The 144,179-nt window shown below is 43.2% G+C and overlaps 3 protein-coding genes and 2 long non-coding RNA genes across 7 annotated transcripts; 2 read left to right on the forward strand and 3 right to left on the reverse strand.

Annotated features, from left to right (window-relative positions):
• Positions 1-13,438: 13,438 nt before the first annotated feature.
• Positions 13,439-16,190, reverse strand: LOC118943861. Its single transcript, XR_005039168.1, has 3 exons — positions 16,070-16,190; positions 15,676-15,772; positions 13,439-15,387 (listed from the first exon to the last, which is right to left on the reverse strand). It is a non-coding gene; the product is annotated as an uncharacterized LOC118943861 (long non-coding RNA).
• A 20,792-nt stretch (positions 16,191-36,982) lies between these two features.
• On the reverse strand, positions 36,983-75,411 carry LOC110503025 (beta-1,3-N-acetylglucosaminyltransferase radical fringe). Of its 3 annotated transcripts, XM_036960734.1 has the most exons (10): positions 74,597-75,411; positions 73,873-73,944; positions 72,544-73,160; positions 45,101-45,149; positions 44,819-44,921; positions 40,859-41,012; positions 40,644-40,729; positions 37,643-37,808; positions 37,452-37,537; positions 36,983-37,150 (listed from the first exon to the last, which is right to left on the reverse strand). In XM_036960734.1, the coding sequence occupies exons 3-10, from the start codon at positions 73,057-73,059 to the stop codon at positions 37,084-37,086; spliced, it is 1,227 nt and encodes a 408-aa protein (XP_036816629.1). In that variant the 5' UTR covers positions 73,060-73,160; positions 73,873-73,944; positions 74,597-75,411; the 3' UTR covers positions 36,983-37,083. The 3 variants fall into 3 exon arrangements, with proteins under 3 accessions (XP_036816629.1, XP_036816627.1, XP_036816626.1); XM_036960732.1 differs by having other exon boundaries at positions 73,873-75,411; XM_036960731.1 differs by lacking the exons at positions 73,873-73,944; positions 74,597-75,411 and having other exon boundaries at positions 72,544-73,296.
• Positions 75,412-75,550: 139 nt separating this feature from the next.
• On the forward strand, positions 75,551-98,758 carry LOC110502945 (COP9 signalosome complex subunit 1). Its single transcript, XM_036960730.1, has 14 exons — positions 75,551-75,705; positions 79,183-79,275; positions 79,467-79,648; positions 79,754-79,921; positions 80,400-80,535; positions 80,878-80,955; positions 81,070-81,130; positions 86,743-86,828; positions 87,179-87,273; positions 87,377-87,482; positions 87,722-87,802; positions 89,564-89,701; positions 91,097-91,231; positions 97,628-98,758. The coding sequence occupies exons 1-14, from the start codon at positions 75,673-75,675 to the stop codon at positions 97,700-97,702; spliced, it is 1,467 nt and encodes a 488-aa protein (XP_036816625.1). The 5' UTR covers positions 75,551-75,672; the 3' UTR covers positions 97,703-98,758.
• On the forward strand, positions 87,809-89,478 carry LOC118943895. The gene is made up of 2 exons (XR_005039236.1): positions 87,809-89,210; positions 89,248-89,478. It is a non-coding gene; the product is annotated as an uncharacterized LOC118943895 (long non-coding RNA).
• Positions 98,759-118,564: 19,806 nt separating the features above from the next.
• On the reverse strand, positions 118,565-119,707 carry LOC110503026 (gastrin/cholecystokinin type B receptor-like). Its single transcript, XM_021581405.1, has one exon. The coding sequence runs from the start codon at positions 119,705-119,707 to the stop codon at positions 118,565-118,567; it is 1,143 nt and encodes a 380-aa protein (XP_021437080.1).
• Positions 119,708-144,179: the final 24,472 nt, after the last annotated feature.

Genomic DNA, 144,179 nt, shown 5'->3' on the forward strand with positions numbered 1-144,179 from the left:
TTAGTGATGAGCTTTTGTGGGCACTGTGGTGTTGAACACTGAGCTGTAGTCAATGAGAAGCATTCTCACATAGGTGTTCCTTTTGTCCAGGTGGAATTCAATCTTAGTCCTGTATTGACACTTTTTAAAATTGTATTTATTTTATTTCACCTTTATTTAACCAGGTAGGCAAGTTGAGAACAACTTCTCATTTACTATTGCGACCTGGCCAAGATAAAGCAAAGCAGTTCGACACATACAACGAGAGTTACACATGGAGTAAAACAAACATACAGTCAATAATACAGTATAAACAAGTCTATATACGATGTGAGCAAATGAGGTGAGATAAGGGAGGTAAAGGCAAAAAAAACGGCCATGGTGGCAAAGTAAATACAATATAGCAAATAAAACACTGGAATGGTAGATTTGAAGTGGAAGAATGTGCAAAGTAGAAATAAAAATAATGGGGTGCAAAGGAGCAAAATAAATAAATAAATACAGTAGGGAAAGAGGTAGTTGTTTGGGCTAATTTATAGGTGGGCTATGTACAGGTGCAGTAATCTGTGAGCTGCTCTGACAGTTGGTGCTTAAAGCTAGTGAGGGAGATAAGTGTTTCCAGTTTCAGAGATTTTTGTAGTTCGTTCCAGTCATTGGCAGCAGAGAACTGGAAGGAGAGGCGACCAAAGAAAGAATTGGTTTTGGGGGTGACCAGAGAGATATACCTGCTGGAGCGCGTGCTACAGGTGGGTGATGCTATGGTGACCAGCGAGCTGAGATAAGGGGGGACTTTACCTAGCAGGGTCTTGTAGATGAACTTTGCCTGTTTGATGGTTTGTCTGAGGGCATAGTAGGATTTTTTTATACACAGATTCATGTCCCCCTCTTTGAAATCGGCAGCTCTAGCCTTTAGTTCGGTGCGGATGTTGCCTGTAATCCATGGCTTCTGGTTGGGATATGTACGTACGGTCACTGTGGGGATGACGTCGTCAATGCATTTCTTGATAAAGCCGGTGATTGAGGTGGTATATTCCTCAATGCCATTGGATGAATCCTGGAACTTATTCGTCTGTGCTAGCAAAACCAGTCCTGTAGCATTATTATTTTATTTCACCTTTATTTAACCAGGTAGGCCAGTTGAAAACAAGTTCTCATTTACAACTGCGACCTGGCCAAGATCAAGCAAAGTGGTGCGTCTAACCAGACACCTAGGTAGTTGTCCACATCAGAGAATCACCAGCACTTCCTTTATTATTAGACATTGAGAACAAGCTGTTTTTGACAAATAGGCACAAACCACCACCCCTTGTCTTACCGGACTGTTCTACTGTTCTATCCTACTGATGCGGAAAAGTCAGCCAACTACATTATCTGTGTTGTTGTTCATCCACGACTCTGTGAAACATAAGATATTACAGTGTTTAATGTCCCGCTGGTAGGATAGTCAATAACGGAGCTCATCCAGTTTATTCTCCAGTGATTGCACGTTGGCCAATTTAATGGATGGTGGAGGCGGGATACCCACTCGCCGACGAATTCTCACAAGGCACCTGCGTCCTCTGTATCTCCGTCTTTTCTTCATGCGAATGACAGGAATTTGGGCCTGGTCCGGGAGCAACAGTATATCTTTCGCGTCAGACTTATTCAAGAAAAAATCTTCATCCAGTTTGAGGTGAATAATCGCTGTTCTGATATCCATAAGCTGGTTTCGGTCATAGGAGATGGTAGCAGTAACGTTATGTACAAAATAAGTTAAAAACAATGTGAAAAAACACAAACAGCACAATTGATTAGGAGCCCGTAAAACGGCAGCTATCCCCCCCGGCATTATTATTATTTGTCATAAATATGTTGTTTGGCATAACAACAGTCTGGTTGAATAATGAGTGTCTGGTCCTGTCCAAGTTGTCAATACTGCTTCTCGGTAGACATTTTTCCTCAGACACAAATCTAGGAGCAGCTAACCATTCCTCAGACATAACTTCATCCTATTCCTCAATGCTGTAGTTCAGAACTCTGAAAATATACTAAATACTACTGCACAGATATGAACTGGTGATTCAAACCCATTGTTATTAAGAAAGCTTTTTTTAATGCACTGGCAATGAGACGACTTGTGTAATGGTTTAATTATTTTTCTTTTTTGTGACTTCACATGTCAGTGTTGTGAAATATTTACATTTTGTATAATAAATACAAATGTATATGAAACAAGTTTGTGTCAAGTGTTTTGAAGTGTACTAGTGTGTTTAATTAATTTAATCATTCTTTGTGATATATATGTGTGTGGGTTTAATTTTTTTAGCAAGAAACCACGGCTCCTGTTCCCAGACCAATGTGATTGTTTTGAATGCATTCTGTCATGATACAAATGTGTAAAGATCAAGTCTGGTTAATTTGCATACTTACAGTTTTCTGATTCTGAAGAACGGAGGCAGAACTCCAGTCCAAATACTCCTGTCTTCCCCATTCACAGCCACCTCTGGTTGACCAATCACAATCACAGCGGTCTCTTCCTTGCCTCTGTCCAACACCACACCGTGTAAAGGTACGAGTACACTTACTTAACCAGGAAATATTCCCACTTATAAGCACAGACACTCCTAGAGAAACAGAAAGTATATCTTTATGCTCAGTCTGGTAGTGTCAGATCCAACATGGCAAAATCCAAGGATTCCATCAGTGGTCCCATCTGTCTGGATCTACTGAAGGATCCTTTGGGTATTCCCTGTGGACACAGATACTGTATGGGCTGTATTAAGGACGGCTTTGATCAGGATGATCAGCTGCCCCCAGTGCAGACAGACATTCATCCCAAGGCTGTTCTGAACAGAAACCCTCTGCTGGCTGAATTGGTAGAGAATCTGAAGAAGACAGGACTCCAAGCTGCTCCTCCTGTTCACTATTATGCTGGACCTGGAGATGTGGCCTGCGACTCCTGTACTGGGAGAAACTCAAAGCTGTCAAGTCCTGTCTGGTATGTCTGGCCTCTTCCTGTGTGGCTGGTCACCATATGTCAGTCCCGCCTAAAGACCTACCTCTTCACCCCCCCCCCCCCCCCCCCCCATTCTCACTTCTCAAACACCCACACTCTTTCTCCCACTCTCACACACAATACCTGCTCACTCACTCATACATTCCCTTCCATGTGTCCTACCCCTTACTCTTTGTTTCATGCTGTGTTGTTGACATTTTTGTTTGTTTCTTCTCTAGAATTGTAAAGTGACATTGAGACCTTGAAAAGCGCTATATAAGTAGCTTGTATTATTATTATTCATATTATTATTATCAATATCGTTGTTGTCATCTTCATAATATTATTATTATTGTCATGATTGTTATTATGATTATTATTCAGGGATGCAAACTGGTGAGGGCCCGAAAAGGTGACCCTTTTTTTTTGTTGCACTGAAACATGCAAAAGAAATCCCTGCTAGGGGGAAATGCAGGTTTTAACTAATTAAACAACAAAGAATATGATCTACATGATCAGTCTCTGTGTGTAAAAATAAGTGGTTAATGAGTGGTTGAATAAGTGGTGAACCTAACTCAGGTAAAGAAAGCAATTCAATGTTATTTGTTGCCTAGACTTTACTGCAAATGACACAAGTCTTGAGAAAAAACAATACACTTATATTGCAGTAAGCCATGAGAGCCTTTATAATAGAATGCTTGTGACCACACACACACACACCTCTAAATATTGCACTTATTTTTGCTCTATTATAGTGGCCACTATAGTAGACATCTATCAAGTGCTCAAGGCTATATGTGTGCAAAAAATAACATTTACTGAGTAAAATGTTTTATAATCCTCACTCACAAATGTTACTGTCAAGTGCAACACAACAAAAGCAATATCTTTGGGCTACACTGCACATTATTACATTTTCTGCCTGTGGACATCTGTCCTACAATGTGCCAGCAGAGCATGATACCCTTTGTTGGCATAATTGATCTCTTTCAGGCAGAGTACACCTGGCATACCTCTTTCTATCCACTGTACTGAAAAAGTGAGAAATAGGGAAAGTGTGTGGTGTTCCTTTCACCTCTATAGTGGCATCCAGCTTAAGCCAGGCCCAGCTGCAGCCACACTTTATCCCTGAATCCACTTGTTTAACAAGCAACGCCTCATTTTCACCTAATTCTCTTTCTGAAAATGAACCACATACTGTAGAGGTTAAACATTACTTCACAGATCGTAGTTAGTTCGTTAGCAAATTAACTAGTCAACATTTCACACAGATTGCCAGGGTCCAGTAAGCAACTAACATGTTATAACTTGAGGAACGGCAAGGTGTCATATACCAGTTAAAACTACAGCGAATTGGTTAGGTTTACTAACGTTAGCTCATCTGATGTTGTAACGTTAGCTAAATAACGTTATCTGTCTGACTTTATTAGCCAGATAATTTTCACACCATAAACTCAATTATTTGATCAGTTAAGCTGGCTAATGTTGCTCAACATTTCTCTGGCTAGCTAACAGATAATTTGATCCAGCTAGTAACGTTAGATACTTAACAATGCTAAAAACAATACACTTATATTGCAGTTAGCCATGAGAGCCTTTATAATAGAATGCTTGTGACCACACACACACACACACACACACACACATCTAAATATTGCACTTGTTCCACCACACTTTCTCCCTCACCTCACACTTTCCAAATGCCAGTTGTATTTTTCGGTTACAGTTCATGATGTACGCTTCATCACCTTCTCCCGTCTCCATAGTCAGGCTTCTCCCCTACCTCTTCGTTATCGTTCAGGGGACGCGCTGCTGTAAGTTAACTGGCAAACTGCCTTTCTACTATCTGCTGTCTTTCCAGAGCATGCGTTGATGTGGTAACTAGCAAACTGGTTGTCTCTTCTCTCTTCCGTCGCATGCTGCATTCTGTTGCTATGTGAATGATTGGCTGAGCCTTGGAAACAGCAAGTATTGCTGGATTCAAAATGGCAAATTTCGCCAAAAGGTGGCTAGATTGCATCCCTGACTATTGTGTGGACAGGTGTCTTTTATACTGATAACAAGTTCAAACAGGTGCCATTAATACTACAAACAAGCAAGATTTCTGGCTCTCACAGACCTGCAACTTCTTCTTTAAGAGGCTCCTCTGTCCTCCACTCGTTACCTGTATTAATGGCACCTGTTTGAACTTGTTATCAGTATAAAAGACACCTGTCCACAACCTCAAACAGTCACACTACAAACTCCACTATGGCCAAGACCAAAGAGCTGTCAAAGTTGTAGACCTGCACCAGGCTGGGAAGACTGAATCTGCAATAGGTAAGCAGCTTGGTTTGAAGAAATCAACTGTGGAAGCAATTATTAGGAAATGGAAGACATACAAGACCACTGATAATCTCCCTCGATCTGGGGCTCCACGTAAGATCTCACCCCGTGGGGTCAAAATGATCACAAGAACGGTGAGCAAAAATCCCAGAACCACACGGGGGGACCTAGTGAATGACCTGCAGAGAGCTGGGACCAAAGTAACAAAGCCTACCATCAGTAACACACTACGCCGCCAGGGACTCAAATCCTGCAGTGCCAGACGTGTCTCCCTGCTTAAGCCAGTACATGTCCAGGCCCGTCTAAAGTTTGCTAGAGAGCATTTGGATGATCCAAAAGAAGATTGGGAGAATGTCATATGGTCAGATGAAACCAAAATATAACTTTTTGGTAAAAACTCAACTTGTCGTGTTTGGAGGACAAAGAATGCTTTGGGGCTTTCCCCCATACCTACTATGAAGCATGGGGGTGGAAACATCATGCTTTGGGGCTGTTTTTCTGCAAAGGGACTAGGACGACTGATCCGTGTAAAGGAAAGAATGAATGGGGCCATGTATCGTGAGATTTTGAGTGAAAACCTCCTTCCATCAGCAAGGGCATTGAAGATTAAACGTGGCTGGGTCTTTCAGCATGACAATGATCCCAAACACACCGCCCGGGCAACGAAGGAGTGGCTTCGTAAGAAGCATTTCAAGGTCCTCGAGTGGCCTAGCCAGTCTCCAGATCTCAACCCCATAGAAAATCTTTGGAGGGAGTTGAAAGTACATGTTGCCCAGCAACAGCCCCAAAACATCGCTGCTCTAGAGGAGATCTGTATGGAGGAATGTGCCTAAATACCAGCAACAGTGGGTGAAAACCTTGTGAAGACTTACAGAAAACGTTTGACCTTTGTCATTGCCAACAATTTTAGAATGAGGCTGTAACTTAACAAAATGTGGAAAAAGTCAAGGGGTCTGAATACTTTCCGAAGTATACTCTCCTAGTAAAGTGCATTAAAGCTGGAGTCAGTGAGGAGCCCGTTTCTGGGCTACAGTTTTATACTCAGCGGGCCCCTCCCTGGATTTTGTGATAAATTCTCTACAACAAAGTTTTCTTAGTGTCCAACAAGCTTTCTCTGTCCTTAACCTTGTCCTGAACACCTCCAAAACAAAGGTAATGTGGTTTGGTAAGAATAATGCCCCTCTCCCCAGAAGTGTGATTACTACCTCTGAGGGTTTAGAGTTTGAGGTAGTCACCTCACTCAAGTACTTGGGATTATGGCTAGACGTTACACTGTCCTTCTCTCAGCACATATCAAAGTTGCAGGCTAAAGTTAAATCAAGACTTGGTTTCCTCTATCGTAATTGCTCCTCTTTCACCCCAGTTGACAAACTAACCCTGATTCGGATGACCATCCTACCCATGCTAGATTACGGAGACATCATTTATAGATTGGCAGGTAAGGGTGCTCTCGAGCGGCTAGATGTTCTTTACCATTCGGCCATCAGATTTGCCACCAGTGCTCCTTAAAGGACACATCACTGCACTCTATACTCCTCTGTAAACTGGTAATCTCTGTATTCCCCGTCGCAAGACCCACTGGTTAATGCTTATTTATAAAACCCTCTTAAGCCCCCCCCCCCATCTGAGATATCTACTACAGCCCTCATCCTCCACATACAACACCTGTTCTGCCAGTCACATTTTGTTAAAGGTCCCGAAAGCACACACATCCCTGGGTCGCTCGTCTTATCAGTTCACTGCAGCTAGTGACTGGAACGAGCTACAACAAACACTCAAACTGGACAGTTTTATATCCATCTCTTCATTCTAAGACTCAACCATGGACACTCTTACTGACAGTTGTGGCTGCTTTGCGTGATGTATTGTTGTCTCTACCTTCTTGCCCTTTGTGCTGTTGTCTGTGCCCAATAATGTTTGTACCATGTTTTGTGCTGCTACCATGTTGTGTTGCTACCACCTTGTTGTCATGTTGTGTTGTCATGTGTTCCTGCCTTGCTATGTTGTTGTCTTAGGTCTCTCTTGATGTAGTGTTGTCCCTCTTGTCGTCATGTGTGTTTTGTCATATATATATATATATATATTTTAACCCACAGGAGGCCTTTTGGTAGGCCGTCATTGTAAATAAGAATTTGTTCTTAACTGATTTGCCTAGTGTTAAAGGAATTTTTACCTATAATGACTAATTATGTATACATTTCAATCAGGACTGACTAATCAGAATACCAGTGTGTTACTGTATATGTACTAATCAGAATACTATATATGTATGAGTTTTCTTTCTTGATCCCAGTACTGAAGATAATGTGTGTGTGAATGTGGTCAAGAGTTTAGAACAATGACGGTCTGTTCCTTGGTACAAATGAATGAACTATATCTCCAGACTGACTAGAATGCTTATCTACACTGACTGACCTTGGCTCTAGGCGAGGAGGGAAGGCTTGAGAGCTATAGAGCCTTTCTACCAGTGTCAAGAAAAGACGGAACATTTAGAAAACGCTGACGTCATTTTCAGTTTATAACCTGTGGTAAAATGTGTGTGTACTCAGTACTCTCTTGAATAAAGGCTGTTACTTTACTTTTAAGACCGGGCTCTGTCCATTCCTATAAAATAAGGGTCTTACAAATTCTTATGAATTGACAGTGTTTAATTTTAATTGGGAATTAAAACAGAGGAATTAAATTCCTTCAACACCTAGTTAAATAAAGGTTTAAATAAATCAGCTCAATATTCGGTACTAAAAATTTTTGGATGCAGTTCCACGTAATGGAAACAGATGATTGTTTTAGACGACATTACCTTCTTACTTAAATCACTGTTGCTACCCATAGTATAGAATTGAGAAATAAATAGTCAAAAACGTGTCTTATTCAATTATTCCGACCTCTGTCCCAAATGTATTTATTGTTCCACAGGAAGCCTATTTAACAACAGATGACTTAAACACGAGAGCAGTTTACCAGGCTTTGATGCTCAATCCCTCTGTTTGTCATGTGACCTTAAATTGAAACATTTACTTCTTCAAATTACTAAGACAGTGCATTATTAGAATGCTATCTAAAAGCCAATTACCATTCACTTTGTTAATTTCACTGGTCTCCATATCTGTTTCCTTCAACTAGGACTCCCTTCTTCCCAGTAGGAAGACCTCAATCACTACTGCTCATACACCCGGATCACTCTCAAACAATGTTCTGCTTTTCCTGCAATTGCAAGGTTTAAAACAACACAAACATAATTTTCTCCACACTGGAAGGCACTGTTTTAATTTTAGTCTACCCTAACAATGTTACTCTATATATGTATGTCACATTTCTGTTGAATATTCACTTTCTATTTCCACTTATTAAATGTCCTATATTTTAAGATTAGCATGTAATACTTTGGAGGGATCAATATGTATTAACTGGGTTGGCACCGTCTGACAGTCCCCTGTAGATGGTGATCACGGTCCATGATAAGTCTGGCACCTGAGACAGCACAGACAGGGAAACAGATGCAGTTTCCATTTTGCAAGTTGTATATTATTATTTTTTCTATTGTTACTTCATCAGATCTCTAGTAACCCATTACACTCAATATCATGTTACTTTACCTCTAGTAACCATTATCCATTTGTGTTACATCACAAATTCCTCTACACGAGTGTCCTGTTCATACAGGGGTTTGAATATTCACTCTAGTGTTCTATTTAACAGCATATTCGGGAATAGTACTTTCTCCTTTCATATATCCACATACATAATAACGTTATACCATCAAACTCCACTTATGAGTCATGTTATCCTCATGTAATCTAAAGTCATGTTACCCTCAGAGACATGTTATCCTCATTACTAATGAGACGCATAATCATGTTATCCTCTAATGAGACATGTTATCATGTTATCCTCATTACTAATTAAACATGTTATTCTCAGAAACATGTTACCCTTGAATGAGATCTCTGAGACATGTTATCCTCTACCTGTAGATCCGACGGGTGGTGGTGGACAGAACCATAAATAACGATATAGATTTAAAAACTCAGCTCACACAGAACTGGTTGGGGTATTCATTCACCTCTTTCGCATTAGAGCTAGTCCCCTGACTGCTCAAATCAAATGTATTTATGTAGCCCTTCTTACATCAGCTGATATCTCAAAGTGCTATACAGAAACCCAGCCTAAAACCCCAAACAGCAAGCAATGCAGGTGTAGAAGCACGGTGGCTAGGAAAAACTCCCTAGAATAGCCAAAACCTAGGAAGAAACCTAGAGAGGAACCAGGCTATGAAGGTTGGCCAGTCCTGTTCTGGCTGTGCTGGGTGGAGATTATAACAGAACATGGCCAAGATGTTCAAATGTTCATAAACCCAGGGGGGGGGGGGGGGGGGGGGGGCGTCAACCCAGACAGGAAGATCACGTCAGTGACTCAACCCACTCAAGTGACGCACCCCTCCTAGGGACAGCATGGAAGAGCACCAGTAAGCCAGTGACTCAGCCCCTGTAATAGGGTTAGAGCCAGAGAATCCCAGTGGAGAGAGGGGAACCGGCCAGGCAGAGACAGCAAGGGCCGGCAAGGGTTGCTCCAGAGCCTTTCTGTTCACCTTCACTCTCCTGGGCCAGACTACGCTCAATCATATGACCCACTGAAGAGGTGAGTCTTCAGTAAAGACATAAAGGTTGAGACCGAGTCTGCGTCTCTCACATGGGTAGGCAGACCATTCCATAAAAATGGAGCTCTATATGAGAAAGCCCTGCCTCCAGCTGTTGGCTTAGAAGTTATAGGGAAAATTCTAGCTCTCATTCACTCAGTGATTTATAGCTACATTTCAATCTCTTATTATCCAATTTTCCATCAGTAGTTTAAATCCAAATTTCTATCTTAATAGTTATAATTTCAATCAATTTATTATCCAAATTTCAATCAGCTTAATATGTCATTTCTCACAATCACACAACTTTCAAATCCACATTCACTTAGTACTATTCCCAAACACACTCTGTAATCTCCTCATTATCCCATCCCCATGTGATCTTCAACGATTCTCTTGTCGTTACTTGCTATGCACCATATGTACCTTCAATGGTTCTCTTGCCACTACTTCCTATTCATTTAAATAACACCTTGTGTTCAAAAACACCTTGCGTTATTTTGCAGTGGCTGCAGGCCATGTAGACATCTCTTATAAATGCTTACAGACAGCTGTCAGCAGGGCTTTCCATGTGGTGTCAGGAAAATAACCTCACACTCAATGTCAACAAAACAAAGGAGATGATCGTGGACTTCAGGAAACAACAGAGTGAGCACTTCCCTATCCACATCGACAGGACAGTAGTGGAGAAGATGGAAAGTTAAGTTCCTCGAAATATACAGTGGGGCAAAAAAGTATTTAGTCAGCCACCAATTGTGCAAGTTCTCCCACTTAAAAAGATAAGAGAGGCCTGTAATTTTCATAATAGGTACACTTCAACTATGACAGACAAAATGAGAAAAAAAAATCCAGAAAATCACATTGTAGGATTTTTAATGAATTTATTTGCAAATTGTGGTGGAAAATAAGTATTTGGTCAATAACAAAAGTTTATCTCAATCATTTGTTATATACCCTTTGTTGGCAATGACAGAGGTCAAACGTTTTCTGTAAGTCTTCACAAGGTTTTCACACACTGTTGCTGGTATTTTGGCCCATTCCTCCATGCAGATCTCCTCTAGAGCAGTGATGTTTTGGGGCTGTTGCTGGGCAACACGGACTTTCAACTCCCTCCAAAGATTTTCTATGGGGTTGAGATCTGGAGATTGGCTAGGCCACTCGAGGACCTTGAAATGCTTCTTATGAAGCCACTCCTTCGTTGCCCGGGTGGTGTGTTTGGGATCATTGTCATGCTGAAAGACCCAGCCACGTTTCATCTTCAATGCCCTTGGTGATGGAAAGAGGTTTTCACTCAAAATCTCACGATACATGGCCCCATTCATTCTTTCCTTTACACGGATCAGTCGTCCTAGTCCCTTTGCAGAAAAACAGCCCCAAAGCATGATGTTTCCACCCCCATGCTTCACAGTAGGTATGGTGTTCTTTGGATGCAACTCAGCATTCTTTGTCCTCCAAACACGACGAGTTGAGTTTTTACCAAAAAGTTATATTTTGGTTTCATCTGACCATATGACATTCTCCCAGTCTTCTTCTGGATCATCCAAATGCTCTCTAGTAAACTTCAGACGGGCCTGGACATGTACTGGCTTAAGCAGGGGGACACGTCTGGCACTGAAGGATTTGAGTCCCTGGCGGCGTAGTGTGTTACTGATGGTAGGCTTTGTTACTTTGGTCCCAGCTCTCTGCAGGTCATTCACTAGGTCCCCCCGTGTGGTTCTGGGATTTTTGCTCACCGTTCTTGTGATCATTTTGACCCCACGGGGTGAGATCTTACGTGGAGCCCCAGATCGAGGGAGATTATCAGTGGTCTTGTATGTCTTCCATTTCCTAATAATTGCTCCCACAGTTGATTTCTTCAAACCAAGCTGCTTAACTATTGCAGATTCAGTCTTCCCAGCCTGGTGCAGGTCTACAATTTTGTTTCTGGTGTCCTTTGACAGCTCTTTGGTCTTGGCCATAGTGGAGTTTGTAGTGTGACTGTTTGAGGTTGTGGACAGGTGTCTTTTATACTGATAACAAGTTCAAACAGGTGCCATTAATACAGGTAACGAGTGGAGGACAGAGGAGCCTCTTAAAGAAGAGGTTACAGGTCTGTGAGAGCCAGAAATCTTGCTTGTTTGTAGGTGACCAAATACTTATTTTCCACCATCATTTGCAAATAAATTCATAAAAAATCCTACAATGTGATTTTCTGGATTTTTTTTCTTCTCATTTTGTCTGTCATAGTTGAAGTGTAACTATGATTAAAATTACAGGCCTCTCTCATCTTTGTAAGTTGGAGAACTTGCACAATTGGTGGCTGACTAAATACTTTTTTGCCCACTGTACATCACGGACAAACTGAAATGGTCCACCTACACAGACAGCATGGTGAAGAAGGTGCAACAGTGCCTCTTCAACCTCAGGAGGCTGAAGAAATTTGGCTTGTCACCTAAAACCCTCACAAGTTTTTACAGATGCACAATCAAGAGCATCCTGTTGGGCTGTATCACCGCCTGGTACGGAAACTGCCACAACTGTAAGGCTCTCCAGAGGATAGTGAGGTCTGCACAATGCATCACCGGGGGCAAACTACCTGCCCTCCAGGACCTCTACACCACCCGATGTCACAGGAAGGCCAAAAAGTTCATGAAGGACAAAAACCACCCGAGCCACTGCCTGTTCATCAAAGCAGGGACCGAGAGACTGAAAAACAGCTTCTATATCAAGGCCATCAGACTGTTAAACAGCAATCACTAACATTGAGTGGCTGCTACCAATATACTGACTCAAATCTCTAGCCACTTAATAATTAAAAATTGGATGTAATAAATGTATCACTAGTCACTTTAAACAATGCCACTTTATGTAATGTTTACATACCCTACATTACTCATCTAATATGTATACACTGTACTCTATACCATCTACTGCATCTTACCTATGCCATTCGGCCATCGCTCATCCATATATTTATATGTGCATATTCTTATTCATTCGTTTACACTTGTGTGTATAAGGTAGTTGTTGTGAAATTGTTAGATTGCTTGTTAGACATTACTGCATGGTCGGAACTAGAAGCACAAGCATTTCGCTACACTCGCATTAAATCTGCTAAACATGTGTATGTGACCCATAACATTTGATTTGATTTGAATACCGTTACGCCCTCACTCTAGTCTTCTCTTAGACTAGTGAATAGACTTCTCATACAGTACTCGTCTTAATTAGATTTTTTTACCATTTATTTATATTTTTATACAGATTAATTTAAATTAATTTAAATATCATCCCTTAATTCTTTGCGGATGGCGTGTCTCCTCCTGGGCAAGTCACAGTCAGGGTCTGGGCGGGTCTCGTTGTCTTTTGGTCAAATTGGAATTTCCCTCACACTTCATAAAATGCGCCACCAGTTTTCCTCGCAGACCCCCAATGGAAAGCTCGGAACTAGAAGCACAAGCATTTCGCAATAATCACATTATTGCTAACTGCTAACTGCTAACCATGTGTATTTGACAAGTAAAATTTTATTTGATTTAGGCAGAATCAATCATCCTGTTCGTTGACACCAAATTGTTTTGGAAATTCTTACACATGGGACACTCAAAGTCAATCTTGTATAAATCATTGTTTATTATCAGCGTGCTGGAGAGGTTCCAACCAACTCAATGCACCATGTACACATGTCGATCAAGAGCTCTATCGGGGCAGTCCCGTTAGTTCTCTTATATGCAGACAAGTTGTATTTGCATGATTTAGCTTATTCAATCATAATTAATTCATCACTAACGTTTGCTTCCTTCATGTGACTGACCAGTACTGGGTCATGCATGTGACAGACCAATACCTCACGCGGCTTCATCTCTCTAAGCTGAGACCTTGAAACAGAGATATCTTTTGTTCTCAAAACAAGGGTCTGGACGTACTGTCAAATTACAGATACTGATTGTGAGGGTTCGTTCAGTCAGTCACTTGCATGAACACAGAAAACGGTTATTAGAAAAGCACAAACACAGAAATTGGTAAATAGAAAAGCACCAGTATCAAATGTTAAATCACACAGTTATTTAAGTTTTTATACATATGCAAAAATGTCTTTCTGTTTTGTCATTTTGTGTAGATTGCTTTGGAGAACATTTCATCCATTTTAGAATAAGGCTGTAATGTAACGAAATGTGGAAAAAGTCTGAATACTTTCCAAATACACTGTACTTTATGTAGGTCTAAAGCACAGGTCTAATACATGTACTCTAGGTCTAAAACACAGGTCTAATACATGTACTCTAGGTCTAAAACACAGGTCTAATACATGTACTCTAGGTCTAAAGCACAGGTCTAATACATGTACTCTAGGTCTAAAACACAGGTCTAATACATGTACTCTAGGTCTAAAACACAGGTCTAATACATGTACTCTAGGTCTAAAACACAGGTCTAATACATGTACTCTAGGTCTAAAACACAGGTCTAGTACATGTACTCTAGGTCTAAAACACAGGTCTAATACATGTACTCTAGGTCTAATACATGTACTCTGGGTCTAAAACACAGGTCTAATACATGTACTCTGGGTCTAAAGCACAGGTCTAAAACATGTACTCTAGGTCTAAAACACAGGTCTAATACATGTACTCTATGTCTAAAACACAGGTCTAATACATGTACTCTAGGTCTAATACATGTACTCTGGGTCTAAAACACAGGTCTAATACGTGTACTCTAGGTCTAAAACACAGGTCTAATACATGTACTGTAGATCTAATACATGTACTCTAGGTCTAAAACACAGGTCTAATACATGTACTCTAGGTCTAAAACACAGGTCTAATACATGTACTCTAGGTCTAATACATGTACTCTGGGTCTAAAACACAGGTCTAAAACATGTACTCTATGTCTAAAACACAGGTCTAATACATGTACTCTAGGTCTAAAACACAGGTCTAATACATGTACTCTGGGGCTAAAGCACAGGTCTAATACATGTACTCTAGGTCTAAAGCACAGGTCTAAAACATGTACTCTAGGTCTAATACATGTACTCTGGGTCTAAAACACAGGTCTAATACGTGTACTCTAGGTCTAAAACACAGGTCTAATACATGTACTGTAGATCTAATACATGTACTCTAGGTCTAAAACACAGGTCTAATACATGTACTCTAGGTCTAAAACACAGGTCTAATACATGTACTCTAGGTCTAAAACACAGGTCTAATACATGTACTCTAGGTCTAAAACACAGGTCTAATACCTTGCCTTGAGTGACTTGTGTTTCACTTTAATGAATATGAATCAATACATGAATCAAAGGACAACAAAGAGAGCTTCTTTACGTGTCAAACTGGTTGGGGGCGACCTCTAGGAAGGGCTCCAGCATGACGCAGGCTGCTTTATTCACCAGGAGATCAGCTTTACCAACAGCCTCCCATAGCGCCTCCTCTGTGGCCCCCCAGTTCCCTAGGTCCACACACACTGGCTTGATTGATGGACACTGCAGGGAACAACCAGAACCAGACACCAGACATCAGAACCAATCACACAGAGAGAACGGACCACCAGAACCAATCACAGAGAGAGAGCGGACAGCAGGAGAATCACCACAACGAATCTCTCATCATCTCTCGTCACGGAGCGGAGCAGAAACAATGGGCCAGGGAGATGAAGAGAGCAGCGGGGAAACTAGTCAGCCACTGATGGTATGTGTATAGGGCTGGTAGAGAGGAGAGGTCCTATAGAGGGACAATAGAGCAAGCAACGTGTGGTGCAGGGGGAGGGGTACCTGCAGCAGAATGCTGTCCAGGTCAGCCTGCGTGCTTGTGACAGCCATGACCTCTGCCCCGCAGTGCGCCAGAGCGAGTGCCGTGGCCTGCCGATGCCTGTGTGAAAATATCCATAAACACAATGTCCATTATTCACCGGAGCTCTCTGTGTGACGGCCAACCTGACACACACATTCCGTTTGTCTATAGGCTCTTCGGCCACACAGACACACACACACTGTAATTAAGGCAGTGAGTCTTTCAGGACACACTGGATGTCTCTTAGTTTGTGCTTAAAACTAGATGGATAAGTTTGGTTTACTTATTGTAAGTGCATTTGGAGGTGTTGTTGCTGCAAACCAGACGGTGTTACGGTCTTACTTTTTCATGCTCCCGTGACTAGGGCCCGCTTACCTGCAAAATATATTTCCATGTTTCTTCAGACCTTCACGGTGAATTTACGGGTCCGAGTCCTCTGAGTTCAGCTAAATGTTGCACAAAAGGGAGCACAAAGGGTGAGAGACAATGTATCGTGCATTTTTGTCCCCCTATATCTAATAATCTAGTTAGCCAAAGAAGACACCGATGATAATTATGCATGCGGCTCCACATATCATTTTCATTTTCCCCAGTCTCTCAAGGCAGGCAGGGATCATGCACCAGCAGCCAGTTGAGTCATTGTTGTGCTGGGGTCTATGTCATAAAGATTGTTAGAGGACTCATCTTTATATTTGTGATATTATAGCATAAGTGACAGCATGGGCAGCTCCATTGAGACTACAACCCCTAGGAATCCCCACTCTGTAGACTATTTTTAAGGTCCTGAACAGTAATTCTGGCTAACTACCAGGAAGTTGGAAAAGACAGGCTGAGTTGGCAGGTAGCCTATATTCACGAGCTCGCCTTGACAACTCTTTGAAACTCCTATGTAAATAAATGTGGTTGCAGTGTTGGAGTATAATCATCTCAGGTAAAATGTGGTGATACACAGAGCATCTCAAACAACATTGAAATGGCATCAATTACATATTTTATTATCTGCCGTTCACAACATCACTGACATTCCCCACCATTTTGTTCCATGAAGGCTGAAGACCTAGCTAGCCAGAAACTAGCTAACACCAAACACAGATGAAAGGGGAAACATATTAGTATCTTTAACATAGAGCAAACTTTTAATAATACAGAACAAAAATATAAACACAACATTTTTTTTAACCAGGCAAGTCAGTTAAGAACAAATTCTTATTTTCAATGATGGCCTAGGAACAGTGCCTGTTCAGGGGCAGAATGACAGATTTGTACCTTGTCAGCTCAGGGGTTTGAACTTGCAACCTTTCTCTAACCACTAGGCTACCCTGCCACCCCAACATTTTCAACAATTGTACTGAGTTACAGTTCCTATAAGGAAATCAGTCAATTGAAATTAATTAGGCCCTAATCTATGGATTTCAGATGACTGGGCAGGGGCGCAGCCATTGGTGGGCCTGGGAGTGCATAGGCCACCCACTGGGGAACAGGGCCTAGCCGATCAGAATGAGTTTTTCCCCACAAAAGGGCTTTATTACAGACAGAAATACTCATCAGTTTTATTAGCTGTCTTGGTGGCTGGTCTCAGACGATCCCGCAAGTGAATGAGCCAGAGGTGGAGGTCCTGGGCTGGCGTGGTTACAATTGGTCTGCGGTTGTGAGGCCAGTTGGACGTACTGCCAAATTCTCTAAAACTACATTGGAGGTGGCTTATGGTAGAGAAATGGACATTCACTTCTCTGGCAACAGCTCTGGTGGACATTCCTGCAGTCAGCATGCCAATTGCACAATCCTTCAAAACTTAAGACATCTGTGGCATTGTGTTGTGTGGCAAAACTGCACATTTTAGAGTGGCCTTTGTCCCCAGCACAAGGTGCACCTGTGTAATGATCATGCTGTTTAATCAACTTCTTGATATGCCACGTCTGTCAGGCTGATGGATTATCTTGACAAATTTGTGCAAAACAAATTGAGAGAAATACACTTTTTGTGCGTATGGAACATTTCTGGGATCTGTAATTTAGCTCATAAAACATGAGACCAATGCCTTACATGTTGCGTTGATATTTTTGTTCAGTATATATTTGCTGATACCCCACAGTCAAATTTTGGAAGTTGTAGATCAGCTAGCTACATAAACCACGCCACTCTGAAAACACGCATTCTCCATTTTTGGTTACAACATTTAAATTAGGCAAGAGAATATAGTTTTACCATTTGGTGTGTTAATTAAAATGAGAGTTGATATCACCATATTAATAATGAATCCAAGTTTTTTCCATTGGGGATGGGACCAGTAACTTTATGATAAACCTTTATCAATGTAGAAGCAACAGTCATTTTCATACTTTGGTCATCATACTTTGATCTAGTTTTACTCAAATATCATCCAATTTCATGAAAAACATGATTTTGTCTGTACATGACCTTGAAAATGGCAAAAGAATGGTGAAAGTCCTCAACGGCAATGTCCATGCTAAAACGGGCTGTATCTCTTAGAATATAAATGCTGATCTATGATCAGGTCCCCACCTGTTTTATTCATTATTCAGGCTAAACTGATCTTAGATCAGCAATCCTACTCTGACATGTTTTATGAATACGGGCCATGAGCAATCGTCTCACTAATCACGTCTTTATCCAGTTATAAAATAAATCACTACAGCTTTTATGGAAACAGGAAGTTTCGGTACAATTTTATAAATGTGTTTTGTATGGTGTTTATTCTATATCAGAGCAAGGTCATTTTGATTATAAAGTCATCAGAGTGTGCAGCTGAACATTGTATTCTGGAAAACACTCAGTTTGTAATTTTTTATTAAAACTAAACCGATATTCATTAAATACGAATACTGAACTTGTTTTTGTGTGGACTCCGCAACGTGGTTAACTTTTCACAGCTAGGACCACTACAGTGGCTTGCAAAAGTATTCACCCCCTTGGCATTTTTCCTATTTTGTTGCCTTACAACCTGGAATTAAAATATATATTTTTTTGGGGGGGGGGTGTATCATTTGATTTACACAACATGCCTACCACTTTGAAGATGCAAATGTTGTTTTATTGCAGACACAAATAAGATAAAAAAATATATAATAATTTGTGCGTGCATAACTATTCACCCCCTCAAAGTCAATACTTTGTAGATCCACTTTTTGCAGCAATTACAGATGCAAGTCTCTTGGGGTATGTCTCTATAAGCTTGGCACATTTAGCCACTGGGATTTTTTCCCATTCTTCAAGGCAAAACTGCTCCAGCTCCTTCAAGTTGGATGTGTTCCGCTAGTGTAATGCAATCTTTAAGTCATACAACAGATTCTCAATTGGATTGAGGTCTGGGCTTTGACTAGGCCATTCCAAGACATTTAAATGTTTCCCCTTAAACCATTCGAGTGTTGTTTTAGCAGTATGCCTAGGGTCATTGTCCTGCTGGACGGTGAACCTCTGTCCCAGTCTAGAATCTCTGGGAGACTGAAACAGGTTTCCCTCAAGAATTTCCCTGTATTTAGCGCCATCCATCATTCCTTCCATTCTGACCAGCTTATCAGTCCCTGCCGATGAAAAACAACCCCACAGCATGATGCTGCCACTACCATGATTCACTGTGGGGATGGTATTCTCGGGGTGATGAGAGGTGTTGGGTTTGCGCCAAACATAGCGTTTTCCTTGAAGGCCAAAAAGCTCAATTTTAGTCTCATCTATCCAGAGTACCTTCTTCCATATGTTTCGGGAGTCTCCCACATGCCTTTTGGCGAACACCAAACATGTTTGCTTATTTTTTTCTTTAAGCAATGGCTTTTTTCTGGCCCTCTTCCATAAAGCCCAGCTCTGTGGAGTGTACGGCTTAAAATGGTCCTATGGATAGATACTCCAATCTCCGCTGTGGAGCTCCTTCAAGGTTATCTTTGGTCTCTTTGTTGCCTCTCTGATTAATGTCCTCCTTGCCTGATCTGTGAGTTTTGGTGGACGGCCCTCTCTTGGCAGGTTTGTTGTTTAATAATGGATTTAATGATGCTCCGTGGGATGTTCAAAGTTTCTGATATTTTTTTATAACCCAACCCTGATTTGTACTTCTCCACAACTTTGCCCCTGACCTGTTTAGAGAGCTCCTTGGTCTTCATGGTGCTGCTTGCTTGGTGGTGCCCCTTGCTTAATGGTGTTGCATACTCTGTGACCTTTCAGAACAGGTGTGTGTATATATACTGAGATCATGTGACAGATCATGTGATACTTAGACTGCACACAGGTGGACTTTATTTAACTAATTATGTGACTTCTGAAGGTAATTGGCTGCACCAGATCTTTTTAGGGGCTTAATAGCAAAGGGGATGAATACATACGCACGCACCACTTTTCAGTTTGACATTCTTTTTTCTTTTTTTTAAACAAGTAATGTTTTTTCATTTCACTTCACCAATTTTGAATATTTTGTGTATGTCCATTACATGAAATCCAAATAAAAATCTATTTAAATTACAGGTTGTAATGCAACAAAATATGAAAAACTCCAAGGGGGATGAATGCTTTTCCAAGGCACTATATTTGTTGTCCCGGAATCCCGCATAACAGACAGGTTGAAGCCTTCTTGACCGTGAGGCTAAGCTGCTAGCCATCAATCTAACGAAGTTGGTAGCAGATGAGTTTTGCAATGGAGTCATCTTTGTCTGGAGAAATAAATGAACGGTTCCTGCGCTGTAGGAGCAGTATACTGTATACTACGCTTTGTTTAGGGACAAACCGGATCACTCAGAGTTCCAATGCGGCAATTGTTTACCTGCCGAGGATCTTAGGCTTGAGGTGGCTTCCTTGATTACGCAGGTCACCAGCCTATGAAAGAAACTGGGGAAAAAGCAGAGTGGAATATTTACATTTTCTATGCCGGTGGCTGGATGGAGTTTGTTGGATGAGCTTGTTGGATGCATCTCTGCCTTGTTGTTTGTCATTATCCGACTGGCCTGTGTTGCCTGGAGCTCCCCCATCTGATAGTTGAGTCGAAGGAGCACAGCAAGAGGAGCAAGGCAATCAACGATGGTCGCATGTCACGAGCCGTGGAAGCCGAAGACAGTGGCCTCCCGCAAAACAGTCTACACTCCCACCGAGAGGTCAGGGGGCGGATACAAACAAATAGTTTTGCTGTCCTGGAGCCTGATCTTCCTGCACCTTCGTCTCTGGGGGTGCCTGTGTCTGCAGCCGCAGTGCCTTCTACTACGATTTTGAAGTCGATGTACACAACCTTCCATCCCTTCTCTGAATTGAGCGGGACCTCTCCATCTGTCGGAGGCCTGCACCAGGCACCGGGAGCAAAGGGCTTAAGTTATCCTGCCTCTCGCCCGTCCATAAAGGGTTCTCCGACATTATCGATCATAGTCTGCTTCTGGACATTTTTTATGTGTTATGGCTTTACACCCACTGCTATATTGTGGATAAAGAGTTACAGTGCCCTCCACTAATTTTGGCACCCTTGGTAAATATGAGCGAAACGGGCTGTGAAATTATTATTTTTTATCCTCTTGGTCTTTCATTCAAAATATACACAAAAATCAAATGTACTGTATTTGTGCCACAATTATTGGCACTCGTTAATTCAGTACTCTGTGAAACCTCCTGCCAAGGTAACAGCTCTGAGTCTTCTCCTATAATGCGTAATGAGGTTGGAGAACAAATGACAAGGGATTTGAGACCATTCCTCCATACAGAATCTCTCCTGATCCTTCAGATTCCGAGGTCCACTGTTGTGGACTCTTTTCTTCAGCTCATGCCACAGATTTTCTATGGGGTTTAGGTCAGGAGACTGGGATGGCCAGGGCAAAACCTTTATTCTGTGGTCAGTGAACCATTTTTGTGTTGATTTTGAGGTGTGCTTTGGATCATTGTCCTGCTGGAAGATCCAACCATGGCCCAGTTTAAGCTTCCTAGCAGAGGCAGTCAGGTTTTGATTTAATATCTGCTGGTACTTGATGGAGTCCATGATACCTTGTATCCTAACAAGTTGTCCAGGGCCTTTGGAAAAAAAGCAGCCCCACAACATCAAAGATCCACCACCATACTTTAAAGTGGGGATGAAGTACTTTTCTGCATGGCTATCTTTCTGTCTACGACAAAAAAACACCTCTGCCGTTTATTTCCAAAAAGCTGCATTTTGGTCTCATCTGACCATAGAACCCGGTCCCCCATAAAGTTCCAGAAACATTTGGCAAAATGTAGGCGCTTGAGTTTTATGACAACAAAGGCTTTTTATGGCAATCCTCCCAAACAACTTGTGGTTATGTAGGTGGCGTCTGATCATAGTTTTTGAGACTTTTCTGACCCCAAGACCCTACTAACATCTGCATTCTCCAGCTGTGATCCTTGGAGATTTTTTGGCCACTCAAACCATCCTTCTCACTGTGCGTGGGGTCAATATAAACACACGTCCTCTTCCAGGCCGATTGTTAGCATCTACAGTTCCATTACACTTCTTAATTATTGCCCTGATAATGGAAATGGTCATTTTCAACCATTGAGCTATTTTCTTATAGCCATTTCCTGATTTGTGCAGCTAAACAATCTTTTGTCACACATCATTACTGTATTCTCAGGTCTTTCCCATAGTGATGGGTGACTTTGGGAACTTGGCCTGTATGTCACCACTTATTTATACCTAAGTGAAACAGGAAGTCATGGCTTTCCTCTTAAATGTTTATAATCACTTAGGTGAACTTAAAAATATATATTCATGTTAGATTTTACTCATAAGAATTTCTAGGGGTGTCAACAATTGTGGCACACATGTTTTTGGGGAAAATGATTTATTTCACATTTATTTTTAAAAATCATTTTACTTCAATGAAGGTTCTGTTTTTGTGAATATTTTGGATGAAAGACCAAGAGAATAAACCGCGAAGACAATTTTTTGCAGCCCGTTTTGGTCATATTTACCAACGGTGCCAATATTAGTGGAGGGCATTGTACCTTTCTGACAGAACACAGAGGGTGTACTTTAATGAAAGCCTCTCCAACATAATCCAGATATAATCAGGAATTCCCCAGGGCAGCTGTCTAGGCCCGTTACTATTTTCAATCTTTACTATTGACAGCTTTGAGTAAAGCTGTGTGTCTATGTATGCAGATGACTCAACACTATAGAAGTCAGCTACTATAGCAACTGAAATTACTCTAACCCCTAACAAAGAGTTGCAGTTAGTTTCAGAGTGGGTGGCAAGGAATAAGTTAGTCCTAAATATTTCTAAAACTAAAAGCATTGTATTTGGGACAAATCATTCACTAAACCCTTGACCTCAACTACATCTCGTAATGAATAATGTGGAAATTGATCAAGTTGAGGAAACTAAACTGCTTGGAGTAACCCTGGATTGTAAACTGTCATGGTCAAAACATATTGACACAACAGTAGCTAAGATGGGGAGAAGTATGTCCATAATAAAGTGCTGCTCTACCTAAATAACAACACCATCAACAAGGCAGGTCCTACAGCCCCCAGATTTGTCGCACCTGAACTGCTGTTCAGTCGTGTGGTCAGGTGCCACAAAATGGGACTTTGCAATTGGCTCAGAACAGGGCAGCACGGCTGGCCCTTGGATGTACACAGAGAGCTAATATTAATAATATGCATATCGATCTCTCCTGGCTCAAAGTGGGGAGTGATTGGCTTCATCATTACTTGTATTTATGAAAGGTGACATGTTGAATGCATCGAGCTGTCTGTTTGAACTACTGGCGCACAGCTCGGACACCCATGCATACCCCACAAGACATACCAGAAGAGGTCTCTTCACAGTCCCCAAGTCCAGAATAGACTATGGTCGGCACACAGTGCGACATAGAGCCATGACTACATGGAACTCTATTCCACATCAAGTTTATTTTTGTTAAAAAAATATTTAACCTTTACTTAACTAGGCAAGTCAGTTAATGATAAAATAATGTATATGTTTAGAGATAATGATTAAATAATTCTACCCTGAAACTTAACCATTAGAGATTATAGTTATGTAGCATATATAAGGAATAATTAAAGTATTAAACATACGTCCAACTAGGTTGGACTGGGAGGGAGATAAATGTGTGTGTATGTGTGTGTGAACCGCTCTCTTGAGATCATGCCACAGCATCTCAATCGGGTTGAGGTCAGGACTCTGACTGGCATATTTCCTTCTGTTGAATCCGTTCTGTTGTTGATTTACTTCTGTGTTTCGGGTTGTTGTCCTGTTGCATCACCCAACTTCTGTTGAGCTTCAATTGGCAGACAGATAGCCTAACATTCTCCTGCAAAATGTCTTGATAAACTTGGGAATTCATTTTTCCGTCGATGATAGCAAGCTGTCCAGGACCTGAACAGCAAAGTGTCTGGAGTATCTCACACGCGGCCTGATATTTGTCCTGGTTCTGGTGTGTCTCAGAGTTATATTTTCAGGCACTGGGGCTGCTTCCATATCAGCAGCGTGTTGTTCACCACCTGCTTGGATGGCAGGTTCGGTCGATGGTCCCCAGTCATCCTCATCCATGTTTGTTTGGTAGTCGTTCGGGGGGGATGCTGAGTTGTTAAATCACTGGATTAATGTCTTTTCTGTTTCTGCTGTATTTTTTACTGTTCAATAGTACTTCATACTGAGTTGATCAGTGCATATGTCCAGCGTCCAAGTGCTGGCTGAGTTGTTGGGTGGAGAGGAACCCTTACTGTTTTTCCTTGGGTGATGTTGGGCATGTCACAGGCATGTGTGTCATAGTGGTGTTTTGCTGTCAGCCCTTTGGCTTGTTTTCTTGGAATTACATGGGGTTTGAGCAGTTTCTTCATGGTGGGTAGGATTGTGTGCATCTGGACATGAGTCGCTGTACAGGAGAACTGTTAAGTCCCTCTGTTGGAGTATTCCGCCATGCCAACACTGTTTTCCATGGGTCTTCACCATCCATCGCAGCCTTTTTAAGGAGCGTTTTGGCAATTTTCACCGCTGATTCCGCTTTTCAATTGCTTTGGCTGTGATACGGTGATGACATCACTTGTTTAAAGTTCCACTCATCAGCAAATGTTTCAGTCCATTCTGGAGGATTGGCCATTATCAGAAACAACCGTGTGGACAACGCCATGTCTGCTGAACTGCTTTTTGCAGCATTCAATGATGGTGTCTGATGTGGTGTCAGTCAGCTCGTCGAGCTCCCAGTAATAATCGACCATGATGAGGTGGTTGCTTTTGTTGACTGTAAGTAAGTCCATCCCGATCTTGGACCATGGGAGGGGAAGGATTTGGTGGGGGACGAGTGTCTCCTTTTGTTGTCTCTTCTGGATGGAGTTGCGTGTTGCGCATATGCTGATAAAGATCTTTATGTCCTCCGTAATCAATGGCCAGAAAATAGCATTCTGAGACTGGACTCTATGCCTGAGTGGCCAGAGTGTATTTTGTGTAGAAAGTCAGCACGTAACATGTTAGGGATGAAGACCCTGTTTCCTTTCTACGATGAGCTCCTCTTTGTACGTCTGTTTCAGTGTGTGACTCACAGCCTGTTTGGTTCCAGGCCAGCCGTTGTTGATTTGTGAGTACAGAGCCTGAAACAGTGGGTCCTGGGAACAGTGTGCTTTGATTGACTTCCTTGTCTTAGTTGAGATGTTGACATCACTGGTGTGACCCACTTGTTCCAGGTCTGTTGTGGCTAGACTGGGGTGGCAGGGTAGCCTAGTGGTTAGAGCGTTGGACTAGTAACCGAAAGGTTGCAAGATCAAATCCCCGAGCTGACAAGGTTTCAACCTTCAACCTCCCCACTGTCTTTCTGCCTTTAAACAAGGCTGTTCCTAGGCTGTCATTGTAAAAAAAAAATGTTCTTAACTGACTTGCCTAGTTAAATAAAATAAAAAAGACTCATAGTGTAGACTGTGGTTGGTGTTTGCATTTGTCTGTGCTCTGTGGTTGATTGAGCTGTACTGGACAGGAAGTCAGCTACAGGTTCTTCTTTGCCAAGTTTGTATTGCACGTGGTGTTGGTATCTTTGTAACCTTAGCAGCATTCTCTGCAGTTGCTTAGGTGCTGTGAGTTGGGATTTCTTAAAAATTGTTGCATGCGGTTTGTGGTTGCCATTCTTGACCAGTACCTGCATGGCAGAGAGTTCATCACAATACACATGCAGGTACTGGTCAAGAATGGCAACCGCATGCAACAATTTTTAAGAAATCCCAACTCACAGCACCTAAGCGACTGCAGAGAATGCTGCTAAGGTTACAAAGATACCAACACCACGTGCAATACAAACTTGGCAAAGAAGAACCTGTAGCTGACTTCCTGTCCAGTACAGCTTTGTGTATAGTGATGAACTCTCTGCCATGCAGGTACTGGTCAAACTTATCACATGCAAAAAAATGGAGAGATATTCTTTCTCAATCTGTGCATATCTTTGTTCTGTCTGAGTCAATGCTCTGAAGGCAAATGCAACAGGTTTTCTGTAGAAGGGCTGCCCCCAAACCTGTCTCACTGGCATCACACTGCAGTATAACTGCATCATTCAGATCACAGTATTTGAGCACTGGGTGTTGTGTGACTAACTGTTTGGTAGTCTCAACTGCTGCGTCATGCTGTGGTAGCCATGTTGATTCAATGTCCTTGTTAGTCTTCTAAGCGGCTCACACACATCAGATAGGCAGGGCATGAACTTTGCAGAACGGTGTACCCATGCTCCGACTGGCTGTTATTTTCTCTGGGTCAGGGCAAAGGCCCTCTGTTGTGAGAAGATGACCCATGTATGTCACACTAGGTAGCTTTAACCAGAGTTTATTTTTGTTCAGCTTCAGGTAGACATCTCTTGCTCTCTGAAGGAGCGCTGTGAGGTTTCTGTCATGATCTGCCATCGCTTCTTCGTGTGTGTCACCACATCTATAGGGTAGAATGGCATCTGTGATCACATTCACTCCTTTAAGTCCCTGTAGTTCTTCACACTGTTTGCGCTGGTATTCTCCAGCTGCTGGCTTGATTCCAAATGGCATTCTCAGCCTATAGGTGTCCAGAAATGTTTTAGATAGCTGCTCACTTAATCAAGTTTGACTTGTCAATATCCATCTTTGGCATCGAGTACTGAGAATACCCTTGCGTTGGACCCTGTCTGAGTCTGTAATACCAACATGTTCAAAGCAACATGCTGCTACTTAAGTATTTGTTACTTTTATTTGTTATTCTTTTTTGGGGTATTTTTGTCTTAAAACTGCATTGTTGGTTAAGGGCTTGTAAGTAAGCATTTCACTGTTGTATTTGGCGCATGTGACAAATACAATTTGATATCTCTGGTAGAATCTCTTCTATTGTGGGCATCCCCATAGCGACCGTACGTACATATCCCAACCAGAAGCCATGGATTTCATCCGCACTGAGCTAAAGTCTAGAACTGCCCCTTTCAAGGGGCGGGACACTAATCCGGACACTTGTAGGAAATCCCGATATGCCCTCAGACAAACAATCAAACAGACGAAGTGTCAATACAGGACTAAGATGAATCCTACTACTCCAGCTCTGATGCTCGTCGGATGTGGCAGGGCTTGCAAACTATTACGGACTACCAAGGGAAGCCCAGCCGCAAGCTGCCCAGTGATGCGAGCCTACCAGACGAGCTAAACATATTTTATGCTCACTTTGAGGCAAGCAACACTGAAGCATGCATAACAGCACCAACTATTCAGGACGACTGCGTGATAACGCTCTCCGTAGCCGTTGTAAGACCTTTAAACTGCTCAACATTCACAAGGCCGCGGAGCCAGACGAATTACCAGTGCGTGTACTCAGAGCATGCGCGGACCAACTGGCAAGTGTCTTCACTGAAATTTTCAACCTCTCCCTGACCGAGTCTGTAATACCTAAATGTTTCAAACAGACCACCATAGTCTCCGTGCCCAAGAATACGAAGGTAACCTGCCTAAATGACTACCGCCCTGTAGTACTCACGTTGGTAGCCATGAAATGCTTTGAAAGGCTGGTCATGGCTCACATCAACACCATCATCCCGGAAACCCTAGACCCCACTCCAATTCTTATACCGCCCCAACAGATTCACAGATGATGCAACCTCAATCGCACTCCATACTGCCCTTTCTCACCTGGACACAAGGAACACCTATGTGAGAACGTTGTTCATTAACTACAGCTCAGCGTTCAACACCATAGTGCCCACAAAGCTCATCACTAAGCTAAGGACCCTGGGACTAAACACCTCCCTCTGCAACTGGATCATGGACCTCCTGACGGGCCACCACTAGGTGGTAAGGGTAGGCAACAACACATCTGGCACACTGATCCTCAACAACGGGGCCCTTCAGGGCTGCATGCTTAGTTCCCTCCTGTACTCCCTGTTCACCCATGACTGAGTGGCCTAGCACGACTCCAATACCATCATTAAGTTTGTTGACGATACAACAGTGGTAGGCCTGATCACCGACAATGATGAGACAGCCTATAGGGAGGAAGTCAGAGATCTGGCAGTGTGGTGCCAGGACAACAACTTCTCCCTCAATATGAGCAAGACAAAGGAGATGATTGTGGACTACAGGAAAAGAAGGGCCGAACAGGCCCCCATTAACATCGATGGGGCTATAGTGGAGCGGGTCGAGAGTTTCAAGTTCCTTGGTATCCACATCACCAACAAACTATCATGGTCCAAATACATCAAGACAGTCGTGAAGAGGGCATGACTTCCTGCCATCCAGGACCTACAGTTGAAGTCGGAAGTTTACATGCACCTTAGCCAAATACATTTCAACTCAGTTTTTCACAATTCCTGACATTTAATCCAAGTAAAAATCCCTGTTTTAGGTCGGTTAGGATCACCACTTTATTTTAAGAATGTGAAATGTCAGAATAATTGTAGAGAGAATGATTTATTTCAGCTATTCTTTATTTCAGCACATTCCCAGTGGGTCAGAAGTTTACATACACTCAATTCGTATTTGGTAGCATTGCCTTTAAAATTGTTTAACTTGGGTCAAACGTTTCGGGTTGCCTTCCACAAGCTTCCCACAATAAGTTGGGTGAATTTTGGCCCATTCCTCCTGACAGAGCTGGTGTAACTGAGTCAGGTTTGTAGGCCTCTCCACGCTTTTTCAGTTCTGCCCATAAATTTTCTATAGGATTGAGGTCAGGGCTTTCAGATGGCCACTCCAATACCTTGACTTTGTTGTCCTTAAGCCATTTTGCCACAACTTTAGAAGTATGCTTGGGGTCATTGTCCATTTGGAAGACCCATTTGCGACCAAGCTTTAACTTCCTGACTGATGTCTTGAGATGTTGCTTCAATAAATCTGCATAATGTTCCTCCTCATGATGCCATCTATTTTGTGACGTGCACCAGTCCCTCCTGCAGCAAAGCACCCCCACAACATGATGCTGCCACCCCCGTGCTTCACGGTTGGGATGGTGTTCATCGGCTTGCAAGCCTCCCCCTTTTTCCTCCAAACGTAACAATGGTCATTAAAGCCAAACAGTTCTATTTTTGTTTCATCAGACCAGAGGACATTTCTCCAAAAAGTATGATCTTTGTCCTCATGTGCAGTTACAAACCATAGTCTGACTTTTGTATGGCGGTTTTGGAGCAGTGGCTTCTTCCTTGCTGAGCGGACTTTCAGATTATGTCGATATAGGACTCGTTTTACTGTGGATATAGATACTTTTGTACCCGTTTCTTCCAGCATCTTCACAAGGTCCTTTGCTGTTGTTCTGTGATTGATTTGCACTTTTCGCACTAAAGTACATTCATCTCTAGGAGACAGAACACATCTCCTTCCTGAGCGGTATGACAGTTGCGTGGTCCCACGGTGTTTATACTTGCCTATGATTGTTTGAACAGATGTACGTGGTACCTTCAGGTGTTTGGAAAGGTCTTGGCTCATTTCTTTAGATTTTCCCATAATGTCAAGCAAAGAGGCACTGAGTTTGAAGATAGGCCTTGAAATAAATCCACAGGTACACTTCCAATTGACTCAAATTATGTTAATTAGCCTATCAGAAGCTTGTAGAGCCATGCTATAACTTTCTAGAATTTTCCAAGCTGTTTAAAGGCACAGTCAACTTAGTGTATGTAGACTTCTGACCCACTGGAATTGTGATACAGTGTGAAATAATCTGTCTGTAAACAATTGTTGGAAACATTTCTTGTGTCATGCACAAAGTTTGAGTTTGAGTTTATTTTATTTTTACAGGGACAGTGCACATTAATCAACGTTTCAGTAAAAGTGCCGGTTTTAGCCAGCAGGCTAATTTTCAACCTCAGTCCCTGGTTAGGTTATTAAAAACAATTACAATATAGACAATAGCAACATAGGACAAGCAATACATAGCATATAGACAGAGCAACATAGGACAAGCATGACGTAGCATACAGACATAGCAACATAGAACAAAAAGCAGCAAGACAAAATTTATAAAAGCAACAGTGTTTCCACACCTCACAAGCTACAGACAACAGACAACATGGAAAGCGGCAACACACAGCTAGGGACCATTTTCACAAATCTGATTGATTTGAAGTAGATGAAGTAGATGTCCTAACCGACTTGCCAAAACTATAGATTGTTAACAAGAAATTTGTGATTTTTAATGACTCCAACCTAAGTGTATGTAAACTTCCGACTACAAATGTACAGTATATACTAGACAGTATCAGAGGAAGGCCCAAAAATGTGTCAAAGACTCCAGTCACCCAAGTCATAGACTGTTCTCTCTGATACCGCACAGCAAGCAGTACCAGAGCGCCAAGTCTTGGTCCAAAAGGCTCCTTAACAGCTTCTACCCCCAAGCTATAAGACTGCTGAACAATTAATCAAATGGACACCGAGACTATTTACATTGACCCCCCTTTGTTTTTACACTGCTGCTACTCGCTGTTTATTATCTAAGCATAGTCACTTTACTCCTACCTACATGTACAAATGACCTTGACTAACCAGCACATTGACTCACCAGCACATTGACTCGGTACCTGTACCCCCTGTATTGTTGTTATTGTTATGTTATTTTATTGTGGTACTTTCTATTACATTTTTTACTTTATCTTATTTAGTAAATATTTTCGTAACTCTATTTCTTGAACTGCATTGTTGGTTACGGGCTTGTAAGTAAGCATTTCACAGTAACGTACCTGTTGTATTCGTTGCATGTGACAAATAAAATTAGATTTGAACTGGATGTGCAATCTCATTAAGGCTTTGTTGAGTGCACTGTGGGTCATGCATATTCATGGTTTATCAGGTTTTTCAGTGACAACCATGTTGGTGATCCACGGTGTTGTCTCTGACTTTCGTGATGATGTCTGCATTGTCCATTGAATGTATGGCCTTTGTGATCCTTTCCTTCAGTAAAATAGGTATCTGTCTTGGTATCTGCTGCATAAGACGGACTGCACTGTCTACTTCTAGGTGTAGCTCTCCAGGAAGGCAGCCGAGTCCATCGAACACTTCCTTGTCCTTGGAGATGATCTCCTCAGTTGTCATGATGACCTCAGTGGATGTGGTGCTTGGGGTGTCGACGTGATGTAACACATGGCTGTGGTTCACATGTAGTAGGCTGAGTCTTTCACACGTGTCAGCTACATCTCCATGACCTGAAATTTGATGTTACATTTTTTACATCATGATCTGCTTTGAGATTGCGTTCTCCTGTTGGCTTTATCAGTGTGCCTTCATATAGTTTGAGTGGAGCTTTCCTGGGTAGGAGAACTGGATTGTTATCTTGCATGACTCGCTGGAGGTCCCCATAGTTGATGACATTCATTGTTGATCCTGTGTCTAGTTGCCATGTAATTGTATGGCTGGGGTCAAATGTCAATGGCTCATCACTGAGTGGAGCTAGCTTAAAGTTAATGAACCATTTTTCTGCCTTGTCTTCCACAGAATTATCCTGTGAGACTTTTCATCTGTTGTTTAGTCATCTGACTCATTCTTCCTCTAATAGATTGAGTTTAGGTTTGTGTTGTGCTTGTTTACACATTCTGGCTAAGTGGTTTTGGTTGCCACATGATTTACAGGTGACACCATATGCTGGGCACAGCAATAACATGCCAAGTCATTTGGCATTCTATTTTGTTTATCTCCTGTAAACTCTGTCTGTTATATGTTTGGCGTTTTGATTCTGAATGTTGCTCACAGGAGGTATAATGTACAAGTCTCTGGTTCACCTCCACCAATTTTCCTGATTTGCCTTTGTGCTAGTTCACTTGAACTACACGTCAATGGCTTTGTTCAGTGTGAGTGTCGATTCTCTGAACATTCGCAATCGTGCAACTTTATCTTTAGTGCCTATGACAAGCCTGTCACGAACTAGTTCCTCTTGTAATGCGCAAAACTTACGTCTGCTAGCTTCCTCAGATTTTGCAATGTACTGCTCTGATGTTTCACACTGACTTTGTTGACAAGCATTAAATCACGTTCCACGTTCCTGGATGGCGCAAACTGTTTCTGTAGCGCCTCTTTCATTTTTACCGGGTCAGTTTTCTCTGCTTCGGGCATATGAAGATGCCGCTGTAAGAGATGTCATTCCTTTCCCATCACAGTTAGCAGAGTTACTATGCAGACTTTGTATTCCTTTTTGTCCAGACTGGCAGATATCTCATAGTTTTCCCGTTGCGCTGGAAAGAATGTCCAGTTATTGTAAGTATCGCCTTTCATGCCCATAGGCTCTGGTACTGGAATTACTGGGTAAGCCACTGTTGTCGTTTGTAGCTGGTTAGCTAGTTGGCACGTCCCTTCCTACGGTGCATTTATCCCTGTGTTGTTTTGATATTTTGATTCGTCAAGGATATACCTATGTGGTTCTGACACCATGTTTTGTATGGTGTTTAGTCTATACATGAGCAAGGTAATGTTGATTATAAAGTCTTTATGCTTAACTTGGCTCAATAGTACTATATAGTATCACATTCAGATATACATAACAGCAGCGTCATCTATTGGCTTGGCGACATCTCGTAAGAAAATGCAGACAGATCATTTGTTTGTTCGACATGATGGGATCTTTTTTTCTGTCAAATTAATTATGTGAAAATGGTGGTGGAAACGCATTAATGTGCAATTACTGATATACTAACCATCATAAAAGTACATTTGGAAGTCACAAAATGATATGGTGTTTAGTCCTCCACGTCCTTTAGTCCTCTAGACTCAGCTGTTGGCAAGAGTGCATGTGTCAATACCAGAGTGGGCGCACTCGCTATAGAACGCAACATTTTTTTGAGAGAAAACCATAGAAAATACAACAGAAGCCCATTTTACTTGTATTTTTTATTCGGTACACGTGTAACTGCAAAATGTATTTTTATGTGCACTACCTCATCACGCACAAACTTTTTCCCGCAGCAAGTCAATTTGATGTAAACATCTCTGGTGGGAAAATGTGCATATTTATTTATGCCGATTTTAGAATATTCACATGAAAATCTGTCGTCAATTGGATGGAAACATAGCTCGTGAGAGAGAAATTACTACCCCAGTGCATAAAGCAATTATCTCAGAGTAATCGTCCACTCTGCTGAAAATGAGGTTGTATTGATGGCAGTTTGTGATAGGGTAAAGTGGAGTGTGACGTAATCAGGCATAAATCTAATGCCATCTGGACAATCATGTTCCAGTCAAACATTACATAGGCCTCAATGCATTAACTCAGTTTTTCCCAACTCCAGTTCTCAAGAACCCCCAACAGCACACATTTTTGTTGTCGCCCTGGACAAACACACTTGAATCCCTCAATGAGTTGAATCAAGTTTCAATGTCACATGCACAAGTACAGTGAAATGCCTTTCTTTCAAGCGCTAAACCCAACAATGCAGTAATTAATAAATGTAATACAAAAAAATTACACAAGGTAAAACAAAAACACACAAACAAATAAGAACATGAGAAAGTAAGTAAGCATACTATAAACAGGGTCAGTTCCAGTACCATATTTACAATGTGCAGGGATATTGGTGTGATAGAGGTAGATATGTATAGATGTAAGGCTTGATGGTTAATTGACAAGTGGAATCATGTGTTTGTCAGAGCTAAAATGTGAATGTGTACTGTTGGGAAACACTGGATTAGCTCACTGACAAACTTTATGGGCCAAGAACATGTTGTTCCAAAGGGTGAGAACCAAGCTGATTATGCTACCTCAAACAGATCTGCCTCTTTCATTAGTTCTTTCTGTAATAAGAACAGTAAGTACACCAGCATTGTTCCACTGTCCTGTTGTGCATCACTGTGTATGTACTTGAGATTGTCTTAATAATTGTGATAAAAACAACTATGAATCTGAAGCAAAGGGACGAGAGAGAGTAGTGGTGTTGTTTTGTAATGCTGCAAAACATGCTTTATTCAACACAAAACAATACATCAACGGTAAAAAGGAGGACAAAAGATGAGGTCTGAGTCAGACTCCTATCTCCCTCTCTGACACTGACCTGCAGCGGGGAAAGAGATTCTGGTTTTGGATTCTAGTGTTTTTGTGCAAAAAGGGAGAGCGTGAGCCATCAGGAAAAGACATGTACTTCCAGCTCAAGCTCACACATTACAACACTACCGTAACTTTTAATACACAGAAATATTATACACAGGAATTGAGATGAGTGCAAAACCTGTCTTTTTGACAGAGAAATAACTTGTAACATGCATTGTGGGAAACACTTAGAGGCAACAACAAATATCTCATGAATGATCTTTAAGATAGTGTGCTCATGTTCAGAGTCTGTTTTGGTTACGGCAGGGCTGTGTGTGTGTGTGTGTGGTGCACACATTTTTATTCATACAGTACGATCACAGTTTCATTCCTTTAAAACATTTGTCATGTGCATTTCCAAAGTCTAGTTGACTGAAACATAAGGCACTGGCATCATCTTTGGCTATAAGATGTTAAAATCATTCTGACTGAGTAGTTAGGTTGCACACACACATGTACAGACACCAGTTTGAAACCTCTTCTGGTAAGAAATTAACTTCAGGACATGAGGGGCACATCAAGGGTTGTCTACAGTGAACCTCAATATGCTGCTAACAGTATGGCTTCCTCCACTGTCCCTGTCCCCATACCAGGGGACTAGTGATCCTCTGCTCACAAACACACGTTTGACCTATACAAAAGGATGATTTCAAGCAAGCTGTGGAGTGAGCTTCTTGACTCCGTTAAACAATCACAAACGGCTCTCAGGCATTACTTAATGTAACACTGATATCAGATATTCACCTCTGATGATTTCTGGTCATCAGCCCTCATAATAAAACACCAGTCCAGTACATTTTTGGGACCTAAAAGCAAATACATTTACATTTCACCGTGTTCAGCTTCTTAAGGTACCTTTTCAACAATCTAAATACATTAATACTTCTTCAAAGATACAGTGGGGCAAAAAAGTATTTAGTCAGCCACCAATTGTGCAAGTTCTCCCACTTAAAAAGATGAGAGGCCTGTAATTATCATCAGAGGTACACTTCAACTGACAGACAAAATGAGAAAAAAAATCCAGAAAATCACATTGTAGGATTTTTAATGAATTTATTTGCAAATTATGGTGGAAAATATGTATTTGGTCAATAACAAAAGTTTATCTCAATACTTTGTTATATACCCTTTGTTGGCAATGACAGAGGTCAAACGTTTTCTGTAAGTCTTCACAAGGTTTTCACACACTGTTGCTGGTATTTTGGCCCATTCCTCCTTGCAGATCTCCTCTAGAGCAGTGATGTTTTGGGGCTGTTGCTGGGCAACACAGACTTTCAACTCCCTCCAAAGATTTTCTATGGGGTTGAGATCTGGAGACTGGCTAGGCCACTCCAGGACCTTGAAATGCTTCTTACGAAGCCACTCCTTCGTTGCCCGGGCGGTGTGTTTGGGATCATTGTCATGCTGAAAGACCCAGCCACGTTTCATCTTCAATGCCCTTGCTGATTTTTACTCAAAATCTTACGATACATGGCCCCATTCATTCTTTCCTTTACACGGATCAGTCGTCCTGGTCCCTTTGCAGAAAAACAGCCCCAAAGCATGATGTTTCCACCCCCATGCTTCACAGTAGGTATGGTGTTCTTTGGATGCAACTCAGCATTCTTTGTCCTCCAAACACGACGAGTTGAGTTTTTACCAAAAAGTTATATTTTGGTTTAATCTGACCATATGACATTCTCCCAATCTTCTTCTGGATCATCCAAATGTTCTCTAGCAAACTTCAGACGGACCTGGACATGTACTGGCTTAAGCAGGGGGACACGTCTGGCACTGCAGGATTTGAGTCCCTGGCGGCGTAGTGTGTTACTGATGGTAGGCTTTGTTACTTTGGTCCCAGCTCTCTGCAGGTCATTCACTAGGTCCCCCCGTGTGGTTCTGGGATTTTTTCTCATCGTTCTTGTGATCATTTTGACCCCACGGGGTGAGATCTTGCGTGGAGCCCCAGATCGAGGGAGATTATCAGTGGTCTTGTATGTCTTCCATTTCCTAATAATTGCTCCCACAGTTGATTTCTTCAAACCAAGCTGCTTACCTATTGCAGATTCAGTCTTCCCAGCCTGGTGCAGGTCTACAATTTTGTTTCTGGTGTCCTTTGACAGGTCTTTGGTCTTGGACATAGTGGAGTTTGGAGTGTGACTGTTTGAGGTTGTGGACAGGTGTATTTTATACTGATAACAAGTTCAAACAGGTGCCATTAATACAGATAACGAGTGGAGGACAGAGGAGCCTCTTCAAGAAGAAGTTTCATGTCTGTGAGAGCCAGAAATCTTGCTTGTTTGTAGGTGACCAAATACTTATTTTCCACCATAATTTGCAAATAAATTCATTAAAAATCCTACAATGTGATTTTCTGGATTTTGTTTCTAATTTTGTCTGTCATAGTTGAAGTGTACCTATGATGAAAATTACAGGCCTCTCTCATCTTTGTAAGTGGGAGAACTTGCACAATTGGTGGCTGACTAAATACTTTTTTGCCCCACTGTATATCTGGACCACAATAGTATGTTTGGGATTCAAAGCTACAACAAAAGCAATGAGTGGTGAATCATCGCTATGGCAACAGCCAACAGTGGCAACTTCCTGCGTTGACTGGAGGGTACACTAGTGATAATAAAGAGTAGTGGGGTGTTTCTTCATCATCCCACCATGACTAAAGCGATCCTCACACCAGTTACCTCATCTTCTCTCGCCTCATGTCCTCTCAAAGACCCACAGACGTCTAGCCATTTGATCTGAGTGAAGTGGTTCTGTAGGGTTAGCCTGGGTGCCAGTGAACCTGTTTGGCCTTGTCATAATTTTGCCATGGCAATGATATTGCTAGCATACACAGGGACACCAGTCAACCAGGCCTTTAGGAAGTATTGTAGATATGCTGTACTGTAGTGGTCATCAATGGTGACCCATACTAGGACACCAGTCAACCAGGCCGGTAGGAAGTATTGTAGATATGCTGTACTGTAGTGGTCATCAATGGTGACCCAAACTAGGACACCAGTCAGTCTCTGGGTAGAGGAGGCAGTGGACAGTCTTAAACCTAGAGAGAGAGACAGAGAGGGCAGACGGAGGGAGAGAGGAGAGATGGAGGCAGAAAGAGATTGAGGGGAGGGAGAAAGAGCGAGAGAGGCCAGATGGAAGTAGAGAGAGGGGATACGGAGGGGGGGAGAGAGGGAAATGGTAAGACAAAGAAAAGTGTTGGTGGAGAGAGAGGGGATAACCATTTACGTGTCACTCACAATTCAGCAGAGGTTAAGCAAACCAGTGTCATGTAATTTTCTAGTGCCTGACAATGTTGGGTAAATGTTGGATGGATGTTGGGAGAATGTTTGTCTGTTTACCGTGACGGGTCCTCCACCAGAGAGAAGGCTCCTCCAATGCTGATCACATTCCTCCTGTTCTCAAAACCTCCGTAGCTCAAAGTGACCTAGACACAGACACACAATTTTTCTTTGATAGCTGAAATCAATTGGGATCTGTTGTATTTCTTTCTCTCTCAGTCTCCCTCTATTTCTCTCCTCCCCACCCCTACCTGCTCCAGCACGGTGTCTGTGGGAAGCCTCTGCAGGTTCTCCAGGTGGGAGTGGAAGAGGTGTGTGTGTGTCAGTGTCACCTCCAGCAGCGCCTCAATGATGTAACCCATGGTGCAGTCGTCAGGGAGACGGATCTTCTCCGCCGTGCTGATGAAGTTGCCCAGACTGGGGGGAGGAGGAGGGGAGAGGATGAGAGGAAAATAAAGGAGAGAGAAGAAGAGGTAGTGAGTGAACTGCTCAAAACAGTTTGGCATAATAGCTTAAAGGAAAGATTCCCCCATTTTGAATGTTCTCGTATTTGTGTATCTCTGAGTGATGTTCTATCGATTCCCGAGGTCTTTTCATGTGTACTGTATCTCTACAGTATATGTAGCAACGGTTTTAACAACAATTCTAAGGAATGCAACAGTTGGAAACTACCCAATAGGGGGGTAAAAATATGACAAAACCAGGTATACCGAGAAAGTTGCTTTGGAGGAAATGTTTTGAGAGTCAGACACAGATGCTGAGGGCGACCTGGACCAAGATGACTGACTCGGCAGAAAAAAAATTTTCTAGAAGGATTGGAGTCCGTTTTATATCTGTAGGTAAATTATTTTGTAAACTTTCTATACTATATGTATTTAGTATGTTTTATATAGTTGTGGTCTTGTTCTTTGTATTTACAGTATAGCTGTGTCCAGTCCTGTGTATCCTATATTCTGTCTATCATTCCAAAGTACTTACATATTTTATATACACTACCGCTCAAAAGTTTGGGGTCACTTAGAAATGTCCTTGTTTTTGAAAGAAAAGCCATTTTTTTGTCCATTAAAATAACTTCAAATTGGTCAGAAATACACATTGCTGATTTTGTAAATTTGTATAATTTTTTATTTTACCTTTATTTAACTGGGCAAGTCAGATAAGAACAAATTCTTATTTTCAATGACGGTCTAGGAACAGTGGGTTAACTGCCTTGTTCAGGGGCAGAACGACAGATTTTTACCTTGTCAGCTCGGGGATTCCATCTTGCGACCTTTCGGTTACAAGTCCAACGCTCTAACCACTAGGCTACCTGCCGCCGCAAAATGACTATTGTAACTGGAAATGGCAGATTTTTTTAATGGAATATCTACATAGGCGTACAGAGGCCCATTATCAGCAACCATCACTCCTGTGTTCCAATGGCATGTTGTGTTAGCTAATCCAAGTTTATAATTTTAAAAGGCTAATTGATCATTAGAAAACCCTTTTGCAATTATGTTAGCACAGCTGAAAACTGTTGTTATGATTAAAGAAGCAATAAAACTTGCCTTCTTTAGACTAGTTGAGTATCTGGAGCATCAGCATTTGTGGGTTCGAGTACAGGCTCAAAATGGTCAGAAACAAAGACCTTTCTTCTGAAACTCATCAGTCTATTCTTGTTCTGAGAAAGGAAGGCTATTCCATGCAAGAAATTGCCAAGAAACTGAAAATCTCGTACAACACTGTGTACTACTCCCTTCACAGAAGAGCGCAAACTGGCCCAAACCAGAATAGAAAGAGGAATGGGAGGCCCCAGTGCACAACTGAGCAAGAGGACAAGTACATTAGACTGTCTAATTTGAGAAACATATGCCTCACAAGTCCTCAACTGGCAGCTTCATAAATAGTACCCACAAAACACCATTCTCAATGCCAACAGTGTAGAGGCGACTCCGGGATGCTGGCCTTCTAGGCTGCTAAAAGTTGTATATATTCTGTGTAACCAAATTCTCATGGCCTTTGTTACTTTGTTTCTAAAGGTAGGCTACTTGTGTCCCACTGTTTGCTTTGTATATGCTAGTATATGGCTTTTACATAACAGTATTGTTGTTTTGTTATGGTCTGCTTTTTAAACTGTATGTATAGCCTACACACAGTATAGGCCTTTGTAACTGTGTCCTGTTTGTGCAATATAATTCAAATTAGTTTTCCACTAGGAGGCAGGGGAGTACTGTGCCCACCCACTGGGGAGCCAGTCCCTGCCAGGCCCACCCAAACAGAGTGAACAAAAACAACACATTATTGATGGCTGATGCCTCCCTCCCCACTATTTGCATTGTGTCTGCATGTGTTTCACACCTCTGTCTGAGGCACTTTCCAGACAGTGTCCAAATAATCTTATTCATTATGATCTAAAAAGCAAAACTGCTCCTAGATCAGCACTCCTACTCAGAAATGCTTTGTGGACAGAGGTGAGCTTGCTGCACTCACCTGGCCAGTTGTGAAGGGCTAGTCTACAATCCCCCTGGCCAGCTATGTCCAGTGGGGAGGGGAGCCTACTGGAGAAGTTAGACATTTAGAGTTAGTCTCTGAGATGCCACAAGTCACCAGCAGGGAATGTGTAACACAGTTTAGGCTGGGTGTTATCTTTTAGTATATTGCTTTTATATTAGAATAATGCAGTTTTGTAAAATTTGTCAAGTGCAATATTGATCCTATTATATTCCTGCATTTTATTCCCCATAGAGAAGATGATGATGTTTGGGAGGTTGAAAGGACACTTGGATGTTCCCTGACACCACCACAATGTTTGGAAGAAGTTGATATTGTAGAAATTGTGTTTTTATACCTCTTACTAAAACATCTGTAAAGTTAGAGCTGTTGTTTCTATAAATCACATTTGTTTCCCAGAAGTGTTTGACTTGTTGTGGAAGGCATCTGATGAGTTTCCAACTCTATTCATCAATCATCTACTTACAGCTTGTCCATGAAAGATCACATTAAAAAACACAAAAAAAAACAGTTACTTTGTGTGTGCTTGATCTTGTGTGATCTGAACTGTGCCATTCCTATGTTCTGACCATGTCCTTATCAGGTGTGATACCAAGTTCAATGCATGTCCTTATTTAACTGCTCATTAAAATCAGTTACTTTTGGGTGTGTCTATTTAGGCAGAAATCTACATTTTTGCCTTTACATTTAATTAACCTTGAACAGCCACAATAATATGTGCATCTGAAGAACATTGAAAAACGTTGAACTGTTAAAACTCACCTAGCCCATGGACTCATCTTGAGGGCCAGACCACGACTGATACAGAACCCTGCTCCTCCTGTAGCAAACCAGAACTTCACTGACACCTGGGAGAAGAAAACAAGGGTCAAAGAGAACAAGAGAAGGTTAGAGAGAGACAGGAAGGGAGGTATAGACAGAACGACAGATGGAGGGATGGAGAAAGAGACAAACAGACTGACACTGGATGTACTCACAGATCCGTCACTCTTGACCCTCTCTGCGGCCTCTATGGGGTGGTCGAGGCTGGGCCGGCCCAGATAAACATCCTGCGTATGGTGGTAGGAGGACAGCAGCTTCAGCAGACTGGGTACAATCACATAGTTATCATCATCCATATGGCAGAACCACCTGGGGGGGGGGGGGGGTAGATGCAAGCTATTACATAAACAGTTATACAAGTGTTACTGAGAAGTTGTTGATGGTGTTCATCAAGTAACAAATACAGGACATGGGACTGGAAGAAACGTGTCCATGTTTTCAAATAATGCCTGTGATTAGCAGAGGTATGTGGAGACATATAGTCCTATTAATCTGTTGACCTCCTTAACCAACCACACAGAGAATCTAAGATCTACACTACATGACCAAAAGTATGTGGACACCTGTTTGTCGAACATCTCATTGCAAAATCATGGGCATTAATATGGTTAGTCCCCCCTTTGCTTCTATAACAGCCTCCACTCTTCTGGGAAGGCTTTCCATTAGATTGTAAAACATGGCTGCGGGGACTTCCATTCAGCCAAAAGATCATTAGAGCACGGATGTTGGGCGATTGGGCCTGGCTCACAGTCGGTGTTACAATTCATCCTAAAGGTGTTTGACAGGGTTGAGGTCAGGGCTCTGTGCGGGTAAAGTTCTTCCACACCTATTTGTATGGACCTCGCATTGCATTGTCATGCTGAAACAGGAAAGGGCCTTCCCCAAACTGTTGTCACAAAGTTGGAAGTCTAGAACAGCACAGAATGTCATTGTATGCTATAGCGTTAACATTTCCCTTCACTGGAACTAAGGGGCCTAGTCCAAACCATGAAAAACAGCCCCCAGACCATTATTCCTCCTCCACCAAACTCTACAGTTGGCAATATGCATTGGGGCAGGTAGTGTTCTCCTGTCATCCGCTAAACCCAGTTTCCACTGCTCCAGAATCCAATGGCGTCAAGCTTTACATCACTCCAGCCGACGCTTGGCATTGCGCATGGTGAACTTAGGCTTGTGTGCAGCTGCTCGGCCATTGAAACCCATTTCATGAAGCTGCTAACAAACAATTCTTGTGCTGACGCTGCTTCCAGAAGCAGTTTGGAACACAGTAGAGTGTTGCAACCGAGGACAGACAAATGTTATGCGCTAAGCACTACAGCACTTGGCAGTCCTGTTCTGTGAGCTTGTGTGGCCTACCACTTTGCGGCTGATCCGTTGTTGCTCCTAGACGTTTCCACTTCACAATAACAGCACGTACAGTTGACCGGGGAAGCTCTAGCAGGGCAGAAATTTGACAAACTGACTTGTTAGAAAGGTGGCATCCTATGATGGTGCCATGTTGAAAATCACTGAGCTCATCAGTATGGCCATTCTACTGCCAATGTTTGTCAATGGAGATTGCATGGCTGTGTGCTCTATTTTATACACCTGTCAGCAACGGATCTGGCTGAAATATCCAAATCAACTAATTTGCAGGGGTGTCCACATACTTTTCTATATACAGTCCCAGTCAAAGGTTTGGAAACACCAACTCATTCAAGGGTTTTTCTTTATTTTTTGCTATTTTGTACAGTTTAGAAATAGTGAAGACAAACCCTATTAAATAACATAATTGAAATCATGTAGTAACCAAAAAAGTGTTAAATAAAAATATATTTTATATTTGAGATTCTTCAAAGTAGCCAGCCATCCTTTGCCTTTGACAGCTTTGGACACTTTCGGCATTCTCTCAACCAGCTTTACCTTTAATGCTTTTCCAACAGTCTTGGAGTTCCCACATTTGATTTGATATGCTGAGCACTTGGCTGCTTTTCCTTCACTCTGCGGTCCAACTCATCCCAAACCATCTCAATTGGGTTGAGGTCAGGTTATTGTGGAGGCCAGGTCATCTGATACATCACTCCAGCACTCTCCTTCTTGGTCAAATAGCTCTTCACAGCCTGGAGGTGTGTTGGGTCATTGTCCTGTTGAAAAACAAATGATAGTCCCACTAAGCGCAAACCAGATGGAATGGCGTGTCGCTGCAGAATGCTGTGGTAGCCATGCTGGTTAAGTGTGTTTTGAATTCTTAATATAATCACAGACAGTGTCACCAGCAAAGCAACCCCACACCATCACACCACCTCCTCCATGCTTCATGATTTCATGATGGGAACCACACATGTGGAGATCATCCATACTCTGCGTCTCACAAAGACACAGTGGTTAGAACCAAAATTCTCATATTTGGACTCATCAGACCAAAGGACAGATTTCCACCGCTCTAATGTCCATTGCTCATGTTTCTTGGCCCAAGCAAGTCTCTTCTTATTATTGGTGTCCTTTAGTAGTGGTTTCTTTGCAGCAATTCAACCACGAAGGCCTGATTCACACTCTCCTCTGAACAGTTGATGTTGAGATGTGTCTGTTACTTGAACTCTGTGAAGCATTTATTTGGGCTGCAATTTCTGAGGCTGGTAACTCTAATGAACTTATCCTCTGCAGCAGAGGTAACACTGGGTCTTCCTTTCCTGTGGCAGTCCTCATGAGAGCCAGTTTCATCATAGTGCTTGTTTGCACTTGAAGAAACTTTCAAATTTGTTCAAATTTTGCAGATTGACTGACCTTCATGTCTTAAAGTAATGATGGACTGTAATTTCTCTTTGCTTGTTTGAGCTGTTCTTGCCATAATATGGACTTGGTATTTTACCAAATAGGGCTATCGTCTTTATTCCAACCCTACCTCGTCACAACACAACTGATTGGCTCAAATGCATTGAGAAGTAAAGAAAATCCACATATTAACTTTTATCAAGGCACACCTGTTAATTGAAATGCATTCCAGGTGACTACCTCATAAAGCTGGTTGAGAGAATGCCAAGAGTGGGCAAAGCTGTCATCAAGGCAAAGGGTGGCTACTTCAAAGAAATATATTTTGATTTGCTTAACATTTTTTTAGTTACTACATGATTCCATGTGTTATTTCATAGTTCTGATGTCTTCACTATTATTCTACAATGTAGAAAATAGTACAAATAAAGAAAAACCCTGGAATGAGTAGGTGTGTCCAAACTGAAAATAGGGCTTTTCTCAGCATTAAAGAAAGAGCCGTATTTCTTTACAGTCTCCTGAAACTGGGGGGGGCTCAGTAGTCTTGACGAAGGCAGCAGGGTTAAAGGTCCAATGCAGCCGTTTCCCAATATTAAATCTTACTGTGATTGTTCTCAATTCAAATCGTCAAAAGGAAACAAGAATAGCTTCTTACCAAGGAGCCATTTCTCAAGCAAGAATGTTTCTAGGACTGTCTGGAAGTGGTCAGAGTGGGGAGAGGAAAACTGAAGTTGTTATTGGCGGCAGGTAGCTTAGTGGTTAGAGCATTGGGCCAGTAATCGAAAGGTTGCTTGATCGAATCCCCGAGCTGACAAGGTAAAAATCTGTCGTTCTGCCCCTGAACAAGGCACTGTTCCTAGGCCGTCATTGAAAACGAGAATTTGTTCTTTAACTAATCTACTGCCTGGAATGTCACCAATCAGGCCAAAACTCCATCTCTCCAAAACAAGCTGAAACTTCAGGTGGTCTTTTCAAACAGCTCATCATTTTACAATTCAACAGTATTATTCCAACCTCATAGTATGGAAATACATGTCATGTTTTGACTGCAATGGGCTTTAAACACAGAGCAAGTGGGACTTCGTAAACATGAACTTCTTCTGAATTGGCTTCTTATTGGCCAATTATAATAAATGACTTAATATATAGTTAAGTTCTTAGCGTGTAATGTGATGGGAAATAACAGGTGTAGCAGACATGGCTACTCATGATCACGTGATGAGGTAGCCTCGCCTGCGAGATCAAAATCAGTGTCACCAATTTCCTCTTGGTGTTATGGTCAAGACCTGGGTTTCTCCCGTGGGAGACCTGTGTTCAAATCCCACCGGTTACACAGGCAGTAAGGTAAAGTGTGACTGAACACTCACTTCCTCTGTGACTCGATGAACTTGTCGTATTCCACAGACATCTTACAGCACAGGGCCTGCCGTGTGTGTGCTGCTGAACAGTTGGTGTTGATGATGTTATCCCCTGACAGAGAGAATAAGAAAGGGTGTTGAGACAGTTATAATGGAGTATCAAATACACATATCCCTGATAACATATTATGAGCCTCTCTAAGAACATCAATTACAAAGGTACAGTGACACAATAATTGCTCTCCTATTTGTACTTCCATTGTCCACCTTTGGAAGAGTGTATTGTCTTACCTGCTCTCCTCCTCAGCTCCTGATCCTCCCCATCTGTGAATATAAAGGTCTTAAGGACACAAACACAGAGAAAGAGAGATGGTGTTAAAGGAACTCAATATAAAGGTCTTGAGGACACAGACATAGACAGACAGACACAGACGTAACGGAACTCAAACGTGCAACCTGAATTTGGACAGAAACAACTGGAAAGGATTTTTACTGCTAAAGACTGCCGAGGACTACCCAGCAACACAACAACCAGCAGGTAAAGACTGCCGAGGACTACCCAGCAACACAACAACTAGCAGGTAAAGACTGCCAAGGACTACCCAGCAACACAACAACCAGCAGGTAAAGACTGCTAGGGACTACCCAGCAACACAACAACCAGCAGGTAAAGACTGCCAAGGACTACCCAGCAACACAACAACCAGCAGGTAAAGACTGCTAAGGACTACCCAGCAACACAACAACCAGCAGGTAAAGACTGCCAAGGACTACCCAGCAACACAACAACCAGCAGGTAAAGACTGCCAAGGACTACCCAGCAACACAACAACCAGCAGGTAAAGACGGCTAAGGACTAACCAGCAACACAACAACCAGGAGGTAAAGACTGCTAAGGACTACCCAGCAACACAACAACCAGGAGGTAAAGACTGCCAAGGACTACCCAGCAACACAACAACCAGCAGGTAAAGACGGCTAAGGACTAACCAGCAACACAACAACCAGGAGGTAAAGACGGTTAAGGACTACCCAGCAACACAACAACCAGCAGGTAAAGACTGCCAAGGACTACCCAGCAACACAACAACCAGCAGGTAAAGACGGCTAAGGACTACCCAGCAACACAACAACCAGGAGGTAAAGACGGTTAAGGACTACCCAGCAACACAACAACCAGCAGGTAAAGACTGCCAAGGACTACCCAGCAACACAACAACCAGCAGGTAAAGACTGCCAAGGACTACCCAGCAACACAACAACCAGGAGGTAAAGACTGCCAAGGACTACCCAGCAACACAACAACCAGGAGGTAAAGACTGCTAAGGACTACCCAGCAACACAACAACCAGCAGGTAAAGACTGCTAAGGACTACCCAGCAACACAACAACCAGCAGGTAAAGACTGCCAAGGACTACCCAGCAACCAGGAAGTAAAGACTGCCAAGGACTACCCAGCAACACAACAACCAGCAGGTAAAGACTGCCAAGGACTACCCAGCAACACAACAACCAGCAGGTAAAGACGACTAAGGACTACCCAGCAACACAACAACCAGCAGGTAAAGACTGCCAAGGACTACCCAGCAACACAACAACCAGCAGGTAAAGACGGTTAAGGACTACCCAGCAACACAACAACCAGCAGGTAAAGACTGCCAAGGACTACCCAGCAACACAACAACCAGCAGGTAAAGACTGATAAGGACTACCCAGCAACACAACAACCAGCAGGTAAAGACTGCTAAGGACTACCCAGTAACACAACAACCAGCAGGTAAAGACTGCCAAGGACTACCCAGCAACACAACAACCAGCAGGTAAAGACTGCCAAGGACTACCCAGCAACACAACAACCAGCAGGTAAAGACTGCCAAGGACTACCCAGCAACCAGGAGGTAAAGACTGCCAAGGACTACCCAGCAACACAACAACCAGCAGGTAAACACTGCTAAGGACTAACCAGCAACACAAGAACCAGCAGGTAAAGACGGTTAAGGACTACCCAGCAACACAACAACCAGCAGGTAAAGACTGCCAAGGACTACCCAGCAACACAACAACCAGCAGGTAAAGACTGCCAAGGACTACCCAGCAACCAGGAGGTAAAGACTGCCAAGGACTACCCAGCAACACAACAACCAGCAGGTAAAGACTGCTAAGGACTAACCAGCAACACAAGAACCAGCAGGTAAAGACTGCCAGGGCTACCCAGCAACACAACAACCAGCAGGTAAAGACTGCCAAGGACTACCCAGCAACACAACAACCAGCAGGTAAAGACGGTTAAGGACTACCCAGCAACACAACAACCAGGAGGTAAAGACTGCCAAGGACTACCCAGCAACACAACAACCAGGAGGTAAAGACTGCCAAGGACTACCCAGCAACACAACAACCAGCAGGTAAAGACTGCCAAGGACTACCCAGCAACACAACAACCAGCAGGTAAAGACTGCCAAGGACTACCCAGCAACCAGGAGGTAAAGACTGCCAAGGACTACCCAGCAACACAACAACCAGCAGGTAAAGACTGCTAAGGACTAACCAGCAACACAAGAACCAGCAGGTAAAGACGGCTAAGGACTACCCAGCAACACAACAACCAGCAGGTAAAGAATGCCAAGGACTACCCAGCAACACAACAACCAGCAGGTAAAGACTGCCAAGGACTACCCAGCAACCAGGAGGTAAAGACTGCCAAGGACTACCCAGCAACACAACAACCAGCAGGTAAAGACTGCTAAGGACTAACCAGCAACACAAGAACCAGCAGGTAAAGACTGCCAAGGACTACCCAGCAACACAACAACCAGCAGGTAAAGACTGCCAAGGACTACCCAGCAACACAACAACCAGCAGGTAAAGACGGCTAAGGACTAACCAGCAACACAACAACCAGGAGGTAAAGACTGCTAAGGACTACCCAGCAACACAACAACCAGGAGGTAAAGACTGCCAAGGACTACCCAGCAACACAACAACCAGCAGGTAAAGACGGCTAAGGACTAACCAGCAACACAACAACCAGGAGGTAAAGACGGTTAAGGACTACCCAGCAACACAACAACCAGCAGGTAAAGACGGCTAAGGACTACCCAGCAACACAACAACCAGGAGGTAAAGACGGTTAAGGACTACCCAGCAACACAACAACCAGCAGGTAAAGACTGCCAAGGACTACCCAGCAACACAACAACCAGCAGGTAAAGACTGCCAAGGACTACCCAGCAACACAACAACCAGGAGGTAAAGACTGCCAAGGACTACCCAGCAACACAACAACCAGGAGGTAAAGACTGTTAAGGACTACCCAGCAACACAACAACCAGCAGGTAAAGACTGCTAAGGACTACCCAGCAACCAGGAGGTAAAGACTGCCAAGGACTACCCAGCAACACAACAACCAGCAGGTAAAGACTGCCAAGGACTACCCAGCAACCAGGAAGTAAAGACTGCCAAGGACTACCCAGCAACACAACAACCAGCAGGTAAAGACTGCCAAGGACTACCCAGCAACACAACAACCAGCAGGTAAAGACGGCTAAGGACTACCCAGCAACACAACAACCAGCAGGTAAAGACTGCCAAGGACTACCCAGCAACACAACAACCAGCAGGTAAAGACGGTTAAGGACTACCCAGCAACACAACAACCAGCAGGTAAAGACTGCCAAGGACTACCCAGCAACACAACAACCAGCAGGTAAAGACTGCTAAGGACTACCCAGCAACACAACAACCAGCAGGTAAAGACTGCTAAGGACTACCCAGTAACACAACAACCAGCAGGTAAAGACTGCCAAGGACTACCCAGCAACACAACAACCAGCAGGTAAAGACTGCCAAGGACTACCCAGCAACACAACAACCTGCAGGTAAAGACTGCCAAGGACTACCCAGCAACCAGGAGGTAAAGACTGCCAAGGACTACCCAGCAACACAACAACCAGCAGGTAAACACTGCTAAGGACTAACCAGCAACACAAGAACCAGCAGGTAAAGACGGTTAAGGACTACCCAGCAACACAACAACCAGCAGGTAAAGACTGCCAAGGACTACCCAGCAACACAACAACTAGCAGGTAAAGACTGCCAAGGACTACCCAGCAACCAGGAGGTAAAGACTGCCAAGGACTACCCAGCAACACAACAACCAGCAGGTAAAGACTGCTAAGGACTAACCAGCAACACGAGAACCAGCAGGTAAAGACTGCCAGGGCTACCCAGCAACACAACAACCAGCAGGTAAAGACTGCCAAGGACTACCCAGCAACACAACAACCAGCAGGTAAAGACGGTTAAGGACTACCCAGCAACACAACAACCAGGAGGTAAAGACTGCCAAGGACTACCCAGCAACACAACAACCAGGAGGTAAAGACTGCCAAGGACTACCCAGCAACACAACAACCAGCAGGTAAAGACTGCCAAGGACTACCCAGCAACACAACAACCAGCAGGTAAAGACTGCCAAGGACTACCCAGCAACCAGGAGGTAAAGACTGCCAAGGACTACCCAGCAACACAACAACCAGCAGGTAAAGACTGCTAAGGACTAACCAGCAACACAAGAACCAGCAGGTAAAGACGGCTAAGGACTACCCAGCAACACAACAACCAGCAGGTAAAGAATGCCAAGGACTACCCAGCAACACAACAACCAGCAGGTAAAGACTGCCAAGGACTACCCAGCAACCAGGAGGTAAAGACTGCCAAGGACTACCCAGCAACACAACAACCAGCAGGTAAAGACTGCCAAGGACTACCCAGCAACACAACCACCAGCAGGTAAAGACTGCCAAGGACTACCCAGCAACACAACAACCAGCAGGTAAAGACTGCTAAGGACTACCCAGCAACACAACAACCAGCAGGTAAAGACTGCCAAGGACTACCCAGCAACACAACAACCAGCAGGTAAAGACTGCCAAGGACTACCCAGCAACACAACAACCAGGAGGTAAAGACTGCCAAGGACTACCCAGCAACACAACAACCAGCAGGTAAAGACTGCCAAGGACTACCCAGCAACACAACAACCAGGAGGTAAAGACTGCCAAGGACTACCCAGCAACACAACAACCAGCAGGTAAAGACTGCCAAGGACTACCCAGCAACACAACAACCAGCAGGTAAAGACTGCCAAGGACTACCCAGCAACCAGGAGGTAAAGACTGCCAAGGACTACCCAGCAACACAACAACCAGCAGGTAAAGACTGCTAAGGACTAACCAGCAACACAAGAACCAGCAGGTAAAGACGGCTAAGGACTACCCAGCAACACAACAACCAGCAGGTAAAGAATGCCAAGGACTACCCAGCAACACAACAACCAGCAGGTAAAGACTGCCAAGGACTACCCAGCAACCAGGAGGTAAAGACTGCCAAGGACTACCCAGCAACACAACAACCAGCAGGTAAAGACTGCTAAGGACTAACCAGCAACACAAGAACCAGCAGGTAAAGACTGCCAAGGACTACCCAGCAACACAACAACCAGCAGGTAAAGACTGCCAAGGACTACCCAGCAACACAACAACCAGCAGGTAAAGACGGCTAAGGACTAACCAGCAACACAACAACCAGGAGGTAAAGACTGCTAAGGACTACCCAGCAACACAACAACCAGGAGGTAAAGACTGCCAAGGACTACCCAGCAACACAACAACCAGCAGGTAAAGACGACTAAGGACTAACCAGCAACACAACAACCAGGAGGTAAAGACGGTTAAGGACTACCCAGCAACACAACAACCAGCAGGTAAAGACTGCCAAGGACTACCCAGCAACACAACAACCAGCAGGTAAAGACGGCTAAGGACTACCCAGCAACACAACAACCAGGAGGTAAAGACGGTTAAGGACTACCCAGCAACACAACAACCAGCAGGTAAAGACTGACAAGGACTACCCAGCAACACAACAACCAGCAGGTAAAGACTGCCAAGGACTACCCAGCAACACAACAACCAGGAGGTAAAGACTGCCAAGGACTACCCAGCAACACAACAACCAGGAGGTAAAGACTGCTAAGGACTACCCAGCAACACAACAACCAGCAGGTAAAGACTGCCAAGGACTACCCAGCAACCAGGAAGTAAAGACTGCCAAGGACTACCCAGCAACACAACAACCAGCAGGTAAAGACTGCCAAGGACTACCCAGCAACACAACAACCAGCAGGTAAAGACGGCCAAGGACTACCCAGCAACACAACAACCAGCAGGTAAAGACTGCCAAGGACTACCCAGCAACACAACAACCAGCAGGTAAAGACGGTTAAGGACTACCCAGCAACACAACAACCAGCAGGTAAAGACTGCCAAGGACTACCCAGCAACACAACAACCAGCAGGTAAAGACTGCTAAGGACTACCCAGCAACACAACAACCAGCAGGTAAAGACTGCTAAGGACTACCCAGTAACACAACAACCAGCAGGTAAAGACTGCCAAGGACTACCCAGCAACACAACAACCAGCAGGTAAAGACTGCCAAGGACTACCCAGCAACACAACAACCAGCAGGTAAAGACTGCCAAGGACTACCCAGCAACCAGGAGGTAAAGACTGCCAAGGACTACCCAGCAACACAACAACCAGCAGGTAAACACTGCTAAGGACTAACCAGCAACACAAGAACCAGCAGGTAAAGACGGTTAAGGACTACCCAGCAACACAACAACCAGCAGGTAAAGACTGCCAAGGACTACCCAGCAACACAACAACCAGCAGGTAAAGACTGCCAAGGACTACCCAGCAACCAGGAGGTAAAGACTGCCAAGGACTACCCAGCAACACAACAACCAGCAGGTAAAGACTGCTAAGGACTAACCAGCAACACAAGAACCAGCAGGTAAAGACTGCCAGGGCTACCCAGCAACACAACAACCAGCAGGTAAAGACTGCCAAGGACTACCCAGCAACACAACAACCAGCAGGTAAAGACGGTTAAGGACTACCCAGCAACACAACAACCAGGAGGTAAAGACTGCCAAGGACTACCCAGCAACACAACAACCAGGAGGTAAAGACTGCCAAGGACTACCCAGCAACACAACAACCAGCAGGTAAAGACTGCCAAGGACTACCCAGCAACACAACAACCAGCAGGTAAAGACTGCCAAGGACTACCCAGCAACCAGGAGGTAAAGACTGCCAAGGACTACCCAGCAACACAACAACCAGCAGGTAAAGACTGCTAAGGACTAACCAGCAACACAAGAACCAGCAGGTAAAGACGGCTAAGGACTACCCAGCAACACAACAACCAGCAGGTAAAGAATGCCAAGGACTACCCAGCAACACAACAACCAGCAGGTAAAGACTGCCAAGGACTACCCAGCAACCAGGAGGTAAAGACTGCCAAGGACTACCCAGCAACACAACAACCAGCAGGTAAAGACTGCTAAGGACTAACCAGCAACACAAGAACCAGCAGGTAAAGACTGCCAAGGACTACCCAGCAACACAACAACCAGCAGGTAAAGACTGCCAAGGACTACCCAGCAACACAACAACCAGCAGGTAAAGACTGCTAAGGACTACCCAGCAACACAACAACCAGGAGGTAAAGACTGCTAAGGACTACCCAGTAACACAACAACCAGCAGGTAAAGACTGCCAAGGACTACCCAGCAACACAACCACCAGCAGGTAAAGACTGCCAAGGACTACCCAGCAACACAACAACCAGCAGGTAAAGACTGCTAAGGACTACCCAGCAACACAACAACCAGCAGGTAAAGACTGCCAAGGACTACCCAGCAACCAGGAGGTAAAGACTGCCAAGGACTACCCAGCAACACAACAACCAGCAGGTAAAGACTGCTAAGGACTAACCAGCAACACAAGAACCAGCAGGTAAAGACTGCCAAGGACTACCCAGCAACACAACAACCAGCAGGTAAAGACTGCCAAGGACTACCCAGCAACACAACAACCAGCAGGTAAAGACTGCTAAGGACTACCCAGCAACACAACAACCAGGAGGTAAAGACTGCTAAGGACTACCCAGTAACACAACAACCAGCAGGTAAAGACTGCCAAGGACTACCCAGCAACACAACCACCAGCAGGTAAAGACTGCCAAGGACTACCCAGCAACACAACAACCAGCAAGTAAAGACTGCTAAGGACTACCCAGCAACACAACAACCAGCAGGTAAAGACTGCCAAGGACTACCCAGCAACACAACAACCAGCAGGTAAAGACTGCCAAGGACCACCCAGCAACACAACAACCAGGAGGTAAAGACTGCCAAGGACTACCCAGCAACACAACAACCAGCAGGTAAAGACTGCCAAGGACTACCCAGCAACACAACAACCAGGAGGTAAAGACTGCCAAGGACTACCCAGCAACACAACAACCAGCAGGTAAAGACTGCCAAGGACTACCCAGCAACACAACAACCAGCAGGTAAAGACTGCCAAGGACTACCCAGCAACACAACAACCAGCAGGTAAAGACTGCCAAGGACTACCCAGCAACACAACAACTAGCAGGTAAAGACTGCTAAGGACTACCCAGCAACCAGGAGGTAAAGACTGCCAAGGACTACCCAGCAACACAACAACCAGCAGGTAAAGACTGCCAAGGACTACCCAGCAACACAACAACTAGCAGGTAAAGACTGCTAAGGACTACCCAGCAACCAGGAGGTAAAGACTGCCAAGGACTACCCAGCAACACAACAACCAGGAGGTAAAGACTGCCAAGGACTACCCAGCAACACAACAACCAGGAGGTAAAGACTGCCAAGGACTACCCAGCAACACAACAACCAGCAGGTAAAGACTGCCAAGGACTACCCAGCAACACAACAACCAGCAGGTAAAGACTGCCAAGGACTACCCAGCAACACAACAACCAGCAGGTAAAGACTGCCAAGGACTACCCAGCAACACAACAACTAGCAGGTAAAGACTGCTAAGGACTAACCAGCAACCAGCAGAAAAAGCACAGCAAAAACCTAAATACCGCCCAACCTACAACTATTTGAGTAGATTTCCAATCTGTAGCTACTTCCCAGAGATTTTACTAGAAGATGCGGTATTTTACTATATGAAGGCTCAAATGCTTAGTTAGGACAGACGTCCCGGCAGCAAATTCAATTTACACGGAGGTGTGAAGTGAGAGGTGTGAATTTCCTTGAATACAACAATGGCAGCAGAGCACCACAGCCTCCTCAACCCAAATTAACAGGCCTCACACTCCTATGCAGAGGCCACACTCCTATGCAGAGGCCACATCCCTACGCAGAGGCAATCAAAGTACAGTTCACCCCAGAATTTTAAAATTATCCTGTATGTAAAAAGTACAAATAGAAGCTCCACAAGGAATATCCAGAGACACTATTTGCTAAACAACCTCATCTTCCACACCGACCAGTCCCCTGGCACGGCACAGGGCCATAAGAGCACACTACCCCTCTGTCAGGAGAGAGGGTATTAATTCAGGGTGGAAACTCAGAATACTGGACATTGAGGACACCGAGGCAGCCTGTTTCAACATGTACACGTCTGGAACAGTTATGGTGCAGGGAAACCTCATACCGTTTCAGCAGGACTTTCACAGGATTAAAGAGAGAGAACAGCAGGAGAAGCTCAATTGTGGTGACGAACCCACCATCCTGAGCGAGTCGAATCACACCCACTCCTCAAACAGCCCCACAGACGAGCAGCCCCAAGAGGAGAGCCAAAACATGCAAGCTGAGGTCAACCACTCAGATTTTTTTTATTTTTTACATAACTTAAAAAAAACATAAGCCTATGCAACATTAACCAATTAAAACAAGTTATGTAGCAATATCACTGCATATTGGCTATGCTTGAACTGCCCTGCCTATGTTTCTTTTAGGAGATAGTGGTCAGCTTAAGATATTTTGATTGACCGTTCTGGTTGCCTAGTGATGGACTTAAATCCTGCTTCAGAAGTTCTTTACAGACAAGTAAAATGTCAGTTAATATCACAAGAGAAGGTTTTGTGTCGGCATTTAAAAAAACAAAACAGAACAGACAGACAAACAAACATGCCGTAGCTGAGGCGCTTTCAAGGGGCCACATTCCATTATGTCTGAAAACCGTAATTGATACAGGCTACCGGTAGCCTACTGTAATTTCATACGATGCTAAAATGAGGGTCACAATTCCAGCAGCTGTCACACGCTGGGTCTGTACATAGTCAATGGTAGGCTTCAATAGGACTCATACAGTAGGTACACCAGACTATAGCTCATCTTTTGGCAGTAGTGCTGGAGACTACTTTATCACTGACCATAACCCAGAGACTCAGAGCGTTCACGGCCAACCAACTGACACACCTATCAGACCACAGCAAAATCACAACCTACCAAAAAACTATTGGCCAACAACAAATCCAATCCCTCCTAGACAACTTCCTGGACAAAATGTTTCCCTGCTATAGTGAAGGAGTAAACTTAGCAGTAGGAAGCCTGAACAGTATATTTAACATATCACATTTAAATATTCAGCAGAAAACCTAAGAAAACGAACAACAATTAAAAATGGTTTGATGAAGAATGCATCAAACAAAAAATTGAGAAAACTATCCAACAAACTACCCAGAAAAACATAGCTTAGTCCTTCACTATGGTGACGCACTAGAACAGTCCAGAAATACACTATGAAAAAAGAAGGAACAGCATGACAGATAACAGCTCAACGTGACTGAAGAATCCATAGAATCAAATCACTCATGTGAAGAAAAAAAACTACGAAGAGCTACCTATCCAAAATGGAGATGAACGCATAAACCCCTTCTCCAACCCTTTCAGCCACATAACAAAGAACCAAGAACAAAAGCATATAAATGATAATTTACTAAACTTAGAATCAGTTATTAAAGACTACGAAAACAAACTGGTTTCTCTAGTTACATTGAATGAGTTACAGGACAAAATACAAACCCTCCAACCCCAAAAGTCCTGTGGTGTTGATGGTAACCTAAACAAAATGAGAAAATAGAGACCACAAATTCAAATGGGCTATTCTTAAACTCTTCAACATTATCCTCAGCTCTGGCATCTTCTCCAATATTTGAACCAAGGTCTGGTCACCCCAATGAGGAAATGTTGGAGGATGCTGTTGATGATACTGCAAAGGATTATTCCGAGATTGGAATCTGTATCAACTGCACTGTCATTATTGGGATCAAATTTGTCTCAACTTTTGTTTGGAATTTGTGGTCTGTATATTTTCCTATTTAATTTAGGTTACCATCAACACCACAGGCCTTTTTGGGTTGGAGAGTTTGTATTTTGTCTTGTTGCTCATCCAATGTAATTACTGAGTTGGGTTATCTTTTGAGTTGATTATTTTCTGTTCATCATCCTGTTTATTTGTTTTTGTAAAAACTTTCTTGGTACACACAGGAAACTGTTGAGTGTCAAAAACCCAGCAGCGTTGCAGTTCTTGACACATTAAAACCAGTGCGCCTGGCACCTACTACCATACCCCATTCAAAGGCACTTAAATATTTTGTCTTGCCCATTCACCCTCTGAATGACACACATACACAATCCATGTCTCAATTGTCTCAAGGCTTAAAATCCTTCAATAACCTGTCTCTTCCCCTTCATCTACACTGACCTCAATAAGGGATAATAGCTTTCACCTGCTCAGTCTATGTCATGTTTTGTACACTCAGTGTATATCAATGAATTGGCAAGGGCACAAGAGCAGTCCTCAGCATCTGGCCTCACCCTACTGGACTCGGAAATCACATGTCTACTGTTTGCAGATGATCTGGTGCTTCTGTCCCCAACCAAGGAGGGCCTACAGCAGCACCTAGATCTTCTGCACAGATTCTGTCAGACAAATCTCAGTAAGACAAAAAATAATGGTGTTCCAAAAAAGGTCCAGTGGCCAGGATAACAAATACAAATTATATCGAGACACCGTTGCCCTAGAGCACACAAATAATTATACCTACCTCAACACCACAGGTAACTGTGAACGATCTAAGAGACAAGGCAAGAAGGGCCTTCTTCTATGCCATCACAAGGAACATAAAACTCGACATCCCAATTAGGAACTGGCAAAAAAATGACTTCAATCAGTTATAGAACCCATTGCCCTTTATGGTTGTGAGGTCTGGGGTCCGCTCACCAACCAATAATTCACAAAATAGGAAAAACACCCAATTGAGACTACATGGAGAATATACAAAAAATATACTTTGTGTACAGAATTAGGACTCTATGCCCCCTTGTTATCAAAATCCAGAAAAGTCGTTAAATTCTACAACCAGGAAGAAAGTCCCAAACCTTCCATAACAAAGCCATCACCTACAGAGAGATGAACCTAGAGAACAGTCCACTCAGCCATCTGGTTTTGGGGCTCAGTTCTAGGGCTCACAAAAACAAACAGACCCCACAGAGCCCCAGGACAGCAACATAATTACACCCAACCAAATCATGAGAAAACAAAAAGACAACTATTTGACAAACTGGAAAGGGTCAACTAAAATAAAGAAAACGTGAATGCTATTTGGCCCTAAACAGACAGTACACAGTGGCAGAATACCTGACCACTGTGACTGACACACACTTAAAAAATCCTTGATGTACAGACTCAGTGAGCATAGCCTTGCTCTTGAGAGAGGTCGCCGTAGGCAGACCTGGCTCTCAAGAGAAGACAGGATATGTGCCCACTGTCCACAAAATGAGGTGGAAACTGAGCTGCACTTCCTGACCTCCTACCAAATGTATGACCACATTACAGACACACTTCCCACAGATCCACAAAGAATTTGAAAACAAATCAAACACTAATAAATTCCCATATCTGTTTGGTTAAATACCACAATGTGCAATCACAACAGCACGATCTATGGCCTGTTGCAATGAGGAAAGGGCAACTACTGGAGCACAAACAACACTATAAATACCGCCAATATCTATCTGTTTATCTTCCCCCACAAATCGTACTACAGCTATTTGCACATTGCTAAAACACTGTACATAGCTGATAATAGAACACTTGAAATGGCTATATTTTTCAACCTTTTAGAGAGAGAGGGAGGAGAGGGGGTGAGAGAGGAGAAATGTGGCTTGCACAACCATGTCCTAGACATGCTGATTCATGGATCAAACAATAACCAGACTATTCTAAGTCAGACAACACTGGCCCCTTTCTCTCTATCTAGCCTTTACCCTGCTCACCTCAACAATGGCTTTCTCTCTCTCTCTCTCTCCTTTACCCTGCTAGCCTCAACCATGGCTTTCTCTCTCTCTCTCTCTCTCTCTCTCTCTCTCTCTCCGTTACCCTGCTAGCCTCAACCATGGCTTTCTCTCTCTCTCTCTCCTTTACCCTGCTCACCTCAACCATGGCTTTCTCTCTCTCTCTCTCCTTTACCCTGCTAGCCTCAACCATGGCTTTCTCTCTCTCTCTCTCTCTCTCCTTTACCCTGCTAGCCTCAACCATGGCTTTCTCTCTCTCTCTCTCTCTCCTTTACCCTGCTAGCCTCAACCATGGCTTTCTCTCTCTCCTTTACCCTGCTAGCCTCAACCATGGCTTTCTCTCTCTCTCTCTCCCCTTTACCCTGCTCACCTCAACCATGGCTTTCTCTCTTTCTCTCTCTCCTTTACCCTGCTAGCCTCAACCATGGCTTTCTCTCTCTCTCTCCTTTACCCTGCTAGCCTCAACCATGGCTTTCTCTCCCTCTCCTTTACCATGCTAGCCTCAACCATGGCTTTCTCTCTCTCTCTCTCTCTCCCCTTTACCATGCTCGCCTCAACCATGGCTTTCTCTCTCCCTCTCTCCTTTACCCTGCTAGCCTCAACCATGGCTCTCTCTCTCTCTCCTTTACCCTGCTAGCCTCAACCATGGCTTTCTCTCTCTCTCTCTCCTTTACCCTGCTAGCCTCAACCATGGCTTTCTCTCTCTCTCTCTCCTTTACCCTGCTAGCCTCAACCATGGCTTTCTCTCTCTCTCTCTCCTTTACCCTGCTAGCCTCAGCCATGGCTTTCTCTCTCTCGCTCTCCTTTACCCTGCTAGCCTCAACCATGGCTTTCTCTCTCTCTCTCTCCTTTACCCTGCTAGCCTCAACCATGGCTTTCTCGCTCTCCTTTACCCTGCTAGCCTCAACCATGGCTTTCTCGCTCTCCTTTACCCTGCTAGCCTCAACCATGGCTTTCTCTCTCCCTCTCTGCTTTACCCTGCTAGCCTCAACCATGGCTTTCTCTCTCTCTCTCCTTTACCCTGCTCACCTCAACCATGGCTTTCTCTCTCTCTCTCTCCTTTACCCTGCTAGCCTCAACCATGGCTTTCTCTCTCTCTCTCTCTCCTTTACCCTGCTCTCCTCAACCATGGCTTTCTCTCTCTCTCTCTCCTTTACCCTGCTAGCCTCAACCATGGCTTTCTCTCTCTCTCTTTCTCTCCTTTACCCTGCTCACCTCAACCATGGCTTTCTCTCTCCCTCTCTCCTTTACCCTGCTAGCCTCAACCATGGCTTTCTCTCTCTCCTTTACCCTGCTAGCCTCAACCATGGCTTTCGCTCTCTCTCTCTCTCCTTTACCCTGCTAGCCTCAACCATGGCTTTCTCTCTCTCTCTCTCTTTTACCCTGCTAGCCTCAACCATGGCTTTCTCTCTCTCTCTCCTTTACCCTGCTAGCCTCAACCATGGCTTTCTCTCTCCCTCTCCTTTACCATGCTAGCCTCAACCATGGCTTTCTCTCTCTCGCTCTCCTTTACCCTGCTAGCCTCAACCATGGCTTTCTCTCTCTCGCTCTCCTTTACCCTGCTAGCCTCAACCATGGCTTTCTCTCTCTCTCTCTCTCTCTCCTTTACCCTGCTAGCCTCAACCATGGCTTTCTCTCTCTCTCTATCTCTCCTTTACCCTGCTAGCCTCAACCATGGCTTTCTCTCTCTCTCTCTCATTTACCCTGCTAGCCTCAACCATGGCTTTCTCTCTCTCTCTCTCCTTTACCATGCTAGCCTCAACCATGGCTTTCTCTCTCTCTCGCTCTCTCCTTTACCCTGCTAGCCTCAACCATGGCTTTCTCTCTCTCTCTCTCTCTCTCCCCTTTACCCTGCTAGCCTCAACCATGGCTTTCTCTCTCTCTCTCTCTCTCCCCTTTACCCTGCTCCCCTCAACCATGGCTTTCTCTCTCTCTCTCTCCTTTACCCTGCTAGCCTCAACCATGGCTTTCTCGCTCTCCTTTACCCTGCTAGCCTCAACCATGGCTTTCTCGCTCTCCTTTACCCTGCTCGCCTCAACCATGGCTTTCTCTATTTCTCTACTTTACCCTGCTTGATTCAACCATGGTTCCTCTTTCATTTCCTCCTCCCTCTCTCTCCTTATTGTCCCTTACCCCTTCCTACTGTCATTTATTCTTCCCTCCCTCCCCTCAGTCATCCTCCCTCCATCCTGTCCCTCATCCCCCCTTCTTTTATGATTCAGTTGTCTCATCCCTGCCTCGACCCAGAGGCATGCCCTCTTTTTCTTCTGTGCCCTGGGAGACGCCGGGGCATTCCTGCCAGAAACCTACACAGGACACCACAGGCATGTGACACACACACACACACAAACAAATAGCCTACCAGGCAGAGCCAGGCCATGCCAGGCAAACAAAGGGATTTCACCATGAGGACAATGGGGGCTTTAAAACAGTTACAAGTTTAATGGCTGTCATAGGAAAAAAATGAAGATGGATCAACATTGGAGTTACTCCACAATACTAACCTAATTGACAGAGTGACTGGAAGAAAGCCTGTACAGAATACAATGACTCCAAAAGATGCATCCTGTTTGCAACAAGGCACTAAAGTAATACTGAAAAAAAAAGCAATTCACTTTTTGTCCTAATACAAAGTGTTATGTTTGGGGCAAATCCAATACAACACATTACTGAGTACCACTCTCCATATTTTCAAGCATAGTGGTGGCTGCAACATTATGTGTGTTATGGCTATGCTTGTAATCGTTAAGGACTGGGGAGTTAGCAAGAATACAGTGACTATTCCCACATAAAATTGAAATAATTTTTTTAAGCTATCATTATGGGGTATTGTGTGGAGATGGGTGATATACATTTATTTTTTAAAAATCCTTTCTGAATTCAGGCTGTAATAAAATGTGGAATAAGGGGTATGAATACTTTCTGAAGGCACTGTACATTCTCTGACAGGCTGTTGAAACAACGCACATGCACGCACCCACACACACACGACAAAAGTGATAACATCTTGTATAAACATTTCAAAATACCATGGTTCTACTCTAGTTGTTTAAAAGTTGCTTTACCGTGCAGGTGAAGGCTTCCAATCCCTTCATTCTACAGTAACTTTCATCCTTCCCTCAAGTCCTTTTCCACCAACTTTATTATGAACACTGTAGAAGGATTCCTAGAAGAAGTTTCCACATTTGAAAGACTCAGAGAGTAAAGCTGTGACTCAGTGTGGTTCCATTTCTCTCATTTCTTCAGAGAAACCCTCCCACTTATACAGAGACAAGGTTAGCCTTGAGATTGTGTTCACTCAGCAAGATAGGGCCTGAAGAGAAATGGCTGCTCTCTCATAGGGTTTTAACAGGCCCAAATAAACACAGCAGGCATCCTTTAAATGCTCTAGGTAGATATTGCCCATAGTCACAGATCTAGGATCAGCTTACCCACCATAAATTCTAACTTTAACCATTAGTGAGGAGAAACACAAAACAGACCTTAGATCAGTGTCTTGTAGCAACTTCATACTACTCCATAAACCCTGCATGAGCCAGACTGACTGTTTGAAAGCTCCATTCCATCGAACCTCAGACACCAATCAGAGCCCTGTCCCTCTATAGATCCCACTACTCTTCAAACCATCTGGGTTTCCTAACAGTAAAACAACTGAAGAGTCTGTCACATCCACATGATCTACAAATTAGTAGAACAACCCAGCTGCTGCTCTTAACGGATGCTCCTAAAATTGTCTGTTGAGTGGCTCAACCTTGTTGACCTAAAGCCTATGAGAGCTACAACAGTCTGAGCCAACAGTTAAAATGATAGGTAGGTTGTCACACTTGGACAACAAGACTTTTAGTCAAATGTTGTGCAGGTGGTTAGTAGACTGTAGACACACATTGGGCCTTTGGCACAACGCAGTCTTTGAACAGTCATCTTCTGGGCTGTCCCAAATGGCATCCCTATGGTCCTGGTCAAAAGTAGTGCACTATAAAGGGAATAGGGTGCCATTTGGGACACACTGCTGGAGCAGCCTGGGAGGTAGAATCTTTTTATGTCAACACAAAAAGAGCTGGTTAGAAACGGTGGTCCAACATCTGTGACGTTAGTTACTGAGCAAATTGGGCCAGTGTGTTTGGTCCTGTTAATGTGCAGCTGAACACTGGAACTCTTTGTGTTGTAGGGCCTCACTGCTGATCTGTTTTATAGGCTCAGAACAGACCGGTGATATTAACCACAGTCACATTCTCTCTCTGACTCAAATGGTACCCTATTCCCTATATAGCGCACATGTAGTACATCAGGGTCCATACGGTGCTATTTGGGACGCACATCAGTTTCTGGTTGGTCCCTAAACTTCAGTGGCTGAGCTAACACCCCTGCTGTTTACTCAAGCAGTGCAAAGGTGTGCTGGCATAAAAAAGTTGCATAGGTGTGAGGCAGAGTACTTTATGTGCATTTCAAGATGCGTTTCAAGATGCAGTGTGTTTAAAGTATTCTGAGTGTGAAATAACCATAAGTGTGAAGGTGTGTTTTAATGTGACTATGTTGGCTATGGAAAGAGTATGAAGTAGCCCTTCACTCCTTTCTCTTCAAGTTAATCAGAACTGACAAATGGGAACCCATTCCAACTTTAAACACACTATTTGACACATGGGAATCTTTCATTAAGGGAAAACTTCAGGATCTACCCCATGACACAGTTCTGGATCTACCCCATGACACAGTTCAGGATCTACCCCATGACACAATTCAGGATCTACTCCATGACACAATTCTGGATCTACCCCATGACACAATTCTGGATCTACCCCATGACACAGTTCTGGATCTACCCCATGACACAGTTCTGGATCTACCCCATGACACAGTTCTGGATCTACCCCATGACACAGTTCTGGATCTACCCCATGACACAGTTCAGGATCGACCCCATGACACAGTTCTGGATCTACCCCATGACACAGTTCAGGATCTACCCCATGACACAGTTCTGGATCTACCCCATGACACAGTTCTGGATCTACCCCATGACACAGTTCAGGATCTACCCCATGACACAGTTCAGGTCCTCACCATGACACAGTTCAGGTCCTACCCCATGACACAGTTCAGGATCTACCCCATGACACAGTTCTGGATCTACCCCATGACACAGTTCAGGATCTACCCCATGACACAGTTCTGGTCCTACCCCATGACACAGTTCTGGTCCTACCCCATGACACAGTTCTGGTCCTACCCCATGACACAGTTCTGGTCCTACCCCATGACACAGTTCTGGTCCTACCCCATGACACAGTTCTGGTTCTACCCCATGACACAGTTCTGGTCCTACTCCATGACACAGTTCTGGTCCTACCCCATGACACAGTTCTGGTCCTACCCCATGACACAGTTCTGGTCCTACCCCATGACACAGTTCTGGTCCTACTCCATGACACAGTTCTGGTCCTACCCCATGACACAGTTCTGGTCCTACCCCATGACACAGTTCTGGTCCTACTCCATGACACAGTTCTGGTCCTACCCCATGACACAGTTCTGGTCCTACCCCATGACACAGTTCTGGTCCTACCCCATGACACAGTTCTGGTCCTACCCCATGACACAGTTCTGGTCCTACTCCATGACACAGTTCTGGTCCTACCCCATGACACAGTTCTAGATCTAGCCCATGACACAGTTCTGGATCTACCCCATGACACAGTTCAAGATCTACCCCATGACACAGTTCTGGATCTACCCCATGACAGTTCAGGATCTACCCCATGACACAGTTCAGGATCTACCCCATGACACAGTTCTGGATCTACCCCATGACACAGTTCTGGTCCTACGCCATGACACAGTTCAGGATCTACCCCATGACACAGTTCAGGATCTACCCCATGACACAGTTCTGGTCCTACCCCATGACACAGTTCTGGTCCTACCCCATGACACAGTTCTGGTCCTACCCCATGACACAGTTCTGGTCCTACCCCATGACACAGTTCTGGTCCTACCCCATGACACAGTTCTGGTCCTACCCCATGACACAGTTCTGGTCCTACCCCATGACACAGTTCTGGTCCTACCCCATGACACAGTTCTGGTCCTACCCCATGACACAGTTCTGGTCCTACCCAATGACACAGTTCTGGTCCTACCCCATGACACAGTTCTGGTCCTACCCCATGACACAGTTCTGGTCCTACCCCATGACACAGTTCTGGTCCTACTCCATGACACAGTTCTGGTCCTACTCCATGACACAGTTCTGGTCCTACTCCATGACACAGTTCTGGTCCTACCCCATGACACAGTTCTGGTCCTACTCCATGACACAGTTCTGGTCCTACTCCATGACACAGTTCTGGTCCTACTCCATGACACAGTTCTGGTCCTACTCCATGACACAGTTCTGGTCCTACTCCATAACACAGTTCTCCCCAGCTGTGCTCTTTAGCCTGTTGACATACACACCTATGCAACCTACATGTACAAATTACCTTGACTAACCTGCACCCCTGCACATTTACTCAGTAGCGGGACCCCTGTATATAGCCTCGTTATTGTTATGTAATTCTACTGTGTCACTTTTACTTTATTTAGTAAATATTTTCTTAACTATTTATTGAACTGCACTGTTGGATAAGGGCTTGTATAAGTAAGCACTTCACAGTTGTATTCCTGTTGTATTCGGCACATGTGACAAATACAATTTGATACAGTACCAGTCAAAAGTTTGGACACACCTACTCATTCAAGGGTTTTTCTTAATTTGTACTATTTTCTACATTGTAGAATAATAGTGAAGACATCAAAACCATGAAATAACACATATGGAATCATGTAGTAACCAAAAAAGTGTTAACCAATTCAAAATATATTTTATATTTGAGATTCTTCAAAGTAGCCACCCTTTGCCTTGATGACAGCTTTGCACACTCTTGGCATTCTCTCAACCAGCTTCACCTGGAATGCTTTTCCAACAAGGAGTATGCCGAGCACTTATTGGCTGCTTTTCCTCCACTCTGCGGTCCAACTCATCCCAAACCATCTCAATTGGGTTTAGGTCAGGTGATTGTGGAGGCCAGATCATTTGATGCAGCCTCCTATAGATCCCTGGCTGGGGACCACTGATATATAATATATTCTACAGCCTCCTATAGATCCCTGTGTTGGGACTGGGGAGCCCCTGTGTTTGGAGAGGGATTACACCAGAGAATTCTCCCCCTTTCTCCCTCCCTTGTTATTCACCCTGACTTATCCACTAAACACATTTCTCCTGACCCCCAGCCCCCTGCTCATTCTTCCTGCTCCTATCCCAACCCCTTTACCTAAAGACATGTCCCCTCTCCCCAACCGGCCCAGCACCCTCTCCCCCTTCCTTCCCAGTTCACCCACCCAACCCTTCTCCCACAGATTCCCAATGCACCCCTGCCATCTAAAGGGGAGGTGGGGGTGGTGGAGGAGGAGGGGGGCAGATTCCTGTAGAGTGAGAGAACAAACACAGCAGTGTGTTCCTCCTACTCATGTCTCCTGCTCTCCTCTAGTTGCTCAGGAACTTCCTCCCTCTGGGAACCCAGGGTCTACCACCACACACACATGCTTCCCAACCCTACTGAGACACCCAGGGCATACAACCAGCAGCTGCCATGCCTTTACACCACATACACAAGCTGTCATGTGCTTAACCATTCCATATCCCCTGCCAGCCATGGTTCCACACACACACACACACACACACACACACACACACACACACACACACACACACACACACACCAGATCCTATGGCCACTGAGCCACCGTTCAGTAGAACATCCGTCCTTCTATACCATCTCTACTCAGACATCTGTTCTGTCCTTCCATACCATCTCTACTACTGTCTACTCCAACATCTGTTCCGTCCTTCTATACCATCTCTACTACGGTCTACTCCAACATCTGTTCCGTCCTTCTATACCATCTCTACTACTGTCTACTCCAACATCTGTTCCGTCCTTCTATACCATCTCTACTACTGTCTACTCCAACATCTGTTCCGTCCTTCTATACCATCTCTACTACTGTCTACTCCAACATCTGTTCCGTCCTTCTATACCATCTCTACTACTGTCTACTCCAACATCTGTTCTGTCCTTCTATACCATCTCTACTACTGTCTACTCCAACATCTGTTCCGTCCTTCTATACCATCTCTACTACTGTCTACTCCAACATCTGTTCCGTCCTTCTATACCATCTCTACTACGGTCTACTCCAACATCTGTTCCGTCCTTCTATACCATCTCTACTACTGTCTACTCCAACATCTGTTCCGTCCTTCTATACCATCTCTACTACTGTCTACTCCAACATCTGTTCCGTCCTTCTATACCATCTCTACTACTGTCTACTCCAACATCTGTTCCGTCCTTCTATACCATCTCTACTACTGTCTACTCCAACATCGATTCCGTCCTTCTATACCATCTCTACTACTGTCTACTCCAACATCTGTTCCGTCCTTCTATACCATCTCTACTACTGTCTACTCCAACGTCTGTTCCGTCCTTCTATACCATCTCTACTACTGTCTACTCCAACGTCTGTTCCGTCCTTCTATACCATCTCTACTACTGTCTACTCCAACATCTGTTCCGTCCTTCTATACCATCTCTACTACTGTCTACTCCAACGTCTGTTCCGTCCTTCTATACCATCTCTACTACTGTCTACTCCAACATCTGTTCCGTCCTTCTATACCATCTCTGCTACTGTCTACTCCAACATCTGTTCCGTCCTTCTATACCATCTCTACTACTGTCTACTCCAACATCTGTTCCGTCCTTCTATACCCTCTCTACTCCAACATCTGTTCTGTCCTTCTGTACCACCTCTACTCCAACATATGTTCCGTCCTTCTATACCACCTCTACTACTGTCTACTCCAACATCTGTTCTGTCCTTCTGTACCATCATGTGGTTTGCTAGAAGAGTTATAGAACCAGATCCAAAGAGTCAATTGATTCCAAATGACCTCTATGCTCTTGACACGCTTATTTTCATTCTGAACCACATGAGCTGATACTCTTGGCAATGGGCAAGTCCATGTCAACAGAATTACGCTGGCTATTTTTCACTTAAAAATGTATGCCAAACAAAAATAACCTCTATATGACATGTTCTACATGATATGTTCAATATGATACGGTATGTTCTATATGATGTGTTCTATATAATACAGTATGTTCTAAATGATATAGAACATACTGTATAATATATTCTATATGATACAGTGTGTTCTATGTGATACAGTATGTTCTATATAATACAGTATGTTCTATATGATGTCTTCTATATAATACATTGTTCTAAATGATACAGTAAGTTCTTTATAATACAGTATGTTCTTTATAATACAGTATGTTCTATATTCTATATGATATGTTCTATATGATACAGTATGTTCTTTATAATACAGTATGTTCTATATTCTATATGATATGTTCTATATGATACAGTATGTTCTTTATAATACAGTATGTTCTATATGATATGTTCTATATGATACAGTATGTTCTTTATAATACAGTATGTTCTATGTTCTATATAATACAGTATGTTCTAAATGATACAGTATGCTCTTTATAATACAGTATGTTCTATATGATACGTTATAAATGATGTGTTCTATATGATACAGTATGTTCTATATGTTCTATATGCTACAATATGATATGTTCTATATGATACAGTGTGTTCTATATGATACAGTATGTTCTTTATAATACAGTATGTTCTAAATTCTATATTATATGTTCTACATGATACAGTATGTTCTATATGATACAGTATGCTCTTTATAATACAGTATGTTCTATATGATACAGTATGTTCTATATGGTATGTTCTATATGATACGTTCTATATGATAGTATGTTTTATATGACATGTTCTATATGATACAGCATGTTCTATATGATATGTTCTATATGCTACAATATGATACAGCATGTTCTATATGATACAGCATGTTCTATATGATATGTTCTATATGCTACAATATGATACAGCATGTTCTATATGATACAGTGTGTTCTATATAATATGTTCTATATGACACAGTATGTTCTATATGATTTGTTCATATGATATGCTCTATATAATAAAGTGTGTTCTATATGATGTGTTTTATACAATACAGTGTGTTCTATATGATGTGTTCTATATGATACAGTGTGTTCTATATGATACAGTATGTTCTATATGATATGCTCTATATAATACAGTGTGTTCTATATGATACAGTATGTTCTATATGATGTGTTCTATATGATACAGTGTGTTCTATATGATATGCTCTATATGATACAGTGTGTTCTATATGATATGCTCTATATGATACAGTGTGTTCTATATGATTTGCTCTATATGATACAGTGTGTTCTATATGATGTGTTCTATATGATACAGTGTGTTCTATATGATACAGTGTGTTCTATATGATGTGTTCTATATGATACAGTGTGTTCTATATGATAGTGTGTTCTATATGATACAGTATGTTCTATATGATGTGTTCTATATGATGTGTTCTATATGATACAGTATGTGTTCTATATGATACAGTATGTGTTCTATATGATGTGTTCTATATGATACAGTGTGTTCTATATGATATAGTGTGTTCTATATGATGTGTTCTATATGATGTGTTCTATATGATACAGTGTGTTCTATATGATATGCTCTATATAATACAGTGTGTTCTATATGATACAGTGTGTTCTATATGATACAGTGTGTTCTATATGATTTGTTCATATGATACAGTATGTATGTTCTATATGATTTGTTCATATGATATGCTCTATATAATACAGTGTGTTCTATATGATATATGATAAAGTATATGTTCTATATGATATGATTTGTTTATACGATATGCTCTATATATATATATATAATACAGTATGTTCTATATATGTGTGTGTTCTATATGATACAGTATGTATGTTCTATATGATATGCTCTATATAATACAGTATGTTCTATATGTGTTCTATATGATTTGTTCATATGATAGTGTGTTCTATATGATGTGCTCTATTTAATACAGTGTGTTCTATAGGATGTGTTCTATATTATATGTTCTACATGATGTGTTTTATGATGTGTTCTCTATGATACAGTGTGTTCTATATGATGTGTTCTATATTATATGTTCTACATGATGTGTTTTATGATGTGTTCTCTATGATACAATAGGTTCTATAACGTGGTATTTTTTTAATGTAACCTTTATTTAACTAGGTAAGTCAGTTAAGAACAAATTCTTATTTTCAATGACGGCCTAGGAAGAGTGGGTTAACTGTTTTGGTTCTGGGGCAGAACGACAGATGTTTTATCTCGTCAGCTCGGGGATTCGATCTTGCAACCTTTCGGTTACTAGTCCAAAGCTCAAACCATTAGGCTACCTGCCGACCCATGATACAGTATATTCCATATGATGTGTTCTATATGATACAGTATGTTCTATATAATATCATCTATATGGTAGAGTATGTTCTATATGATATGTTCTATATGATGTGCTCTATATGATGATTTCTATATGATACAGTATGTTCTATATGATACAGTATGTTCTATATGATACGCCATATTTTACAGTTGAAGTCAGAAGTCTGCATACACTTAGGTTGGAGTCATTAAAACTAGTTTTTCAACCACTCCACAAATGTCTTGTTAACAAACTATATTTTTGGCAAGTCGGTTAGGAGATCTACGTTGTGCATGACACAAGTAATTTTTCCAACGATTATTTAACTTATAATTCACTGTATCACAATTCCAGTGGGTCAGAAGTTTACACTAAGTTGACGGTGCCTTTAAACAGCTTGGAAAATTACAGAAAATGATGTCATGGCTTTAGAAGCTTCTGATAGGCTAATTGACAATTTGAGTCAATTGGAGGTGTACCTGTGGATGTATTTCAAGGCCTACCTTCAAACTCAGTGCCTCTTTGCATGACATCATGGGAAAATCAAAAGAAATCAGCCAAGACCTCAGAAAAAAAATGTGTAGACCTCCACAAGTCTGGTTCATCCTTGGGAGCAATTTCCAAACACCTGAAGGTACCACACTCATCTGTACAAACAATAGTACGTTAGTATAAACACCATGGGACCACGCAGCTGCCATACCGCCCAGGAAGGAGATGCATTCTGTCTCTTAGAGATCAACGTACTTTGGTGCGAAAAGTGCAAATCAATCCCAGAACAACAGCAAAGGACCTTGTGAAGATGCTGGAGGAAACGGGTACAAAAGTATCTATATCCACAGTAAAACGAGTCCTATATCGACATAACCTGAAAGGCCGCTCAGCAAGGAAGAAGACACTGCTCCAAAACCGCCATAAAATAGCCAGACTACGGTTTGCAACTGCACATGGGGACAAAGATCGTACTTTTGGAGAAATATCCTCTGGTCTGATGAAACAGAAATAGAACTGTTTGGCCATAATGACCATCATTATGTTTGGAGGAAAAAGGGGGAGGCTTGCAAGCCAAAGAACACCATCCCAATTGTGAAGCATGGGGTTGGCAGCATCATGTTGTGGGGGTGCTTTGCTGCTGGAGGGACTGATGCACGTCACAAAATAGATGGCATCATGAGGTAGGAAAATGATGTAGATATATTGAAGCAACATCTCAATACATCAATCAGGAAGTTAAAGCTTGGTCACAAATGGGTCTTCTAATTGGACAATGACTCCAAGCATACTTCCAAAGTTGTGGCAAAATGGCTTAAGGACAACAAAGTCAAGGTATTGGAGTGGCCATCAGAAAGGCCTGACCTCAATCCTATAGAAAATGTGTAGGCAGAACTGAAAAAGTGTGTGTGAGCAAGGAGGCCTACAAACCTGACTCAGTTACACCAGCTCTGTCAGGAGGAATGGGCCAAAATTCACCCAACTTATTGTGGGAAGCTTGTGGAAGGCTACCCGAAACGTTTGACCCAAGTTAAACTATTTAAAGGCAATGCTGCCAAATACTAATTGAGTGTATGTAAACTTCTGACCCACTGGGAATGTGAAGAAGGAAATAAAAGCTGAAATAAATCACTCCCTCTACTATTATTCTGACATTTCACATTCTTAAAATAAAGTGGTGATCCTAACTGACCTAAGACAGGGCATTTTTACTAGGATTAAATGTCAGGAAGTATGAAAAACTGAGTTTAAATGTATTTGACTAAGGTGCATGTAAACTTCCGACTTCAACCTGTATATGATACAGCCACAACTGTCAGTAAGAGTGATCATGATTGAGTCTTTGAATGAAGAGAATGAGATAAAACTGTCCAGTTTGAGTGGTTTTTGCAGCTCGTTCCAGTCGAGAGCTGCAGTGAACTGAAAAGACAAGCAATCCAGGGATGTGTGTGCTTTGGGAACCTTTAACAGAATGTGACTGATAGAACCGGTATTGGATGTGGAGGATAAGGGCTGCAGTAGATATTTCAGCTAGGGGGGAGTGAGGCCTAAGAGGGTTTTATAAATAAGCATCAACCAATGGGTCTTGCGAGATGACCAGTTTACAGAGGAGTATAGTGTGCAGTGATGTGTCCTATAAGGAGCATTGGTAGTAAATCTGATGGCCAAACGGTAAAGAACATCTAGCCGCTCGAGAACACCCTTACCTGCCGATCTATAAATGATGTCTCCGTAATCTAGCATGAGTAGGATGGTCATCTGAAGCAGAGTTAGTTTGGCAGCTGGGGTGAAAGAGGAGTGATTACGATTGAGGAAACCAAGTCTAGATTTAACTATATCCTGCAGCTTTGATATGTGCTGAGAGAAGGACAGTGTCTAGCCATACTCCCAAGTACTTGTATGAGGTGACAACCTCAAGCTCTAAACCCTCAGAGGTAGTAATAACACCTGTGGGAAAATGGGCATTCTTCTTACCAAACCACATGACCTTTGTTTTTTTTGGAGGTGTTCAGGAGAAGACAGAGAAAGCTGGTTGGGCACTAAGAAAACTTTGTTGTAGAGCGTTTAACACAAAATCCAGGGAGGGGCCAGCTGAGTATAAGACTACCATCTGCAGATAAATGTTTGAAAGAATATATATGATATATTCTATATTTTAAACTGGGTGGTTCGAGCCCTGAAGGCTGATTGGCTGACAGCTGTGGTATATCAGACCGCATACCACGGGTATGACAATACATTTATTTTTACTGCTCTAATTACGTTGGTAACCAGTTTATAATAGCAATAAGGCAACTCGGGGGTTTGGGGTATATAGCCAATATCCAGGCACTCTGCGATGCGTTGTGCATAAGAACATCCCTTAGCCATGGTATATTGGCCATATACCACACCCCCTCGTGCCTCATTGCTTAATTAATTATATGTTCTATATGAGACAGTATGTTCTATATGATATTTTAAGAGAGAGAAAGAGAAAGAGAGAAAGGTGTCCTGGAGGACTTGGTAACAGTACAAGACAAATCTACCCTGTGGACAAAATGTGTGTGTATGCCTACGTGTGTTCCTCCCTACCTGTTCTTTGGCTTTGGACACCCAGGTCTGGAACAGCAGATCCAATCTGGACTTGTGGTACTTCCTGGTGGTCTTCACCGCTATGAAAATGTCTTTCAGCTCCAGAGGGTTCCTGGGCCGAGACCCTCCAGCCCCCATCACACCCCCAGTTCTGTGGAGAAAGTCCCCGTCTGACCCTGTCTGAGAGTCTATATGCTTCCCAGCACCCTGGGTGTCAGCTCGACGAGCTGTATACACCCAGTCCCCATCCACAGTCCTATTGGTCTCTCTTGGTGTACTTTGCCCCATAGAGTCACCATCAATCCCATTACGCCCCACTGTCACTTTCCCCATATCTGCCTGGAGAGGAACCACCAGACGTCCAGGGTGCCAGGCAGGCTTGTTGTGGGCCCGGGGCCGGGGAAGGTCCCCCTGATGCTGTGAGGGCTGGAGGGTGGGGATGAGGAGCAACAGGGCACAGAGAGCCAGGGAGAACAGGAAGCAGAGCTTGCTGACACCCATTGAGGAGACATGCATCCTGATTGGCCACTGGAGGGGCCTGTCAGCCGCCAGCGCCAGCTTTGCTCCCCACACCGCCGTGTCCCATCTGTATGACCTCACACGGGAACCTGAAGAGACTTCGACACACAACATCATCATTATCATCACCCTCACCCCCAAGCCATTAGACTGATTCATAAAAATTGCCACCGGACAATTTACATTGACGACCCCTCCCCCTGTACACTGCTGCTACTCTATGTTTGTTTGCTACCTATGCATAGTCACTTCGCCCCCACCTACATGTACAGATTACCTCAACTAGTCTGTACCCCTGCACACTGACTCGGTACTGGTGCCCCCTGTATATAGCCTCGTTATTCTTATTCTGTTACTTTTTGTTATAGCCTACTTGGTAAATATTTTCTTATTTTTGAACTGCACTGTTGGTTAAGGGCTTGTAAGTAAGCATTTCACTGTAAAGTCTACACTTGTTGTATTCGGTGCATATGGCAAATGAAGGTTGATTTGATTTGATCATAAAATGACAGTGACACACTTGAGAACATAATCTAGCTGGAAACTGGCTCCTGCATTGGGTTTACTATAGCCTGGGTGACAGACAGACCAGACTGTTTCTACGTAAAAGGACCAAGTTTTCGCTGTACAACTGTATAAATATTCTGTCCATCTCAAATGGCAGAAACTCCCTCTTCTGTCTGACGACTAACTTTTGCTGAATTGGCAAAGACAGGCATGTAGAGTCTGGAAGTTCTCCTCTTGGCACATCATCACTCACGCCCTGCAATTTGTCAGTTTATAAGTGTCACATTAAATAGCAAGACTTACCTTCAGTGTGTGAGCAATTTCCTGTTTGCTGCTATTTTCAGAGTGAATGATACTTCAACTGGTAACAGATGTCTGTTGTAGGAAGCAGAGGGATGAAATCCAACCCTTTTTTCTTTACTAAAATTAGCCTCCTTAGAGAAATATGAGCTCTTAGCACATATAGATATGTGGATATAGCATGAAGGAGAAAGAATGGTTTATGAATTAGATATGAATCATTTACAGGATGGATGTAAATAAATAATCCTAATGCATAAAATAAATGTTAACTTGCCTAGTTTGGGATTATCTAAAACAGTCAAAAATAGAAATTGTTTTTTTCCTCTGAAGATTATGCATCGCAAATCTGGCAGATTGGGGCACTGCCAATAGAAACAGGTCTGACTGCTGTGGGCTTGGTGATTTAAAAAATGTATGAATGCAAAAACAATGCGATTTAGCAACATTATCGGCTCTTAAAAAGTCAATTTAAAGTTTAAAAAGATGTTTAGGAGTTGTTTTGTGTCCATTTCGTGCATGTAGGCTGTCCTACGGTAAACAAGAGAGGCAAGAGTCTGTGGTCTAATAAATTATTTTGAATTAGGCTACATTATATGAAAATGTAGCACTTCCTAATCGATATTGAGGCAATAATGTACAATAACCCTAAGTATACCGATTTACTTAAAACACCTATTCTGTGATGAAGAAAATAGCTACATTGTAGGCCTAATAACTTACTTACATGGAAAGAAAATAAACCACATGGCTGTGGATTTACATCTTGTACATTTTGTAAAACAAAACACCAGGGAACTGGTCACCAATAATGAATTAAGTGAGCAGAATCTGACCAAAGAAGAGATAAATAAAGGTTTCCGGGCGCTTTTAATCCTCTTCAACGATCGTCTCTTTTTTGTCTCATCGTCTTGATTTTGATTCGATCGGTCTCAAACTTTAACCATCGCTTTCAGCAGCTCGCTTATACGACCGCGATTCAAAGTAGCCAAGCTGTGCACTCCGCAAGTCAAATGCAAGTGAATTAAACAACATCATGTGTTTCCATTGCGATTATAAACGGTTTATGTTTCTCCGATTCCTCTCAAACCACCTATTAACTTCCTCTCCAAAATAAAATCATCTGAAACTGAGCGCCCTCTGGCTGGTGATGCTGACCTGGCCCTTGCTACAATATGTAACTTTTTGGGAGAATCGAACACATTCACATAGAAATATGAGTTATAGATATTTCATTCATATTGAAAGCAAGTATACGAAGCGGTACTTCTGTTCTATGTGTGCTACTTCTATGCTTCCCGTGCTGAAGTTTCGTTTTGTGTCTTTTACATTCGGTTTTACACGCCAGCTTCAAACAGATGAATATACAATATTATTGGTTATGGAAATATACATTCCACAGCGGTTTAGATCGTACACTGATTCTCTATCCAATGACTGCTTGTTTTGTCACAAACTGAAATTAGGCGAAGCGAACTATCAGGATTTTTGCAACCAGGAAATGGCGGATCGATTTCCGCATAATGAATCTGTCCCTGTAGCATAGTAGCCTAAGGGTGTATTCATTACGCCAATTCTGTTGCAAAACTTTTCTTAAACGGAAGCAAACTGTTTGGAGAAATGATTACACCCCAGGCTACAGCTAGGCTACCTATCAGTTTTCGACCATGTTTCATATTTTTTTCGTCTGCATCCCGACACATCTGGAGCGGAGCAGACGTCGTTACGTAACGATCCCTGCTGTGAACCCATGCGCCGGATGTGATAACCGCTGTTGATGCAGAACGACAGCAACGGGAAAAGATGCCGTTGCCTGTGCAAGTATTCAACTTTCAGGTAATTAATAATCGATTTTAATGCATTTTTACCCAGCAACGGTGTGGCGGGGATGCACGTGGAGAAGGCTGTGCCCGCGTTTACTTTGGAGCGAGGAAAATTCGATAAGCACGAGAGCCTCCTTGCAATGATCAATTGAGTAGCTAGTTAGGGCCGCTAGCCGTACTGGCAAGCTAGGCTAACTTTCGCAAGTTCATATAGCTAAATATACAGCGTTATATTTCCATTCATTGTTGATCCATACCAACTAAGTGTTAGAATTATCTACTCGTTTTTGAGAAAGGTGCCTATGCATTTCAGGAAGCTGTTCGCTGGTAATTTATGGCTTCAGTCCAGACACTTGACAGTCATGGGGTATTTAACTAGCTAGCTAAGTCAGCTAGTAGTTTAGCAAGCCCTTTTTTAAATTTTGCATTGTGTCTCCAATGTAAATATCCAGTAGGACATCTGGCCACTGTGGGAGTGTAACGTTAGTGTATGACTATTGATTACCTTGTTAACCTGGTTGCAGACTAGGGCTGACCCCTCGATTGTTTGGTCAATAGGCTGTTGGTCGACCGTGATGTCTTTTAGTCAACTCGACTTTTGGTCGAGCAGCAGCAAAAAAAAATATATATACATACATACAGTACCAGTCAAAAGTTTGGACACACCTACTCATTCCAGGGTTTTTCTTTATTTGTACTATTTTCTACATTGTAGAATAATAGTGAAGACATCACAACTATAAAATAACACATATGGAATCATGTAGTACCCAAAAAAGTTAAACAAATCCAAATATATTTTATATTTGAGATTCTTCAAAGTAGCCACCCTTTGCCTTTGACAGCTTTGCACACTCTTGGGATTCTCTCAACCAGCTTCACCTGGAATGCTTTTCCAGCAGTCTTGAAGGAGTTCCCACCTATGCAGAACACTTGTTGGCTGCTCTTCCTTCACTCTGCAGTGCAACTCATCCCAATTGGGTGATTGTGGAGGCCAGGTCATATGATACAGCAATCCATCACGCTCCTTGATCAGCCTGGAGGTGTGTTTTGAGTCAGTCTTGTTGAAAAACAAATTATAGTCCCACTAAGCGCAAACCAGATGGGATGGCGTATTGCTGCAAAATACTGTGGTAGCCATACTGGTTAAATATACCTTGAATTTTAAATCACAGACCGTGTCACCAGCAAAGCACCATCACACTTCCTCCTCCGTGCTTCACGGTGGGAATTACACATGCGGTGATCATCCGTTCACCTACTCTGTGTTAAAGACATGGCGGTTGGAACCAAAATTCTCAAATTTGGACTAATCAGACAAAAGGACAGATTTCCACCGGTCTAATGTCCATTGCTCGTGTTTCTTGCCCCAAACAAGTCTCTTCTTCTTATTGGTGTCCTTTAGTAGTGGTCTTTGCAGCAATTTGACCATGAAGGCCTGATTCATGCAGTCCTCTGAACAAACAGTTGATGTTGAGATGTCTGTTAAACTCTGTGAAGCATTTATTTGGGCTGCAATCTGAGGTGTAGTTAACTCTAATGAACTTATCTTCTGCAGCAGAGGTAACTCTGGGTCTTCCTTTCCTGTGGCGGTCCTCTTGCGAGCCAGTTTCTTCATAGTGCTTGATGGTTTTTGCAAAATTTTCCCCATGGACTGACCTTCATGTCTTAAAGTAATGATACAATGTCATTTTTATTTGCTTGTTTGAGCTGTTCTTGTCATAATATGGACTTGGTCTTTTACCAGATAGGGCTTTCTTCTGTATACCACCCCTACCCTGTCACAACACAACTGATTGGCTCAAACGCATTAAGAAGGAAAGAAATTCCACAAATTCACTTTTAACAAGGCACACCTGTTAACTGAAATGCATTCCAGGTGACTACCTCACAAAGCTGTTTGAGAGAATGCCAAGAGTGGGCAAAACTGTCATCAAGGCAAAGGGTGGCTACTTTGAAGAATCTCAAATATAATATATTTTGATTTAACACTATTTTTGGTTACTACATGATTCCATGTGGTATATCATAGTTCTGGTGACTTCATTATTCTACAGTGTAGAAAAATGTAAAAAATAAAGAAAAACCCTTGTCCAAACTTTTCACTGGTACTGTATATGTACAGAAATAAGACCGATCCTGCTTCTGTTGCCTGTTTGAGTGTTTGTTTAATAGCCTACTTCTTCTGTGAGCACCAAGCCTGACTCAAACAAGTTCCCAAATTTTGTGAATTCTTTGCTTTGCTGTAATAAAGGCTTTTCACTTTTCTCTGGTATTATTTATAATTGAGTTAGTGTTTACACTGTTCCAAATGGTCTGAAAAATAATGCAAGTAGTAACACGCCTTTTACTTGTCCTCTTATTGTCATTTATATTATTATCATCATTTCTAATAAGTAATATCATTAGTAGGCTTAATATAGCAGCCTTGTATAACCACCATCAAGCTGTAGGCCAAAGAGTACATCCTGTTTAGTCTTAATACCGTAACTTACTTAGGCCTGTATTTCAATACTTTATATAGGCTACTGTATCATGTATTCATTCATGTCATCACACAGCATATGAGTCATTCATGATTTGAAATGCAATCAAGCATTCTAGTTTTAAAACAAAGCAAGCCTTGAATAATTAGCTTAAACAATAAACTGTTCCATTTTGGAAATTGCATTCATGAATGAATGCGACTGTTTTTAGTCTTTGCTGTAATAAAGGCTTTACAAAAAAAATGTTACAACACACTCTCTGGTATGCTTATAATTTGTTTTGTTTACATTGTTCCAAACGGTCAGAAAAATTATATTGTAATCTAACCGCACCTGTTTGGAGCACCACATTGGAACACATATGTACGCAGTGCCTGCTCCTTACCTTGAATTTTTTGATCTCCAGTATTTTCCACAACTAGTGAAATTTATTCCACACATCTGACTTCCCCATTTACCTCATTAGCAACCAGTAAACATACCCCTGTTTCAAGTTTGTCTTGTCCTCTGCTTCCATTTTGCTGTTCCCAGTTTGTTATAACCAATTTATTGATGTGATTCTGATGGGCTTTAGGTCAGGCCCTATTGGTCACATCCATGCGATGCTTACATGTGTCACGTAATGAGAGCAAAAGTTGAAGGAATAGGGAATGTTTTTCCTAAACAAATGGGATTTCAGTAACAGAACTTTTCAGTCAAATGGCTGTAATTATGTTGCGGCTTCAGGAACACGGACAGCACGATAAACACTGGTGGTGACTGCAGCAGGGAGGAAAGAGTGACAACAGGTGCTAGTCACACAGTCACTCGCTGTCTTTTTTAAAAAAAACAGAGCAACAAGTCTGAGCCCAGATGGGCACAATCAAATCAATTGCTTATCGGACTCCCTCTAGGTCAACCAATATTTTGTTTAGCCGGGGACAGCCCTATTGCAGTCAGTATTCCCCTCGTTGATTGTTCCACACTGTTATATGACACTTCAGTGTATGTCCTCTCTTCTTCAGGGGGTTGTGGAGCCCATGCAGATAGATGCTGACCCACAAGAGGACCAGCACAATGCACCAGATGTCAACTATGTGGTGGAAAACCCCACACTGGTATGAATCTATCCAGGGTGTCCCCCTATTAATATTGTAAAAGCCCACTTGTTTCCTGTAGACTGGACTCCAATACCACACAAATTACACATTCTACTGAGATCAAATTAATCTATAGAATCGGTATGTGTAATATTGAGTGAAAAATCTCACTCACTGAGGTGTGTGTGTCTCTGTCTTTCTCTCTCTAGGACCTGGAGCAGTATGCGTCCAGCTACAGTGGTCTGATGCGCATTGAGAGGCTGCAGTTCATAGCAGAGCACTGTCCCCAGCTCCGGGCAGAAGCCTTGAAGATGGCCCTGTCCTTCATCCACAGGACCTTCAACGTTGACGTGTACGAGGAGATCCACCGCAAACTCACAGAGGCCACCAGGTACGTGTAGCTGTAGCTCGGGCCTAGCTTAGCCTGTTGTTGGAAAGTGTCTTCAGTTGTTTTCGTTGAGTGTTTGATTCATTTGAGGTGTGTGTGTGTGTTCAGAGAGGTCCAGGTGGCTACAGATGCCGTTGTGGAGGGCGGGGCAGTCGATCCCCCTCCTCTAGACACAGCGTGGGCCGAGTCGACCAGGAAAAAAGCCCTGCTCAAACTGGAGAAACTGGACACTGACCTGAAGAACTACAAAGGCAACTCCATCAAAGAGAGCATCAGGTGGATTGGAGAAGCTACGATTGTTAGCACCAAGTAGATAATAAACCCGATTTGAATAATCCTCACCTCCAAGAGGATCGGCCTGAGTAAGGTGCTGGATTGATTTCTAAATATTGATCACTTAGAAGTAATCACTGAGTAGTTGACAAGTAGTACTCGTTTTTAATGTAAGGTAATTTGCAATGAAAAGTTGTAAAGTTCATTTGTAGATCAGTCATTCTGCATAGTGTTTTGTTCAGGCCAAAGGGGGAGAAAGACATTTTCCGTTCCTGCCTATATTTGACATTTCAGTCATTTTGCATATGCTCTAATCCAGAGTGATTTACAGGAGCAATTAGAGTTAAGTGCTACGTTCGAGTGCACATCGACAGATTTTCCACCTAGTTGGTTACCGGCCCGACGCCCTTAATGGCTAGGCTACCTTCCACCCCTCTGGTATTGACCCGAACCCTCTCCATGCTATTTATTTTCACTTCAGGCGGGGTCATGATGATCTTGGGGACCACTACTTGGACTGCGGTGACCTCAGCAACGCCCTCAAGTGCTACTCCAGAGCCCGAGACTACTGCACTAGCGCCAAGCATGTAATAAACATGTGTCTTAATGTCATCAAGGTATGTCACCATTATAGTTAGTGGTCAATGTTCTGATGTATTATTTTTTGTCCAGAGAGCAGAAGGGATATTTTTTTTAAGGGCGCCAATAGAGACGGCAGCCGAGCTTCTAGCCCCAAGGCAAAGCATTTCGCTACACATTTCGCTGCAATAACATCTGCTAACCACTGTATGTGACCAATAAGATTTTATATTCCTCTCTCTTTCATTCTCTCTCCCTCACTCGCTTGAACTCTTGCTTTCTCTGTTATCTGATTAACTCCACTGACAAACACTAGAGGGCAGTCTTGAAATTTGTGTCCTGTAGGCTTTCTTACTGAAATGTGTGTTTTCATCTATCAGGTTAGCGTCTACCTCCAGAACTGGTCCCACGTCCTTAGTTATGTGAGCAAAGCTGAATCCACTCCAGAGATAGCAGAGGTAAGTTATTGGTTCCTCTGAGAGAGAAAGCTTAAGTCTTCTACTGTCTTCTAAAAGACAAACCCAGAAGTGTTCTTCTTTACTGAGGGAATATCTTTGTTCTTTTTGTTTCAGCAACGAGGGGAGAGAGATTGCCAGAGTCAGTCAGTCCTCACCAAATTAAAATGTGCTGCAGGTAATTCACTCTTTGTTGTGCTACAAAGAGATGTACAGAGCAAGGAGGGTTAGTGTATACTATTGATAAGCTATATTCAGTGGATAGGACAAACATCCATGCCTCCTGCCAAAGCTCTTAGGCCTACGTGTGCACACAGTGCCTTATGCTCATGGCACAGGATATGTGATTTATGACATCATGCTTCTGACACGATCCTATGTAGAAATATTGTTGTTAATTTAAAAGACGGATTGTTTTTGTTTAATTTGATTAATTAACTTATTAGAAAGATTTATGGTGAGGACATACATGGCTCAAATGCAATGCTATTTCTGAAGAATTGCAAATGTGATCGCCAAGATGGTTCCATGATGTTTATAAAACATGACATTTATAGCAGTATAATGGTGAGTGGATATTCCCCCGCTCTCTGTATATTGGCTCTTTATCCAGCTCCTGTGAAAAGTTTGGTTGTGCATAAAACCCGTCATAGTCTGCCTTTATGGTGTCTAAATACAGTTTCAGGCATTACCTTTTTAAAACAAGTTAAATATTTATTAGAATTTGATTATAATTGTACACTGTATTTGTTTAGGCCTTATCAATAGCCTAGTGAATTTAATCTTACTTATTGACTATGTTTACCATGTCCAGACTACAATTTACAACAGGCCTAGCCCTTATATCAGTGTGAATGCAATTAGAACAATTTGGACTGCAAACATGTTCAAAATATTTTGCAAATATGGGGCAGGCTATTTAATGGACTAACATTTGAATTGGAGTTGATAACAACGCAATACATAAGACTGTAAATGCACAACTTGAAGCAACCACATATTTAGCCATGGAGCACTTTCTGATTGGCCACTGAGGGGCCAAACCTCGACACACCTACAACAACTTGTTTATTCATCAAAAACCCAGCCCTTTCGCACCACCGCCAGCTTACCTGCCCAGAATTCCGGTTGCAAAAATAGCAAAAATATTTGGGTATCTGTACTTCACTATTTACATTTCTGACAACTTTTACTCTTACTTTACTACATTATTAAGTAAAATAATGTACTTTTTTACTCCATACATTTTCCCTGACACCCAAAAATACTCATTACATTTTTAATGCTTAGCAGGATAGAAAAGTGTCCAATTCACATACTTATCAAGAGAACATCCCTGCCCATCCCTACTGCCTCTGATCTGGTGGACTCACTAAATACAAATGTTTCATTTGTAAATTATGTCTGACTGTTGGAATGTGCCCCTGGCTATCTGTAAATGTAAAACAAAAACTAAAAATTGTGCCTACGGTTTTCTCAATATAAGGATTTTGAAATTATTCATACTTTACTTTAATAGTTAAGTATATTTTAGCAATTACATTTACTTTTGATACTTAAGTATATTTAAAACCAAATACTTTTATACTTTTACTCAATTAGTATTTTACTTGGTGACATTTACTTGAGTAATTTTCTATTCAGGTGTCTTTGCTTTTACTCAAGTATGACATTTGGGTACTTTTTCCACCACTGACCAAGTCCGATCCTAAGCTATTATGTCAACCTTAAAATACTATTCTTTAAAAGCCCAATGCAACCATTTGTATATCAAATCATTTCTAGATAACAATTAAATACCTTACTGTAATAGTTTTCCATTTAAAATTGACAAAAATCGCTTGTTTGCAAAAAAAAAAAGATTTCTCAGGCAATAATTTTGCCAGGACTGTCTGAGGTAGGGAAGGGAACTTAAACTGGGTGTTATTGGGAGAGAGCTCTTTATATATTTATTTTTTTGAACTCTATGTTTATTTGTATTTATTTTTTATTACATTTCAAATTACAATAATAGCAAATAGAAATAGGACATCACTACAAGTATATATTTTTCTTAAACATACAATAACATTCAAATAAAGCAAATAAATAAAAATCACTACGTGTTTCAAAAGTTAAAGTACCTCAAATAAAATAAATATAATCAAGTCAGGGATTACAGTGGTATACACCTAGGACAGAGTTGTAAGAATACGTAGATGTTTTGTTGTTATTGACTAATTATGGAGATTTTACTAAATATTTGATTTCAAGTAAAAATATATTGCATTTCGAGACAGATTTCAAATGTTTGTTTTTGTGTATGTAAAATTTACCAGAGAGAATGAAGAACATAATGACGAATTGAGTAGCTTTATTGTCATTTGAATAATAACACATTACAAATTCTATTTATTCATCAATTTACCGCCTGGTGGTGTCACCAGGCAAGCCGAAACTCCCGCCCATGCAAACAGGCTGATTAGAAGGTTCTCAGGAACCTTTCTCAGGAAATAACACTGATCTAATCTTTTCACACTTTTTAAAGTGTTAGTTTCATCAGCTGTTGCACAATTTTATACAAAACACAGGAAAAACTGGGCCTTTAACACAATATAATACTTATTTAATATGCCTTAATTTTAGGTCCTAGTTTTACCCTAATAAAGTGGCCTGAAACTAATGTCTTACAGGCCACAGCATGCCTGCAAGTCACATTATGCTGGTTTGCAAATTGATGTGTAATTCCTATTGAAATCCAGCCAGTGTGGGGATATCCAAACTTTGGCAAAAATCACCTACAACCTGCATTCACAATGACTGCCAGGGTTGGCTAAGACTAAGATTTGAGACTACCTAAACAGCATACTGGGAAATATGACAATGATGCGTGTGGTTTTGATTCAACTCTAGTATTAACAACAAAACTGGGGTTATTTTACACCAATGAGTGTTCATTTAACACACTGAAAAATCAACATGTAGGTAACAATGGCCAATTTGCTGTGTACAACAGTTGAAGTCGGAAATGTACATACACTTAGGTTGGAGTCATTAAAACTCGTTTTTCAACCACACCACAAATTTCTTGTGAACAAACTACAGTTTTTGCAAATCGGTTAGGACATCTACTTTGTGCATGACACAAGTAATTTTTCCAACAATTGTTTACAGACAGATTATTTCACTTATAATTCACTGTATTACAATTCCAGTGGGTCAGAAGTTTACATACACTAAGTTGACTGTGCCTTTAAACAGCTTGGAAAATTCCAGAAAAAGATGTCATGGCTTTAGAAGCTTCTGACAAGATAATTGACATAATTTGAGTCAATTGGAGGTGTACCTGTGGATGTATTTCAAGGCCTACCTTCAAACTCAGTGCCTCTTTGCTTGACATCATGGGAAAATCAAAAGAAATCAGCCAAGACCTCAGAAAAAATATTGTAGACCTCCACAAGTCTGGTTCATCCTTGGGAGCAATTTCCAAAAGCCTGAAGGTACCACGCTCATCTGTACAAACAATAGTACGCAAGTATAAACACCATGGGACCACTCAGCCGTCATACCGCTCAGGAAGGAGATGCATTCTGTCTCTTAGCAATGAACATACTTTGGTGCAAAAAGTGCAAATCAATCCCAGAACAACAGCAAAGGACCTTGTGAAGATGCTGGAGGAAACGGGTACAAAAGTATCTATATCCACAGTAAAACGGGTCCTATATCGACATAACTGAACGGCCGCTACACAAGCAAGAAGACTGCTCCAAAACCGCCATAAAATAGCCAGACTACTGCTTGCTACTGCACATGGGGACAAAGATCCTCTGGTCTGATGAAACAAAAATAGAACTGTTTGGCCATAATGATCATTGTTATGTTTGGAGGAAAAAGGGGGAGGCATGCAAGCCAAAGAACACCATCCCAACTGTGAAGCACGGAGGTGGCAGCATCATGTTGTGGGGGTGCTTTGCTGCAGGAGGGACTGATGCACTTCACAAAATAGATGGCATCATGAGGTAGGAAAATGATGTTGTTTCAATATATCTACATCTTAAGACATCAATCAGGAAGTTAAAGCTTGGTCACAAATGGGTCTTCCAAATGGACAATGACTCCAAGCATACTTCCAAAGTTGTGGCAAAACGGCTTAATCTTGGCGCACGTTAGTGGGATCATTTTCGTCAACATCCGCTGAATTGCAGAGAGCCAAATTCAAATTAAATTACTAAAAAAATTTAATTTTCATGAAATCACAAGTGCAATATAGCAAAACACAGTTTAGCTTGTTGTTAATCCACCTGGCGTGTCAGATTTCAAAAAGCCTTTCGGCGAAAGCTATCCAAGCTTAGGACATCTCTCTCAGCAGACAAAGCATTACAAACATCTAGCAGCAAAGTAGATTGGTCACGAAAGTCAGAAAAGCAATAAAATGAATCTCTTGCCTTTGATGATCTTCGGATGTTTGTACTCACAAGACTCCCAGTTACACAATAAATGTTATTTTTGTTCCATAAAGATTATTTTTAAATCCAAAAACCTTCTTTTGGTTGGCGCGTTATGTTCAGAAATCAACAGGCTCGAGCGGTCACGATGGGGCAGATGAAAATTCCAAATAGTATCCCTAACGTTCGTAGAAACATGTCAAACGTTTTTTATAATCAATCCTCAGGTTGTTTTTACAATAAATAATCGTTCATATTTCAACCGGACCATAGCTTTTTCAATAGGAGTGAGAGAGAAAATGTTTGCTCCAAGCTGGTCACGCATGCAAAACTCTGCTGGCACCCAGCCATCCAATGACGTGTGATCTTTCTCGCTCATTTTTCTGAATAAAAGCCTGAAACTATGTCTAAAGACTGTTCACACCATGTGGAAGCCATAGGAAAAGGAATCTGGTTGATATCCCTTTAATTGGAGGGAAGGCATGCAATGGAACAGAGAGGTTTCATCATGGTTGGATTTTCCTCAGGTTTTCGCCTGCAATATCAGTTCTGTTATACTCACAGACAATATTTTGACAGTGTTTTCTATCCTAATCTGACAATTATATGCATATTCTAGATTCTGGGCCTGAAAAATAGGCAGTTTCATTTGGTTTAAGGACAACAAAGTCAAGGTATTGGAGTGGCCATCACAAAGGCCTGACCTCAATCCTATAGAAAATATGTGGGCAGAACTGAAAAAGCATGTGTGAGCAAGGAGGCCTACAAACTGACTCAGTTACACCAGCTCTGTCAGGAGGAATGGGCCATAATTCACCCAACTTATTTTGGGAAGCTTGTGGAAGGCTACCCGAAACGTTTGACCCAAGTTAAACTATTTAAAGGCAATGCTACCAAATACTAATTGAGTGTATGTAAACTTCTGACCCACTGGGAATGTGATGAGACATAAAAGCTGAAATAATTATTATTCCTACATTTCACATTCTTAAAATAAAGTGGTGATCCTAACTGACCTAAGACAGGGAATTTTTAATAGGATTAAATGTCAGGAATTGTGAAAAACAGAGTTTTTAAATGTATTTGGCTAAGGTGTATGTTAACTTCCAACTTCAACTGTAAGTGTTTTCACCCGTTCTCTAGAAGGTATAAAAACACTAACAGATGCCAACCTTCAACAAACACGCTAACAACAGATGCCAACCTTTAAAGGGTGCAGACGCTCATGCTAATACTTTGTTTAAATGAAAATTGATTAGTTTTAAACCGACTAATCCATTGTGCTTTTACCGGGTTTTCTCCCCAGTTTAATTTGACCTCTCGTTGTTGTTCCTCCTCCCCGTCTGTCTGTGGTTCTGTCCCCCAGGCCTAGCAGAGCTGGCCTCCAGAAAGTACAAACAAGCAGCCAAGTGCTTCCTGCTGGCCTCCTTCGACCACTGTGACTTCGCTGAGGTTAGTCTGCCTGTCTGTGACTTCACTGAGGCCTGTCGGCTTGCCTGTCTGTCGGCTTGCCTGTCTGCCTGTCTTTCTGTCTGTGTAGTATCTTAAAGGTGAAGTCTGTGACTTCCCTGAGTTGCCTTTTTAAAAGTGAACTCTGTACTTTCGCAGTCCCCTGTTACCAGAGAAAGTAAGAACATATTTTAAAAAACAAAATGTTGCTGTTGATGAATGGAGAGTTCTCCATAATGTGTTATTGTTTATCAACAATTGCTACTAGACAAATGCTAATTATTGTTTCTGTTGATGTTCCAATGTCCTGTACTTTATGGCGCTATTGATTGCGTGTGTGCGTGCGTCTCCAGCTCCTGTCCCCCAGTAATGTAGCTGTGTATGGAGGGATGTGTGCCCTCGCCACCTTTGACAGACAGGAGCTGCAGAAAAACGTCATCTCAAGCAGGTGTGTACGCCTGTGTTCTGCTGTATAAACTGTGTGTGTTCATGTATCGTAATTGATATGTCCAACAGTCCACCGTCATTGATTCATGTCTTTGTCGTCCCAGCTCCTTTAAATTATTCCTAGAGTTGGAACCTCAGGTCCGTGACATCATCTTTAAGTTCTACGAGTCAAAGTACGCTTCCTGTCTCAAAATGCTGGACGAGATCAAGGTGAGATTGATGTTTTAAAGATGTAAGATCAGTAATCAATACTAATGATGCATTGGTGTGAATACCACAAAACTGGTAGAGTAGAAGTTGGAAACGGGAATGAAACAAAGTAACTAAAGCAAGTAACATGATTTGATACGTTGAAAACAATGATGCGTTTTCATTATGTTGATGATGATGTTGATAACACGTGTTTGAAAGCTGTCCTAAATTCAGACTGCCACCCTCTTTTCTCTCAGGATAACCTGCTGTTAGACATGTACCTGGCCCCCCACGTACAGACGCTCTACACACTGATCAGGAACAGAGCTCTCATACAGGTGAGACAGATGGGACAGAAAAAAAAAATCTCCAGTACTCCATATAATACTGAACATCACCATTGGGTATTCTGTTGTCTTCCTTGAACACTCACAACTACGTTTGAGTTCTAATAATCAATTTGTCAATCAAGGGTTCCCCCATCGACTTAAATAATAGGCAATCATGCGTCTGGAGGGAAAGAATCAGATACAAAACTTCTCTCTCTGTCATACTTATAGCTCAGGCAGCGATCAAAACTACATTTAGCTGAGGATTCTGAATACCTCTGACCCCTAGCGGCAAACATCTACAGGGGATAAGTCCCAAACGGCACCCTATTCCCTATATGGTGCACTACTTTTGACCATAGCTCTAGGGTGTCAATTGGCTGCCACTTTGGACAACCAGGGTTAACTGGACCAGCAGGTAGTGGATGGACTTCCAGGGTTAACTGGACCAGCAGGTAGTGGATAGACAACCAGGGTTAACTGGACCAGCAGGTAGTGGATGGACAACCAGGGTTAACTGGACCAGCTGGTAGTGGATGGACTTCCAGGGTTAACTGGACCAGCAGGTAGTGGATGGATAACCAGGGTTAACTGGACCAGCAGGTAGTGGATGGACAACCAGGGTTAACTGGACCAGCAGGTAGTGGATGGACAACCAGGGTTAACTGGACCAGCTGGTAGTGGATGGACTTCCAGGGTTAACTGGACCAGCAGGTAGTGGATGGATAACCAGGGTTAACTGGACCAGCAGGTAGTGGATGGACAACCAGGGTTAACTGGACCAGCAGGTAGTGGATGGACAACCAGGGTTAACTGGACCAGCTGGTAGTGGATGGACAACCAGGGTTAACTGGACCAGCAGGTAGTGGATGGATAACCAGGGTTAACTGGACCAGCAGGTAGTGGATGGACAACCAGGGTTAACTGGACCAGCAGGTAGTGGATGGATAACCAGGGTTAACTGGACCAGCTGGTAGTGGATGGATAACCAGGGTTAACTGGACCAGCAGGTAGTGGATGGATAACCAGGGTTAACTGGACCAGCAGGTAGTGGATGGACAACCAGGGTTAACTGGACCAGCAGGTAGTGGATGGATAACCAGGGTTAACTGGACCAGCAGGTAGTGGATGGACAACCAGGGTTAACTGGACCAGCAGGTAGTGGATGGACAACCAGGGTTAACTGGACCAGCAGGTAGTGGATGGACTTCCAGGGTTAACTGGACCAGCAGGTAGTGGATGGACAACCAGGGTTAACTGGACCAGCAGGTAGTGGATGGACTTCCAGGGTTAACTGGACCAGCAGGTAGTGGATGGACAACCAGGGTTAACTGGACCAGCAGGTAGTGGATGGACTTCCAGGGTTAACTGGATCAGCAGGTAGTGGATGGACAACCAGGGTTAACTGGACCAGCAGGTAGTGGATGGACAACCAGGGTTAACTGGACCAGCAGGTAGTGGACTAAATTAGTTCTACTTAACATCTTGGTGTGCCTTTTCTGTTTTACCACAGTGGGATGATTGTGTGAGTTACGCTGGTGTAATGTTATAAATATGTAGTCAAAAAAATGAACATGAAACATTCAGCAGTTCCTGTCCCCTTGCTCCCATGGCCAGTATTATTGGGTGTGTTTGCAGGAAGGTCTGCTCTAATCTATACTGTTGTTTTGTTTAGGTGTAGTGGGTATAGTGGTGTGGGTGAGGGGCATGTGTGTGCGTGCCGACAGTATCTCTGTACTTTTCATGCGTGTGTGTGTGTGTGTGTGACAGTACTTCAGCCCGTACGTGTCTGCAGACATGACTAAGATGTCCCAGTCCTTCAACACCACAGTGTTATCTCTGGAGGATGAACTGACCCAGCTCATACTGGAGGGACTGATCAACGCACGTATAGACTCTCACAGCAAGGTAACACACACAGCAAGGTAACACACACACACGTATAGACTCTCACAGCAAGGTAACACACACACACATGTATATAGACTCTCACAGCAAGGTAACACACACATGTATAGACTCTCACAGCAAGGTAACACACACACACACGTATAGACTCTCACAGCAAGAACACACACAAGTATATACTCTCATAGCAAGGTAACACATACGTATAGACTCTCACAGCAAGGTAATACACACACACGTATAGACTCTCACAGCAAGGTAACACACACACACACGTATAGACTCTCACAGCAAGGTAACACACACACGTATAGACTCTCACAGCAAGGACACACACACACACACACACATATAGACTCTCACAGCAAGGTAACACACACACACGTATAGACTCTCACAGCAGGGTAACACACACACATATAGACTCACACATCAAGGTAACACACACATGTATAGACTCTCACAGCAAGGTAACACACACACGAATAGACTCTCACAGCAAGGTAACACACACACACACACACACAAGTATATACTCTCACAGCAGGGTAACACACACACACGTATAGACTCTCACAGCAAGGTAACACACATGTATAGACTCTCACAGCAAGGTAACACACACACACACACGTATAGACTCTCACAGCAAGGTAACACACACACACACACAAGTATATACTCTCACAGCAAGGTAACACACACACACATGTATAGACTCTCACAGCAAGGTAACACACACACGTATAGACTCTCACAGCAAGGTAACACACACACACACACACACAAGTATATACTCTCATAGCAAGGTAACACTCACAGCAAGGTAACGCACACACACACACACACACACACACATATATAGACTCACAGCAGGTAACACACACACACGTATAGACTCTCACAGCAGGGTAACACACACACACGTATAGACTCTCACATCAAGGTAACACACACATGTATAGACTCTCACAGCAAGGTAATACACACACACGTATAGACTCTCACAGCAAGGACACACACACACACACACACACACACACACAAGTATATACTCTCATAGCAAGGTAACACATACGTATAGACTCTCACAGCAAGGTAACACACACACACGTATAGACTCACAGCAAGGTAACCCACACTCAAGAGTCAAGACACATATCCACCCCCATCTCTCTCACACACACATGCACACAAAATGAGCTCAGATCACTCTTTCATTGTCTTGTAATGCAAGACTTGTAATGCAACATGGTATATTGATTTGACAGTGATCCAAATGGTTTGTCACATCACTCTTATCCCCAGCATGTCTCTCTCCTCCCTTCTCTCTTTGAGATGCCAAGCACGTTTCTCTACAGACAGACAATAAAGTACTCTCTTTCCTCATCTTAGATCCTGTATGCGCGGGATGTCGATCAGCGGAGCCACACGTTTGAGAAGTCGATCCACATGGGCAAAGAGTTCCAGAGGCGAGCCAAAGCCATGATCCTACGAGCTGCTGTGCTGCGCAACCAGATACACGTCAAGGTACCGCTGTGCATGGGATCTCCCAGGGGTTTTATGGCAGCCTTCTCTTTGCTCTTCTCCCTCTGGGATATGGACATCCCTCACAACAGCCTCAAACAGCCTCCCTTTCAGTGTACTATCTATCTTCTTTCTGTCTCTTTCCCATCTCTGCTTGTCTTCCTTTCATTTTCTCTCTCGTTGCCCTCTGGTCCACCCCGTCTTCTCTCCAGGCTGTCCTCCCCCTCTCCTCTCAGCCACCCACCACAGCTCATTTCCACACATCAGGGGTTTTGAAATAAAATACCTTAGATTCAGTGGAGTCTCTATCCCTCTCCCCCCAGTCGCTCCAAAAATTTGCACAAGTTATAGTCAGTCACCTTCCATCGAGGCTGCTAGCTAAATATGCTAACGAGCGTTTTGTAAACGGATCTGAAATCCTTATTGTAATTTCTGCTCGGCATCAGACTAATTTTGTGCTTCTGTTGCACTTCTCCACTCTGAGAATTCACAAACGGACATTCTATCAGCTGCCACCTGATGTACAGGATGAACAAGGGTTTAGTGCCATTTTCACTGCATAGGAACCATTTACCGGTGCTGCCTGTATAAAGCTTTGTTATTATTATTCTTATGGTACTTTTAATGATCACTTTTTATTTTAGTCTACTTGGTAAATGTTATCTTAACTCCTCTTGAACTGCGCTGTTGGTTAAGGGCTTGGAGGTAAGCATTTCACTGTAAAATCTACACTTGTTGTATTCGGCGCATGTGACAAATACATTTTGATTTGGATTGCCTCAGATATATACTGTATTAAATCAATGGCAAAAATGTAGGCTATTTTGGGGCATAATCAATATTTATCTACTTAAATTGTAAATTATTAGGTGTATCACTTTGTGTCATCCTCAATTATGTAAATGCATTAAATCCACTTGGCTGTATTGTTTTTAAATTGGCAAATACGTTTAATCAAATTAAAATCACAACAAATGTAAGGTGTTTATAGAAACAACAAAAACAGCTCTGAATGGAGGCTATACGCCAGAGATGCAAAAGCAGCCTGCCGAGGGCTTAGCAGTCCACTGAATGGGGGCTATACGCCAGAGATGCAAAAGCAGCCTGCCGAGGGCTTAGCAGTCCACTGAATGGGGGCTACCCAGAGATGCAAAAGCAGCCTGCCGAGGGCATAGCAGTCCACTGAATGGGGGCTGCCCAGAGATGCAAAAGCAGCCTGCCGAGGGCATAGCAGTCCACTGAATGGGGGCTACCCAGAGATGCAAAAGCAGCCTGCCGAGGGCTTAGCAGTCCACTGAATGGAGGCTACCCAGAGATGCAAAAGCAGCCTGCCGAGGGCATAGCAGTCCACTGAATGGGGGCTACCCAGAGATGCAAAAGCAGCCTGCCGAGGGCATAGCAGTCCACTGAATGGGGGCTACCCAGAGATGCAAAAGCAGCCTGCCAAGGGCTAAGCAGTCCACTGAATGGAGGCTATACGCCAGCGATGCAAAAGCAGCCTGCCGGGGGCATAGCAGTCCACTGAATGGGGGCTACCAAGAGATGCAAAAGCAGCCTGCCGAGGGCTTAGCAGTCCACTGAATGGAGGCTATACGCCAGAGATGCAAAAGCAGCCTGCCGAGGGCATAGCAGTCCACTGAATGGGGGCTGCCCAGAGATGCAAAAGCAGCCTGCCGAGGGCATAGCAGTCCACTGAATGGGGGCTACCCAGAGATGCAAAAGCAGCCTGCCGGGGGCATAGCAGTCCACTGAATGGAGGCTATACACCAGAGATGCAAAAGCAGCCTGCCGAGGGCTTAGCAGTCCACTGAATGGGGGCTACCTAGAGATGCAAAAGCAGCCTGCCGAGGGCATAGCAGTCCACTGAATGGGGGCTGCCCAGAGATGCAAAAGCAGCCTGCCGAGGGCATAGCAGTCCACTGAATGGGGGCTACCCAGAGATGCAAAAGCAGCCTGCCAAGGGCATAGCAGTCCACTGAATGGAGGCTATACGCCAGCGATGCAAAAGCAGCCTGCCGGGGGCATAGCAGTCCACTGAATGGGGGCTACCAAGAGATGCAAAAGCAGCCTGCCGAGGGCTTAGCAGTCCACTGAATGGAGGCTATACGCCAGAGATGCAAAAGCAGCCTGCCGAGGGCATAGCAGTCCACTGAATGGGGGCTACCCAGAGATGCAAAAGCAGCCTGCCGAGGGCATAGCAGTCCACTGAATGGGGGCTACCCAGAGATGCAAAAGCAGCCTGCCGGGGGCATAGCAGTCCACTGAATGGAGGCTATACACCAGAGATGCAAAAGCAGCCTGCCGAGGGCTTAGCAGTCCACTGAATGGGGGCTACCCAGAGATGCAAAAGCAGCCTGCCGAGGGCATAGCAGTCCACTGAATGGGGGCTACCCAGAGATGCAAAAGCAGCCTGCCGGGGGCATAGCAGTCCACTGAATGGAGGCTATACACCAGAGATGCAAAAGCAGCCTGCCGAGGGCTTAGCAGTCCACTGAATGGGGGCTACCTAGAGATGCAAAAGCAGCCTGCCGAGGGCATAGCAGTCCACTGAATGGGGGCTGCCCAGAGATGCAAAAGCAGCCTGCCGAGGGCATAGCAGTCCACTGAATGGGGGCTACCCAGAGATGCAAAAGCAGCCTGCCAAGGGCATAGCAGTCCACTGAATGGAGGCTATACGCCAGCGATGCAAAAGCAGCCTGCCGGGGGCATAGCAGTCCACTGAATGGGGGCTACCAAGAGATGCAAAAGCAGCCTGCCGAGGGCTTAGCAGTCCACTGAATGGAGGCTATACGCCAGAGATGCAAAAGCAGCCTGCCGAGGGCATAGCAGTCCACTGAATGGGGGCTACCCAGAGATGCAAAAGCAGCCTGCCGAGGGCATAGCAGTCCACTGAATGGAGGCTATACACCAGAGATGCAAAAGCAGCCTGCCGAGGGCTTAGCAGTCCACTGAATGGGGGCTACCTAGAGATGCAAAAGCAGCCTGCCGAGGGCATAGCAGTCCACTGAATGGGGGCTGCCCAGAGATGCAAAAGCAGCCTGCCGAGGGCATAGCAGTCCACTGAATGGGGGCTACCCAGAGATGCAAAAGCAGCCTGCCAAGGGCATAGCAGTCCACTGAATGGAGGCTATACGCCAGCGATGCAAAAGCAGCCTGCCGGGGGCATAGCAGTCCACTGAATGGGGGCTACCAAGAGATGCAAAAGCAGCCTGCCGAGGGCTTAGCAGTCCACTGAATGGAGGCTATACGCCAGAGATGCAAAAGCAGCCTGCCGAGGGCATAGCAGTCCACTGAATGGGGGCTACCCAGAGATGCAAAAGCAGCCTGCCGAGGGCATAGCAGTCCACTGAATGGGGGCTACCCAGAGATGCAAAAGCAGCCTGCCGGGGGCATAGCAGTCCACTGAATGGAGGCTATACACCAGAGATGCAAAAGCAGCCTGCCGAGGGCTTAGCAGTCCACTGAATGGGGGCTACCCAGAGATGCAAAAGCAGCCTGCCGAGGGCATAGCAGTCCACTGAATGGGGGCTGCCCAGAGATGCAAAAGCAGCCTGCCGAGGGCATAGCAGTCCACTGAATGGGGGCTACCCAGAGATGCAAAAGCAGCCTGCCGGGGGCATAGCAGTCCACTGAATGGAGGCTATACACCAGAGATGCAAAAGCAGCCTGCCGAGGGCTTAGCAGTCCACTGAATGGGGGCTACCTAGAGATGCAAAAGCAGCCTGCCGAGGGCATAGCAGTCCACTGAATGGGGGCTGCCCAGAGATGCAAAAGCAGCCTGCCGAGGGCATAGCAGTCCACTGAATGGGGGCTACCCAGAGATGCAAAAGCAGCCTGCCAAGGGCATAGCAGTCCACTGAATGGAGGCTATACGCCAGCGATGCAAAAGCAGCCTGCCGAGGGCTTAGCAGTCCACTGAATGGGGGCTACCCAGAGATGCAAAAGCAGCCAGCCGAGGGCATAGCAGTCCACTGAATGGAGGCTAAACGCCAGATGCAAAAGCAACCTGCCGAGGGCATAGCAGTCCACTGAATGGGGGCTACCCAGAGATGCAAAAGCAGCCTGCCGAGGGCTTAGCAGTCCACTGAATGGGGGCTAAACGCCAGAGATGCAAAAGCAGCCTGCCGAGGGCTTAGCAGTCCACTGAATGGGGGCTACCCAGAGATGCAAAAGCAGCCTGCCGAGGGCTTAGCAGTCCACTGAATGGAGGCTACCCAGAGATGCAAAAGCAGCCTGCCGAGGGCTTAGCAGTCCACTGAATGGGGGCTACCCAGAGATGCAAAAGCAGCCTGCCGAGGGCTTAGCAGTCCACTGAATGGGGGCTACCCAGAGATGCAAAAGCAGCCTGCCGAGGGCATAGCAGTCCACTGAATGGGGGCTACCCAGAGATGCAAAAGCAGCCTGCCGAGGGCATAGCAGTCCACTGAATGGGGGCTACCCAGAGATGCAAAAGCAGCCTGCCGAGGGCATAGCAGTCCACTGAATGGGGGCTACCCAGAGATGCAAAAGCAGCCTGGTGAGGGCATAGCAGTCCACTGAATGGGGGCTACCCAGAGATGCAAAAGCAGCCTGGCGAGGGCATAGCAGTCCACTGAATGGGGGCTACCCAGAGATGCAAAAGCAGCCTGCCGAGGGCATAGCAGTCCACTGAATGGAGGCTACCCAGAGATGCAAAAGCAGCCTGCCGAGGGCATAGCAGTCCACTGAATGGAGGCTACCCAGAGATGCAAAAGCAGCCTGGCGAGGGCATAGCAGTCCACTGAATGGGGGCTACCCAGAGATGCAAAAGCAGCCTGCCGAGGGCATAGCAGTCCACTGAATGGAGGCTACCCAGAGATGCAAAAGCAGCCTGCCGAGGGCTTAGCAGTCCACTGAATGGGGGCTACCCAGAGATGCAAAAGCAGCCTGCCGAGGGCATAGCAGTCCACTGAATGGAGGCTACCCAGAGATGCAAATCACGTCTTGAACGGCAAACTGCACTCACCTGCTGGCGGTAGGGATTAATAGCCTTGGGCATAGCTACAGCGGAAAATAGCAAGCGCGGGTTAACTTTTTTTTTTTTACATATATATCTGGGTAGCTACATTGAACAAAAATAAAAGTGCCACATGTAAAGTGTTGGTCCCATGTTTTATGACCTGAAATAAAAGATCCCAGACATTTTCCAGATGTACATAAACATTATTTTTCTATACTTTTGTGCAGAAATGTGTTTGCATCCCTGTTTGTGAGCATTTCTCCTTGCCAAGATAATCCAACCACCTGACATTTGTGGCATATCAAGTAGCCGATTAAACAGCATGATCATTACAGAGGTGCACCTTGTGCTGGGAACAATAAAAGGCCAGTCTATAATGTGCATTTTTGTCACACAATGTCACACAAACAGATGTCTCAAGTTTTGCTGAGGAGTATATCTGTCTGTAATAAAGCCCTTTTGTGGGGAAAGACTAATTCTGATTAACTGGGCCTGGCTCCCCAGTGGGTGGGCCTGGCTGCCAAGTGGGTGGGTCTATGCCGACCCATGGCTGCACCCCTGCCGAGTCATGTGAAATCAATAGATTAGGGCCTATTTACTTTTATTTCAATTGACTGATTTCCTTATGAACTGTAACTCAGTAAAATCTTAGAAATTGTTGCATGTTGCGTTTTATTTTTGTTCAGTATATTTTCTGCCAAATGTGTTGCACTAATGTATTTTCTGTGAAGGAAAACGCCCCTCATAACTGTATTATGAAAAAAAACCCACTGACTTTCAATATAAAACGCGACCCCTGTCAATACACAGCTGGACTCATCTGCTCCTGCGTTCTCCCGTTGTGCTATTTACAAACACGTGACTGGCTCAACTGTTCTGGGGAACTATGGAAAGCTTCATAATGTGACAGGTGAAATGAAGAACACAATCTGCTTTATCTCCTAATGTTTTGCCCAAGTTGACTGCAGGTATTTTCTTAAAAAGTAGCTATTAATATGATTATTTTTTGGGAAAACATCAAAGAAATAGTTTCAGCGGTTTTGACGGTATTGAAAAACCATCCCGTGGCTATTTCCAAATACCCAAGCCTAATAACCATGGTAGCCAAAATAATGGCCTGCCCAGCATTTTTATACATGACCCTTAGCATGATGAGATGTTTATTACTTAACTCAGGAACAACACCTGTGTGGAAGCACCTGCTTTCAATATGCTTTGTATCCCTCATTTCCTCAAGTGTTTCTATTATTTTGGCAGTTAACTGTATGTGTTCTTACGTCTGAAAACTGGTAAACACATCAGCATGCAGGATGAGAATTAAGATATCTTTTTCCCTACTTAGCTTATAGAGAACGTCCACCAGAACGTCCACCACTCAACCTTGTTTTTCCCTCCTTCTCTCCCTCTCGATCTCCCTCCAGTCTCCTCCCAGAGAGGGAAGCCAAGGCGAACTTAACTCTGCCAACAGCCAATCACGAATGAGCACCAACATGTGAACATTCCCCTGAGACCTCTGTCTTACAGGAAGTTACCATGTCAGTGGGTTCCGCCAGGGGGAACTAGCACCCCTCCACCCCATCCCTCCATCTCTGAGGCTCCTCCTCCGACTCAGTGCTGCATCTGCCTGCTGAAAGAAACATACAAACTGAAACGTCAACTTTCATAGCTTGCAACTCAAATGGCACCTTTATTCAATATATAGTGCACCATGTTTGGCCCATAGAGCTCTGGTCAACCGTAGTGCACTATATAGCGAATAAGGGTGCCATTTTGGATGCAGCCTAGGACTTTGTTCATGTGAGAAGTGATCGTCTGTGTAGACTGAAGACTTGATGAGCAATCTGTGTGTTAATGTTATAGCGGGAAGGCTGCGTGTGTCTGTGTGTGTGGCGCTCTCTTCTTAGTAGTGTCCTCTTTTTGTCCTTTGTATGAGATGCACCTTTCTTCCCTCGCTTTCATTTTTCTTTCTGATGATGACAGACTTTGAATTCACCCACTGAAGATTAAACAGAACACACACATACCTAAGAACCAATGTCCACAAGATCTGATTTTAAAATAAATATGTATGATAATCAGAAGCTTGGTCAGGACATTTTGTCTTCTCTCAATATGTGTTTTTTACAAGTTGCACAATAAGCCGATTTCTCACACACACACACACAGACCCCTCCTTAACATTGTTTATTTATGACTACTAAATCACAGAATGCTGATACTAATAAAACATTATTTTTGAGGAAGATTGCAATGACTTTCAATGTTATGATTTGATTAGTTTTATTCGGATCCCCATAGTGACGCCTAGTATTACTAGGGTCCGACATATAAAGAAAAAGACATTACAGTCAAAAGGCTTTACAATTTGCATACATTTAAAAAGCATGAACATGTAGTGAGTGTGCATCTATCAGTTGCCGGTGCTTAATTTGAGCCGGATCCCGCACTGTTTTGTTCTGGGACATATTTGGCTGGATCTGGTACCTCTTGGTTTGAAAAATAATTTAGACTTTCTGCAATGTAAAAATTCTAATAAAAGTGATCAAAGTTAATTTCGAGTAGCCTCTTTGTTAATTCGTTTTAAAAAATGCATATAAAAAAGTAGATTTTTCAGCCCGGGACTGCTATTTTAAGGCAGCGTTTCAAACTCAAAGTAGACAGCCATCGGCACTAAACCCTCAGCCCTTGAATGATGTTTTACATGGTCATATCTGAATGTATCTCAAATGTCCCTTACCCAAGCAAAGGAGAACGACGATCACAGAGGAAACGTCCTTGGTGGAAATCTTTGAAGTTGAGCTTAAAAAACAACCAACCTAAAGCTATTAATGTACCTTGTAAGTTAATGTAGCTAGCTAGCAATCCTGTCAGGTAGCTAGCTACAGTTACCCATAGCTGGCTAGCTAGTTTTATAGTTTAGTCATTTATTCCAATACATTTCAGAATTCCAAAAAACATGTTTATGACCTAACCATGTTTTATAAGCTCCTCACTATGAGACTAAGCCAATTTGCCAAAGCTAAAATGAATGTCCATATATATATTTTTACTCAAGATAGTTTCATACTTTTTTATAACATGCCAAAAATGGAGCTAAATCGAGGGCCGAGGTATGGCGCCAAATACCTGCCAAAAGGTTGAACTTACAGTGGGGAGAACAAGTATTTGATACACTGCTGATTTTGCAGGTTTTCCTACTTACAAAGCATGTAGAGGTCTGTAATTGTTTTTATCATAGGTACACTTCAACTGTGAGAGACGGAATCTAAAACAAAAATCCAGAAAATAACATTATGATTTTTAAGTAATTAATTTGCATTTTATTGCATGACATCAGTATTTGATCACCTACCAACAATTAAGAATTCTGGCTCTCACAGACCTGTTAGTTTTTCTTTTTCTCCACTCATTACCTGTATTAACTGCACCTGTTTGAACTCGTTACCTGTATAAAAGACACCTGTCCACACACTCAATCAAACAGACTCTAACCTCTCCACAATGGCCAAGACCAGAGAGCTGTGTAAGGACATCAGGGATAAAATTGTAGACCTGCACAAGGCTGGGATGGGCTACAGGACAATAGGCAAGCAGCTTGGTGAGAAGGCAACAACTGTTGGCGCAATTATTAGAAAATGGAAGAAGTTCAAGATGACGGTCAATCACCCTCGGTCTGGGGCTCCATGCAAGATCTCACCTCGTGGGGCATCAATGATCATGAGGAAGGTGAGGGATCAGCCCAGAACTATACGGCATGACCTGGTCAATGACCTGAATAGAGCTGGGACCACAGTCTCAAAGAAAACCATTAGTAACACACTACGCCGTCATGGATTAAAATCCTGCAGCGCACGCATGGTCTCCCTGCTCAAGCCAGCGCATGTCCAGGCCCGTCTGAAGTTTACCAATGACATTCTGGATGATCCAGAGGAGGAATGGGAGAAGGTCATGTGGTCTGATGAGTCAAAAATAGAGCTTTTTGGTCTAAACTCCACTCGCCGTGTTTGGAGAAAGAAGAAGGATGAGTACAACCCCAAGAACACCATCCCAACCGTGAAGCATGGAGGTGGAAACATCATTCTTTGGGGATGCTTTTCTGCAAAGGGGACAGGACGACTGCACCGTATTGAGGGGAGGATGGATGGGGCCATGTATCGCCTAGCCAGTCTCCAGACCTGAACCCAAAAGAAAATCTTTGGAGGGAGCTGAAAGTCCGTATTGCCCAGCGACAGCCCCGAAACCTGAAGGATCTGGAGAAGGTCTGTATGGAGGAGTGGGCCAAAATACCTGCTGCAGTGTGTGCAAACCTGGTCAAGAACTACAGGAAACGTATGATCTCTGTAATTGCAAACAAAGGTTTCTGTACCAAATATTAAGTTCTGCTTTTCTGATGTATCAAATACTTATGTCATGCATTAAAATGCAAATTAATTACCTAAAAATCATACAATGTGATTTTCTGGGTTTTTGTTTTAGATTCTGTCTCTCACAGTTGAAGTGTACCTATGATAAATTACAGACCTCTACATGCTTTGTAAGTAGGAAACTTGCTCTCCCCACTGTAAATATCGTTAGGATTGTAAGAAAATCCATACGTAAATCGTTAGGATAGTAAGAAAAGCCATGCGTGAAACGTGAAAGTAAATGTGAAATTTCATCATAGCAGATGCCACATTACTAACAAAAGTTTGTAAGCATAGAAAAGTACAGAATAAAAAAGATCTGTAGCCGAGTAAAGGGAGACCTAAAATAAGAATTGAACATATGTTCAATTAACAAATGTTCATTCATAGTCAACATAGGGTTTGTACATTTACAGATCTATTTTAACATTACGTTCCATGTTTCACACATGGCTTTTCTTACGATCCTAACAATTTACTTATGGATTTTCTTACAATCCTAACCATATGTACGTTCAACCTTTTGGCAGGTATCTGTCTCCATACCGAGGGGGAAAAGTTAGTGAATTGGACCTTGACTTAAGATGGCAATCAAACTGCATCCGGTTTTGTGGATTCCCCCGAGGGAAAGTGGCACAAGGGCAGAGGGGATAAAAATAACGTGTTTGGACTGCAGCCTGACATGCTGACCAGACCACTCGCATGTTTATTTTCTCCACCCACACTAGACGCAATCAGGACACGCAGGTTGAAATATCAAAATGAACTCTGAACCAACTTTATTAATTTGGGGACAGGTCAAAAAGCACTCAACATTTATGGCAATTTAGCTTGCTGTTGCTAGCTAATTTGTCCTTGGATATAAACATTGGGTTGCTATTTTACCTGAAATGCACAAGGTTCTCTACTCTGACAATTAATCCACAGATAAAAGTGTAAACCGAGTTCGTTTCTAGTCAATTCTCCTCCTTCAGGCTTCTTCTTTGGACTGTATATGGCGATTGGCAACCAACTTTAAGGTGCCTTACCAATACCAACTGGACTGGAGTATGGACCTCAGTTCATCTTTCAATCACCCACGTGGGTATATGCTCCTAAAAACCAATGAGGAGATGGGAGAGGCGGGACTTGCAGCTCGTCAAGCATCACAAATAGAACCAAGACCTAGTTTAGCGCCTGGCTACGCTGACGCTCGTGAGCAGTGTGGGTGCAATGATTGAAGAACATGTATGTGTACATTTATTTTGCAACACTCATTCACGTGTCACTATCCATGTGGTCAGCATGTGACATGGTCAGCCATGTTGACTTTATTGATGTCAGTTTGTCAGTGTCAAAGTAGCCTGTCATTTCGATCACTTGTGTGGTATTAAAAAACATTCTGCTAAAGTCAGTCATTATTCAAAATGATGTAGAATTGCATGAAATACCAAAATGTAGATGGCTCCACTCTACTGCATGCCACTATGCAAATGCGATGATTGTTAGATTCTGGGTTAAACTTGGAACATTGTTATACTCAGCAGTATAATATCTGAGGGGTGAAAGAGACTGGTTTTTACATCAGAAGTTAATGGTTATCTGTAGGAGCCAGATGTCTTTGGAATGTGTTGGGTGGACGGGAAGAAGTCACAGGATTGCTATAGGGGATATGAATGGACATCTGTGGATTAGGCACATGAGGGGTTGAGGTCAGGTCAGATCCCCTTAAGGGAGAAATGATGGTTTATTACCCTATTACTTCGTCTTCCTGTCAAACCTTAAAAGAAGTAAAGATTTGCGAGAAGGAAGAGTGCCTAAATTGGAGTATATATTCTTGTGGTGGTGGAAACCTGTTTTGTCTGAATGCAGCTGTATTCACCCTCTGGTAAGCAATACACTTGGTTCAGCTTTCATAATGTCTGCTGAGTGGTTTACTCTGAGAATTACAACCTAACAGCATTCAATGCTTTATTATGAGAAAAAAAATGATCATGCGTTCTGGTACCTCAGAACTCCCCTGGTTGCCCCCCCCCCCCCCCCCCCCTTGCGTTCCCATACACACAAAAAGTAGGTCACACGGAGAGAGATGTTGTGTTTTATTTGTTATTTGAAACCAGATTTGCTGTTTTTTTGCGCTATAGAAGATGGGAGTTCCATGTACTCATGACTCTTTATAATACTAAACGTTTCCTTGAATTTGATTTGGACCTGTGGACTGTGAAAGCGTTTATTTTCCTTGTACAAGGTAATTAGATATAGATCAGGTCAATACTTTAAGCAGAGGGCATGATGAAGAAACTAATTAGATCTGATTTCGTTTTCTTTTTGATTGTGATGTCATCTGATTCCTTTGTTATATCTCCCACATCAAAACCTCTGACAACTGATGGTGTACCCTTGTTTTAATTATTTAAATGTATGAGAGAGATATTGGGGGTACAACTTTACTCACAGGGGAAATTAGTATGTGTATGTTTGATCCAGTTATTTTGTCAGCATAGTTTACCGCAATTGGTATGAATCAGCAGGTGTATTGGTATAGCCTGGCTGACGCGACCCACATGGTTCACAGCGAGGGAGAGCTTTTCCCCCCAGGTATACTGAATACCAAAACAGATGGTAAAGGATTAGTTAGACTTGTTGGAAAATGACCAAGTTTACTTTTATAAATACTACATTTCAGTGTCTGTGAAAGCTTTGTATGTATGTGGGGGAGGTTTGTCTTTCTGTCTATCTGGTTGGTAGCCAGGCTATACCAATACACCTGCTCTTTCTGGTCTCTTTTCATCCCTCCCTTTTGTCTGTCTATTTGTCAGTCTTCTATCTCTCCCTCTACCTGTCCTTCTTAACTGATCTGTTTCTGACACAAATATCTGCAGAGTCGTAATAAAACATCTAGGGGACTGAGTTATTGACCTGTCCAAAATGACTACTGACCCACAATGTCTAGAAACTTAACTTTATGCTCTTGTCCTCCCAGGACATTCTTGATTTGTTTCGGATATGTCCTTTTCTTTCCAAACCACAGAGCCTTTTACAGGGTCAGGTCCATATTAATGACTCTCCTCAGAAATAGATCATAATCATGGTTTAATTTAAGGACAACTCTCCTTCCAAACAGGGGAGAGGTCTAAAGATTAGTGTGGTTGTCAGAATCATTTATTTGTATTTCTTATTTAACCTTTATTTATCCAGGAAGTCCCATTTGAGGTCAGAATACCTCTTTTACAGGGGAGACGTCTAAGAGGATTACACGTCACCGATAGACTGTAAAACACAAATACTGGATTATATAAAAGCATAACCATTGTGTAATCTTTTCACGACAGCACAATTTATTGCATTTATAGTTTTTTGTTATTTTTGTGTGAGATGTGTATTTAGTATGTACTATTCACAGAGATGACAAAATATTAGGAACTTCCTAATATTGAGTAGCACCCCCTTTTGCCCTCAAAACATCCTCAATTCGTTGGAGCATGGACTCTACATGTTGTCGAAAGCATTCCACAGGTTTGTTGGCCGATGTTGACTCCAATGCTTTCCGCAGTTCTTGTTGACTGGATGTCCTTTGGGTGGTGGCACCTACTACCATACCCTGTTGACTTGCCCATTCACCCTCTGAATGGCACATATACACAATCCATATCTCAATTGTCTCTAGGCTTAAAAATATTTCTTTAACCAGTCTTCTCCCCTTCATCTACACTGATTTGAAGTGGATTTAACTAGTGCCATCAATAAGGGATCATAGCTTTCACCTGGATTCACCTAGTCAGAAGGGTTGGGTTCAATGCGGAAGACACATTTCAGTTGAATGCATTCAGTTGTACAACTGACTAGGTATCCCCGTTTCCTTTTCAGTCTATGTGGCTCACAACCGGCCGTGATTGGGAGTCCCATAGGGCGGCACACAATTGGCCCAGCGTCGTCTGGGTTTGGCCAGGGTAGGCCTTCATTGTAAATAAGAATTTATTCTTAACTGACTTGCATAGTAAAATAAAGGTTCAATAAAACATTTCATGGAAAGAGCAGGTGTCCCTAAGGATTTGTCCACTCAGTGTATGTCCTGTTTGTTTTCAGTGCATTGATTGTTTGTCTCCCTCGTGTTTTGTTTTATTCAACAGGATCAAGGATACCCTGCAGCCTGCCTCTATGTTTTAACATCGTTTTTTAGCGGTCAGGTCAAGATGTCTTATTTGTTACGGTGAGGTAGCATTGTTGAAATACAGAAACAAGTCTGATACCCAGGCTACAGTTTATCATTGCACTTCCTGATTTGGCCTTGTTTTGAAGATTGGATTGCTCATGAAATGCTACCGGCCTTGACTGAAGCCAGAGATCTGTATATAATAACGAGATGCTCATGTCTCCGCTCTAACAATAGGAGTCGTTGTCCCAAAGGCGGGAAGGCAGTCAACAAGCTTAACTCCAAAATAAGCCCATAGCAATGCAACAGAGCTTCTGATATACCTGTTAAAGTTTGGTCGCAAATGGGCCTTCCAAATGGACAATGACCCCAAGCATACTTCCAAAGTTGTGGCAAAATGGCTTAAGGACAACAAAGTCAAGGTATCGGAGTGGCCATCATAAAGCCCTGACCTCAATCCATAGAAGATTTGTGGGCAGAACTGAAAAAGCGTGTGCAAGCAAGTAGGCCTACAAACTGATTCAGTTACACCAGCTCTGTCAGGAGAAATGGGCCAAAATTCACCCAACTTATTGTGGGAAGCTTGTGGAAGGCTACCCGAAACGTTTGACCCAAGTTAAACAATTTAAAGGCAATGCTACCAAATACTAATTGAGTGTACGTAAATTTCTGACCCACTGGGAATGTGATTTAAGAAATAAAAGCTGAAATAAACAATTATCTCTACTATTATTCTGACATTTCACATTCTTAAAATAAAGTGGTGATCCTAACTGACCTAAGACAGGGAATGTTTACTAGGATTAAATGTCAGGAATTGTGGAAAAACTGAGTTTAAATGTATTTGGCTAAGGTGTATGTAAACTTACGACTTCAACTGTGTGTGCAAAGTTTTAGACTGATCGAATGAACCATTACATTTCTGTTCAAAATGTTGTATGTGTCTTTATTAATAACTTTTCATGTTCAAAATTGTTTGTTCTCCTCACACAATAGCATTGGATTATTTGACTGTAATAGCTACTATAAATTGGACAGTGCAGTTAGATTAACAATAATTTAATCTTTCTGCCAATATCAGATATGTCTATGTCAGTCGTGAAGAGGGCACGACAAAACCTATTCCCCCTCAGGAGACTGAAAAGATTTGGCACGGGTCCTCAGATTCTCAAAGGTTTTACAGCTGCACCATCGAGAGCAAAGACTCCAGCCACCCTAGTCATAGACTGTTCTCTCTGCTACTGCACGGCAAGCGGTACCGGAGTGCCAAATATTACTTTTATCTCTTGTTCTTATCTGTATTTTTAAACTACATTGTTGGTTAGTGGCTCGTAAGTAAGCATTTCACTGTAAGGTCTACTACACCTGTTATATTTGGCGCAAGTGACTAATACAATTTGATTTGATATACTGGAAAGATGGGAACTATAAAAAGAAATCTAAACTCTGCTTGCCACTGGGTCGGGAACACGTCTGAATATCTCAACCATTAGTTTGCCCAGAGTAGAAAATACATTTGCTGTTCTCGTATTCATGTAAGGTAGGCAGAATTATATATCATTTTTTCATAATTACGCCTGCTCTTATATTTTTGGGGCTTGAATTACTCCAGAGACCATGGGAAGCCAAATAGCAGATAAACCATTAACATCACATACAGCTGATATTTTAGCAATCAAACTTGTTCTGACCTGCCTTGAGAATAAAGCGTTAAAGCACTGATTGCTCCTCCCCGCCCACATTTTCAATTTGTTTGTTTTTTCCCTGAGCACTTCTCATGAATATGAGAGAACACAATATGCAGGCCAGTGTGGTGGAAAAAAATGTGGGCAGCACTCAGCTTCACCACCAGCATAATAATAAAGAACATAATGCTGGTTTCATTATTCTATGCATTGGTTTTATTAATGTGGAAACCTTCATAAAAAGTTCTGGGAAATGGGAGATAACTCTGAGAGATGGAGTTAGGTTTAAGATGGTCAACAACGTAAGTATAGCAGGACTTGTAGAAGAAGCTGTCTACTGGCTGGACAGTGAGGTGGACAAGGTAATACCATTAGTTGAAGCTGTATGAAAAAGACAGAAAGAGAGAGTGACGAGAGAGAGAGAGACTTGGAAAGACAGAGAAATAGACAGTCAGGGAAACTGCAGAAAAGAGATGGCCAGAAGAGAAAGAGAGAGCGAGAGCGAAAGAGTGTGTGTGTGTGAGAGAGAGAGAGCAGACAGGTAATGAAAGCTGTGTGTTGGCATGCCAGGCCAGTTGAGTGTTTCACATCCAGCCCCATCTTCATTTTTCCAGCCTGAGAATAAATAGCATGATTAGAAGTCATAATGAGTCTAGTCAAATGTGCCAAGCTAGTCTTCTAGAAAAGACACACTTTGAATGCATTTAATCCAACACACAAATCAAACATTGTTGCATGAGTATAATGAATCCCAATCACTAACCACTGTCTGTGTCCAGGGCGAGTAGGAGGAAGTATCCCCTGGAATCTGGATCTGAAGTCAGTGATGCATTTCCCCTCCTAATGGTTACGGTTAAGATTTGATGAAGGTAATCTGATCCTAGATTGTTTTGTACCTGCAGTATTCACCATGGAGAGAACACAGTGAGGAGGACCAAAGCTTTGATATCTTCCTTGTTAGCCTGGGTGCCATGTCTGGTTCTGCTCTAAAAAGCTTGTCTTTAGACAGGAAAAAATGTAGTGTTGTTGAATACAGAAATCGTCAGGTATCCAGACCCAGTAGTTATAAAAACTCTGGACCACCTTTACACACACAGAGACACATACAAAGCTCTCCCTCGCCCTCCATTTGGCAAATCTGACCATTATTCTATCCTCCTGATTCTGCGTACATGCAAAAATTAAAGCAGGAAGCACCAGTGACTAGATCAATAAAAAAGTGGTCAGATGAAGCAGATGCTAAGCTACAGGACTGTTTTGCTATCACAGAGTGGAATATGTTCCGGGATTCCTCCGATGGCATTGAGGAGTACACCACATCATTCATTGGCTTCATCAATAAGTGCATCATTGACGTTGTCCGCACAGTGACCGTACGTACATACCCCAACCAGAAGCCATGGATTACAGGCAACATCTGCACTGAGCTAATGGCTAGAGCAGCTGCTTTCAAGGAGTGGGACTCTAACCCGGAAGCTTACAAGAAATTAGCATCAATACAGGACTAAGATCATGAAGAGGGCACGACAAAACCTATTCCCCCTCAGGAGGCTGAAAAGATTTGGCATGGGTCCTCAGATCCTCAAAAGATTCTACAGCTGCACCATCGAGAGCATCCTGACTGGTTGCTTCACTGCCTGGTATGGCAACTGCTCGGCCTCCGACCACAAGGCACTAACTACAGAGGGTAGTGCAAACGGCCCAGTAAATCAAGCTTTCTGCCATCCAGGACCTCTATACCAGGCGGTATCAGAGGAAGGCCCTACAAATTGTCAAAGACTCTATCCAACCTAGTCATAAACTGTTCTCTCTGCTACTACACGGCAAGCGGTACTGGAGTGCCAAGTCCAAGAGGCTTCTAAACAGATTCTACCCCCAAGCCATAAGACTGCCGCGGTCATCCCCCTCTTCAAAGGGGGAGACACCCTGGACCCAAACTGTTACAGACTTATTTCCATCCTGCCCGGCCTATCTAAGGTCTTCGAAAGCCAAGTCAACAAACAGATCACTGACCATCTCGAATCCCACCGTACATTCTCCGTTGTACAATCCGGTTTCCGAGCCGGTCACGGGTGCACCTCAGCCACGCTCACGGTACTAAACGATATCATAACCGCCATCGATAAAAGACAGTACTGTGCAGCCGTCTTCATCGACCTGGCCAAGGCTTTCGACTCTGTCAACCAACATATTCTTATCGGCAGACTCAGTAGCCTCGGGTTTTCTAATGACTGCCTTGCCTGGTTCACCAACTACTTTGCAGACAGAGTTCAGTGTGTCAAATCGGAGGGCATGTTGTCCGGTCCTCTGGCAGTCTCTATGGGGGTACCACAGGGTTCAATTCTCGGGCCGACTATTTTCTCTGTATATATCAATGATGTTGCTCTTGCTGCGGGCGATTCCCTGATCCACTTCTACGCAGACGACACCATTCTGTATACTTCTGGCCCTTCCTTGGACACTGTGCTATCTAACCTCCAAACGAGCTTCAATGCCATACAACACTCCTTCCGTGGCCTCCAACTGTTCTTAAACGCTAGTAAAACCAAATGCATGCTTTTCAACCGTTCGCTGCCTGCACCCGCACGCCCGACTAGCATCACCACCCTGGATGGTTCCGACCTAGAATATGTGGACATCTATAAGTACCTAGGTGTCTGGCTAGACTGTAAACTCTCCTTCCAGACTCGTATCAAACATCTCCAATCCAAAATCAAATCTAGAGTCAGCTTTCTATTTCGCAACAAAGCCTCCTTCACTCACGCCGCCAAACTTACCCATGTAAAACTGACTATCCTACCGATCCACGACTTCGGCGATGTCATCTACAAAATAGCTTCCAATACTCTACTCAGCAAACTGGATGCAGTTTATCACAGTGACATCCGTTTTGTTACTAAAGCACCTTATACCACCCACCACTGCGACCTGTATGCCCTAGTCGGCTGGCCCTCGCTACATATTCATCGCCAGACCCACTGGCTCCAGATCATCTACAAGTCTATGCTAGGTAAAGCTCTGCCTTATCTCAGTTCACTGGTCACGATGGCAACACCCACCCTTAGCACACGCTCCAGCAGGTGTATCTCACTGATCATCCCTAAAGCCATAATCTCATTTGGCCGCCTTTCCTTCCAGTTCTCTGCTGCCTGTGACTGGAACGAATTGCAAAAGATCGCTGAAGTTGGAGACTTTTATTTCCCTCACCAACTTTATACATCTGCTATCTGAGCAGCTAACCGATCGCTGCAGCTGTACATAGTCCATCGGTATTTAGCCCACCCAATTTACCTACCTCATCCCCATACTGTTTTTATTTGATATACTTTTCTGCTCTTTTGCACACCAGTATCTCTACCTGCACATGTTCATCTGATCATTTATCACTCCAGTGTTAATCTGCTACATTGTAATTATTCACTCCTATGGCCTATTTATTGCCTACCTCCTCATGACTTTTGCACACAATGTATCTGGAATTTTTTTTCTACTATGTTATTGACTTGTTTATTGTTTAAGCCATGTGTAACTGTGTTGTTGTCTGATCACACTGCTATGCTTTATCTTGGCCAGGTCGCAGTTGTAAATGAGAACTTGTTCTCAACTAGCCTACCTGGTTAAATAAAGGTGAAATAAAAAAATACAATTAAAATAAACTCCTGAACACCTAATCAAATGGCTACCCAGACTATTTGCATTACCCCCCCCCCCCCCCAGCCCCCAGCCCCCCTTTCCCCTCTTTTACACTGCTGCTACTCTGTTGTTATCATCTATGCATAGTCACTTTAATAACGCTACCTACATGTATATATTACCTCAACTAACCGGTGCCCCTGCACACTGACTCTGTACCGGTATCCCCCTGTATATAGTCTCGCTATTTTACTGCTGCTCTTTAATTACTTCTTACTTTAATTTCTTATTCTTATACATATTTTTAATCAACTGCATTGTTGGTTAGGGGCTCGTAAGGAAGCATTTCACTTGTAAGGTCTACACTTGTTCTATTCGGCGCATGTGACTAATAAAATGTGATTTGATTTAATTATACTGTGTTGCAGGCCTATCATGTCACATCGTGGAGAATGTCATTTTTATATTTGTCCTTTTGTTTATCCAGACCAGTACTGCCATTGAGATATGAATCACATTTTTAAGGGAACAGTGGTATTAGGGAACTCTGGTATATCTCACATGCATTCATCAAAATAAAGTTATTCAAATGTCTTAATTGAAAGACCTACATGGCTATTTTAATCACGACTCCATTATCTCCATTAAGTTCACAGAAGAAGCTGAGGCAGAGAAGCTTGAAGGGTTGTGAGAGACCATGAAGGATTCGTTAATGTACTCTGAGTTCCCTTCTCACTCTTATGTCTCCGTCAAAACCATCACCGACAATTATCAGTAATTATACTAAGAGTATACTGACTGGATGAATGGAGGCTGTAAAACCATAGCAACACGCTAGGCCTGCTTTTATGCACAGATTTAAAAAACATTTGGTCACACTTTATTTGCAGAGTCCCATATAGATAATGTGTAGCAGTAGAGGCTGCTGAAGGGAGGGCAGCTCGTAATAATGGCTGGAACGGAGTAAATGGAATGGCATCAAAGACGTGGAAACCATTCTACTAATTCCAGCCATTACCACGAGCCCGTCCTCCCCAATTAAGGTGCCACCAGCCTCCTGTGATGTGTAGATGCTCAAATGTTCAACAAACTATCTACTGCAACAGTTTGATGAATATAGGGTTAGGGTTAAGGTGATGGCTGGGGTTATGGCTAGGTTTAGGGTTGAGCCAGGGTGTGGAAGACACTGGTCCTTATTTGTCTTTGAAGTTATTTTGATTTGCTCTCTATTTTCTGTCTCCCTAATTGTTTAATTGTAATTACTGCCTCCTTGTTAGTCACCATGGCAACCGAAACACTTCGAGTTGCTGCACCTGAGCCTGATGAGCTTAACTAGCTATGCTCACTCCCGGCTCCTGCTGTTGGTAAGAACATTGATGACTGGCTGTCGTAGTATTTAGTAGTGTTAGTTGCATTCAGTAGTATTAGTAGTATTTATTAGGATCCCCAATTAGCTGCTGCAGAGGCTACTCTACTTGGGGTCCAAACAGGAAGCAAAACAGAAGAAAAATAATACATGAAGCACTACATTACAATGTAGCAGACACTCCCATCCAGAGGGACCCACAGCTAGGGCATTCATCTCAATATAGCCAGGCGAGACAACCACATATCAGAGTTGTATCACAATCACGTATCACATACTCTCTCTTCCAATCAAATGTATTTGTCAGATGCTTTGTATACAACAGGTGTAGACTAACAGTGAAATGCTTACTTACGGGCCCTTCCCGACAATGCAGAGAGAAAAAACAACACAAGAATAAATACACAATGAGTTGGCTATATACACGGGGTACCAGTACTGAGTCAATGTGCAGAGGTATGAGGTAATAAACAACATGCAACAATTTCAAAGATTTTACTGAGTTACAGTTCATACAAGGAAATCAGTCATTTTAAATAAATTCATTAGGCCCTAATATATGGCTTTCACATGACTGGGAATACAGATATGCATCTGTTGGTCACAGATATCTTAATAAAGGTAGGGGCGTGGTTCAGAAAACCAGTCAGTATCTGGTATGTCCATCATTTGCCTCATGCAGTGCGACACGTCTCTTTATCATGGAGTTTGATTGTGGCCGGTGGAATGTTGTCCTACTTTTCTTCAATGGTTATGCAAAGTTGCTGGATATTGCAGGAACTGGAACGCGCTGATGTACACGTTGATCCAGAGCATCCCAAACATGCTCGATGTCTGATGAGTATGCAGGCCATGGAAGAACTGAGACATTTTCAGCTTCCAGGAATTGTGTACAGATTCTTGTGACATGGGACCGTGAATTGTCATGCTGAAACATGAGGTGATGGCTGCCGATGAATGGCACGACAACGGACCTCAGGATCTCATCACTGTATCTCTGTGCATTCAAATTGCCATAGATAAAATGTAATTGTGTTCGTTATCCGTAGCTTATGCCTGCCCATACCAAAACCCCAACGCCACCATGGAGCACTCTGTTCACAACGTTGAGATCAGCAAACCGATCGCCCACACAACGCCATGCACACTGTCTGCCATCTTCCCAGTACAGTTGAACCCGGGATTCATCCATAAAGAGCACACTTTTCCAGTGTGCCAGTGTGCCAAACTGCAATCAGGTCAAGACCCTAGTGAGGACAACTTCTTTGGTTGTGTAAACCCACAATTTCATCAGCTGTCCGGGTGGCTGGTCTCAGAAGATCCCGCAGGTGAAGAAGCCGGATGTAGAGGTCCTGGGCTGTCCTAGGTACATGTGATCTGTGGTTGTAAGGCCGGTTGAACGTACTGCCAAATTCTCTAAAACGACATTGGAGGCAGCTTATGGTGGAGAAACGAACATTCAATTCTGTGGCAACTGCTCTGCTGGACATTCCTGTAGTCAACATGCCAGATCCACTCTTCCTCAAAACTTGAGACATCTGTCGCATTGTGTTGTGTGACAAAACTACACATTTTAGAGTGGCCTTTAACACAAGTTGCAGCTGTGTAATGATCATGCTGTTTAATCAGATCCTTGATATGTCACACCTGTCAGGTGGATGGATTATCTTGGAAATGGAGAAATGCTCACTAACATGGGTGCAAAGAAATTTGTGCACAAAATTTGAGGGAAATACACTTTTTGTGCATATGAAAAATAACCGGGATCTTTTATTTTAGCTCAAGAAATATGAGACCAACACTTTACATGTTGCATTTATATTTTTGTTCAGTGTATAAGAGCTTGCACCAACATGAGTTTTCAATTAATAAAATGTGTGGGATAAATTGTCACAATAGATTTGCCGTGGTAAACGAAGAAATTAAATACTTTATTTCAGTTGTAATGAATGATTGTCAAATAGTTTAATCTAAAATAGGCTACAACACAATCATGATTTAGTTTCAAATGTCAAATGTGTAGCCTACAGTGTTTCCTTTTACCCTCTTGATCAGAAAGGGCCATGTTTTATTAAAGGTCCCGAACAGTCTTTCCGATTCCCATGTAAAACAGCCTTTTGAGTGATTAAAATATCACCCATAATATTTTAGGGGGATAGAAATGCTAAAAATGTGAGTAAATATATATTTTCTCTCATGGCTAACTACCAGGAAGTTTGAAAAGACAGGCTGAGTGCACATGGAGCTTATATTCATGAGCTCGGCTTGCCTGACAGCTCTTTGAAATGGCTATGTCAAGAAACTTGGATGCAGTGAACAGAGTAAAATTATCTCAAGCAAATTTGGTGATACACAAACAGTCAACTCAAACAACATTAAAATTGCATCAATGATGTAAAAATGTTTATACATCTTCCGTTTGGCATGTCTTTTGTGACTCTGTTAACAGCAGCACTGAGGGATGTGTTGATGTGACAACTGCGTCAGAGTTTTGAACGACCCTCTGCCGCCTTTAGAATCATGCTGGCTGAAGACCTAGTTAGCCAGTAACTAGCTAACATTAGGTAAGAGAATATCATGTTACCATTGGTGTATTAAATGAATGTTAGGTAATGTCACCTTATCCCCCTAACCCCAACCCTCTTAAGGATCTGACCCTTTTTTCAATTTTCGCCTAAAATTATATATCCAAATCTAACTGCCTATAGCTCAGGACCTGAAGCAAGGATGTGCATATTATTGATACCATTTGAAAGGAAACACTTTGAAGTTTGTGGAAATGTGAAATGAATGTAGGAGAATATAACACATTAGATCTGGTAAAAGATAAAACATGCGTTTTTCAATTTTGTATTTTTTTTCCATCTTTGAAATGCAAGAGAAAGGCCATAATATAATATTGCAGTTTAGGCGCAATTTAGATGTTGGCCACTAGATGACAGCGGTGTGTGTGCAAAGTTTCAGATTTATCCAGTGGAGCATTGCAATACCGCACAGTATCAAGTCTGCCCAAATGTGCTGAATTGGTCAATTTATACATTTTCAAGTACATAACTATAGAGAACATACAAAAAGGATATGGTAATACAACTTTTAAGTTGACACACTCCCAGGAATGTCATACATCATTAGCTTATACACAAACTTTCACACATCTAGATGACCGGACGGGGTGGGTGTGGAGCCAGAGAGATCAGGGGTTCAAACTGTAGAACCCAGTTCCTACATTTGAATATAAAAATGTATTTTATCAAACAAAACTATGCTATATTTTATCTCTGGGACCATCAAGATGACAAATCAGATCAAGTTTATTGAATGTAAGTACATTATTTACCTTCAGAGGTGAATGCATCAAACCAGTTGCCGTGATAAAGGTTTTGTATTGTTGTGCACTCTTAAGCAATACCATGGTCTTTTTTCACTGTAATAGCTACTGTAAATTGGACTGTGCAGTTAGATTAACAAGAATTTAAGTTTTCTGCCCATATAAGACATGTCTATATCCTGGAAGGTTTGCTGTTACTTACAACTGTCATGCTAATCACATTAGCTCAACTGTTCCTTTATAGCGACACTGATCCCGTTTAAGACAAGTAAAAGCATTCTTTTGTCGAACTTTCTTTATTGTGATAAAATATGATGGAAGGGCAAACAGGCTGACGGCAATTTATTAATGCGGACTTCAATAGTTCTAGCAGTTTTTATCCACACAAGATAGTTAAATGGAAACACCCTAGCAGGCAACTGTCGCATCTATTAGCTGGCTATAATCTGGTGCACATTGATGGTTGCAATTAGCCCCGTAAATGTATCCATCGCCCTTTAAAGAAGCAAAATAAGTAACACCTTTCCAATATATCTAGTGATGTTGCTCCATGTTGTGTGTAGATAAATGTGGCCTCAGTAGGCAGGTTTCCATTGACCCACACATCAATTAGATTATTATGGACAAAGTATAGATTATTTTTATTTGTCAAACGACAGCCAAGCATCGATGATCATGTCACCAGAATTTATTAGACCCTTGATATTTACTGGAAAGGGTCATCAAGCTTATCACCTTGCACTTTCACAACCCTGGGGAATTCATCATAATTTATTTAATCTGTTGCCTAATAAACTGCATGCTTTCCTGACGAGTCGTAGTAGTGGGAGGACCTCAAACAATGTCATCATGTGACTCCAAGTTTACTTCCATATGATGGTTGTTATATCAATATTTTCGCATAAATAAGCGTTTCCACCGACATTTCTCACATAATACATTTGACCGACACAAAAAGATTCCACCTTGTGTAGCGTATTTTGTTTTGTCGACATTTGGAAAGTTTACAGACAAATGTTCTGTTTCCATCGGGCCTGTCATGTTATCCGACATGTAGGCTACTTTACATGCACAAAAAGGTTGGAAACCTGGTTAATTATGTCATTTTTATCCAACACTGGTGGATTGTAATTTTGTCCAACGGTCTTAATTGCGACAAATGATGATGGAAACTAAGTTTTTTTTAATAAATAATAATTTGAAGGTACATGTCAACATGCAGGTCAAACTATGAGGCTCCACTCCACACAAATGTGAAGTTCTATATACATTTAATTCTAAATGCCTATGTAACCGATGTGAAATGGCTAGCTAGTTAGCGGTGGTTGCGCGCTAATAGCGTTTCAATCGGTGACGTCACTCGCTCTAAGACCTTGAAGTAATTGTTCCCCTTGCTCTGCAAGGGCCACGACTTTTGTGGAGCGATGGGTAACGATGCTTCGTGGGTGTCAGTTGTTGATGTGTGCAGAGGGTCCCTGATTCGGGGCGAGGAGAGAGACGGAAGCTATACTGTTGCACCTACAGTCTGCTAAATCTATTTTTCAACTATAAAATGTCCTGACTTTCAAGAACGGCTGAATTGCTTTTCTTGTTGGCTGGATGCAGGTTTCACTATCCAATTATTTCAGATATACAGAAGTGTAGAGTGCAAGTTTCACCATGGCATGGACCATGGCGATACGTTGGTACATTAAGGAAATTAGAAGGGGCGGGGGTGTTTCGGCAAAGCCATTTTCTTGCCTGCCGAAGCTTCCCCCCCCCCCCCCCCCCCCCCCTTAATTCCTTAATTTTGTCACTAGAGAAATACTTTCAAGCTACTGGTCAACATGAGCTACCAAAATTATTATGAAGGGTGACAGGCCTTGCAATCCTGAAATATAATTTTGTCACGAGAGTCAAATACTTTCTGTGGCACACATCAGAGTCAAATACTTTCTATAGAACAAACTTCTCGTCAAGATAGGCAACCGAAATTAATATTTAATGTATGTGTTATATTAAACATAGAGGAGGGAGTAAAATGTAGGCAAGCAATAAACACTTCAGAACAACTACTAGTCGAATAAGACATGGGAGAGATGACAAATATAGACTAATACATTTGAAACAAATAGCCAAACAGAAAACTGTAGACATTACTTGTGCCTCCCCCGCAATCAAACCGCTATAAAAAAATTATTACAAAAATTAAATAATTGACAGCTGCCTTGAAGAACACAAATATATATCAAAAAAGCTTTCTGATACTAAGATCAGTGAAATGTAGGCTGAACTGACAACGGAGTGAAGAGCAGAAATCTCAACTAGCAAGAAAATTGCATCAATGAAGCATTGAGTGTGTGCGCGTTCACGCGAAGAGCGGGGATAATTCTGTCAGGGGGAAGATTTTCGGCACAACACCTGGCAAACCGAGACATAAAACAAATAGTGGGGGGAATACAGGCTGTTTCCAGTTTATTAATGCACAATTTGCCTAAATGGGAAATGGAAACAACCACTTCATTTTTATTCGACACTGTAGGTTTTTGTGAAAGTGTTTTTTTGTGTGACATCATTACGTCTATAGTTTTTTTTTTATCGACACAAGATTGTTACATGGAAACGAACCGTAGCAGTTGTCGAATCTATTTTCTATGCGAACTTTCTACAACAACAAAATATCACTGGAAAAGTTCATGGGAATAACTGCAGATGGTAGGAGATTGGTTTTGGTGCCAGGGCTCCGCTATATGCGTCAACATGGGATTGTCGTTGGGCAGCGATAGACAACCACAGACCATGGATCGGGCCGTCTCACCAGTACCATTAATCCGGACATCGGGCTCCGTGTCCCGGCCGCCAGCGGGGCCACATCACACCTCGCGGCGGAGCCAACTCAACTCGTCACCGTGCCATTCAGCAGGGAGCGATCCGTCTGCCAAGAGACCCGCGTCACAGCCTCGCCAGAGAAATAATGAATGGAGATATCCATCTAGACTCTAATCTAGACCCTCTACCGTCCTTTATGGAGGCAATTTGAACGGACTTGGAATAATTACTAGGAATATAAAAGATGATGATAGTAGTATAATAATAATCTAATTTAACACAATTATGGAAGCAATTTGAATGGATTTATAACTGCAGATTATGATGATAGTCATACAATATTAGCCTTATAATTGAAATAATGCATAATGGTTTCATTATAATTGACGAGATTTAAGTTTTGGATACAGCTCATTTTGTTCTTGATTTTGGAATGGAATGAGTTCTACTTCATAGGACTTAAATTACAAAAATAATAATACTATAAATAGTACAGGGAATAGGCTAGACATTGTAGCCTACACATACAGTATAAATGCGAACGTTATTTTAAATCACGAAATAAAGGCTACTAGCCTTTTGCACAAATATTTAATGAGATGCATGTCATTATTGTGTACACTCCATGAGAACAACATCAAATATCTTTCATTTGAAATTGGATTTAGTGAAACCAAATCCCCAAAGATCATTAGGTATAGGACCTCATGCTCATCATTTACATCGACCGTTTGATTAATCAACGGTCCTGGAATCATGGGGCACACACTCCAACACACTCCATAATAAAGACGGCACCACACTTCATAATTAAAAGGGCAACACACTCTATAATCTCAGTTATGGCAAATATCTCCATTTGCTTCGGAGGTTCCGTTGGAAAACAGACACATTTTCACAGAATATCCTATTTTTAACTGTAGGAAGAACGTTTTCCTGTCCATTGGACAAATAAGTATGTGATATACCACGTAGGCCAACATTTGATCCGTCTGTCTGTCAATCAGTCAAAAACAGTCTCACACACTGTCACAGACGATAGGCTCTTGCTTTTGATTAGTTTGTTGCCTGGATTGGCATATCTGCTCGATGCGCGCCTTTCTGCGCCGCGCTTCTCCGATTGCGCCCTGCTATAGGGCACGAGCTTGGGCACTGAGGTGCTGCCCATAGGCATAGAGGACTGCTGTGGCGACAGACTTAACAATGATGACAGTTTCTGTCTGTAGCTTTTCCTGAATCGTTTTGCAGACCTGTGTAAATTACCCACGAAGCAATAACAGAGCGGGTTGAGAGCGGAGTTGGTTAGACCCAGCCATAGCGCGAAGGGTCTCCCCTGTAGAATCCACTCGTGATATACATGGTTCACATCATCCTCCTCTTTCTCTAAAGATGAAGTCATGTTAAAGTCTAACCATATGTCCACTACATACAGAGGCAGCCAAGACAGGGTAAAAAGCACAACCAGCGACAGCACCATCTTGGCGATCCTTTTACGCACTTTCAGACGGGACAGTGATAGCGTAACGCCAAATGTATTCGAATCTTGCGTCCGTTTTTCGTCGTTGCCCCACAGCTTCCAGCCGGTCAGCACGCTGATGACCAGGTTAAACAGCACCGGGAATCCATAGAGAGAGCAGAAGAGCAGAAAGCTATATCTCTGTTTCAGTTTGACTTGGTTCCAGCTCTCCACGCACACAGTGAGGGTGATGTCCAGCAGCGACAGAGTTTGGGTGGTATTCATGAAGAGGAGCGGTATGCACAGCCCCGACGACACGATCCACACCACACAGATCATACACAGTATCCGCCGCCCGGTAAAAAAGGACCGGGCGTGTAGAGGGTTGTGCACGCTGTAGTAGCGGTTCAGACTGATCACGGCCAGGCTCAGGACGCTCGCAGACACCGACACAGCCTGAACGAACGGCACGGTACGGCACAGAAACTCCCCGAACACCCAGGCGTTGTAGACCTGGTGTCCCAGGTTAACTGGCATGCACACACACACCACCATCATGTCACACACCGCCAGATTGACCAGCAGTCTGCGGGTCGCTGACACCCCCGCCAGACCGGTCCTCTTTCGGGTGAGGACCAGAAGAGCCATGATGTTCCCTCCGAGCCCGGTGAGGAAGGACAGGGAGTACATAACCACCAACACGATGGTACTCGGTTCGTGTCCCGAAAATAAGAACAATTGCGGGTAGGGTTTGGTATCCTCCGGTAAACTCCAGTTGTTGTGCTCATGTTGAGGTCCCCCAAGTGAAATATTCGTAGAAAATAAACGTCCAAAATCTGAGTAAAAATTCGTTAGATTCATCTCCCGCTTGTTCTTACATCGTTTGCGCTGTGTGGAGTGCCCAAATCAGACGCGCACACAGGTGAGACAGAGAGCTTAGCTGAGCTGCGCGCAGCCCGTTTCCGTGGTGAGATGAGGATTTCACCAACACATCTTTGACGCCTTGTCGAAAGAGATCCTAATTATCTAATACCCATTGCGATTAACTGAAAAACAGGATACCCCCGCACGCACTCAGCCCTGGCCGCATCTCATTCCAAAAGTTGTCGCATCCTCTCTGTCTTCGTCCCCTCTCCTATATCGTACACAGGTATGGATAGATGACAGCTAACTCTTTTGACTGGATCCATTGACCTCACCTAAAATACTAATTCTGATCAGTGAAGGGAAAGTGAGTGGAAGAGGGCCGATGGGAGGTGGCAAGCTTTTGCAATGGAACGCTTCCAGAAATTAATAAAACCCTCATTCCGAATGAAGGGATAGGATTGAGTCTCTCTCTCTCTCTCTCTCTCTCTCTCTCTCTCTCTCTCTCTCTCTCTCTCTCTCTCAGACCGATGCGTTGCAGTAGCCCATCAACTTGTCCTATAATGTAGGCACCGGAAGTGACGCACATGCATCTTTTACACTGTAGCTTGGTGATGATGGTCCTGAAAAAATATTTTCACACTTCACATCATCATGGGTGTTGAGCTATCAGATTTGGATGATATACAAGAAGAGGTAGGCTATAAGAATGCAATCAAACTAGTCTGCGCCATGGCAACCACTGAAATCTTAATGAAGTGTCTAGAGATTATGTTAGAGGGATGCTGTGCTACGCCATGCTTTCTTCATGCCCAAACTCTGGTCCGTCAATCACACTCACCACCATCATGTCACACCACCAGATTGACCAGCAGTCTGTGGGTTGTCGACACCCCCGCCAGACCGGTCCTCTTTCGGGTGAGGACCAGTTGAGCCATGATGTTCCCTCCGGGCCCCATGAGGAAGGACAGGGAGTACATAAATGTTTTAGGCCTACCCACACACCAGCAAGCCCACACAGGTGTGTAGAATCCACAACTGCTGTGCTTGGCAAGGCTCACTTGGAGTGGCGCTCTTCACCAGTGGTGGTGCTGAAGTCGCGGTCAGTGCTTTTCTTGCACTGAGTTGCAGTGATTTTCCAAGGTCCTGAAATCGGATCTTCAGGCACCATTTGAAAGGCAGGCACACAATTAAAGTTACCTAAGGTTGAGTCTCCATTTTACTTTGGCCTTGTCCCATAGACGGGACAAGATCACGAAAATGATGCAATGTTGCAGAAGGCCTGTTGTTATGATCATATAAATAGAATGAATAGAAGCTCAGAAGCTCTAACCCTGTCAATTGATTGGTAGAATCATGGTTACACTCGCAACGGATGTCTGGTATTGTGATGCAATCATTTCCAAGGTTATGTAGAATGTTCATTCAAATGATATTAACTGATGTGGCTCTTGCGATGGAATGTATTTTTTTTGTAATGTCAGTTGAGTTAACTCAACAAATCACAGTACAGATTGAATGGTACACTTCCCGGTTTTACTTCCTGGCATTGGTACACTCAAAATGGCTACCAGTCTACCCATAGATGCGGTAAAGAGGTCAATGGAACTCGACCCAAACAATGGAATTGCTATGGAAACTCATGGGGAAAGATGCTGTGAGGGAAAGATCCCAAATCTCCTCATTCGCCGCCAGCTAAATTTGCCTACATTTAGGCTATTGTTTATATGTCTATTTCACGTTATGTTGTAAAAATCGTAGTATAATGCTTCTATGGATGTCAACCCCAATACATGTTCATGTCATCTTCACCAATCAACAGTATTGCAGTTAAAAATGACTTTGATTAACACCACAAATTCCTGTATGCTAGCTATGCTACCAGATTTTACAAACAGGAATTAGCATTTAGAAGTCACTTTTTATAAACCTGTAAAGGAACAACTTCTAAAATGTTATGCAGCGAAACAGCCCAAAATATCAAAATTGGACTTTAGTAACCACATTGTGGGCCTGTTACAATACATATTTTAGATCAAATCGGATGTTAGATCAAATTGGTTGAATGTGCGCCAATCTGGTGTCCTTCTTCTGTCCCCCACGGTCTGCGTTAGACTGACATCTTTAATGCATATTTTATCATTGACCTGAAAGGGGCAAATCCAATACAACACATTACAGAGAACCACTCTCCATATTTTCAAGCATAGTGGTGGCTGCATCATGTTATGGGTATGCTTGTAATTGTTAAGGACTGGGGAGTTTTTCAAGATTAAAAATAAATGAAATGTAAACACAGGCAAACACAGGCAATGTCCTAGATGAAAACCTGGTTCAGTCTGCATTCCACTAGACACTGTGAGATGAATTCACCTTTCAGCAGGACAATTACCTAAAACACAAGGCCAAATCTACAGTGGAGTTGGTTACCAAAAACACAGTGAATGTTCCTGAGTGGCCGATTTATAGTTTTGTTTAAAATTTTCTTGAAAATCTATGTCAAAGAATGTTTGTCTCGCAATGATCAATAACCAATTGAAAACAATAATGGGAAAATATGCACAATTCAGGTGCAGAAAGCTCTTAGAGACTTACCCAGAAAGACTCACATCTGTAATCACTGCCAAAGGTGGTGTTACAAAGAATTGACTCAAGGATATTTCAGTATTTTATTTTCAATAAATTAGCATAAATGTCTTAAAAATATGTTTTCACTTTGCCATTATGGGTTATTGTGTGCAGATGGGTGAGATAAAAAAAATCTATTTAATCCATTTTGAATTCAGGCTTTAATGCAACAAAATGTGGAATAAGTCAAGGGGTATGAATAATTTCTGAAGGCACTGTATATATACTGAGGCTACACCGGGACTAGGGGGTGCAATAGCCATGTCACAAATCTGCGTAGCCCCAGTTAAGCCTCCTCAAGCATTTTAGTATTTTTTATATTTTTTAATAAAGAAATATGTAAAAGTTAATAACCAGACATTTTGTTCCCAATCCGATCCCTGGCTGTGTGGGGGGGTGATGTGTGTGATGTGTGTGCTCGCGCACGTTAGGCTACGTAATGTGAGCTAACTTCTAGCTAGCTAGTCGCCCATCTTGCCCCGTTGCGGTGGGGCTGTTTTCTGAGTGCGGGTAGAAAATAAAAATCCAGACCCAGACCCTGTCTCCGAGGGGGCAAAAGAAGAAGAGGGAGATAAGAAAGATGAGTCAGAGAGAGAAACTCATGAGCCACGATGTGAGGGAGCACCAGAGCAGGTTGTCGCTGCTAGCTGTTCCACAGCCACCGTTAGCTGCACTGTTAGCACAGCCACCACTCCCTCTGATTTAAGCCAGTCACCTATTGAAGAACCAAGGCGCCCTCTTCTTCGGCATAATCCAGCCACAAAAGTTGAACAGCAAGATCGCTGTTTCAATCGTAGATGGTATGAGGATTACAAATGGCAGGAATATTCTATTTCAAAGGACTGTGCTTTCTGCTTTGCATGCCACCACTTTCAACGTCCAGGAAACCATGGTGGAGGGAAGGCGGCATTTACCCACGATGGCTACCAGAACTGGAAGAAGGAGAAAAGTTTGTTCAAGACGCACAATGCTAGTGTAGAGCATAAATATTCAATGACAGCGTGGAATGAGTGGACTATTCAGAAAGAATTTGGCTCAACAATATGCAATGCTCTAAGTGATGGACATTTGAAAATAGTCTGAGAGAACAGAGAGTATATGAGAACAGTTGTGGAGTCACTGTGTTACACTGAATACCAGGGACTTTCACAGAGAGTATATGAGAGCAGTTGTGGAGTCATTGTGTTACACTGAATACCAGGGACTTTCACAGAGAGTATATGAGAGCAGTTGTGGAGTCATTGCGTTACACTGAATAACAGGGACTTTCACAGAGAGTATATGAGAGCAGTTGTGGAGTCATTGTGTTACACTGAATACCAGGGACTTTCACAGAGAGTATATGAGAGCAGTTGTGGAGTCATTGCGTTACACTGAATAACAGGGACTTTTTGCACAGAAAATCTCAGATTATCCTAGATATGCTAAGTACACACATCATGATATACAGAATGAAATACTAGACATTATGGCAAATATGATTATGGATCAGATGAGTCGTGAATTACAAAAGGCCGAACTATTTGCAATGATGGTAAATGAGAGTAAGGACCTCAGTAAAACGGAACAAGTGTCTGTGGGGGTGCGTTAACGTAAAAAATTAGGAAGTTGTGGGGGAATTTCTTCATTTCACTCCAGCTGACGGATCAGATTATGAGTCCCCTTTCACTACGATCAAAGAGACTCTTAGTAAATGTAACATTGATCACACGGCCTGTATTGCTCAGTGTTATGACGGCGCGGCCGTCATGTCCGGTGTTCACAACGAGGTCCAGGAGAAATTCAGAGAAGAGGCCCCTCAGGCAATCTACATTCATTGCCACGCACACCGTCTTAATCTTGTTTTGGTGGACTGAGTCAGAAACATGAAGCCAGCGGGTGATTTTTTTGTTATTGTGCAAGACATGTACAAGGTTTTCTCAGGCTCATTTGTCCATGCCCATTTCAGTGTCCTAAATTTCCGGATGACTGATGTGCTCAAAGTAAATTGCCTGTTACTCAGGCCCAGAAGCTAGGATATGCATATAATTGGTAGAAGTGGATAGAAAACACTCTGAAGTTTCTAAAACTGCTAAATGAATGTCTGTGAGTATAACAAAACTGATATGGCAGGCAAAAACCAGAGGAAAATCCATCCAGAAATGTTTCTTTTTTGAGGTCACAGGCCTTTTCAATGCTAGCCTATGGGATATACAAAAACATAGGACCCACATTGCAATTCCTATGGCTTCCACTAGATGTCAACAGTCTTTAGAAAAGGTTTCAGGCTTGTTTCTTGAAAAACAACAAGTAATTGTAGTTTATCCAAGGTGTTCTCATCAGGACAGGTATACTTTTGGCGCTTGTGAACGAGGGTACGTTCTTCTTATTTTCCTTTTCTATTGAACACCCTTCTTTCCGTCTGACATATTATCGTTTATTTACATATTAGGGTACCTGAGGATTGATTAGAAACATTGTTTGACTTGTTTGGATGAAGTTTACCGGTAGCTTTTTGGATTCCTTTGTTTGCATGTTGAAGGAGTGGATTACTTAAATCAATAGCACCAACTAAACTGACTTTTTGGATATAAAGAAGGACTTTATCGAACAAAACAAACCTTCATTGTGTAGCTGGGACAGTTGGGATTGCAAACAGAGGAAGATCTTCAAAGGTAAGTGATTTATTGTATTGCTATTTGTGATTTTTGTGAAGCCGGTGCTGGTTGGAAAAGTATTTTGATGTGGGGCCCTGTCCTCAGATAATTGCATGGTATGCTTTCGCTGTAAAGCCTTTTTGAAATGTGACAACGCGGTTGGATTAACAAGAAGTTAAGCTTTTAAAACTAGTTAGGGATAGGCGGGACACAAATGTCTCAACTGGCCAATTGCCAGGGAAAATGCAGAGCGCCAGATTCAAATAAAATACTATAAAATTCAAACTTCATTAAATCACACATGTAAGATACTCAATTAAAGCTACACTCGTTGTGAATCCAGCCAACATGTCAGATTTAAAAAATGCTTTTCGGCGAAAACATAAGAAGCTATTATCTGATAGCCTGCACCATCTGCACCAGCAGTAAACAAAGAAGTTAGCATATTTCAACCCTGCAGGCGCTACACAAAACGCTGAAATAAAGTATAAAACATGCATTACCTTTGACAGGCTGCTTTTGTTGGCACTCCAATATGTCCCATAAACATCACAATTGGTCCTTTTGTTCGATTAATTCCGTCCATATATATCCAAAATGTCCATTTATAAAGCGCGTTTGATCCAGAAAAAAACAGCTTACAAAAAACGCAACGTCACTACAAAATATTTCAAAAGTTGCCTATAAACTTTGCCAAAATATTTCAAACTACTTTATTAATCCAACTTTAGGTATTTTTAAACGTTAATAATCGATCAAATTGTAGACGGGGCAATCTGTGTTTAATACAGGAATGAAAACAAATCAGCGCCACTTTTCACGTCTTGCGCAACTCACAAAAGTGTACCCAGTTCCTAGTTGGCTTACTTCTTCATTGCACAAAGGAATAACCTCAACCAAATTCCAAAGACTGGTGACATCCAGTGGAAGCGGTAGGAACTGAAGACAGGTTCCTAAGAAATATCCCTTGGCAATAACAAGGCAGGGAACAGAGAGAGGCAAAAAACAAAAATTCTGAACAGTTAGTCCTCTGGGTTTTGCCTGCTACATAAGTTATGTTATACTCACAGACATGATTCAAACAGTTTTAGAAACTTCAGAGTGTTTTCTATCCAAATCTATGAATAATATGCATATCTTATAGTCTTGGCATGAGTAGAAGGAAGTTTAAATTGGGCACGCTATTTATCCAAAAGTGAAAATTCTGTCCCCTAGCCCCAAGAGGTTTTAAATGATGTAAGACATTTGTATCATTGCAACGTTAATGGACATTAAGTCTCTCTCTGGATGAATTCCGAACATCCTCATTCTACCCTGTCATTGACCGACTGGTGAATGAAATGACCCAACGCTTTTCCACAGAAGCAGGTGCAGTTCTCATGGGAACGTCAGCCCTCAACCCCAAGCATGACACATTCCTTGAAAAGAACAGCCTTGTGCCCATGGCACAGCACTATGGAATCAGAGAGGACAATCTGCTGGCTGAGGTGCACCAAGTGCGCCGGCTCATGGAAAGAAAAAATAACAGGGCGAAACAGTTAGCAGCACACTGGAGTTCCCGTCCATGCTTAAACCTTACAAAGACTCCTTCGTGGATCTCTATAATCTTTTACGCATATCTGTCACACTGCCAGTAACCGCAGTGTCATGTGAGCACAGTTTTTCCTGCATGCGGTGTGTAAAAACCTAGCTGAGAAACAGAATGGCAAACCCTCAACTCAGCAATCTTGCCTGCCTGTCCATACACATAGAAAGAACCAAGGCCCTAGATGTCCAGAAGATTATAGAATAATTTGCACTGAACCACAACAACAGACGTATCGTCCTTCTATTAAACAACACTTGGTGAGTAACTGAAAGGCCTTTTATTTATTGACAGAGCGCCTGTCTGGTGGTGGGAACATGATTCAATCTGATCTGGATCTGGATGGAACAAGAAGACACATGCATATTGTCGACCAGTCGGCCTATAAATATTACTGCAATAGAAATATAATCGCTAGGATTGTGATGATAGACGGCTTGTTTTACACCATGTGTGCACATTCGACAAGCATAGGGTAAATGCACTTCTTGTTGTAGCTGCACTGTAGATATTATTAATTTAATTTCTGATGTTGTGATAGCCATTTCATCCAAGACATTATTACCAATGTTGTTTGATTATGTATATGGAATAAATGCACTTGTTGTTGTCACATTTTGGATGTATTGTGTTGTTATTGCTGAAAGACTTCAGCACTGGACAGCACCCATGCAGTGCATGGGCGCTGTCCGGTGCAGAAGTCTTTCATCTTTGCACATGAAAGACGTTCTTGTCACTGCCTTGTGGCCACTTGTATTAGGCTTATAGCTATTTTGTTGAATATTCTTTGGCCAAATTCAATTAAAAACTACATTTTATTGAATGTGCTGTGTGCCATATCTGCTTTCATTGAAAAAACAAGAACTTCCTTATAACTTTGAAGTCATGAAAATTGACTATTTTCTTAGCACCCCCACGTATTGGCCAAGCTCCCACTTAGCACCGGGAGAGAAAAAATCCTGGCACTGTGCCTGCTCTCAAAATTTGTGCATAAATTTGTTTACATCCCTGTTAGTGAGAATTTCTCCTTTGCGAAGATAATCCATCCACCTAACAGGTGGGGCATATCAAGAAGCTGATTAAATAGCATGATCATTACACAGGTGCATCTTGTGCTGGGGACAATTAAAGGCCACTTTAAAATGTGCAGTTTTGTCGATGGCAATTTTAATGCACAGAGATACCGTGACAAGATCCTGAGGTCCATTGTGGGACCATTCATCCGCCGTCATCACCACGTTTCAGCATGATAATTCGCTGCCACATGTCGCAAGGATCTGTACACAATTCCTGGAACTTCAAAATGTTCCAGTTCTTCCATGGCCTGCATACTCACCAGTCATGCCACCACCCATTGAGCATGTTTGGAATGCTCTGGTACGACAGCGTGTTCCAGTTCATGCCAATATCCAGCAACTTCGCACAGCCATTGAAGAGGAGTGGGACAACATTCCACAGGCCACAATCAACAGCCTGATCAACTCTATGTGAAGGAGATGTGTTACACTGTATGAGGCAAATGGCGTCACACCAGATACGGACTGGTTTTCTGATCCCACGCCCCTAATTTTTTTCAAAAGGTATCTGTGACCAACAGGTGCTTATCCATATTCCCAGTCATGTACATTTATTTATTTCAATTGAGTGATTTCCTTATATGAATTGTAACTCAGTAAAATCTTTTACATTTTTGCATGTTAAGTTTATATTTTTGCTCAGTATAGTTAGTCTACAACATATAGACTACAGGCTTATCAGTTTTGGATCATCTAGTTATTATACAAATAAAAATCATCCTACAAATGTTTACATTTTTTAAATTATGATAGCATGATCTCCCGTTGCAACCGTTACATTCTAAACACACACCAAAACCAGAAATGGTGGCGAGTGGCGTGTAACAGGACGACAATGAAGAACAAATCTAGGTCTTATATTGTTTTCCTGTCTCTTATGCATGACTGGCATTTCTCTAGTACAATTATGCAGCTTTTTTGGGATAAAGCATGACATTGGACACTGTCAGCCACCACTATGTTGTTAGGAATATCAGCTCTCTGGGTCATCTGGTTATAGTGTCACGTGTGCTCCCTCTCTGGCCTCTAGGTCACCAGGCTGCTCATTATGGCGCACACCTGTCACCATCGTTATGCGCACCTGCACGTCATCACTCACCATCACCTCCCTGATTACCTTCCCTATATATGTCACTCCCTTTGGTTCCTTCCCCAGGCGTTATTGTTTATGTTCTAGAGTTTAGTCTGTGTGTTGTTCGTGGTTCTTGTTTTATGTTGCATTTATTTATTAAAACACTCACTCCCTGAACGTGCTTCCCGACTCTCAGCACACATCGCTACAGAATAACGCCTCACCTAAGGGAAGCATCAGCGAGTTGGTATTTTGTGTCAGGTGGCATGACGTCGGGTCCGGGATCCGCTACAGTCCTTCATGCCTCAGCCAGATCGCCAGGCTCCCCTGCCTCTGCCAGCTCGTAAGTCTCTCATGCCTCAGCCAGATCACCAGGCTCCCCTGCCTCTGCCAGCTCGTAAGTCTCTCATGCCTCAGCCAGATCGTCAGGCTCCCCTGCCTCAGCCGTCTGTCAGGTTCCCACATCCCAGCCGGCGTCAGGTTCCCGCGCATCAGCAGGGGTGACCGGTCCGCTCCTGATCCCCGGGATCATCCCATGGGTTGGCGTCCTGGACCCGAACGCGCCGGGGAAGGGGTACTGTCCTGTTTGCTCTCTCTCCGGCGCTCTAGGTCGCCATGCTCCTGCGTCTCAGCCGGATTGACAGGTTTCCTGCGCCTCTGCAGAGGTGACCGGTCCGCTCCTGATCCCTGGGATCGTCTTTTGGTCAGCGTCCTGCGGCCGGAGGCTCGCATTGGGGAGGGGGTACTGTCACGTGTGCTCCCTCTCCGGCCTCTAGTTCACCATGCTGATGCTGTCCCCCACGACACACCTCCACCTGGACATCAAGGGGGGCCCGGCGTATGCTGTCAGAACCCTACTGGACTACCCACGTGTGGGGGTCAGGTACAGTATCCGGTGGACTGGAAGGGGTATGGCCCAGAGGAGCGGTGTTGTGTTCCGGTGGAGGACATTCTGGACCCCAACATCATCCCTGATTTCCACCTTCGCCACCCGGACCGACCCGCTCCTCGTCCTCGGGGTTGTCTCCCTGGTCGGCGTCGTCCTGCGGCCAGGGCCGCATGTCAGTACTGTCACGTCTGCTCCTGCTCCTTCCCTTCGGCCTATGACATCGCCAGAGTACTACCCACTGGTCCTGGGATTTGTCGTTACGCACATCTGGCACTCATCATTATGCGCACCTGTTAATCATTATGATTCACACCTGGACTCCATTACCTTCATCTCCTCCCCTTTATATGTCAGTCTCCCATGTTCACTCACCAGTTGGTATTGTTCTTGTGTATCAGTATACTGCCTTATGTTGGTGTCGTGTTTTTGGTTTTGTTGTTTTATTAAAACATTTCCCCTGCACCTGCTTCCCAACTCATCGCCCCATCATTACATATGGCTAGGTTCATTTCCCTCTGTGCTGCTTGTTTAAATGAGAGGTGTCTGATTGGAGCTTATCAAGGCTGATCCCACTGTGGTTCCTGGTTAATGGAGACGGTGGGGGTCAGTGTGTGTGGCTTAGGGGGTGCGTGTGTGTGTTTGAGTCTGTGTTTGCCTAGGCGTGAATCGGTATGTGTGTTTGTGCATTTTGGTGTGTGTGTGGATAATGTAAGATGCCGACCAGACATTAACTGTATAACCTTCCTCTTCAGACCATTGTTTGTTTAGAAATGGTTGCAGTGAGAGACACAATTACACAGTGAGTCATTACCAGTCTCTACACCACCCGCCCCCTTCCCCCCTACTCTTATTATGCATTTTAACCCCGCTGGCTGCATACGATGTGAGAGGGGGAAGTTATTATGCATTTTAACCCCACTGGCTGCAGACGATGTGAGAGGGGGAAGTTATTATACATTTTAACCCCACTGGCTGCAGGCGATGTGAGAGGGGGAAGTTATTATGCATTTTAACCCCACTGGCTGCAGGCGATGTGAGAGGGGGAAGTTATTATGCATTTTAACCCCACTGTCTGCAGGCGATGTGAGAGGGGGAAGTTATTATGCATTTTAACCCCACTGGGTGCAGGCGATGTGAGAGGGGGAAGTTATTATGCATTTTAACCCCACTGTCTGCAGGCGATGTGAGAGGGGGAAGTTATTATGCATTTTAACCCCACTGTCTGCAGGCGATGTGAGAGGGGGAAGTTATTATGCATTTTAACCCCACTGGGTGCAGGCGATGTGAGAGGGGGGAAGTTATTATGCATTTTAACCCCACTGGGTGCAGGCGATGTGAGAGGGGGAAGTTATTATGCATTTTAACCCCACTGGGTGCAGGCGATGTGAGAGGGGGAAGTTATTATGCATTTTAACCCCACTGGCTGCAGGCGATGTGAGAGGGGGAAGTTATTATGCATTTTAACCCCACTGGCTGCAGGCGATGTGAGAGGGGGAAGTTATTATGCATTTTAACCCCACTGGCTGCAGGCGATGTGAGAGGGGGAAGTTATTATGCATTTTAACCCCACTGGCTGCAGGCGATGTGAGAGGGGGAAGTTATTATGCATTTTAACCCCACTGGGTGCAGGCGATGTGAGAGGGGGAAGTTATTATGCATTTTAACCCCACTGTCTGCATGCGATGTGAGTGGGGAAGTTATTATGGGCCACTGTCCTGGTCATCTAGTCATTCAGTGGGTTGGAATGGATTCACATAATCTTCAAAGATAACTAACAACTAACTAGCTTTCCCCTTTTATCTGTGGATGAATTGTTGTAGAGAAAAGTAGACTAGAGAAACACGATTTTGTATGACTCCAGGTCAAAATTCTACAAAGAACCAGCTAGACAGAGAACCATATGCATGTCAGGTAAAATAAGAAGCCAATTGATCTCTCAGGACAAACTGCTAGCAACAACTATCTAGCTAAACCTCAATGAATGTTTCACAGTTGATTTTGGATATTTTCTCTTTTAAATATTTTATTGAAGGTATTTATTTTTGTGGAAGACAAAACAATACATGCCATCTGGTGGTACACGAGCCACACAGCCATCTGGTGGTACACGAGCCACACAGCCATCTGGTGGTACACGAGCCACACAGCCATCTGGTGGTACACGAGCCACACAGCCATCTGGTGGTACACGAGCCACACAGCCATCTGGTGGTACACGAGCCACACAGCCATCTGGTGGTACACGTGCCACACAGCCATCTGGTGGTACACGAGCCACACAGCCATCTGGTGGTATACGAGCCACACAGCCATCTGGTGGTATACGAGCCACACAGCCATCTGGTGGCCACACGGGCCACACAGGTCACATGGGCCACACGACCCACACAAGCCACAAGCCATCTGGTGGTACACGAGCCACACAGCCATCTGGTGGTACACGAGCCACACAGCCATCTGGTGGTACACGAGCCACACAGCCATCTGGTGGTATACGAGCCACACAGCCATCTGGTGGTATACGAGCCACACAGCCATCTGGTGGCCACACAGGCCACACAGGTCACATGGGCCACACGATCCACACAAGCCACAAGCCATCTGCTGGTACAAAAGCCACACGGGCCACACAAGCCATTTGATGTTACAAAAGCCAAACAGGCCACACGAGCCACACGGGCCACACAAAGCACATGGGCCACACAAGCCACACGGGCCACACAAGCCACACGGGCCACACAGGCCATCTGGTGGTACAAAAGCCACACGGGCCACACAAAGCAGACAGGCCACACAGCCATCTGGTGGTACACATGCCACACGGCTACCTGGTGGTACATGGGCCACACGAGCCACACGGGCCACACAGCCATCATGACCCACATGACCCAAATGAGCCACATGAGCCACACGGGGCAAACGGGCCACACAGCATTTGTCACGATTTCCACCGAAGGTGACTCCTCTTCCTGTTCGGGTGGCGCTCGGTGGTCGTCGTCACCGGTCTACTAGCTGCCACCGATTCCCTTTTCCTTTTCTGTTGGTTATGTCTGTATTTGTTTCACCTGTTTCTCGTTTGGGGTTTGGTTCAGGGCTATTTAAAACTTCTATGCCGCCTGCTTTTGTGCGGGCTTGTTCTCTGTTCTGTTTGTGGATGGTTGTGTTTTTTAGTTTTTTGTTTGGTGTCCTGTTTTGAGTCTGTCATTATTTTCGCATGTTGTTGTTGGCATGACCTTACCTTACCGGAATAAATACTGTTTTCGCTAAACCTCTGCTCTCTGCGCCTGACTCCGCACCCACCACTCCTAGCTACGTGACAGCATTAGTAGACAACACATTCATACAATGCGAAACAAAACAACACTGACAACAAAAACAAAGAGCAATACAAGAAAACCCAAGAGGATAATTTAACCTGTGTGTCATGATCACATCTGGTCGGGGTAGAAAAAATGATCATGCATATAATTTGGTCATTGTGTAACCCTGAAATACAGTACAGACACACACATGCAGAGACCAATTCAGAAACATTTATTTTTATTTTACCAGGCAAGTCAGTTAAGAACAAATTCTTATTTTCAATGACGGCCTAGGAACAGTGGGTTAATTGCCTGTTCAGGGGAAGAACGACAGATTTGTACCTTGTCAGCTCAGGGGTTTGAACTTGCAACCCTCCGGTTACTAGTGCAACACTCTAACCACTAGGCTACCCTGCTGCCCTAACATGCCCAAATCTTAACCAATAACGAAAGGGAGAATACATGAAAAGGAAGGATACATAGCCCGAACCCTGAATGCCCTACAGACAGACCACAGGAGGTTGATGGCACCTTAATTTGGGAGGACAGGCTCCTGGTAATGGCTGGAGCAGAATGAGTGGAATGGTATCAAATACGTCAAACACATTGTTTGATTCCATTTCATTTGCTCTGTTCCAGACATTATTGTAAACTGTCCTCCCCTCAGAAGCCTCCACTAAGACACACTCAAACACACACTCAAACACACAACAAACTCATACTGAGACCATTTCAGAAACACGCACAAAACCTGATCAAAATAGACATGGAAATGGGTGTCCAGAGGAAGGATATACAGAACGCCCTCCAACCCTGTGTAATTTTAATCCCAATTAGACAGTTCTTCTACCCAGGGTGCTAAGATAACTCTACCCATAGGACAGTTGAGACAGTGAGTAGACATGGCAGCTCTGGAGTATTTCCAGCAGAAATATGCTGATGAGATGACCAAGGGCATGGCCATCTGGTGTGTGTTAGGATGTTCAAGCTGAAACCATCTGCGCTATTACTTACTTAAACATGTCAGGGTACAGCAGGGTATGACAGGGTATAGCAGGGTATGACAGGGTATGGCAGGGTACAGCAGGGTATGGCAGGGTACAGCAGGGTATGGCAGGGTACAGCAGGGTATGGCAGGGTACAGCAGGGTATGGCAGGTTATGGCAGGGTACAGCAGGGTATGACAGGGTATGTCAGGGTATGACAGGGTACAGCAGGGTATGACAGGGTATGGCAGGGTACAGCAGGGTATGGCGGGTTATGGCAGGGTATGTCAGGGTACAGCAGGGTATGACAGGATATGTCAGGGTACAGCAGGGTATGACAGGGTATGACAGGGTATGTCAGGGTATGACAGGGTATGTCAGGGTACAGCAGGGTATGGCGGGTTATGGCAGGGTATGACAGGGTATGTCAGGGTACAGCAGGGTATGACAGGATATGTCAGGGTACAGCAGGGTATGACAGGGTATGGCAGGTTACAGCAGGGTATGACAGGGTATGGCAGGGTACAGCAGGGTATGGCAGGTTATGGCAGGGTACAGCAGGGTATGGCAGGTTATGGCAGGGTATGGCAGGTTATGGCAGGGTATGACAGGGTATGGCAGGGTACAGCAGGGTATGGCAGGTTATGGCAGGGTACAGCAGGGTATGGCAGGGTATGGCAGGTTATGGCAGGGTATGACAGGGTATGTCAGGGTATAGCAGGGTATGACAGGGTATGGCAGGGTACAGCAGGGTATGGCAGGTTGTGGCAGGGTATGACAGGGTATGGCAGGGTACAGTAGGGTATGGCAGGTTATGGCAGGGTATGACAGGGTATGGCAGGGTACAGCAGGGTATGGCAGGTTATGGCAGGGTATGACAGGGTATGTCAGGGTACAGCAGGGTATGACAGGGTATGACAGGGTATGGCAGGGTATGGCATATGATATGGAAGGATAAGAGATGAGAGCAGGGGTGTGGGTACTTTAGTTGTGTTCTGTAAAGCACTGCACCTGGATGCTGTTGAGGGAAATACCAGTCTGTATGAGTTACTGTCTGTATGAGTGATGTTGTGTGTGTTGTTGTCTGTATAAGTGATGTTGTGTGAGTTATTTTCTGAAGGAGTGATGTTGTGTGAGTTACTGTCTATGAGTGATGTTTGATCAACTTGGGAGGTGAAATAAATATTGTTCTCAAGTTCATTTTGGAGTACATCTTTGCTACTGAATCCTGGACCGTGCAGTGCTCCTGACTGAATCCTGGACCATGCAGTGCACCTGACTGAATCCTGGACCAAGCAGTGGCTGGATCCTGGACCATGCAGTGGCTGGATCCTGGACCGTGCAGTGCTCCTGACTGAATCCTGGACCATGCAGTGCACCTGACTGAATCCTGGACCAAGCAGTGGCTGGATCCTGGACCATGCAGTGCTCCTGACTGAATACTGGACCGTGCAGGGCTGAATCCTTGACCAAATAGTGCCTGGATCCTGGACCATGCAGTGCTACCGACTGAATCCTGGACCATGCAGTGCTTCTGACTGAATCATTGACCAAATAGTGCCTGGATCCTGGACCATGCAGTGCTACCGACTGAATCCTGGACCATGCAGTGCTTCTGACTGAATCATTGACCAAACAGTGCCTGGATCCTGGACCATGCAGTGCTCCTGACTGAATACTGGACCGTGCAGGGCTGAATCATTGACCAAATAGTGCCTGGATCCTGGACCATGCAGTGCTACCGACTGAATCCTGGACCATGCAGTGCTTCTGACTGAATCATTGACCAAACAGTGCCTGGATCCTGGACCATGCAGTGCTCCTGACTGAATACTGGACCGTGCAGGGCTGAATCATTGACCAAATAGTGCCTGGATCCTGGACCATGCAGTGCTACCGACTGAATCCTGGACCATGCAGTGCTTCTGACTGAATCATTGACCAAACAGTGCCTGGATCCTGGACCATGCAGTGCTCCTGACTGAATCCTGGACCATGCAGTGCTCCTGACATAATCCTGGATCATGCAGTGCTCCTGACTGAATCCTGGACCGTGCAGTGCTCCTGACTTAATCCTCGATCATGCAGTGCTCCTGGCTGAATCCTGGACCATACAGTGCTCCTGACTGGATCCTGGAACATGCAGTGCTCCTGACTGAATACTGGACCGTGCAGGGCTGAATCCTTGACCAAATAGTGCCTGGATCTTGGACCATGCAGTGCTACCGACTGAATCCTGGACCATGCAGTGCTTCTGACTGAATCATTGACCAAATAGTGCCTGGATCCTGGACCATGCAGTGCTACCGACTGAATCCTGGACCATGCAGTGCTTCTGACTGAATCATTGACCAAACAGTGCCTGGATCCTGGACCATGCAGTGCTCCTGACTGAATACTGGACCGTGCAGGGCTGAATCATTGACCAAATAGTGCCTGGATCCTGGACCATGCAGTGCTACCGACTGAATCCTGGACCATGCAGTGCTTCTGACTGAATCATTGACCAAACAGTGCCTGGATCCTGGATCATGCAGTGCTCCTGACTGAATCCTGGACCATGCAGTGCTCCTGACATAATCCTGGATCATGCAGTGCTCCTGACTGAATCCTGGACCGTGCAGTGCTCCTGACTTAATCCTCGATCATGCAGTGCTCCTGGCTGAATCCTGGACCATACACTGCTCCTGACTGGATCCTGGAACATGCAGTGCTCCTGACTGGATCCTGGACCATGCAGTGCTCCTGACTGAATCCTGGAACATGCTGTGCTCCTGACTGAATCCTGGAACATGCTGTGCTCCTGACTGAATCCTGGAACATGCTGTGCTCCTGAAGAAATTACACATTACATTCTAATTTGATTCAACCCGTGACCTCCCTGCCTATCATAACCCACCTGCTGTAGGCTACTCTGTGTAACCCCATTCCAAGCTGTCACCAAGGCCTAATTAACTGAAGTACAGACATACTACAGAGTCATAGATTTACACCGTTTGGCAAACTCAGTTTGAGATGAATCCGGACCTAATGCGGATCAGTCTGAATCCTGGTCTATGTATTTGAGGGAATTCGATTAATTGACCGATCTTATTCTATGGTTTAAATTCCAATGGAATTGTAATGAAACGTTTGGTTAATTTGGAGGGTGTGGAGTTAACCTCTGTTTGAACTCTTTGAATTGCTTTTCCTGTCTGGTGAACAACAGGTTCAGCAGGTGAATGGTTAATAAATATGCCACTCTAGCATGATAAAGGACCTGAGCTCCTTTCTCTCTCAGAGGCAACACAAACGTTGAAACACGAGATAGCCGGAGTGAGAGGGTCAGGTAAACACAAAGTAGAACCCACCATTAGAGACCTGGCCTTATCCCTGGGTGTACTTAATGTCAAACCAATCACCATGACATCACCAGCCTGTTCTGGTGAGGTGTTTCTAATAACACAGACGCACACCTCACCAGAACAGACTGATGATGTCACAGTGACTGGGTTGACATTTACATTTGAGTCATTCAGCAGTCAAGTGTCAGTGCAGGAAAGGCAAAGATGCTTGTTTTTTTGTGTTTTTTCTTAAGGCCAGGTCACTACTGGCAGCTCACAGATTTATCTTTTAATGTAGCATGTTTTGTTACGCTCGTGGAAATGATCGGACCAAGGTGCAGCGTGGTAGGCGTAGATTTTGTCTTTATTAAAAATGAACACCTAAAAACAACAAAAAGGAAAAGGAACGTAACATTCGGTAGGCTACACAGAGATGTACAAAAACAACATCCCACAAAACTAAGGTGGCAAAACAGGCTGCTTAAGTATGATTCCCAATCAGAGACAACGATAGACAGCTGTCCCTGATTGAGAACCATACCGGGCCAAAACATAGAGACAAAGAACATAGAGTTTCCCACCCGAGTCACACCCTGACCAACCAAACAAAGAGAATAAAAAGATCTCTACGGTCAGGGCATGACATGTTTTGTGTTTTTGGTGTCCGATTTTTAAATGCTTTCTTAATTGCACTAATGGAAATGTGGATTCATATTTAGAGAATTCAGAATAATAATAGATTATGGTTTACCACAGGTTCTCTGTCCTTTTATTCCAGATAATCATGGGAACCTATTCAATCAAATCAAATGTCCATTCTAACAGCCCTAGACTGAGAGCTTTGTTCAAGTCTGTCTTAACTTTTTCTGTAAGCACAACCTGTAGTGCAAATCTCAATTTCAAATGCCATTGGGCTCAATATAGCCAAACACCTGCTGTTAAGTGAAACACCAGTCAGACTTGGGATACGTTCTCTGAGGTAGTCTAATCTTAAAAGTCATTTTGGACACGATACAATTTAACAGGAACAACAAAAACTTTCTAGAGATTAGAAGCCAAATTATGTCTTCAGTTATAAGCAATTCTCTTCTGTAGTTTTCCTCATTAAGTCAGGTTTTTTGCAGGGAGCAGTTAAGGTTAAGAAACCCAATGGGAAGCCTGGTGCTATTTATCTACCTACCATACCACTCAGGGACTGTCAATCAGAGACTGTCAATCAGAGACTGAATGTACTTGATGTCTGAGAGAGAGAGAAGGAGAGAGAAAGAAGGAGCGAGAGAATGGGAGAGAAAATGAGAAAGAGGAGAGAGAGGAGAGAGAGAAAGAAAGAGGGAGAGAGAGAGAGAGAAATTGAATACTCTTCACCTCCTTCTCAAAACAAATTGGAGGAGAAGGTCAGAGGGGTGGGACCTCTTGATTTTTCGTCCAATGGGTTTTGAGAAGGAGGCAAGAAGTGAGGACACGATGACTATGCAATTGAGATTCTCCCTCTGTCCTCATTACCAAGACCTGGAGTTTTTCCTGTTTCTTTGACATGGTCAGAAAAAAAAATCCTGGCCCTAGTTAAGACTCAGACCTCAGCAGTTTGAGGATTCATTGCAATAACAGCAGTTCCAAATCAGTGATTCAACCATATTTTATTACTTCCATTTGGAAGATTGGACCTTTCCGAGGGAAATGGGCCTGGGCGATATCAGCGCTGTCATCTCAGTGATGAGCGGAAGATTCATCGTTCATGTTCTCATTGATTAGGCTGAGAAATCTGGTTCAGAATATTGAGAGCCGCCAATTGTAATACTCAAGAGACCATATGTCCCCAATCATGGACAGGCCTACTGTCAGTGATGAATATGGACCTCTACCTACCTACTGTCAGTGATGAATATGGACCTCTACCTACCTACTGTCAGTGATGAATATGGACCTCTACCTACCTACTGTCAGTGATGAATATGGACCTCTACCTACCTACTGTCAGTGATATGTACTCTACCTACCTACTGTCAGTGATAAATATGGACCTCTACCTACCTACTGTCAGTGATGAATATGGACCTCTACCTACCTACTGTCAGTGATAAATATGGACCTCTACCTACCTACTGTCAGTGATGAATATGGACCTCTACCTACCTACTGTCAGTGATGAATATGTACCTCTACCTACCTACTGTCAGTGATAAATATGTACCTCTACCTACCTACTGTCAGTGATAAATATGTACCTCTACCTACCTACTGTCAGTGATGAATATGGACCTCTACCTACCTACTGTCAGTGATGAATATGGACCTCTACCTACCTACTGTCAGTGATATGTACTCTACCTACCTACTGTCAGTGATAAATATGTACCTCTACCTACATACTGTCAGTGATGAATATGGACCTCTACCTACCTACTGTCAGTGATGAATATGGACCTCTACCTACCTACTGTCAGTGATATGTACTCTACCTACCTACTGTCAGTGATAAATATGTACCTCTACCTACATACTGTCAGTGATGAATATGGACCTCTACCTACCTACTGTCAGTGATAAATATGTCCCTCTACCTACATACTGTCAGTGATGAATATGGACCTCTACCTACCTACTGTCAGTGATAAATATGGACCTCTACCTACCTACTGTCAGTGATAAATATGTACCTCTACCTACCTACTGTCAGTGATGAATATGGACCTCTACCTACCTACTGTCAGTGATAAATATGTACCTCTACCTACTGTCAGTGATATGTACTCTGCCTACCTACTGTCAGTGATAAATATGTACCTCTACCTACCTACTGTCAGTGATGAATATGGACCTCTACCTACCTACTGTCAGTGATAAATATGTACCTCTACCTACCTACTGTCAGTGATAAATATGTAGCTCTACCTACTGTCAGTGATATGTACTCTGCCTACCTACTGTCAGTGATAAATATGTAGCTCTACCTACTGTCAGTGATATGTACTCTGCCTACCTACTGTCAGTGATAAATATGTACCTCTACCTACCTACTGTCAGTGATAAATATGTACCTCTACCTACCTACTGTCAGTGATGAATATGGACCTCTACCTACCTACTGTCAGTGATAAATATGTCCCTCTACCTACATACTGTCAGTGATGAATATGGACCTCTACCTACCTACTGTCAGTGATAAATATGGACCTCTACCTACCTACTGTCAGTGATAAATATGTACCTCTACCTACCTACTGTCAGTGATGAATATGGACCTCTACCTACCTACTGTCAGTGATAAATATGTACCTCTACCTACTGTCAGTGATATGTACTCTGCCTACCTACTGTCAGTGATAAATATGTACCTCTACCTACCTACTGTCAGTGATAAATATGTAGCTCTACCTACTGTCAGTGATATGTACTCTGCCTACCTACTGTCAGTGATAAATATGTAGCTCTACCTACTGTCAGTGATATGTACTCTGCCTACCTACTGTCAGTGATAAATATGTACCTCTACCTACCTACTGTCAGTGATAAATATGTACCTCTACCTACCTACTGTCAGTGATGAATATGGACCTCTACCTACCTACTGTCAGTGATGAATATGGACCTCTACCTACCTACTGTCAGTGATGAATATGGACCTCTACCTACCTACTGTCAGTGATGAATATGGACCTCTACCTACCTACTGTCAGTGATGAATATGGACCTCTACCTACCTACTGTCAGTGATGAATATGGACCTCTACCTACCTACTGTCAGTGATGAATATGGACCTCTACCTACCTACTGTCAGTGATATGTACTCTACCTACCTGCTGTCAGTGATAAATATGTACCTCTAACTACCTACTGTCAGTGATAAATATGGACCTCTACCTACCTACTGTCAGTGATGAATATGGACCTCTACCTACCTACTGTCAGTGATGAATATGGACCTCTACCTACCTACTGTCAGTGATATGTACTCTACCTACCTACTGTCAGTGATAAATATGTACCACTACCAACTGTCAGTGATATGTACTCTACCTACCTACTGTTATTGATAAATATGTACCTCTACCTACCTACTGTCAGTGATAAATATGTACCTCTACCTACCTACTGTCAGTGATATGTACTCTGCCTACATACTGTCAGTGATAAATATGTACCTCTACCTACTGTCAGTGATATGTACTCTGCCTACCTACTGTCAGTGATAAAAATGTACTCTACCTACCTACAGTCAGTGATAAATATGTACTTCTACCTACTGTCAGTGATAAATATGTACCTCTACCTACTGTCAGTGATATGTACTCTGCCTACCTACTGTCAGTGATAAATATGGACCTCTACCTACCTACTGTCAGTGATAAATATGTCCCTCTACCTACCTACTGTCAGTGATGAATATGGACCTCTACCTACCTAATGTCAGTGATGAATATGGACCTCTACCTACCTACTGTCAGTGATAAATATGGACCTCTACCTACCTACTGTCAGTGATGAATATGGACCTCTACCTACCTACTGTCAGTGATGAATATGGACCTCTACCTACCTACTGTCAGTGATATGTACTCTGCCTACCTACTGTCGCTGATATGTACTCTACCTACCTACTGTCAGTGATAAATATGTAGCTATACCTACTGTCAGTGATATGTACTCTGCCTACCTACTGTCAGTGATAAATATGTACCTCTACCTACCTACTGTCAGTGATAAATATGTACCTCTACCTACCTACTGTCAGTGATATGTACTCTGCCTACCTACTGTCAGTGATACAAATGTACTCTACCTACCTACTGTCAGTGATAAATATGTACTTCTACCTACTGTCAGTGATAAATATGTACCTCTACCTACTGTCAGTGATATGTACTCTGCCTACCTACTGTCAGTGATAGATGTGTAGCTCTACCTACTGTCAGTGATATGTACTCTGCCTACCTACTGTCAGTGATAAATATGTAGCTCTACCTACTGTCAGTGATATGTACTCTGCCTACCTACTGTCAGTGATAAATATGTACCTCTACCTACCTACTGTCAGTGATAAATATGTAGCTCTACCTACTGTCAGTGATATGTACTCTGCCTACCTACTGTCAGTGATAAATATGTAGCTCTACCTACTGTCAGTGATATGTACTCTGCCTACCTACTGTCAGTGATAAATATGTACCTCTACCTACCTACTGTCAGTGATAAATATGTACCTCTACCTACCTACTGTCAGTGATGAATATGGACCTCTACCTACCTACTGTCAGTGATGAATATGGACCTCTACCTACCTACTGTCAGTGATGAATATGGACCTCTACCTACCTACTGTCAATGATGAATATGGACCTCTACCTACCTACTGTCAGTGATGAATATGGACCTCTACCTACCTACTGTCAGTGATGAATATGGACCTCTACCTACCTACTGTCAGTGATGAATATGGACCTCTACCTACCTACTGTCAGTGATATGTACTCTACCTACCTGCTGTCAGTGATAAATATGTACCTCTAACTACCTACTGTCAGTGATAAATATGGACCTCTACCTACCTACTGTCAGTGATGAATATGGACCTCTACCTACCTACTGTCAGTGATGAATATGGACCTCTACCTACCTACTGTCAGTGATATGTACTCTACCTACCTACTGTCAGTGATAAATATGTACCACTACCAACTGTCAGTGATATGTACTCTACCTACCTACTGTTATTGATAAATATGTACCTCTACCTACCTACTGTCAGTGATAAATATGTACCTCTACCTACCTACTGTCAGTGATATGTACTCTGCCTACATACTGTCAGTGATAAATATGTACCTCTACCTACTGTCAGTGATATGTACTCTGCCTACCTACTGTCAGTGATAAAAATGTACTCTACCTACCTACTGTCAGTGATAAATATGTACTTCTACCTACTGTCAGTGATAAATATGTACCTCTACCTACTGTCAGTGATATGTACTCTGCCTACCTACTGTCAGTGATAAATATGGACCTCTACCTACCTACTGTCAGTGATAAATATGTCCCTCTACCTACCTACTGTCAGTGATGAATATGGACCTCTACCTACCTAATGTCAGTGATGAATATGGACCTCTACCTACCTACTGTCAGTGATAAATATGGACCTCTACCTACCTACTGTCAGTGATGAATATGGACCTCTACCTACCTACTGTCAGTGATGAATATGGACCTCTACCTACCTACTGTCAGTGATATGTACTCTGCCTACCTACTGTCGCTGATATGTACTCTACCTACCTACTGTCAGTGATAAATATGTAGCTATACCTACTGTCAGTGATATGTACTCTGCCTACCTACTGTCAGTGATAAATATGTACCTCTACCTACCTACTGTCAGTGATAAATATGTACCTCTACCTACCTACTGTCAGTGATATGTACTCTGCCTACCTACTGTCAGTGATACAAATGTACTCTACCTACCTACTGTCAGTGATAAATATGTACTTCTACCTACTGTCAGTGATAAATATGTACCTCTACCTACTGTCAGTGATATGTACTCTGCCTACCTACTGTCAGTGATAAATGTGTAGCTCTACCTACTGTCAGTGATATGTACTCTGCCTACCTACTGTCAGTGATAAATATGTAGCTCTACCTACTGTCAGTGATATGTACTCTGCCTACCTACTGTCAGTGATATAATATGTACCTCTACCTACCTACTGTCAGTGATATGTACTCTGCCTACCTACTGTCAGTGATAAATATGTACCTCTACCTAGCTACTGTCAGTGATATGTACTCTGCCTACC

This window comes from Oncorhynchus mykiss, chromosome 23 (genome assembly GCF_013265735.2).
Source record: "Oncorhynchus mykiss isolate Arlee chromosome 23, USDA_OmykA_1.1, whole genome shotgun sequence".
Classification (NCBI taxonomy): Eukaryota; Metazoa; Chordata; class Actinopteri; order Salmoniformes; family Salmonidae; genus Oncorhynchus; species Oncorhynchus mykiss.

Bases quoted from the DNA above. Each gene is read 5' to 3' on its own strand.
- LOC110503025 (XM_036960731.1), bottom strand. From the start codon at position 73,221: ATGAATCAGTCTAATGGCTTGGGGGTGAGGGTGATGATAATGATGATG. The intron at 44,922-45,100 runs GTAAGACAATAC...TCTCTCTGTCAG, and splicing joins GGAGCTGAGGAGGAGAGCAG to GGGATAACATCATCAACACC. The intron at 41,013-44,818 runs GTGAGTGTTCAG...CCCCCCCCCCAG, and splicing joins TTCATCGAGTCACAGAGGAA to GTGGTTCTGCCATATGGATG.
- LOC110502945 (XM_036960730.1), top strand. From the start codon at position 75,673: ATGCCGTTGCCTGTGCAAGTATTCAACTTTCAG. The intron at 79,649-79,753 runs GTACGTGTAGCT...GTGTGTGTTCAG, and splicing joins AAACTCACAGAGGCCACCAG to AGAGGTCCAGGTGGCTACAG. The intron at 87,274-87,376 runs GTGTGTACGCCT...TTGTCGTCCCAG, and splicing joins AAAAACGTCATCTCAAGCAG to CTCCTTTAAATTATTCCTAG.
- LOC110503026 (XM_021581405.1), bottom strand. From the start codon at position 119,707: ATGTACTCCCTGTCCTTCCTCACCGGGCTCGGAGGGAACATCATGGCT.